The sequence below is a fragment of the Drosophila subobscura genome, chromosome U (genome assembly GCF_008121235.1).
Source record: "Drosophila subobscura isolate 14011-0131.10 chromosome U, UCBerk_Dsub_1.0, whole genome shotgun sequence".
NCBI classification, from domain to species: Eukaryota; Metazoa; Arthropoda; class Insecta; order Diptera; family Drosophilidae; genus Drosophila; species Drosophila subobscura.
Window position 1 is genome coordinate 10,022,858 of NC_048534.1, and position 144,179 is coordinate 10,167,036.

At 42.5% G+C, this 144,179-nt stretch overlaps 5 protein-coding genes across 9 annotated transcripts; 3 read left to right on the forward strand and 2 right to left on the reverse strand.

Moving 5' to 3' along the window:
- Positions 1-2,728: 2,728 nt before the first annotated feature.
- LOC117900666 (mannosyl-oligosaccharide alpha-1,2-mannosidase IA-like) lies at positions 2,729-4,377 on the forward strand. The gene is made up of 2 exons (XM_034811112.1): positions 2,729-2,798; positions 2,849-4,377. The coding sequence occupies exons 1-2, from the start codon at positions 2,738-2,740 to the stop codon at positions 4,321-4,323; spliced, it is 1,536 nt and encodes a 511-aa protein (XP_034667003.1). The 5' UTR covers positions 2,729-2,737; the 3' UTR covers positions 4,324-4,377.
- Positions 4,378-14,438: 10,061 nt separating this feature from the next.
- On the forward strand, positions 14,439-16,174 carry LOC117901756 (ras suppressor protein 1). The gene is made up of 3 exons (XM_034812643.1): positions 14,439-14,616; positions 15,243-15,864; positions 15,927-16,174. The coding sequence occupies exons 1-3, from the start codon at positions 14,481-14,483 to the stop codon at positions 16,015-16,017; spliced, it is 849 nt and encodes a 282-aa protein (XP_034668534.1). The 5' UTR covers positions 14,439-14,480; the 3' UTR covers positions 16,018-16,174.
- A 1,483-nt stretch (positions 16,175-17,657) lies between these two features.
- Positions 17,658-114,908, reverse strand: LOC117902542 (disintegrin and metalloproteinase domain-containing protein 10). Of its 5 annotated transcripts, none has more exons than XR_004649411.1 (12): positions 114,546-114,908; positions 104,994-105,026; positions 45,151-45,347; positions 44,546-45,095; positions 24,065-24,561; positions 22,040-22,186; positions 21,578-21,738; positions 21,285-21,519; positions 20,173-21,219; positions 19,571-20,102; positions 18,934-19,402; positions 18,379-18,505 (listed from the first exon to the last, which is right to left on the reverse strand). XR_004649411.1 is itself a non-coding variant. In XM_034813978.1 (11 exons), exons 1-11 carry the CDS (start codon positions 114,607-114,609, stop codon positions 18,146-18,148), a joined length of 3,327 nt encoding a protein of 1,108 aa, XP_034669869.1. In that variant the 5' UTR covers positions 114,610-114,908; the 3' UTR covers positions 17,658-18,145. The 5 variants fall into 5 exon arrangements, 3 of the variants coding, with proteins under 3 accessions (XP_034669869.1, XP_034669868.1, XP_034669870.1); XR_004649410.1 differs by having other exon boundaries at positions 19,571-20,105; positions 114,546-114,907; XM_034813978.1 differs by lacking the exons at positions 18,379-18,505; positions 18,934-19,402 and adding an exon at positions 17,658-18,239 and having other exon boundaries at positions 19,804-20,105.
- Positions 114,909-117,351: 2,443 nt separating this feature from the next.
- On the forward strand, positions 117,352-118,334 carry LOC117902545 (NIF3-like protein 1). Its single transcript, XM_034813982.1, has one exon. The coding sequence runs from the start codon at positions 117,419-117,421 to the stop codon at positions 118,247-118,249; it is 831 nt and encodes a 276-aa protein (XP_034669873.1). The 5' UTR covers positions 117,352-117,418; the 3' UTR covers positions 118,250-118,334.
- Positions 118,258-119,290, reverse strand: LOC117902544 (39S ribosomal protein L4, mitochondrial). The gene is made up of 2 exons (XM_034813980.1): positions 118,601-119,290; positions 118,258-118,544 (listed from the first exon to the last, which is right to left on the reverse strand). Exons 1-2 carry the CDS (start codon positions 119,263-119,265, stop codon positions 118,325-118,327), a joined length of 885 nt encoding a protein of 294 aa, XP_034669871.1. The 5' UTR covers positions 119,266-119,290; the 3' UTR covers positions 118,258-118,324.
- Positions 119,291-144,179: the final 24,889 nt, after the last annotated feature.

Sequence of the window (144,179 nt, forward strand, 5' to 3'; positions counted from 1 at the left end):
TGGGCCAATACCCGCACTCGAAAATTGAAACCTTTAAATGCGAGTGCGTCTCGTAGATGTCCTGGCCATGTATCTGACCGCCAAGTGGCTCTAATTTGACAGAGGTGCTACTAGTAGATGACAACAAGATAACACCTTGAATGGGAGAGCTTGTACAGGAAATTGAACCGAAAATAAAAACGATGCAAACATTTCAACAGGGGGAAAATCTATGAGAGATATTTTGAAAATGTTGCAACAGCCACTTCAGTGTAAATCATTAAAATAATTTAACTAAAGCATCAGGAATATCGGAGGCAACGGTGAAAGTTCTGCGCCAGCCAGACACAGAAGGGAATGAGACTGGTCGTGGGACTGGAAGGTTCTTAGGCCACACAGCTGGACCTCTTTAGACGAGCCACGAGCCAGCACCAAATGCATTTAAGTAGAAAATCTTCCCAAAAAAAGAATAGAATATGAGGATGAAGCAAGCCAGACAAGGACATGCCATGATTTAGGGGTTCTTAAACGGTTCTGTTCTGCAGACTCTCCTCCACTCTCCACTTTAAGTCGCTGCGTTGGAACTTTTTCTTTGGTGTCTCGCAAGAGACAAGAAGGAAGGAAAAATGTAGTTTACTTTATTTAAAAAAAACCCGTTGCAACAACTTTGCCTTGCCGCAGACCAAATCAGCTGCAAGCTGACCAAATAAAAACCCCGCAACTCGCAGCACAAATAAAATCATATTTAAAACTTTCGCACGATGGTGCAAAAAAAAAAAAGGAAACGAAACGAGCAGAAATATGGAAAAGTAGCAAAAACTTGCCGCATTTCCATAACAAAACTTTCGCGTTAAAAAACAGAAAAGTGTTTTGTGCTCCTCGACACAACAAGAACAGAAGAGCAGCAAAAAAATGCACGCAGAGTGGCCAACTAAACTTTTATTAAATTGGAAATATTTATCAACATTCATAAGCCAAAGCGCACCACAAGAAAAAAGCTTTAGATGCATGAATGCGCATAATGGAATTTCGTAATAAATTGAAAACTCTCAATTAACCCAAGTTCTTTAGTTAGTCATCCGTTGTCAGCAATGAAGCAAAAGATTCGAAAAATCCCATCAGATCAGGTATTTTATAGTAAAAATTAAAATTCTAGTATAACGCTAAGAACAGGATAAATATAGCTGAAACCATGATCATATATCAGAGTAAAGTCTGCTGTTACTTTTACGGATTTACGGGTAAATAACCTAATCATGGCTGGAGCATAAAACAAACATACCACAACAATGTTGAAGCCATCTTCCCTCCAATCACATTTTACACACCGCGGTGCACCGATTATAATGGCTGCATTTTCTCCCACTAAAACTGCAGTAGCAACGTTTACCACATACAATGGGCATTCATGTTGTCCTTCTCCGCGCTCATTTAGCATTCGGCATCCATGTAGCCGTAGTCAGCTGAAGTGGAAATATTTTCTTTCGCAACAGTGTCGCCGTACATGCCCACGCGCAACCCAGTTTTGAAGCATTTGCCGGAACTCTTCACAAAAAAACAAAAGAGGCAAATTTGCATTTGCATTAAATTAAAGCCAGGGACAGCAAATGTTTAACATATGTAATTTTGACAAACAGAAGGACAGGCGAAAGGCGGAAAAGAGCGCGAAAAGAATGCAGAGCAGGGCTTATATTAATGCAATTTAACAGGGCGTATGCATAATATTTAGCTAAGCCAAAGCCAAAAAGAGAAACATCTCCGCGGCGGCCCGAAGCTGCGGCCTGGCTCAGTGCAAAACTTAATTAAAAATGTGCGCGCATAATTATAACTATATTTAGCCAGAAACAACCACATACACACACCCACACTCGCACGCATGTAAATGTGTATTAATTTCGTATGCAAAAAACCCACACACGACGTGGAAATGCAGCAGCAGCAGCTGCAAACAAAAGCCCCGCGCAAAAAAATATGCTACACTTTTTCTGGCCGCGTCTAAGCGGCATTTCGGCCGTACGCTCCGCACTGCTCCGCTCCGATGATGCTGATGATGATGATCCTGTGCCGGGTTTTGTCAACACACCGCCAACATCATCCTCGTCATAGTCCCGTCCTTTCCTGGCCTGGCCTGGCCCGGCCTGATGAGCGTCAGCAGTTACCGTAAATTATTTTATTTATACCACTAGTCGGGCAGCTGGCTGGCTGAGTCTCGGGCAAGATGGGACAGAATACCAGCATCATACCAGGGCTGTCTGTGTGCTTGACTTAATAAAATAAATTTAGAAGCTGCCTGGCTTCTGTATGCCCCGTACCCTCCTGTCTCTCCCTCTCTGTCTATCTCTGGCAGTTTGCATCACGCCTCAGTTGGGCGCGTTCGCAAAACGGCAAAATGTGCATAATGCCAGTGTGTTTGTGAGTGCACGAGGAAGTATGTATGTCCCGTTTATTATTTATGCATGCTGTGCAACATTTTCACCCAGCAGCTGCACAACAAACGCGAAACGTTGCACGGCTTCCTGGCTATCAGATTTTTTCTTTCGCCTTTTTGGTTTTGTTGTGTTTTAAGTAGAACAACCTCATGCAGCGCACAGTGGGACAAGAGCTATACGTAATGTAATTAAATTGGTAACCCAAGCCCCACCATTGCCTTTCGCTAATTAACTAAATTCATTCGTCATACCTCTTGCCTTTCTTTTTCCTCTCGTTTGAGACTGCTCTACGAAGTGAAACTCAGTTTGGCATAGCCATTTATTGCGGAATGTTTCTTCAATTGGCACTCCTGCTCTTCGGCTTCCTTCAGCTTCGGTGTCCAGCTTCAGGTTAGTTCACACGTATAAATCCATCAAACTTTATTCTTCTGTTGTTGCAGCCTCTAATCAGTTTGGCTTTGCCGGCCATGCTGATGCGAGGGCACAGTCACAGCGGCAGAAGGTGAAAGAGATGATGAAGTTCGCATGGAATGGATACGCGCAGCATGCGTGGGAGCACAACGAGTTGAACTCGGTGCTGGGAGCACCCCACAACGGCAGCATCATGGGCCAGCACAAGATTGGACTCAGCATAGTGGACAACCTGGACACACTGTATATAATGGGACTGCAGGAGGAGTACAATCGAGGCTATCAGTGGGTGCGGCAGAACTTCAGCCTGGACCATGTGGACGAGTATCTGTCCGTGTCCGAGTTGAACGTTCACTTCGTTGGCGGTCTCCTCTCGATGTACGCCTTCACTGGCTCTTCGCTGTTCCAATCGAAGGCTGAAGATGTGGTGAAGAAGCTGCTGCCAGCCTTTACTTCAATGGGCTCTGGAATACCCCAAGCCATGGTCAATCCCAAAAGAGGAGTGGCTGGGCCGCGTCCAGGGGCTTACGAGGCGATCCTCTCAGAGATTGGTTCACTGCATCTCGAGTTCAGCTACATAACAGAGATCACTGGCCATCTGAAGTATCGGAACTACGTGCACCAGCTTCGGGATAAGCTGGAGAACATGCTGAAGCCGCGCAGTTTGTATCCCGTTTACCTAAATCCGAGAACTGCCGCCTGGGGACCATACAAAATGACCCTGGGCACCATGGGTGACATTTTCTACGAGTATCTGCTGAAGAACTGGCTGCGTTCAGGCAAGACAAACAAGCAGTCCCGCGATCTGTACCAGACGGCTGTTGGTCGCATTCTCGTCTATCAATTGGGACTGAGCTCCGCCGGCTTGACGTATCTGGGTGAGCTGGCCAACTTCCATGTGATCCGACGGATGGAGCATCGCACCTGCTTTGCCGGTGGACTCTTCGCGCTGGGAGCATCGGCGTACTTCAACGATTCTGTGCTGGCTGCCAGGCACCTGCAGGTGGGCAAAGAATTGGCCCACACCTGCCATGAGAGCTATAGGCGCACGCCCACAGGCCTAGGACCCGAGTCCTTTCAGTTTGACTCTACGCCAGAGGAAGATGCCACCGCCACCGGCCAGGCCAGCGTCCAGAAGGCCTTCCGCCTGCGCCCCGAGGTAGTGGAGACCTACTTTATACTCTGGCGTCTCACGCACGACCAAAAGTACAGGGACTGGGGCTGGGAAGTGGTCGAGGCCCTGGAGCGACATTGCCGCACCGAATTCGGCTACTCGGGCCTGGAAAATGTTTACCTAAAAAATGGACCCAAAGATGGGGTGCAACCGAGCTACTTTATGGCCGAGACCCTCAAGTATTTGTACCTTCTGTTCTCCAATGACACGCTGCTGCCGCTGGACAAGTGGGTCTTCAACACCGGAGGACACCCGCTGCCCATTCAGTATGTGAACAAAATGTTTCGTTCCAAGAAAAATGTGCCCGAATATCATTTAGAGTTCCCCTGAGATATGATCCGAGCTGCTGAGCTTAATGAAAATAAAGAATTATTGTTTATTGAATTGAATTTGACAAAAAATTACCAATTTGCACGCAGACCGACCACAGAACTTTTTCCGATTGGATCATTTTTGAGCAGCATTTAGAGAGCGATTTATTTATTTTGATTTATTTGCATCAGCATTTATCGTTTTGTGGGTTTTTCTGTGTGTGTTTGGGTGTGTCTGCCTTTGTTTTCGGACCCACAATTGTGGCCATTTTGATAATCACAATGTATCAAAATATTTTCCATTTTAATTGGGTATACAAAAGTGGAAAAACAAATACACAAATAACACATTGGAACGGAGCGGAGGGGAGAGCGCCCAACAAAGAGAGGCCCACTCAAAAATATATTGCAAATTTAATGAAGCATTTGTGTGGATTCTGTAGCCGGATTCTGCACTGTTTGTTTGCCAAGAAAAGAAGCAACAAAAAAATGTACTCGATGTGGAAATGGCCTTTAAATCAATGGCACCTGGCTAATTGTTTTGGTTACGCCGAATTGAAGCGAATCGAGTGTGAAATATGTGGCAAACACTTTAAGGCCAAATGTTTCGAGTGAGGCCCAACAATGGGTTTTAATTTCTATAATTGAAATGTAATTTATAGGCACGCATTAATGGGCATAAAATATGATTGTTCAATCGATTAAAGCCAAACGAAATGATGGATATAAATTAAACTCGCCAACAAATGAAAATGCTGCAATGATCTGAGAGAAAATGTAGAAAATGCCAAGCGGAAAATACGACAATGAATGCAGTCGGGACGAGATAAAATCCCAAAGAAAAGCAATTTTTGCTCCTCTGTTTATTTTATCTGTGTATTTTTATTTATTATTTTTTTTGCTGAAAAGCCTGCTCTATAATGCGTTCCTTTGTACGGCTGTGGCTGCATCATTAAAAGCATGAAGCAGTCGATTTAATAAATGTGGCGAGCCAAAGCAAACAGTAGACTGTGCAAAGGATACCCATGGAAGACCCAGCACATACATACATATGTATATATATCCTCCGGCCGTTGGCCATTGTGAGAGTTGCCAGAAATTAAAGCTGCTGCGCCTTGGCCAGCAGTTTCCTTGCTGTGTGAGTTTGAGTTTGTGTGGCTGGAAAGCAATTTACAAAAGTTTCTCCATCAAAAATCCGCTGTCAGTATAAATATCCTTAAAATAGCCAACACGGCTGCTAAGCACACACACACACACACACACACAAAAGAGAGAGAGAGAAACATATAGCGGAGCATACTCTCGCAGGAACACATGGATGATGGAGGATCCTGGCCGCTTCCTGGCTGCCTGCACTTTTGCTCCTGCCTGCCTGCAGGAATATGATTTATGAATGCATGTGCTGATATATGCCATGTGCCCCCTGTCTGTCCCACTCCCGTCCACGTCCATGTCCTCGTCCTCGTCCAGTGTCCCTACTCCTGCCTCAGCTACTGCTTTCCCGCTGCACGTACGAGTATTGTTAGCGCCGAAAATTATGCTACAATATTTTTCCTCTCTCTATAAAGCTACAAACACACACAAACACACACACATTTATGCAGGCTGCACTTGTATGGCCTCATCTATTTGTAGTCCAAACAAAGAGAGACGTGTCCTACACACACACACACACACACACAGCGGCTTACTGTGATTTCCACTGGTAAATCAGAGGCACTTTAAATTGAGCATGTTACGTAACATGTGGCAGCAGCAGCCCCTCGACCCTCTCTAAACGACTGGCTTACGAGCAAAGTGATGGGCTCATCCTCCGCTTTACCTCTCTCCATGCACTGCACTTGTGTGCAGTTCTTTTTGCGAGTAAATCTGTTTAGATGTTTGATATGCGATTATTGCTGCCTCCATTGTGGTCCCCTCGCAGATAGTCCTATATCCCATTCTCGAGTCCCTAAGCTTGACAGGCACTGTTTCGTTTTCTCCCTGATTTTTGATTTCTTCCTATCTTGAGTTCCGGGTTTGGTTCTGCGGTCAAATTCAAGTCTCAAAGGAGAATTCTGTTAGGGATTTTGCAGGTTCAAAAGCTGCTTTTATCCCGATTTATTTGTAGCTGTTTTGGAAAGCTGTTTACATTTTTGTTCTACTCACAAAATGCTTGTCTCCAAGCTGAGTTTTTATATTTAAATCGGTTCCATATTTGAAGTAAATTATCTGATTTAAGTGCAACACAAAACTTTCTCTGCTGAAATTAAAATTGATTTTCAATATAAATCGCAGGAAGAGGCAGCCGTTGGGCGCTCTCTTCCGTCTGCCACAGTCAAGCGGAGTTTTTCTCATATTTTTATGCATGCAAAAGACAAGTCGAAACGGGTGGGGGAACGTAAAATGTCGAAAATAAATCCCAAAATCCTTGTACTTGTTCACGTTGATTGCCCAGACCGAGTCCTTCCTTCTGCAGTGCTCCCCTTGTTTTGGTCCATCAATCGACCGACTTGCATTTACAATTCCTTTCGATTTTGCTACAGCCACTTTATCAATTTCGCCAATAAAATTCAAGCAGTTCTCCTGGCTTATCGTAGAGTTTTTGTATTCTTTTCCCTTTTCGGTCTGCAGCCATTACAAAAAATAAAACAAAATGAAAGGAGAGGAAAAATCAAAGGGAAATGCATCATTCATCATCATCGAGCGAGCGACTGAGAGGATTGGATTGCTTTCGTGGTTTTCTATTGTTTTCTCTGCTCTGCTCCGACCACCTGCACGACGGACTCCCTTTGTGCTGAGTTAATTGGATTGATTGTTGTAATTGCTCGGAAATTAGTTGAATTCCTTTTGCAGTGTTTATTAATTGTGCCACAATTTGGCATCGCTTTGTCGTTGTGCTGTCAAAACTTTTACTGGCCTCGACAATTATTAAGTGCGAATATATATCCAACATGTAGTAGCTGTCAAAAGTGCTTGTCAAATCAACAAATCCCCTACCTATGTAACTCCCCATCATCCTGTCTCTCTCAGCTTCCTCTTTGCCCAACTCACCCTCTCTTTCCCTGGGTCTTTCTGTGCTGAAAAAGTCAGACAACAGGTAACCGTAGTCATTGTCCCCATTTGAAAACTTTTTACGGTCTGCCTTTCGTTGCCATCGCAGCATCCTTTGCATGAAAAAGTGACCAGAATCAGCCGTCAGATAGCTGTCCGCTCTCGCCCTCGCCCTCTCCACAGACACATAATTTATCAATACTTTGATTTCGACAGGGGAATACTTTTGTTTTTGGGTGCCAGACAACCAAGAGTTGCGACTGAATTGTAATGTTATTGTCCATGTAGATGTTTCCACATGATTTCGCAATTGAACAGGTAGTTGCTATGTAGTTAGGATGTAGTTAACATGTAAACATGCACGATCAAGGGCTGGCAAATAATTGCGAGCTCTCTTCCCTGTCAATTCTCTTCTGGCAGCTCGGCAACAGTTGATGCTAAATAGATTACGCGGTGATATTCAATAGCTTGAGGCTAGTCTGTGTAAAGGGGGAGCCAAGTGCATTGATGAGGCAGCAGCCTGTCAGGGACTCCAACTCAATCTCTGTCCTCTCCGTGGACGCCCTAACGAGTTCTAAAACATTTCGCCCGGCTAAACGAAGTTCAACGTACTGAATAACAAGCAGTTTTCCCCAGCACACACAATTTTCTTATTTTCCGTGTGCGTTTTAGCGTCTTTGCTCCATTTTTTTCCCTTTGCTGACACACGTTGCGGAACACTGAAGCTGGAGTTAACTTGAGACGAGTCGCATCGAGACGAGACAGTGGGACACAAACTGAATTCTAATGAGGGGGCAGGTGGTGCTGGTAATATGCAGCGTATACGTAATGACGCTCACGCTAGAGGGAAGCCAGCCTAATGAGTAGTTAAATATTTGTTGACAGTCCAAAACGAACAGCCGAACGCTAATTAATCGCTTTGTAAGCTACAGTCCGCAGATTTCCGTCAAAGCCTTTGTTCAGCTAATAAATTCATAATTGTCAACAAATTAATGTGAAATTTTATTTATTTACACATTCACCATGTGCATAATTATGAATTATGCATTTTACAGAACATCCACAATTTAAATCCGTTTATCTAACTTTACCCCCATCGTCTGAGTCCTTTTGCTAATAATTATTCACGTTTGGTTACGCTTTCCATTTTACTCACCTTTTTTTTGCATTGCCTTTTTTTTGCCGATTGCATAATCCCTCTTGGTGGTGGCCTTCTGACCTGACCGCCATCACTTTGAAAATTAAATTGTATTTACTTTAATTAAAATGGATTAGTTTTGCCGTATTTTGCGTCAGCCAATTAAATGCATTTATTTCATTTTTGTTTGAGTTTTATATTCAGTGTCATTAATGCATAAATATTTCATAAGTTGCGACCACGATTATGAATGATTCGATTGCTTTAAACGTAATGTTAAACACCTGAGCGACAGCAGAAAACTGCCTACAACATGATGGTATTACTTCCCCTACAGATATTCTATCCGCTGTCGAGAGTACACAATATTGACCAGCTCAAAACGGACATAAATTGCACAAATTGGAGGGAGTGAGAGCAGAAGATTTCCTTAACAGAACCGAAAGAAAAGCAAATAACGCGTTGATGTATGATGTTGCCAATTGTTTGAAGTAAATCAAACGGCACTGAGCCCAAGAATGAGCCCCCAGCCAAAGAGTGGAAAGGGAGATGGCAGAGAGCTGGATAAGTAAGTGCAAGACAGCAAAAGGCACATCACAGCCTGTGGTCGAGGCCTGAATGGGAAGCTTCAAAGAGGCCATTGCCAATGATTGCCATGGCCTGGTGCCCAGAGTCCTGGGTGTCTGATGCCTGTCGGCTGACGGCGGCTGTCCCAGTGCCTTGGGCCTTGGGCCTGGGCCCAAGCAAAGCGCATTGAAAAATTGCCTGAAATAAAGTAAGCGTCCAAGTGCCGGGCAGAAGGATGCGCCCATGTCCATGTGTTGACAGCTGCGAGAGGCGTGCAGTCATTTATATTTCTGCTACCAGGCTGTGCCCGGGTGGTCGAGAACGGCTTTGAGCTATTCAATCAGCCCATAGGGCCGACAACTCTTTCTGGATGTGGTCGAGGCAGCAAAACGGACACAAATTAGTGAGGACAATGCCCCACTGTCGTGCTGTAAGCGCCATTAATTAACTTCAATTCGTATCGTTTATTTCCAGGCATACACACTCGGACATTACCATATCGATACCCAAATCGTTGTGCCAGCTAATGCAAATTATTTTACAACTTAATGCGAATTTATTGTCCTAAATGAACATTGGCAGCTCACTGTCCCGGAGCTGAATAATTTATGCTACAAAACGTCAATCCAAGTGGCTGAGGAAAATTACACGCGACTTAAGTCCAAATGAATTATGGAGACAGGAAAGGAAAGAAAAATGTAAAACCAGCAACATCGATTAGGAAATTGTCCCACAGCGCTTTCTCGCTGTGGAATAGATCATTATCCTCGCAGCGATTCCCGGTCGCAATTTCCAGGCATGAAAAATGTATATGAGGACATTGCATTGCACGCCATTTCAAAATTAGCACAATTTGCACAGCGCTGCAAAACTTTGGCAACAAAACAACAAACAAAAAAGTTAATTAAAACAAAAAGTACGGACAGTGGTCGCTGGTTGGTGGTCGCTGGTCGCCGGTCGCCGGCCGCTGGATGGTGGTGGATGCCCAGTGCCTGCTGTTGTTGCCACAACATTAGCAGGACGGCCAAAAATGCAGCCGAAAAATCTGCGCGCCATCTGAAACAAAAATTAATTTTTGGGCCAGAGCAGGGAAAGTTTATATTTCGTTGTTGCACTGCTGCCCAGGCGAGAGTTTTTGCATTGTTTTGCATATTTTATATGGCGGAAATGTGTGTGGGGCAGAGCAACAAATGCCGCCCGCCTCCAACCTCCGACTATGGCTCCGCCCGGCCAATCCATCTCCCAAAAAGAAGCCAAACAAAAAAGTGCAGAGCAACACGCAAATTATGCAGCGGAAGGCACACAAGACAAACTTTCTGTTCAGCAGATTCGACAACGGGTGAAATGAAAACTAATACCAAAGCCAAAAAGAGAGGCACCAGGCCCACGCGACTGCAATACTCTTACATGAGGAAACTGCAATGCTGCTTACTGAGTAATTAAAAATGCAGAAAATAGACGAAACGAACAGCGTACGGATGCTGCAAGAGATAATATTAGATGTGTTCTAAGCTCGAAATTGGAGTAGATTCCCTCGCTCCCATGTAGCTTTCCCAGAAGAAGGGAAAACATTTGGAACTGCATTGCATGCATTTTACTTTAGACAACAGAGTTGGGCATAAAAATCATTCGAAATAGGCCGGATCTAGGCCCTCAATTCTCTTAAATTGAGCTCTCGCCTTGACACAGCAAACTGATGGCATTTGACATTCTGGAACTTGATATTTATGCCCACTGCACTTTCCGTGTATATTCTTACACCTTCCCTTGCGCGATGCTTGGCAAGGACCTGTTCGATTTAAACATTTATAATTCATCTGTAAAGATGAGCCTTTTGCAACTTACCCGATAATGTTGCAGAGGCCACTTTTGCCTGGTAAATGCGTCTATTCTTAGCATCATCAGCAAAAACAAAGGTAAAGGTCAGTACTAAATACACGAAATATTTCAACAACATTTTGTCGTCACCCACTGGGCTATCTCTCCTCAAATAAAATTAGAACCTTACTTTTAAATGTACTACAAATAAGGTTCTAAACTGCGTTTCCAATCAATTATACAGGCTACACAGATATATTGATCGTGGCCGAATGCTATAATCAAGTTTTTCTTCATCGAATTCTTCTCGCTTGAATTTCTTAAGTAGTGCAAAACCTTCCTAACCTGTGTTCTGCACATTGTAATTTTGACACAATAATTTTATATTTTATTCCTATTGGTATTTTGGTTATTAAATCGAATAAATTGGTTTTGCAATTGGTACAAATTTACGTAGGCAGCAACGTGATGATTTTCCGCATACTTTATCTTCCATTTCTTCCATTCCAAATCATTTGAAATAGGCCGCATCTAGGCCCTCAATTCTCTTATATTGAGCTCTCGGCCTGACACCGCAAACTGATGGCATTTGGCGTTCTGGAACTTGATACTTATTTCCACAGCATTTTCCGTGTATATTTTTACACCTTCCTTTGCGTAGGGCTTGACAAAGACCTGTTCGATTTTAATAATTTAGAATACTTCTGTACTGATTACTGTACTGTCTTAATGGCAACTTACGCGTTAGCGTTACAGAGGCGACTTTTGCCAGATAAATACGTTTATTCTTATTTTCATCCTTATAAACCAAGGTAAAGGACAGTGCTACACACAGCAAATATTTCAGCAACATTTTCGAGTCACCCACTGCGCTGTCTCTCCTCAAATAGGTATAAGAACCTTACCTTTTAATGTATAAAAAATATTGTAGTTAATTGCGTTTCCAATCAATTAAACAGATCGTGGCCGAATGCTATAATGAAGTTTCTTTCCATCGAATTCGTCTCGCTTGAATTTGAATGCCAAATCTTATATTCTGCACATTATGTACTTGATAACGAATTAGTTTCTATAGAGCGTTCATTTTATTCATAAATGTTCATATGTATTTTGCTTACTAAATCGAATAAATTGGTTTTGACTTTGGTACAAATTTACGTAGGCAGCACCGAGATGATTTTCCACATGCTTTATCTTCCACCTTGCGTCCATAGCAATAGACTTCTTCGCTTAGGCATTGTCCTATCACATGGCAAACTACAATTGAAAAATGTATTCCCACTTGCAATGATGATTCGGCCAATTCTTTAGTTATTACTTGTAACGGGCGAGTCCCATTTAATGGAATCGCAATTTAGAGTGACTAAAGTCAGCATTAGAGTGACAACAAGGATACATTTAAGAACCATCGCATTGGCGGCTTTGGGTTTCACTGAAAATACTTTCATGGCCGGCCATTAGGCATATCCAATATATTTTCAGTGGTATGAACAAAATGGTTAAAAGGCGTGAAATAGTTAAAGCATTTTTCTATTGTTAGACAAGAGTTTGTAAAAGGTGAATAAATGTTGCGGTTAGTGCATACCCGTTAAGGGAAATTACAATTTTAGCAGCATTAAAACTGTCGATTCCGTCCGTCGATGAGCTTTCCTTTTTGTGGTCCTATTCCCTAATGAAACCTTTCGATATACCACCGTTTCATGGCGACAAGCGTTTGTCAAAAATCAAAAGTTGCCGTGTCAAAGCAGCGAGCTTTTGACATAGTGAAATATAAACCAGCAACCTTCTGCTGATTTCTGTTCGCCTGATACTCGGTTTGAAATTGTTTGGGCCATTTTCAGCTATTTGAGTGAAGAAATTCCAAATGTTGTTGTTGCATAATGTACAACAATTTGACAATAATAATTAAAAAACCTTTTTCTATAACAACAACAACAATTTTACAAATTTGTTGACAACAACAACAGGCCAGTTTTGTTTTTTGTTGTTTCCTTTCCTTGTGTGCCGATCAGGCTGAGCCACGCCTTCTCGTGAACGAGGTACCATCCCGGATCACTAACTACTTAATAATACCGATGCTCGCTCTTACTTTCCGATTGAAAACCGATCGCTGCCCGAGTAGAAGACGCTTATGTAAGTATGCATGAAAGTATGTATGTACATATGTACATACATATGTATGTATGTATGAAAGTACCACAAGGTCATGATTAAGCCGACTGGGGACCACAAAGTCTAGCTTGCCCTTGGTCTTCTGTTGGATGGAGGTTTGATGCATATCAGGGAATTGGTGTAGGGATCACCAGCAATGACTCATCCTCGATCTTCTCACTCTTCTCATCTCAAAACTAATATAAGTTTGTATCAATAACTATTCGAGGTGCCGGGTATACAAATCCGCGTTCTCATCTCAAACGGGTTTCCATCGCAGTGATCTTCCCTCGAATATATATATTTTTTATAAAATACAAAATAAACAAAAGCAAACATCAAGCATATCAAGTTTTGTGCCGGCAGAGGCTTTCGTTTTGCTGCTTTTGTTTTTATCGACAGTTGCGACAATCAGAAAAGGCAAAACCAGCCCCCATGCCAGCGCAGAGAGCCAGCCGACCAGTCACATCCATCCATACCACATTCCCAGCATATCCACATTCACAGCGATCGATCTCGTTGACGCTGTGGGAGATTTCGAGTCTTTAGTTACCCGAGAGATCGCACGACGCGACGTACAAACTCATTCTGCATCTTGGCTATTTTTGTGTTTAGATTCTTAGAACGGCACGCTACGAAACACATTAGAATAAAGCCACTTTGCCCCAATTTGTAACGCGGAAAATCATATAATCAAACAAATCGAAGTTGTCACAAGTGAAAAGCTAAATATTTTTTGAGTGAAACTAAGTTTTTTCGTCATAAACTAGGTCAAGTGCATTATTTGTATATGAAAGTGATGGAAAACTGCTGAAAAACAGCTCGCGGAAAAACATATGCAAGCGAAAATTGCAGTTACCACAGTTGGAGCAGCACTTGCACAAACACAGTTGGAAAGACATTGGGTATGTGAACAGTTTTCGAGTTTCAATACTAAACTAACTTACTATGCTGACATTAACTGTCTAAAATGGGCCACACTGAATTGTATAAATTCATAGCTAGATTTTGTGATTTATATCTTCGAAAATGGCATTTTTACGAAAATTAATATAATAAATAAAGCCATTCTATCTTTTTCCAACAGTCTGGCATCGCATGTTTTTTAAATGTCCCTCGAGGAATTTCTATCTTTTCCGTAGGGAATTTTCTCTCCCGTACGAGGGATATTTCTCTTACATTATTTCATCCCCACTTTCGTTTAATATCAAACCTACTTACGTATTTTACCGTAGGCAAATAGCCTCAAAAAAATGATATTTATTTGGATTGAAAGCTTACATTTTACCAGATGGCAAGATGAAGATGGAATGTTCTCAAAAAGACTTCATAAGTGTAATGTTATGTTAAAAAAAAGAAGCGCTTCCTCTTTTAGTTTCAACTTTATTGAGTAGTGTAATTTGTCTATCTTTTTCCAACAGTCTGGCATCCTTTCGAAAACATAGAACAACAGCAGCAGCAATAACAAAATGAGTCAATGTCTGCCTGTGAACGCGAAGATGTCGAAAGCAAAGAAAGTATTGGATGAAGCCAGGGAAACCCAAAACCGGGAACTGGACCTGGTGGAGAAGGGTCTCACCTCCTTCGAGGAGCTTCCCGGACTGTGTAAGTACAACATTTACCTGTTTAAGTAGAGTTTTAAGCAGGCATCCGAAAGAAACAAGAAGAAACTCCCACGCAAAACTCGGCCTCGCCCCAGCTGTAGGAATAAAGTAGAAATAAATGAGGAGTACATAATCCATTTGCAACCTTTTGTCAGTACAAATGTCTGCATTGATGAGGGAATCGCACTTAAGGAAAAACAGAATACTGAATATTCCTCAAAGTAGTTTTCCCAGCATTTATTTTCTGCGATGACGTACGTATTTATGTACACACAGCCCCTATGTACATATGTATGTACATGCAAATGTACACATGTATATTTTGTGTACATATGCACAGCATTTGCAAAGGCAAAAGGAGGTTTTCAGACAAAATAATATTGGAAGTGCGTTGAAATGTGAAAATAATCTAATCTAACCATTATTTGCAAGATTCTTAAGTCATATTTGTTTAAATGAAAACAACTCCCGTGCGTCTATAGCTGTCTCGCTCTAGCACATCGCACCAGTGCCTGTTGCGTGCAAACAGCTGTTCGCTTTCATATACAGTTTAACCCAGTAGAAAATTTGCTGCAGTGGCTCAAACTCAAATGAATATTTATTTTATTTCTTTATTTCTACTTTCAGTCAACATGTCTAACATCACCAGACTGACGCTGTCGCACAATAAAATTAGTGTGATCAGTCCGGGAATTGCGAATCTGCTGAACTTGGAGATTCTCAATCTGTCGAACAACCAACTGGCCGAGCTCCCAGTGTCGCTGTCGTCCATGCCAAAGCTGCGCATCCTGAATGTGTCCATTAATCGGCTGGTGAACCTGCCGCGTGGCTTTGGCGCCTTTCCCGTCCTGGAGGTACTCGACCTGTCGTACAATAACCTGAGCGAGCAAGTGCTGCCCGGCAACTTCTTTGGCATGGAGACGCTGCGCGCCCTGTATCTGGGCGACAACGACTTCGAGTATATACCGCGGGAGCTGGGCCAGCTGAAGAATCTGCAGATACTTGGCCTGCGCGACAACGACCTGTTGGAGCTGCCGCGGGAGATTGGGGAGTTGGCGCGTCTGCGAGAGCTGCACATCCAAAACAACAGGCTGCAGGTACTTCCGCCCGAGGTGGCTCAGCTGGATCTGTTGAGCAACAAGTCGGTGATGAAAATGGAGGAGAATCCCTGGGTCAACCCCATTGCCGAGCAATACTTGTTGGGCATCAGTCACGTGATTGATTACCTCAAAACGGAGACCTACAAAATGTGAGTACAACGCACGAAATAGCCACTAGATAAACATCTCTTATAATCTGACCTCTCCACAGCATTTACAATCGCCACATGCAGGCCGGACGCAGTGGACCACCGCCACCCAAGGCCGACAAGAGCAAGAAGGCCTCTCGAATACGCGCATAGTTGGTGGAGCCTTCTGCCCTCTACTCAAATGTGTTCGCCTCGTTCGTTGTTAACCAAAACCGTTTTTGTATACTAATTTTTAAGTATTTGTAACTTATTGTCCCAGAGTGCCTTCAACATTTTGCTAACTAATATTAAAAATGATTTAAAAAGTGTACATTCAAATGCGTTTCCTTCAAACATATGCACAAAGGGCGGTGGATTTTTGTATCCCAACAGAACAATTGATTTGATTGTCATCCGATCTTGGCAGTGGGAGGTACACCTTTTTTGTACCCAAATATTTCTAGAATCAACTCCGAAAATGCATAATTATATACACAATGAGTTTTATTTTATAAAATAGTAGTTTTTTCTTGTGTTTTTATTATCATTCTCATATTCATTCATTCTTTTGTTTTGTAGAAGTTTCCTTTGCCTTTTTTTCATAATCATAATTAATTAGTTTACTTAAAGTCAATTAATTAATTCTTTATATTTATTTTAATTAAATTAATAGTTAAATGTTTTTTGTTTTTGTTCTTTGTCTGCTATGTTGTTTGAGAAAAAACCAAAAGCATTTGCTTGCTTTGAGTTTCCTTTTGTTTGTTTGCATTTGAAATTTTAAATTTGATCGAATACATATTCCATATATCAATTTATTTAATTTAATTAATTTGTGAACTTACTTAGCGGTTTATGTATATGCAATTCATTTTTAATTTATTCGCTTACTTATCTTTTATTTACCATATATTTATATATATATTTCATAGAGTATATTTACAAGAGTTTGAAGTTGGTGTTTGTGTAAGGAATCGAAGATGAGGCTAACACAGAGCACGCGTTTTGTTCACACAAAACTCAAGTATATGAACAGTTCTAAAATATTTTAAAATGTCTGCAATGAATTACTGAACGGAATAATTTAGAACAAATACTTTAAAAACTGAACTTCCACGAGCGAAATAATGATTGAAATGAACCTCTTTGATCCATCGGCTTGGAGAAGTAGCACGGGCACGTTGGATGGCGTATCCGTACGAGACTTCTGGCAGTTGCATTGTTAACACATTGAGCATGCAAATCGAAACTCAGACAAAAACAAAAAACATAAACTAGTAACCTAAGATAAGAGTACTAAAACAAGTCACATACGAGTACGAGTACGTGACTCTCGAAATACATTTAGATTTGCGGAGATATCATATACATGTCAGATATAACATTAAACATAATCAGTGGCGGGCTCGCTACCAGCTTGCTAAAACATAAAGCTTTTAACCTAATACTAAACAAAACTGACAATAGAAAATTGTACCTAAGTTAATCAAAATATACGAAATATAAAAATTAGCGTTTTTTTTTTGTTTAAAGCGACAATGAAAAGAGTTCACATTTCATACTGAACAACAAATTAAAAACGAATCTCCCTTGGAATCCCCATGTACATGCGTTGGTATTTCTTGTGTGGTTGTAGATTTTCGTGGTTCTTTGCTAGTTTACAAATGCAATTTTGACGGCTTTAATTAAACTGTTAGCCTTCGTTACAGTTAAATACAATTTAAATGCTTTGCTGATTCCGCTTTTCTTGTGGATGTCGCTTAATTAATTCAAACAGTTTTCCATGTTTAATTTCTTTGATTTTTTTCCCTTTTTTTGTTTGTACAAACACACATTGTTGTGATTTCTAAATGTTTAATTAATTTTGTATTCATGACTTGTCTTTAGAGGTTTGTCCGACATTTTTGTAGAATGTTTGTTCATCTTCGCACATTTAAATATTGTTTTTTATTTGCTATACGTTTTGTTTGTGGCGGCTGCTGCTTTGTAAATACATATTTATGTACGCACAGTAAATATGTACAGAGGCATAATTTGTGTATGTATATTATGTTTGCAATTAAATTATGCCTGTTGCCGTTTTCAATTATTAATCATAATTCTCATGCTGCTTTTACGCATTTCATTTCATATTCATTTAATTTAATTTAATTTCATAAAAAATATCGTTCATTTTTAGCTTGTCTCTGTTGTCGTATGAAATTTGTCTTTATGGTTTTTTTGTTGTTGTTTGTTCTTGCTGCCGCACTCGCGCAGTAACATTCGTTTTAAATAAAAATAATTAGCATAAAAATTACATTTACATTTAATTTGAGTTCATTTGATTTCTGTTGTATTTGCTTTTGTTGCTGTTGTGGCTGTGTTGGTTGCATTTGCTGTCGCTGCTGCTGCTGCTGCTGCTTTAGCCGCTTGGCCTTTGGCTTTTTGTGCCGCTCCATTGCCGCCGCCTTTGGCTGTCAAACTTTGCTGTTGTTGGCTGCCCGTGTCGTCGATTCGTACTGACCACGCCCCAAGGCCGCATAAGCATCGGCATACGCCTGCTGCTGCTGCTGTTGCTGTGGCTCCAGTTGCTGCTGCTGCTGTAGCTGCTGATGCTGCTGCTGCTGCTGTTCGTGCAGCGATGTTGGCCGACTAAAGCTTACTTGTAGCAGCGGCGGCGCGACGGCTATGGGATAAAAAGGGATCATCAATTAATTAGCTTTCAGCTGATATTTCGGATAGCTTGGATTAGTGGTTTTAGTGAGAAAGAGTTCGATTTTTATTGTTAGAAAAAATAAGAATGAAAAGGCCTTGGAAATTAAATTATCTTTCCCTCATTTAAATGAAAAATATTAACCAAAAACCTTATGAATATGTTTAGTAGCAGATGCTTGAGTAAATATTAGTTTATTTCAATTCACATGCAATAACAAAACAGCAACAATACAATAAACAAATCAAACACACTACAAAAATCAGCGACAATCCACGAAAAAGGGAAACATGCGAGGAGATTGAGGGACAGAAGTTCAAACAACAAAACAATTAGTGGGGCAGGAATGTGTGGGACAAACGTAATAAATTCGGGGGAAGAAAATAACACAAATGTCATACCAATTGCTTCTGTCAAAATGTTTGTATCATTTATGGTCTTTATCGTGTTTTTTTGTGGTGGTGGGGAAGCAACTTCGATGACGGGGGGAAGGCAGTTTGAGTAAGCGCACGGGCGGGCATTCGTTGGGTTCGGGATTTGTCTTTCTAGGGGTTTTCAATGTATGTCTTCAGGTTATGGCCATGTGTGTGATCGTGTGCTCCGCTCAGCTCTTTCCGCGCTAATAAACGATATTGCGCCGCACTGGCTTGGCGGCCTTCTCTTTGCTGCTGCTGCGACTGCCGCTGTGTTGCTTTGTGTCTTTGGCTTTGGCACTCTTGCTGCCCTTACTGCTCTTGCCGCTACTGGCCGCCCCCGCACCCGCACCCGCACCCGCCCCTGTGCCGGCTGCCACTGCTGCTGCCGAGGTGGATTGTGGTGTGGTGGTGTTGTTGGTACGTGATGATCGGGACTTATTGCGTGGTGGTAATTCTGCGTAATTTTAGCGTTTCGCAAACGAAAAGAAAAATGACAAATTAAATTTGGTGGAAGAAGAACGGGATGAAGAGCAACAGAGCGAGATACAGTGGGGAGGGGACTCTACATCTCTACAGGAAAGCTAAGATCTCTGGGCTCTCTGTCGGGTGGGGGGACACGCACCTTTCGGCGCATAGAACGCTGGCTGTGCCTGTTGCGGTGAGAGTGCTTGCTGTTGTTGTTGTTGCTGCTGCTGCAGTGCATTGACTGGCGGCAATGGCAGCGGCAGCTGGGCCCGCGCCACCACACCGCCGCTGCTAATGGCCGCCTGGACACCACCACCAATGGAACCCGGTATCGCCTGCTCAGCTCCATACCCGCCATGTGCTCGGCTTCCTCCATCGCCAGCTCCTGCTACGGCTGCTGCCGCCACGACGGGCCTACCGCTGCTCGTGGAGCGCGTGCCGCGTCCATCGCTGCGTCTCGCCTGATTCGCGGCGGAGCTGCGACTGGCATGACCGCCGCCAGTGGGCAGCGGCACGATGGAATGCCCGCCCTGATGGCGATCCCAGTCATGCGGATGCGCCTGGTGATGCGATCGAGAGCCTCCGTGGCGACCTCCGCCGCGCCCATCCCCTCCTCTGGGATAGTGCTGGGCCTCGTGGGCAGGCGGTGGGATGCTCCGTGGCCCGGCACCGCGCTGATGCGGATGCCGCTGCTAAAGGTTGAACGAAAACACGATGAGTAAGTGAGAAAAATACGAGAAATGCCAGCAGACGACTCACCATTCTTCGCAGCGTGTTCATGGGTGCCCGCAGCGTTTCGCTGATGCGACGAGCGCGACGCTTCTTAGGATTGGAGCTGGGCGTGTGCACGGCACAGCACTTGATGAACGCGCCCATGACCACAATGAAGCCCACGCCCATTAGCACCACCAAGTACCAGTTCTCGGTGACCCACTCGGCCACCGTGAGCAGGGTCTCGCGATTCAGCAGGAGATTCTTCAGCCGCACCAGCGGCCCATCCGCATCGACGGCGCGACACTTGAGAAAGACGTCGCAGTAGCCCTGGAAGTTGTCGCAGGGCGAGCCGGGCTGGAGGCTGATGCCGCCCTTCTGGATGTTGTACTTCTCGGCAAACTCGCTGGTGCTGCGGCAGGTGGAGGTGTCGTTGCCGTCCTGGCAGGCCAGGTCGCACAGCTTACGCTTGTCCGCGTGCGGCAGCGTGAACGAGGTGAGGAAGCACTTGGTCATGTTCCAGAGCAGGCAGGGCGAGCCACTGCACTCGCCGCGAATGCACAGGGCGGTGCCATTGTTGCACATGGTCTTGTCATCCCGATGCCGTGGCTCGGGGCACTCCGCCGTGGTGCCGTTGCAGGTGCTCGACCAGCTGCACTCGGTCTCCTCCTTGCACTTCTGGTGGTAACGCGTCGGCACAAAGGTGCACGAGTTGGCCAGGCAGCAGGGACCCTGCGAGGGCGAGCACTCCGTCTTGGCGCGCCGCGTGCAGCCCTTGGCACTGGAGTTCAGCGACTGATCGTACTCGCTGATCAGCCGCGGATAGCAGCACTTGTCCTTGCACTCCTCCTCATTGAAGCCGCAGTCGCACTCCTCGCCCGACTCCACGATCTTGTTGCCACAGAAGGCGCCCTCCGACGCCTTGAAGCAGTCCCGCTTCGTGTTGCCCACCAGCACATCCAGCACGTTGGATATGTTGCGTATGGAGCAGGGCGAGAACTTGGAGTTGTTCGGCCGATCCCCAGATGTGGCGCTGGCGAACATAATAAAGTTGCCATTGAGTCCACCCGGACGGCATTCCTGCGGGTAGTCGTGCTGTGGGAGGGAGGAGATAAATGCATTTAGTGGGTGTGTTTAGGAGCTGCTTTTGCTGCACTTACAGGTGATCCAAAATTATGTCCAATCTCGTGGGCCAGCGTCAGCTGTGACACTTTGGGCGGCACGCGACTGTTGTAGTTGACGAATGTGATGATGCCCGTGTTCAGGGAACGCTTGGTGCTCTGATACTGTCCACCCACCGTCTCCGTGTAGGTCTTGTACTTCTCACAGATGCCGCCCGAGGCGCCCGAAGCGCTGGCCACCCAGGCCAGGCCCAAAGTGCCGCCGGTGAAGTCTCTGCAGAAAGTAGAAGAAAATAAGTAAGAAAATTCTATCTGCAGTTTATTTTACTCACCTGTAGGTGAAGACATAGGCCAGACAGAAGTCGGAGTGATCCTCCAGCGAGTGTAGATTCAAAAAATTCGACACATCCATGTGCTCATTGCAGAAGGCATTGTGTGGACCATTGTACGAGTTGCGGCAGGCGGAATCATCATCGATTTTAATGCGTTGAACCTGAGTGAAGTAAATCAATTGAATGTGTAATTAAATTCCGTGTATTAGTGCCGGATCTTTGGTATGTGGAATATCAATCTTTGCTTTAATTTATGCACACGCCAGGTAAAGAGCTGTCCGCCCATCATTTAACCAGTGGCCAGTGTCCGGTTGCGGTTCGGAGTAGTTTGTGGCAGGACCCGGAGCCGGACCCGGACCCGCTTTGTTCTTATCTCATTGTTTGCCTGCTGCTGTGTGTCGTGTCGTCACTGTCACTGTGTCCTGTGCGCGGCTGTGTGCTGTGTCGGGACGATGGACTCACCTCAAAGCGTATGTTCCGATGCTCCGTACGTCCATCGAACTTTGTGTTGCGGTAAATGTAATTAACGGCCGTCACATGGTGTGCAATCAGCGATGTGATTTCCTCGCGCGTTTTCACATCCACCTCATACTTTCGGCTGCGATCATGCTGTTGACAGTAACAGAAAGAGAAAACAGAGAGAGAGAGGGAATCAGTGAGAGACAGAATCAGCGTGAGCAAAAGGTAGACAGATTTAATTAACGTAAAACGGAGGCAACTCTTGGCATTGAGCGTAATAAAAATCTGAAAACCGCAATGCGATGGATAGCGGAAATGCGCTTGACATTTGCGTAAACAAAACCTCCCGCCTATGACCCCCCACAGCGGCATAGACAAACAAACGGCCCTAACTCCGGTCCTAGCCACTCCACGGCCCTTTCAATGAGAGGCTCATCCAATCCGCAGGCATCCTGCAGCCTCCATTCATCCTTCGCCAAACAAACACTCTTCAAATATATTTGTATAAAAATGCAAATTCAGCTAAACTCGTCGAATATTTGTGCTGAAGTTTATAAGGTTTTATGCACGCTCCAGCTCTAAAAACCGAAACCAAAGTGGTGGAGCTGGCAGCTCCCCAGCTAACGGCAATTTCTGGCTTAAAAATCAAAATGCCGTGGGGCGCAAAAGACAAAAACAAAAGCGAAAGAACGGGAATGATGGAGAGCGACAGAGCGACAGAGAGAGAGAGAGCGCGAAACAAATGCGCGAATTATGCAAAACTCATTGCAAATAAACACACACAAGAGAGACAGAGAGTAAGCGAGAGAGAGAGAGAAAGAGGCGCTCGGCTAAGGCTAAGGCTAAGGCTAAAGGGAGCGGGGCATAGACAAACGGTACTCTGGTGACGAGGATGTTGACGTCGACATCCTCCAAGCCGCAGCGAACAATGCGAAAAAATGAGCGTAAACATAAAAGTGCGGCGAAAGAATTGCCCGAGATGGATGGCAGAGAGAAAGAGAGACAGAGAGCGGCATGGAGCGGGCTATAACGGTTGATTGCATACGCTTCACTCGCATAACTCGTACGTATAAGCAGGTCAGCAGCTGATTGGATGATTGCTCTGCAGATGCCGCAAAAGCAGGCAAAGCGCTCCATGGAAATACTTGAACCCAAACACGAATGCCTAGGAAACGGAGACGCGACAGAAAGGATTTACGGGAATTTATGGAGCATAAAAATACGTTGGGTAAATAGGTGCGAAATGTGCCTCACATTTATCGACCAAAAATCTGATGGATGGGGGAAAAGAGTTTTTCTTTTGATTAGCTTAAACTATTTTTGCAGCTACAGATTTTATTTCAACCCATAAGATTTATGGGAATTTATATTTCAGAACTCTCTAATTTCCATTTGAACAAACTAACAAAATATCAATATACAATAAATAAATAAACACTTTAATTAATTATTGGCTCTTGAATTCATCGTTTACTTAGTCAGCTATTTCATCATTTAATAAAAACATTTTTTAATTGAACTTTTCTAGGTTTTATTTTTAGAATAATTATAATTATTTCTCGGAATTTAGGCGCAACAAACATGCCCCCAACATTTATTGATTTTTCATTATGATCTGCGTGGCGTGGGTTAAGGTACATTCCCAAATTTCTACGAACCACTGAACCCAGAGAGAAGAGAGAAAAAAACGTTCAAGCTGCCTGCAACTTGGAGTGGAGAAGGGCATCCGTCAATTTCTGTTTATTCATATCTAGCAAACTGGCAAAATATTCAACGAGAAAAGAGAGAAAGAACTGCGCTGTCTGGCGGTACGTGCCCCGTGCCCGTGCCCGTACCCATTACCCAAGGGCCGCTTTTGTTTTATGTGCACTTCACTTTTTCGGGGGAGGCTCGTAAAAAATTGCAAAATTCATGGATTTTGTTTGAATTACATTTCTTTTTTTAATTTGGCGCACGAGCTGCCGCTTTCCGCTCTGCCAGTCTCGGACGCCTCGGAGCAACGATATATAAATAATTGAAAGGACTTACGTCGGCAATTCCCTCGCGTATGTGGCGCCAAATCAATGGATCCGTCTGTATGTAGAGCGAACAGGTATTCTTGTTGTCCTCTCGACCTCGTGCCGGTCCCGAGCCGCCGGAAGAGCCGCTGCCGCCATCGCTGGCCCGACGCACCCGCTCATGGACAAACTCATGCCAGTCGCCCACATTGGCGGATGAGCCCAATCGACGTCCCGTGGACGGATCGTAGAATGCACCGTCAGCAAAGTTGGCCTCCTTCGAGTACTTCTGATGGGGGAATTTGAAATCATCATCGCCGCTCATGTATTTCTTCGGTGGATGCTGTTGCTGCTGCTGCTGCTGTGGCTGCTGCTGCTGCTGTGGAGCAGCCTTTTTGTGCAGCTGCTTCCGGTGGAGCTTTTGGTAGTCCTTTGACATGGGCTCCGGCAGCTCTTCGACAGCTGAATTTTGTATATTCTCCATCCATTGTGAGACCTCATCCGTGATGCCGCAGCCGCCCACGTGACCTGTGCGAATAGAACAAAAGAAAGTTGTGGATGAAAACGAGTGAAAAGGAGTAAGAAGAAATCTCTTTCAAGGGAAGGGCTAAAGCAGGGGAGAAAGTTAATTTTTCTGATGCAGTCCGGCACTCCCCTGCATGCTGCGAAAATTATTTATGACTCGCAACGAGAGAAAAAAACCACAGAAATGTAATTAAAGCGAACATACAGAGCCAGCAGTTGAAATGCGAGAAATTTTAATGCAAACGCCAAAGTAAAATGTTTGAATTAATGGCAAAAAACCGCTAAAGTCCAAAGGAAACTCGGCAAAAGTGTTGCATACTCTGTGCGGTGGCTGCTGCTGCACTTTAAATGTGTATCAACAAATGTATTTACTGCTCGTACACCCCCCGCGCTCCACCCACACCCAACCCTCCGAAAGGCATTGTCTTGGCCAGCGGAAACTGTTAATAGCCCCGAGCCGGTAATGAAAATTTATTGTTTTATTGTTTAAGCAGAGTCGCCAACGCGGTGGTCGCCTGCTGCCACATCGCTTACTTGGTCCACAATCGGATGACGCGTTTTGCACGCGATTCCCTCGCGTTTTATCCCCCTTGGAGTACTGGGCAAGGGATGGGAAGTGGTTGCGGACCACCACAGAGTGGTGCACATTTTTAAAAGCGAGCGAGTTTTATGGTCGCGACAATTTACATTCATTTCCAGCATAATATTCAGAGCTACGACAGTTGCCCAACGATTCTGGGGCAGTGAAGCGAATTTTCAAGCAAAGCGAGCAAAATGAATTAAACGCTACGCGATATATGAGAGCATTTGCCAAGCATAATATCCTTTTCGGTTAATAGATTTATGCTGGCAGCAGGGAGAGGTTTCGGGGACTACTGAAATGGGAATTAAATACGTTTAAACTGGAGCTTGGTCTCCGCTTCAATTATCCTCATTAAACTTTAATTGCAACTCCTCTCCTGATTAAGCTCTTGTTCATGAATATAATCACATATTATTCTTACGGGTATTAACGAAAAAGTCTTTAATAAAGATTGTTTCATTATTCATTTTTTATCTGCAGAGACTCTTTGCCATTGGGTTTAAATTCGAAAGTGCGGAGCAATTTTAATGCGTGGGGCAGAGACCATTGAAACTGCTGTGCACTTTTCATTAAACATTATTCATGCTACTCATTTGGCTGCTACTTAAACACCTCCCACAGCAAACACCCACTCAGGCAGCCAAGGAGTGCCAAGGAGTGCCTCGGAGTGCCAGGGAGCCAGGCAGCCAGCGAGTCAGTGAGCCAGAACCGAATCGTTAAGAGTCATAACAAGGCAACAGGGTTTTCCTTCTGTGAGAATATTCTTGCTGGCGCCAGACCACACGAACAGGACAGGACAGGACAAGAAGGAACCAGCCAAGAGCCAGGAGCGCGACAAGAGAATCGTCCAGTCAGCTCCCAGTGGCCACGTTGCAGCTTTCACTGGAGCTATAAATTTTTATTTGGCTGATGCTACTATTGTGTGTCAAGCAAGGGGAGAGCGCGGAGAGGTTGTGGAACTTTCAAAGGAGTGTTGCATTTGCTGTTTGCTTTGCCATTATGCATTTTACTTATTTTTCCTCGCATTTTACTTTGCGAAGCATTTCCAAACTGTTTGTCTTGATTACAAGCAAAAGGCGGCGGCACACGACCTATGCCAAAATTCTGTGCAGCTTGCAGGTGCAGCTGCACAGGCTCCAGAAGCAGTCGGAGTCGAAGCTGGAGCCACTAAATACATAACACTCGAGAAGCCAAGAAAGCCGCAACGTGGCACAGCTTCCGTAAATGTTCAGGCAGCCCCAACGCAAAGTTCGCCCCACAACACCCCACAGGAGCCCACTGTGGCTTGCAATTTGCATTTCAAAGGCCACCCCTTGAGAGTACCCTCAACCCTCGCACTCCCCCCGTGCCACTCCCATTCGCTCTTCATTTCTTTCTGCTTCATTTTTGCTGCATGCCCCGCTTCTTACTCCAATGACCCGTTTTTATTTCATTTTGTTGCATCGCCCTCTACTTTACTTTACTTTACTTTTATTTTCCCTTTTTTTTTTTTTTTTTTCTTCTTTGGAAGCAGCTTTATTGTTGTGCCCTCTGCTGATGTGTGTGTGTGTGTGTGTATCTGTGGGGGTGTGGAGTGTGTGTGTGTGTGTGTGTGAGAGGGGTTGCTGCATTCAATCGTTATCTGATGTTGCCTACCCCAAGATGTTGTCTGATTTTCGGTCTTTATGCTGTGTGCCTCCTTTGCCTCCTTTGACAGCCACTCGCTTCTGCTGCCATCACCCCCCGGACATTTCTGTATTTGAAGTTATCTCCGTGTACACTTCGTCCCCATTCCCATTCCCATTCCCATACCCATTTCCCATCCCCTTCCCTATTTCAATCAACAGCTGTTGAGTCGCCATTGCCATCGCCATCGCCATGGAGCGCGCGTCTCTCTCTCTCTCTCTTTTTACACATTTCATTTTTCCAATTTCTCTGGCTACAAACCATGCCACTCAAGCGGCTGCTTTTTGCTTTGTGCCCGCTTCCACATCCACTTGTGCTTTCCCGTCCTCGACAATTTCTCCTGACAAGTCTCCTTGCGCCACGACACTGGCTTCATTTGCTGTCACACATTTCTTTCGCCCAGAATCCGGAGTCCGCAGCCCAGCGACAGCGACAGCGACGGCGACGCCCCCATCGTGACGACACTTCAATCATATTTCGCTTTAGCTTTGACTGCATCGCCCAGCGCTTCGTTGAGATTTCCACACAAAGATTAAAGTGCACTTTGGTGTTATCTTTACTGGAGTTCAGTTCAAGATTTTCCCTCTACGCTTTTTGTATTTTTGTGTGCTTTATTTTCACTTTTCCCCTCTTCGGGCTGCTCCAATTGCACAAAAGCCACGCGCGTTCGCTCGACTTATGAATTTTACAACTTCCGTTGCCAGGCCAGGCCAGGCCAGGCTCAGGGCAGCTTAGGTTTTGTCGCTGTCGCTTCTCGTTCCTACAGATGGAGTGGAGGAAGCGGACCGGGACCGGGACCAGGACCATCATATACACAGCCAAAAACCAAGACCGGTACAAGGCCCCCGAACTCTGAGTTGAGTCTGAGTCGGAGACAAACGACGTTCAGACATGCAAGCCGGCTTTTCATAGCTGTAGCTGCACAATGTTCTCCCTCGTTTTCTGCGACTTCTAGCTTTTCTCTGTCTCTCTCTCTCTCTCTCTTGTCCCCCTCCTCATACGCTCCCAATTACGGACACAGAGCCATTCAGGCCACTTGTGGCCTTTGTGGGGCAGGGGCAGAGGGAGGGTACGAGTAAGATGCGCAAGCAAAAATGAAAAATAATCCCAAATTCAATTGCAAATGAAATTGAGGGCGAAAGACGCCATAAATACACACACACAAAGAGAAAAATTCAACCCCCCACCACAGTGCCAGCAGCAACCCGTCCCGTCCCGTCCCCCTCCAGCAGCAACCTCAAAACTGAATCAGAGCCCCAAAGGCCATAACAGACGCTTTGCACAATTTCGGCGCTTTAAAAAGGCAAAGAAACGGAAGAAGAGCAAGGAAATATAACTGAATGGGGGAACATCAAATATTTGAGGCAACAACAGTTGCCACACACACACACAGGAGTTGCAACCAAATGGGGAATACTCTTTTCTTAAGGCTGAACATGGATACAACTGGGATTAGGATTAGGATTATGATTGTTTGGTGCGGGTTGGAGTATTTCGAATGGAAACCGGAATATAAATCAATCGAAAATAATTGCAATTGGGGATTAAGTCCGCTGCAGCAGTTACTAAAACAAGTTCGGAAATTTGAAACACATTCAATTTGCAGATTAAAAATTGTGTATCAAAAGTATTTATGCCAAAGAATTGAAGAATTGTGAGATTTGTTAAACTAATTACACGTAAAACATAAACTGAAGAGTTCAAAACATTTTAAACATTTTACGATTTGTTTTCCATCTTTCAATGGAATATTCTTCTCATTTTTAAATAATTATTTAATAAAGCATTTGCCAAGATCTTTTCATAGTTAATTAAATCAAAAATTATTCCAGTTCTTTGCTGTACATTTATTTGAATGAAACCGAGCAATATGCACATCCTTCCAGTACAAATTCCCTGTACAAATTCGTGTATCCCCCGACATTCACAGCCGCCCAACAATTATATAGCATACAATTGGGCGCTATAAATGCTGTGGGTGGGGCGGGCGGCCAAAGTTGAGGGCGTACATTAAATGGGCGTGGCATGTGCGTGTTTTTATGTTGGTCTCCTGCAGCCAATGCCCCCCTGTTCCCGCCTCCGCATTAACAAGTGAAAATCATTGCAAAACGCTCGCTCTTAGCGTGGAATGGGCGCGGGAGTGCTGAGCACAATTCCTGCAATTTTCCCTAATTTGCTTTTATTTAATAAATGATTTGATTATCACGTTGTTTCCCCGCACTTGCTGTTGCTTTTTGTGTGCGCTGCTCATCATCAGCCTCCTCATCCACAGCCTCACGTTGCTCGGGTTTTTAGTCTTAATTTTTGTTTGCACGACAATTGTTATTTCTTTATATTTGCTTTAATTAAAAATGTTTTAATTTGCCGCTGATGTTGTTTGCTGATTACCCACCATTACCAACAACTGGAGGCGGTTCTCTTTTTTCTCTCTTCTTTTCTTGTTTAAGAATTAAATTTGCATTACATTTTCGTTATGATTAATAGCCCCCTGCCAGGCGTACGTTTGATTAAAACCTTTTTTGCACACATGCCAGACCCAGGCCACAACATTTCCATTTCCCTCAGTTGTTGTCACACTTTTTGCCAGTAAAACTGTCGCCGTCGAGTCGTCACCTGCGCCTCGACACTTCCACATAAAGCAGCCAAACAGCCGTCTGGCGAGAACTAACGTTGGGCAAAAAGCCAGATTACGCATTTCAGCCGCGTTCGTCGCAAAAGCAAAACAAAACGTCCCACGGAGAACAACTCCAATGTCCGTCCGTAGCGGTCAGGGCCGTCCTCTCTCTCTGCGACGACGACATCCGCCACCTTCCGCATACAAATTAGTTTTTGTGCGCTCCCCAGGCCATGGCTTCCGACTTGGCAAAAACACATTAATATTAAATACATTGATCAAAGTAGCAGTGATACATATGCATAGGGCTCCCATCTGTGTGCCCATATGAATGCCATCGAGACTTACTTAGGTCTTTGCTTGGTCTATTGCATATGCTGCGGGAATACAAATGTGACGGAATGGAAGGAAGCCTAATAAGTGGACAAAAGACCCCTTTTGGGGGCTCTCAAGCTGTAAGACGACAGCACTCAAGAGCATTTATGGGCGAATATTGCTCCACTTAGAAAAGGTTGCGAGTGAAAGGATGTGAATGAAGGAATAAATGAAAGGCATTCATGGGCAGCAAAATACTTTTACTAGCAAATAATGCATGAAAATTACATTTTGCACAGCAACTTTGAACTTTAAATTAAACGCAAATTGCAATAACTATTTAAATTACTCGGGAATAATCAATTCCAAAATGAAATGCAAAATGTAATCAGAATGCTGAAAAGGAAAACTCAATTGCCGCCAATAAATAGCAGACAACTTTTCTCTCTGCTGCTGCTAACAAAAATCTCAATTGACTTGTATTGAATTCGAACAAACACTGGCACACAGGCAAACTCAAATCAAGTTGAAAGTTTGATGCCCACAAAGTACAAAACGGACGAAGGACAGGCTGTCAGGCAGGAGGACAGGAGCCACTCGTAGCCGTCTAATTGTCGGAGCTGTTAAGTCTCCGCTTCTCCCCAGTACCTGGACCTGGACCTGGACCTGGCCACTGTCCCACCTTATCCATCTTTAACTTTGCACTCAGCTCAAGTGCCGGCAAAAGATAAACAAAATTTGTGCCTGTGTGTATTTGTGTGTAAATGTGGTGGGCGGCAGGTAGAAGTTGAACGACAAAAGCTTAGTTAGGAGGCAAAAGCAAACGGTAGCCAAGCAATTTGTGGTCAAGTACAAACTAAAGGCAAACGATGAGAGCGACAAGGACAACAATGATGATGATCATCATCATGGGGCTCTGTGATGGAGGTAAAGCAACAAAAAAAATACTTCCCAAATGACAGAGAACTTCATCGGACAAGCAGAGTCGAGTCCTGTCTGCCTGTCTGCGTGCAAATGGGCTAGAAATAAGCCAAATCTATGGTCCTGTCTATCCATCGGCCACTAATTAACGACAGAATAATTTCCAATGCCAATGCAAATGGCAACGGGGGGTTGCCTGGGGTAAACAGACAGGACACACCGATGGGCTGGCTCCTTCTCCTACTCTTGGATTTAGAAAAGTTCATTTGGCAGTGCAACTGTTTTGGCTTTTGACTGCTCCAGTCTGCCAGTCGGCTCCTTGTAGGCCGATTTTGCATTCGAGGCAAAGTGCAATATCAACAAGCACAGTTTTGGATGCAAAACCCAGGGAAATATGTCCACTTGTCACACACACACACACACACACACACACAAGGCACAAACATCCAGTGGGGACTGCTGCTAGGACACTTGCATACGGGCTGGAATTTTAAACTAAAGTATGTACGGAGCGAGGGGAGAGCGCTTTGTGCCCCCAGGCTGTGGCTCTGATAAGACGGCCGAGAATTTTCGTCTGTGGATGTGCAGGGGAAATTGCTTTTCCTTTGGGTGGAACGCAGCCAAAATGAAATGGGGGGCTACTGGGGGCCTGCCTGCAGCATGTGGGCTGGTGGAATTTTCATTGCATGCACACCGGCCATAAACCAAATGGGGGATCCTTGCGGTTTTATTTTCGGTTGCCTACGCACACTGCACTCACATCAAAGGCAAAGACAGCTGGCAGGTGCCGCACAAGACGGTTAAGTCCATCCGTAGAACATATTACATGGAGAGGCGATTGACAAAATGGGGAATGAAGTGCAAAGTCAGCAGGAAACGGTGCCATTCCTGCCAGTCTACACTGCCACAAATTCCCGTCAATTATTATTGATTGAACATTTATTATTTATCAGGCGCCGCATAATAAATGATGGAAAAACAAATGCATGAGAGTGTGCCCAGATGCGGTTAGCTGTATTATTTATGCGAATTCCAAACTATTTTCGAAAAATTAATTGTCGCAAAACAAGCAAAGAAATATAATTGCACAGATAATTCATTTGCTGGCAAATTCCAGCAATTTATAACCCTTAGAGGCAAACGTTTTATGTCTAAAAAGAAAGCGTTTTCTATATAGATTTTTAGTTAGTTTTATTTTGTATAATTTATGTCAGAGAATAAAGAATATTTTGACATAACCAGACGCACATTTGTTCTTCAATTTGATAGCTAAATAAAACTAGCACAAAGCATCTATTCAAATATTTATTTTAAACATATTCGGAAACTATTTTGCAAACCCCTTTTAAATAATAAAATATTTCTGCCTTAAATATTTTCATTGAGCATTTTCCTGCCTAGCGGGGAAGTTCCTGCAAGCGAAAACTCTGCTGGAGAGTTGCCCACAACAAGGGTTAACCCTGTTATGCCTCTGCTGTTCAGCAAAGACTCATATTATTTATCCAAGTAAATTACTCGACCAACAAGAACTTCCACCCACTTGGAGGCCACAGTGTAGTGCAAGCAACAACCAACATCTGCAGAGGAGGCTTCATTTCCTTCAGTTGCAAAACCCAAACGGAAGTAACAAATATCATCAAGCCCAATTGCATTTGTGGCCGAAAAGTGGAGATATTTACTCGGCTCGGTCTTCAGCATTGCTGTGGCAGATAAGCGGAAAGGAGAGGAAGGAGGAGCCTGCTCCACAGTCGAAATAAAGATGCACAGCCGTTGTCAAGTGTTGGGCAATGATAAAAGTGGTTTATGGCTGTGGCTCCTCCACTCTTAGCCCTGTCTATGAGTTGTCTGACTTAATCTTCTGTTAAGAAGTGCATTATGTTCTTTGTCGTCGCTGCTTGGGTGCCATTTCAGACCAGCTTATGGGGTTGATGCAATGACAAATGTCATGGTGAAACGTTAAGAAATGTTTCGAATTTATAATGCGATATGAGGGTGCGCATAAACGTTGAGCCAGAGTCAGAATTCAGTGTAATTTTATTTGCAAATTGACAGCAGAAGAACTTTGAACTTGTTTCAAATTCAATTGAGACCCTCAAGTGGGTTGTTCTTCCTGGCTGTGGATGTGGATATGGATGTGTGCTGGAATCGCCTATGACAACATCGTTTTTGTTGCTTACTGTTGCTGCTGCCGTTGCCATCGTCATTACCAAGAGGCCAACACCCACCAATGTGCCCGAAAATAACCAGTAAAGCACTTAAAAAAGACCACATGACAGCCAGCCAGCCAGGCAGCGGGTGACTAACCCGCTCCATTTACATCTCCATCTCCAGCTCGTTTCCTCTGCTGTCATTGAAGACTTTCCAGAGTGGGGGAGGCGTGGTTGGGTGACTTGTAACAGGTTAGAGCGCCGCTGTCTATCGCTCTCGATACTCGAAGTCCCTTGCCAACCGCAATTTTCACTTCAATTTAAACTTGCTGAATGAAGTGTTCATTGCCTGTTGCCTGGCTCTCTGGCTACAACCCGATCCAAGGAGGTGTTACCCAAAGCCGCCTGGGAGACTGGACTGTGCTGTCTTCTACCCCCCCATGTTGATTAGAGACCATTGTAGTTGGGGGCCTCATATTTGCATTTATTTATTATACGTTATGGACCTGGCTGTGGCGAGTACTCCACCTGTTATTATATTCCTGCTGGCCGGGCCAAGCCTAATGTTCATTTTAATTAAACTCAAACATAGATGCACATGCCACATGCGAGTACACGAATGTGAGAGCAGACAACCAGCCAGCAGATTCCCCAAATGGCCCATTGAACTGACACAAGCCGTTGGAGTAACCAAACAAATTTATGGCCACTGCCAGCGGCAGTTGCTGCTGCTGCCGTCTGGCTGCCTGGTTGACAATTCAAACAGAAATTTAATATTTTAGTAGTTAAATTATTTGGCACTTGTAATAAAACAAACACCAGCAGCAGCAGCAGCAGCAGCAACAGCAGCAGCAGCAGCAGCAGCAGCAGCAGCAGCAGCAGCAGCAGCAGCAGCAACCTCCAAGTGCAAAGTGCTAAAATGCAAAACTTTTGCAGCACAGCAGACCGCAGGGCGAGGCCAGAGCGCTCCTTATAATGTGCCACCCCTCGGGGTCTTGTCTGGGCGCTGACCAAATGTTGTTAAATAGCACAAGCAAAATGTAAATACGGCCACAAGATTTATGCATATTTTGAAAGGAGAGCCCGAGAGCAGCGGGTGCAATGTCCTTGGTCAAGTGGCAGCCGCATGTGTGTTGTAAATTGTTTAAATTTTGGTCTGCTATTGGAGCTGTTGCAAGGACATGGACACTGCTAGTAATACGCTTCAAGACATTGCGTCTGCTTGTCATGTTGCAGCCACACATTACGCACACGCCATGTGGCACACACTCGTCTGTGGAGGAATTTTTCTTCACTGTTTATCCGGCAAGTTTTACGAGTCATTTAGGATAGGGACTGGAAATCTTCTAGCAAAAAAGGCTGAACGAAATCGAACAAAATCTCTCTTCAACTCTCAATTAAGGAAGGTAAACAAATCCCTTGGCTGCCAGGCAGGACCCGCTATATCAACCGCAGCGCGTCATTTAATATTACTCGCACAGAGTCACGCACAGCTCATCCTTCAGCCAGACACCCAGCCTCCAAGCTGGTGCTGTCACCTGGCCGGGTCAGATAGGCGACAGAAATGGACAGAGCGGGATGGGTTCGGATGGGGCACTGCATCCAAACATTTGCATAAATTTCAGACAGAAAGAAGGGGAAACAGCCCGAAATGTTCCCATTTCGTTGATGATGGCGACAGATTTTAAATACATTTTGCACATTGCACTCGGCAAATGGTCAGGAGCAACGAGAAGTGCTGGTCAGGTGGCAGGACCAACACCCGTTGGCAACAATTATTGGTTGTGTGCCTTGTGCCATGTCCAACTGCTGGACTGCCGGACATGGGTGCGGGCGGGTTGCGATTCATGGAGCTTTGGCTCTGGCTCTGGGCAGGGGCCTGGGCCGCCATAATAACGAGTTTTGTGGTATATTGAATTGTTCAACATTCACCTTGCCTCTGCCAGAAGAACATACCACCAATAAAGCTGATCCGGTGCCGCGTTTCCATTCTGTTCCGTTCCGTTCTGTCCGGGTGGGTTGTTCGCTTAATGCGGTTTCTCTTCTTATTGCAAGCGCATTTTCGCATAGTCTCACATTTGCTGCAGCTTAAAATATTTATCGATGGGGCACACACACACACACACACACACCGCAGGGGCACACGTAGCATGGAGCATTCTGCGGCTCAGGGCGGGGTGCATAAAGTTGATAGACAGGCCAACAGCGGACAGGAAAAAGCATGGCGAAGAAATTATGATGGTCATAAATTTCATTTCCGTCAATTCTCCGTTTTATTTGTTCTGCCACTGCTGCTTTTCGTCTGTTTTTGTGGCGCCACAGGAACCACAACGATTGTGATATGCGATAATGGTCGTTTGGTATTTCATATGCGATATAGGGTACGATATATGTATGAAGTAGGGTTATAAACCCCTAACTGGTTTGCAGTGTGTGCTTATGTGTTGATGATTTGCTAGCATAAATCAGTTCTGATACTGATGCTGTGTGGGATTAATTTCAATAGATTGGAAGCATTTTTATCATTATTCTAATCAAATTCAAGAGATTGTAGATCAGTTTTCCCTCTTAGAAACCCTTGGAAATACACATTTTTGGTGGTACTTATGCCTTGGGTTGGTCGGTAAGGAAGTGCCAAAAGTTGAATCATAACAAACCGTCAGAACATTCTAACATATGAGATAATTATGATGACAGATTGTTCCACAGCAACGACTGCAACAGCAGCAATGATGACACTTGGGCGGGGCAGCAATCTGGCTGCGACTCCTGCACTCCACCCACTGATGAAAAAGTAAATGCAATCCAATTTGAAGTGGCTACACAATGTCATGGGCTTGTGGAGTCGTTTCTGAGGTGAGATGAGGTGAGGTGCTGCTGATGTTGGGGGTTGCAGCTAGACAAAAAAGCCATTAAAAGCGACTTAAATGTTGTGAAATGTTTTCACGCTCTCTGCCCTGCACTGCCATGCAACGACGGGTACAAAAATACATTTCTACGTAGCTGAGTGGGCGGCGAAGGTGGAAAAGGTGCTGGAACGTGTGCTGCTTATGGCACATTTTCATTTGCACAAACATTTATTAAATTTTAAAATCTAATTTGAATTTTCACGCCACACAGCAGAGCACAGCACCCCGTCAGACTGAAAAACAAAACTAAACGAAGTGTATCGCAAGAAGCTGGAAGGAGTAGAAGCTGGAGCTAGAGCTAGAGCCAGTCAGCGAGACGAAACGAGACGAGAACACCAAAGAGCGACCTCATGGATGAGAATGGAGGTTGGCGGATGACATTGCGGAGGCGAGAGAGCCAGCAGCACGGAACAGCGCGAAAACAACAGCACGCAGTTTACCTTCACATAAGGGGGGAGAGAGAGAGGTGAGATGCATATGCATATAGAAAAGCGTACATAAAAGAGAGTTGAAAGTGGAAGCATAGACAGCTACGCGTAGTAGTGGTATAAGGAAAGCTTATCTCAGTGCATAGAGAAATGTTAAAAGTGTTTTGAATTATTGATTGAATTCACGGAAATCTAGATGGTAATCGTAATCTTAATGGAACTTCGATGGGGGATAGAATTTGCAGGATTTATTTATAAAATTCTTCTTCCATTAACCATAGATTTACATCCAGTTCAGTTCAGTTCAGAATCAAAGCAAATAATTGCAGGCTGAAATTCTGAGCTTAAAGAATTTTCTACGGCCAGCAGCAAAGATATTCATATGAAATTTCATAGCCTGTGTATTGTCGGAATGTGTACATTTGGACTACGAATGAACTGCCTATAAAAAGAGTTTCAAAGATCTACATGGGGAATATTTCATAACACTTCATCCTATGACTCTTCACAAAAATTTCCCTCTAGGCAACAAGCAACAAAAACTCCCAATTCTCAAATGGAATATTACATTTTTTCATTGGTGTATAAAGCAATTGCTTGTTTGGCTTTTACACTGAATGATGGAGCGGCGAGTGGTTCGAGTGGAAGATTGACAGAACAGAACACAGATCAAAAAACATTTCGGGTGAAAGCCATAGTTTTATGTATGCCACAAGAACAATCGTTAATCATGGGGTTTGGTTAGCAGGAGGAATAAGTTGTAAGCACCGCTATTAATGTCCTCAGCTGACATGACAATGAACATGAAACTCAGTTCGGGTTGACGGACAGAACAGGAGAGCAGCAGGAATTACACACAAAAAATGCAAAGTTGGCTGGCTGCATATCAGGCATTCATTATCTCTGGACAAATGTCAATTAAAAGTATGGCATTCAAATAATAAACACTGTGGGACAGTGTAACTGCTATGTAGCTGCTGCCGAGGGAATCGGAGCGGGGCATTGGTGACCATAAAAATGTTTCGTACGAGTTGTGCCATAAAAAGTAACGCAGATGCAAGGGCGGGGGACATGAAAAGTTAGTCATGCGAGATTTTCGCTGGCAAGCGCCATAAAACTCCAAAACTTCAATTAATTTTCACATATGGCGGGGCGGGTGAAAAAATATACAAATAGTGGAGAGCAGAGGCAGGGCCAGGCGGCCAACAGCAGCTGACTCTGAACCCTGTTCAGTGAATTCAATTAACCGCAATTTCCATGGTGGCTGGCCGGCGACACAAATGGGGTAAAACAAGGAAGCAAGGGGTTCGTCGCTCTCTATCAAATGCAATTGTTGTGGTTGGCAAACAACAATTTTCAGACAACTGGCAAAAAAGTATGCAGCATACAACATACAAATTGCTCTCGTGTCAGCATAAAAAGTAATTCACAAAAGGAAACCTACTGACACGAAGTTCGGATACCCTTGTAGTGTAGTGTAATCTTCACATGCAGGCGCAGTGCAGTAGTCTTATCTCTTGATCTGCATTTGAGCTACGAGCTTTGCTCGTTCACCCACCACCACTCACCACTTTTGCAAGCGCTTTATTGCTCTCTCAGCAACAACAACAACACGAATTACGGTAAGATGACTCTCTCGCTCGCAGGTTACGCTCTCAGTGCAATTGCGGTACCTGCTGTGCTGCGGGACGGGAGATGATCTTCTTTTTTGTTGATCGCCCTGCAGATACCCTTTACTCTACAATTATGTGACATTTGTACTTGAGTAAACCAGATTGGCATTCTAATTAAGGAAACATACATACATAAATATGTACATTCTATTGTTTATAGATGGAAGTTCTTTGAATTCTCAAGTAGCTCTTTGAACTTATAATACCCTTTCGACAGAGTAGCGAAGGAGAAGTCAAACCGGAGAGCCCCAGCAAATAAAATTGAAATATGAAAATAATTAAAACAGTTTGCTGAAGCGCTCAACGAATAATAAATATGCATTGAACCACAGAAGCAACAGCAACAGCATCAGCAGCAGCAAAAATTTTGCATGTTCTCCTGCCAGCTTCAATATTTCGTTAGTGTTGTTGTTGCTGTTGCTGTTGTTCTTGTTGCTGTTTGTAATTTGTCACTTCTAATTGGTCTTATTGGTGTTGTTGCTGCACTTTTTTTCCTTGTGTGTGTTTGCCCATCTCTGTCTGTGTTTTTTGTGTTTGTGTGCACTTGATTTTGTTGACTTTTGCATTGTAATTATGCGGTCGGATTTGAATTGAGATTCAGTTGCCGATTCCGTCCGAGAGAGATGGAGAGAGACAGAAAGAGAGCTAACGATGCAGATGACCCATTTCTGGCTAACTGATTTGTAATTAGCCACGGACGGCAGATGGCCCAGCTCTTTCATGTAATAGACAGGAAACGGACTGTTGTGTGTGCCATGGTCAATGATTTGCATTCTCGGATACCCATCAGTTTTGCATGAAATGTTCAATGAATACTTTCCTGTAGTTTGTTCAGAGAATTAAATTGCCAAGAAATAAATAATCCATGTTTTCAATGATTCCTGAGCAAAGTTAAGCTACAAAAATCCCTTAATTCAATCTCTTTTTCCTTTAAAGGAATCAAAGAACATGAAGACTACTCGTACCATATCTCACATAATATCATTATCGTCTGTTACACTCTCACAATGAGAAATAATCAAATTACGTTGCGAGACATAACTGCATTGTCATCTCTTACAGAAGTTAACCCTTTGTCGCGTTTATCAACCGAGCGACGTGTTGAATTAATCTAAAAACGCGGTTCTAAAGCCCAGACTAGAGGCGAGACGAAGCGAAAAAAATAAACCTCCAGACTCTATGGACATTCTGCCGCTGCCAACGCAAACTGCTGACCACAGTGTGTCGCCAGTGGGATGGGTGAGCAGCGGTGGAGGAGGCAGAGGAGCGCACACGGAGCACTGAGCACAGTCTGTGACCGCGGGTTGAATGACCAACGTTAACTTAATAGAAGTTGACACATGTCGCCACGCATGCAAAATGTATTCATCCAACCGCAGCCGAGTGGGCAGTGTGGAGGCGAGGAGTGCTCAGCTCAACCCCCTCTTCAACCACCTCTGGAACACAGCATGGCAGCCGGCCATGGAGGGGCATTTGATTTCAATATCTGTGCTGTGCCTGCAGCACTGCCTGCCCTCGTAACTCTGCCAATTAACATGGACGCTGGTTGGGCCCGACGACTGGTGCAGTCTGATTTAAATTCGTTTCGATAAAAAATAACAACTTGCATTCGAAACGAATTGAAGATATCCTTAAGACGAAATTTAGTGTTCATTTTTTTGATAATCAAGAGAAAATATCAATTTACTCTTTGTCTTTCCGAACGTTATGGTGGGAGCTCTTTAAAGCAGTGCCTGAAAATCCACACAGCTGCTTGAAACAGTCAGCGAGGCGTGCCTTACATTTATTTTGATTATGAACAAATATCTGTACATGTCCCCTCGAAGGACTAATGGTATCGGAAGCGCTTTTGTATTTATTGTACCGATTGACATATACCCTTTCGCCTTCTACGAGTGACGTGACAACATACAAAAAATCCCAAAAATTCAAGGGAGAGAGGGAAAGAGAAAAGAAACGTATTTCCGGCCATGACTGTCGCATGTCAATTTCGGGCACTTTTTTTCTACATTTTTCCCCTTGCACCCTTATCCCTTATCAATGGAACTATGCGAAGTGGGGGAATGCCGAGGCCGGAGGGAGAACTTTCTTGCGCAGCGTAGCATGAAATTTGTTTGTTTACAATTGCAAAACTCCCGGCATGGGCTCCTCTGTGCTGCCTCTGTGCCGCCTTCTGCTTCTTGTTGTTACTGTTATCAAATACCGGAAATTATTGTGTGTTATGTGCCAGCGACGTCATCGTCATCGCCATCGCCATCGCCATTTCCATCTCAACGTTATCGAAACGCGGCGTAAATCCTGTATTTATGTATTTTTGGCTGCTTATTTCACGCATCGTTGGACTAAATATGTTCATACATATTCATGGCACGACTCACAGCATAGACGGAGAAGAAAATTCAAATCAATTACTCATGCCAGCGCCTGAAGCAGTTTACATTGGAAGAACTCGGATTTTTACTCCCATTTCTTGAGTTTCTAGGCCTTAAATTACTTTAAAAAATATTTATGTAGAGCCTTCTGTACACAAATTGTGTAATTCTCTTTATTAAACATTAAACGTAGTGCAAAGTTATGTGCTTCAATGGTCGCTCATTTTCCAGTCCAATGGGGTTTGGATAATTAAAAGTTTGCCCATACAAAACTGGACTACTGTGTGTGTCATTGACATTTATGCTCCAATGGGTTCACAGAGTGCTAAAAGGGACAGCAAAGGGAACGAAGGCAGCGGCTTGCATTGAGAGGAGGGAGTGGAGGCCTTTTGCTATAAATTTGCATAACGTTAACAAGTGCAATCAAATAGTCATAAATAAATGCGAGCCGCATTGCATTTATGGCAGTTGCAGAAACTTCGCATAAAGCTGCCACAGCCATGGTCAATGCACTCGAGAAAAAGAGCACTCGGAGTGCAGGAGGTGGAGGTGGAGGTGGAGAGGCAGGGCAAAAAGGAGCTCGAACTGAGACTGGAGCTGGCAACAGTGACGCCACCAAACAATGTGCCACTTGAGTTGCACACTGTTTTGCTGTGCAAAAATTATATTACAACATTGTGTATAAATTGTGATTTCCATGCAGCAGCAGGAGCAACAGAAACTGAAGCTGAAGCTGAAGGAGGAGCTGCAACTGAGGCAAGGAACAGCATTCAAGTGCAGAGACTGCGACTGCGGCTGCACTCGCGTAATTGAGTCAATGTGTTGTGTGTGTGTGGGGTGTGCTATGCTTCGTTACTTTGGCTGCTTGCAACAGGGTGCGACAGTGTGTCAGGGCGGCACACAATGGCAGCCAGTCCTTGGCTCAATCCCAGTCGAGGGGGGACGCTCCCCGAAGGAAGAGGAACTGCAGTCGAGGATAAGCAATGTGCGTGTGCATTGCTCGCTCGGTTTCAACACGCACTTAACGCCACCCCACATCTTTCCCATCTTTTCCCAGACAACCCCTCCACATTCGCATGTGAATGGGATCCACGCACACACCTACCCCCCACACGTCGCATGTACAATGTAATCTAGGGTCCGTCGGCGACTGCTCACTTCCACTACAAAAGTTAATATGCTGCTAAAATGGCATTAAAAGTGCTAGGGGAAAGTCGCTCTCCTGATAAGTTCAGAAGCGTAAACACCTCGCGACACAGTTGCCGCACACATGCCCTGAGGGGTGGCCCAGTGGCGGCTAATAAACTTTGCCAACTCAAGAAAAGCGAGGGGAGCCAGGCACTGGCAACTGTAAAATGTAACAGTCCGATAGGTGGAAAGGAAAGGCAGGACGTGCTGCAAGCAAGTACAAAAATAGATGACCATTTTGCACTGTTACACAAATTAAAGTTTATGTTATGTTCCCCATTGTCTAAGTGACCAAAGCTTTGACACTACTTTATGGGACTTTCTAGCAACGATGGTAGATGGTCGTTGGCCAGTCGTAAGCATTTCTCATGCAGCATCAGAGGATTGAGCATTACAGTGGGGTTTTTGGGAGTACTTCAGTGAAAAAATATTATAGATGTTGCTTGGACTTCCAGTAAGATTATGCATAAATTTCCATCACTTTCTTGGCGGTCACTTCAAACTTCCAAGCTGTCAAATTCTCACACCCTCATGGATGCTTGACACCAAACCCCTCAAAAACCATTATCTGCCTGCTATCACTGTCAGTCCCAAATCAAATTCAAATTCAATTCATTGAGTGACATTATTAATTAACAGGATAGATGATTTGATACATTTCAAGTGAAGAGAACTGTACAGAATGTCAACACACAAGCTAATTAAATGGTTGCATTTCCCCTCCCTCACTGCAGCTGTCTGGCGCACACCCCCCGGCACACATTCTCCACAATTTGCATAACAAAACTAAACGAAAAGTAGCAATTTAATAAAATGGAACGAATTCCGTACAATGTGTCTGCTCTGGTCTGGTCTGGTCTGGCTGTGTGTGGGAGGGGAGTGTGTGAAAGTGCATCAATCAAAATGTGCAGCGGCAAAAAAAAAAGTAGACTGACAGCTGGGGCGGCTATGCGGACGGCGCTGTGGCAGTGGCTGCGTCATGGAGGGGAGGGCTGTAAGTGGCTTTTGTGTGAGCTCATTAAAGTGATTACACCGCGCTCCGCACCCCCGTTAAGCAAACGTGCAACTTAACTAAATACGCCCATGACAATAGTTTTGTCAAGTGTTGCTGCTGCCGCTGCTCCAGCTGCTTTTTTTTTTGCATGAAACAACAATGGTAAATTGTCGAAAAAAAAAAGTTCCACCAACAAAAATGGGAGATCTACTTGCCCAGCCAGCACCACACTCACATATGTATGTATGTACATATGTACGGAGAGAGATTAGACCCCTTACAGTTGCTCTCATTTGTGTTGTCATACTCTCAAAAAGGGTATTATTATTAAACTATTCTATAAGCCACCATGTCCTAGTCCTAATATACGAAAAATGTTGGCTCTTTTATTGAAAAGTATTCCAAACAGACTATAGCAAGTGCACTAAGAATCCAGTTAGAAAGAATGCCCAATTGATTGGATCAGTCGAAGGACTGCCATAGCAACCGCCGAATCTGTAAGGGTATCCACCGTTACGCCCTCTCTTCACTTCACTGCACTCTCTACAGTCTACTTCACTCTCTTGCTCTCCTTCTCCAATCCACTTCTCTCTCTTGCTCTTACTCTCCACTTCACTCCTCTTCCTCTCTCGCTCCACGCTCGCTCTCTCTCTCCCATCTTTCTGGTTTAGCTATGCATTAGATTCTACTTCTTTTGTTGCGACAACAACAACAACAGAAGCGACCACGTTTACATGGGCGTGTCGTCGCACCGCCTATTGTCATAGCCATAGCCATGGCTATGGGAACCGAACCGAGCCTCATATACTCGAATGCTTATTTGAAGCTGCTGCCGCCTGCAGCCTGCAGCCCGACGGTCTGGAACGCTCTGATGTCGTCATAGTTGTTGCTGCTTGCACAATAACAACGACGATGCATCCGCTTTTTGTCACAATTTTGTATGCTGTTTTCTTGTTACTTTTTTTTTGCTTGCTGGTTTGCTGTTGCAACTTTTCATTGTCAGTGTCATTGTTGCTGTTGCTGTTGCTGTAATATTACGTATGCCCCATGCAGGGGTGTGGGTGTGTGTGTGTGTGCATGTGCACCTTCTTTGTTGCAGAGTTGCATAAAAAATTGACCATTGAACTGGCAAGAGAATATTTTCTTTTATTTTTTGTTGTTGCTCGTTTCGTTTTCTTCATGCGTGGCTTGGTTTTAAAATGAAGTCGCTTGGACGCCTTTTTGCATAAACCATGAACTTGCAACGTTGCCCCTTTTCACCCAAAATGCACATCCATGTGTGTCTGTTTTTCTTTGTCTCTAGAGTCTGTGGATCCAGAACAATGTTGCCAACTGCCACAGCTCCCCGTTCTCGATGGTTTGGCGCAGAAAAGTTGGGGACTTTTTGGTTATTTTTTTTACTTTTGTGGTACTCCTTTCCGTAAAGAGAACATCCTTAAAATTGTTTAATAATAATATTTTCTTCATTATTGATGAACAGCCTGTCAGAGGTAAAACGCAGCAGGAGCTGTTGAAAAGTTTCACCTGGTTGATTTGTTTTTTGATCCAGGAAAAGTTCTGCCGTGACATTAGCTAAGCTCTGCTGCCAAAATGTACTTGCATATAGAAGGTATATTGTAAACCCAGTGACAGCTCGCTGATATAAACAAGTTGTTGAGCTTAACAAGTTTTGAACTGATGTGCCACCTTGCCTGCGTACCCATCCAACTGCAGCACTCTGTGAGCCGCACTTGACATCCACATGACAAACAGACAGCCGGCACGTGAGGATGGGGGGACGAAACAAAAATTATTAGCAAGCACTCGCGACAGTCATAACTCAAGTGTCAAAACAGCAGCGAAATGTTATCAAACAATTTCAAGGTTGGCTTGTCCCACCTCCGAAACTCCCACCTCTCTCCCATCCGTAGCTCCCCATCAACCTTCAAGCGAATGCCGGAATGTACTCTCTTTTCGGTACCTACTGTGGTGCTCCCCATAAAATAAAGCCCTCAAACTTTTGCCGGAAGCCAGCCAAATAAATCACATTTAACAATGTGGTTGGGGGTGCAAGTGCAAAGGTGCGGAGGTGCGCAGTTCGGGGAGGAGAAGTTTTTTCATTTCTGCATCGGCAAGTTCTCCGCGTGCCAGAGTTGGGGGAATGTAGAATGCGAAGAGAGAGAACTTATTTCGACTTACCTTCGCGCACATTTTCGTAGGCATCCTCAACATGTGACTCCTTGTAGATAATGGAGTGAAAATCAAGTTCTCCCTCAGCATTATCCTGCTGCTGCTGCTGTTGGTGCTCCTCGACGTGTTCCGTTGTTGTTGTTGTTGTGGGTGGGAATGTTGTATGAGAGGACGACTCCGCAGACAGCTCAGGGCTCGTCGTTGTGGATTCAGCAATTTTCTTTATGAAGTTTTCTGTCTTATTATCAACGGCAGTTCTGTTGTAGTTATTTGTGTATTTGTTGGAGTTGCGAGAGGCCAGAGGCCGTGCTCCTGTGCTTGCGGCGCTCCTTGGAGTGACTGTGAGCTGTGACTCCGTTGTGGATGATATCGCAGTGCGATTTGTGGGAAAATAATGTTTGGCATGTTCAACATAATAGGCATCACGTTCCGTTATAATTTTACCCTCGAATACCCCATTGTGTATGGAACCAAATACAAAACTATTACGATCCCCTATCACTTCGCCCGCATAGATATGATCCGTGGAGACATCAATGGGGCCGTTGCTATCATAAAACTATAAACGAAAAAAAGGTAAATATATGGCTTAGAGTAAATCAAATTATACTCACGTCTAACTTATCACTAAATGTATTTAAATCACGTTTTAATCTAAGATGGAAGTCTCTTCCATGTGCTGCAAACTTTAAATGTACATAATGATCTTTGGTCACTGATCGTCGCGCCCTGTTGTGACTAGCTCGGATGTGCTCGTGATCATAGTCGAGTGTTTCGTAGTGGGATATGTATTCATTAAGTCGTTCATGACCTGCAAAAGGACAGAGCAAAAGTATAAATCATTAGTTAAATATCATAAGTAAGTGTTAAATGTATAAAACTCCCTGCAATTGCTCTAAAAATCCTTTTGAAAAATCTTAAATATCGATTGGAAGCTAAGAAAACAAATTACAAACGAAAAACAATTCAGCCCCAACCGCAATTTCAATTTAATTGAAGGCCGGAAATTGAAACACAACACCCGGCCGGAGCCACAGCACAACTGTCGCCCCATTTTGTGGGTGTGAATGTGGCAGGAGGCCTCTCCCACTCTCCACCCCTGGTTGGTCATTTCATTGCCACTCCCGGGCCACACGCCCCCTCTTAATACTTTTAACGTTTGATTGCGTTTAATGCCTTCTTCGAAATGGAGTGTCGTATGTGGTAGGTAGGTAGGTAGGGGGCTCAGCATTTTCTTGTAATGCATTTACTGTTGCAGTTGCCCTGAGAGCTGAAAGTTGTTGCACATGCCGCACACCCTCAGCAGATGGCAAGTGGCACTTGTGGGGGGACGTGGCAGGAGGGAGTTGAGTTTCTTTGACTGGCACAAACATATTTATTTTGGCAGATGGACTGGAAAAATGGGAAACGAACAGCAAGAACGAACGACTACAACGAGGCAGGGAAATGGCAGGGGCATGCTGGGCTGTGTGCCACATTCGTTTGGGGCCGACAATGTTCTTGCTTTTTCCCCAGTTAAAACTTGCACAACATTTTTAATGCATTTACAACACACACACACACACACGCACACTCGCCCCCCATAACTGCATTACTTACGAGCAAATTGTGAGGCCAACAGAGAGAACTGTGCACTAAGGGCCGAGGGGCCATGTGGCATGCCTGATTGCCTAATGGAGTGTTGTGTGGGACCAGAGACCAGCGCCAGTCCTGCAAATAGTTTTTCCTCTGACGGACTCGCATTGTGTCGCAAAAGTCTCTCCAATTTGCACAATTTCGTATCAGAATCGAACATCAAACGCATCAAATAATGCAGTCTGCTAATGTGACTCTCTTTGATGCAGCAATCAAAAGGAACTGTGAGAGGAATCATTCATGGCATAAAACGAACCAAAATTTACCTCTTCGATGGCACATTTTCCTTTCAATTTATTGCATATTTCTGTGTGTTTCTGTTCTAGTTTCCATTTTCTGTTTATCAATTCTTTTAGCTTTTGTTTTCAATTAGATTTGGCCCAAAATTGGCCAATGGAGCCACAAAACTGGAACAGTAACTAATTGTATTGCCAGCAGATAGACTTAAATGAATGCCAGAGCCACAGAGCAAAACCATCAAATTATCGACAAGGATTAGCTAAGCAAATACGAATGAAAACCGAATATTGGCATAGAGCAGAGGGAAAGCGGCACTAAACCGAGCTGCAAACAAAGCACAACACAGTTTTCTCATCATCCGTAGCCAGAGAGTCCTTGAAACAAACTCTGGCTAAAATCCAGGCTAGAGAGTCACAGCGGCAGGAAGAGGTTTAGTTAATTGCGTTCAAAAAAAGCCGCAAAAATCGATGGTAAAATGAAAATAAAACTGAAATATCTGTGGTTGGCATACAGACAGCCAGCAGCTGCGAGAATTTCAGGTGTAGAGGAGGATTGCAGTTGGCATGAGCGAGGAATTTTAATTACTTAAAAATTCGGAAAACGCAAAAAAAATAACGGCCGCTTCACAGGATGCGGGTTTTGCCTTCAAAATGGTTGCCGCAAAATTACACAGAAAGAAAAAAAGAGACGCTGGCAGCAGGGTAATTAAACTGAATGCTCAAGCAAACATTCAACAAAATATATGTATATTTTTTTTAGCGCCAACTCCGGGATGATTCTCGCCAGAACAAAGACAGGCACGGGATGCGGAGGCAACCCCTGGCCAAAGGGTCAGGCTAGTAGTTGACCTACAAAACGGTACAAAGGTTCCAAACGGGCCAACAATGCGGAAAGAAAGCCCTTTCAGCGTCTGATTAAACAAAGCTAAAAGCCCCAAAGGGTTTGAGAAAATGAGAAAATGAGTCAAAGGTGCCAGCAACGAGGAACTGCGAAACGAAAACGAATTGGAACTGGCAACCAGGTCTAAGTGAAGGTTTAGTGTCATTAGTGGCTAAGTCTAAGCTTAAGTCGATAGGAAATTATCTTAATAGCTGAAAGGGAATTTTGCCAATCGATTGGCAATTGTCATTTGTTGTTTAAATGGCAATGAGAGCTAATTGTTTAAGAATATTTATGAAGGTAATCTTAACCTTTTTAATTATTTTTAATGGATTCAATAAGTATTTTTAATGATTAAAGTTAATACTTTTGAGTCAAAAAGAGTTTTTATACCCGGTACTCGAAAAGTAAATAGGGTATATTGTATTTGTGCACATAACGGTTGTATGTAACGCACAGAAGGAAACGTTTCCGACCCCATAAAGTATATATATTCTTGATCAGCATCAATAGCCGAGTCTATGTCTGTCTGTCTGTCTGTCTGTCCGTCTGTCCGTCTGTCCGTCCTGATGAGCGCCTAGTACTCAGAGACTATAAGAGCTAGAGCCACCAAATTTTGCATCCATACTTCTGTATGCTCACACTGTTACAAGTGTATTTCAAAAATGAGCCACGCCCCCTTCCGCCCCCGCAAAAGGGCGAAAACCTCCCAAATCTACAATTTTGAAGATAGCAGAAAACTAAAAACGCCATTCCGTAGGGAATGACAATAATTTTCAGTGGCCAAACCCACCCCGTCCCGCAGCTTATAGCAAAACACTGGCCGTCTGCCGCTGGCTCTGCCTCTGCCGCTGGCTCTGCCACTGCCGCTGGCTCTGCCGCTGGCTCTGCCGCTGGCTCTGCCTCTGCCGTGAGTCTGCAGTGTGTGGGTCTAGGGAAGGGGGGCGAGCTAAAGGAGCGTGTTGGTAGATGACAGATGAAGAAAAAATTTAAAATTTGACAAATAACCGCTAATGTACAGATGTAGTACTGAGTGCCGGGTATAAAAGTTGTGACGCGTAATAAGTGTCTCACACGTCCCTTCTCGTTTTTTCTATAATTCATTCACTTATGAATTTGGTTTGAGATTTGGCATTGATTTCCCATAAGTTTAGCTGCAAAATAAATTACATTTTTAATTAAATCCCCAGCCAGACGGTCTCAGTTTGCTGCCCGAATCTTTTCCAATTAGTGGCACCTTGACTTACATCTGTGGCCTGTTGCTTTCCTGTTTTTGGCGACCCACTCTTCCGGCCTGCCGGTGGCAGCAACAGCAGCGTCTGGACACACAGCTGCACAAATGGCACAGATAAATATAAGAAAAGCGCACTGGAAGAGGAAAAACCAGCTGAGAACGACTTTCGCTAGTCGCTCTTGGGGCAGGGGCACGGGGCAGAGGCAGGCGTGCACAGAAAATTGAATATGGCCAAATGCGCTTGACCAAAGAAAAGGCCAGCATAAACATGGGAAAACAACAACGGCCAGTGAATGGCTTTGCCCGACTTTTCCAAGCGCAGCAAAAAACAAAAACAAAGCAACATAAAATTACAACTTTTCTTTTTCAATTTGTTTTTCTTTTTCTCCATCTCTCTCTCACTCTCTCTCTCTCTCTCTCTCTCTCTCTCTGTCTCTGTCTTTCACGCAGACACGTTTGGCAAGTTTTTCCAATCGATGCCACTTGAAAAGGAAAACCTAAAAGTCCACGGCACAGAAATCTGATTACGAAAAACTACCGAATAAAAATGAAAATTGGTAAACCGGTTCAAGTTAAAAATGTTTGGAGACACCAAGCGGCCAAACTCTAACTCAATTGAACCCTCTGCTCGCTCACAACAAAAAGGGAGTGCGAAAAGCGATTTTCGTTTCGTCTCACTTATATTCCATTAACCCAAATTCTCGCAGCGCTCAGACCCATCGATCCATGTCGCCAGAGCCAGAACAAACGAGCATTTAATGCGCTCCGCTGAAGAGGCATAGAGAGAGGAAGAGATGCCCAGGAGAGGGTTACAGTACACGCCCCAGAGATGCAACTGAAATCCAGAAACGAGTCCCACTGCCGCGTTATTCATTTTTAAACTGCTTGTCCCCCGAGCAGCACATCTAACAAGCAGGAGTGGCCCATCCAGGGACGATGATGATTCAATTTAGTTGCACTGTGTGGCCAGAGCAAAACGGCTTAAATGGCTCTCCAGCTGCAAGCTGGATATCGGACCCATATACACGCTCATTCTTGATTGATAGGCTTAAGTGTGGGTGGCAGGGAGGTAAGCGGCTCCACTGCAGATAAGGTTTCTTTAACCCATCTGGGGGTTGGCAGCGCCTTGCATTTGCGATTCGTTTACAGAATTTGTGCTTGAAGTTGATGGATGACATTGGGTCATGTGAGGGTGCAGGCCGCAACTCTGGGGATAGCTGTAACCAGTTGGGCCACACATTCAGTTTGCATTTTCGTTCACTTTTCGGTGCCAATATTTCGGTTAAATGTTTGACCAAATTGTGTGCCGATTTGGTTTGAAAGTTTGAGCTTAAAGAGGGTTCTTTGGTGGCAGGTCTGCTTTACATGGAGGGTTATCTAGTGTTGATCTAGTTAAGAGATCTTTGAATAAATCATGTACATCAAAGTATAAAACACAAAAACGAGCAAGGGCGAATTCGCGTCACTGCGAATTCTTAAACACGAGAGCAAACGCAAAGAGAAAACGAAGGAGAGCGAATTCAGATCGAGAGCGAGAGCGGACAACCGATCGGCGAGAGAGCGCACACCTCCGATGTAAAAGGTTGTGTGCGAGACCAGACGACGAACGACGCAGAAATCGAATTCTTGTACCGTTATACCATATTTAATCACTTATTAACCTTTACTTTCAAACACTAAACTTAAACCCCCACATCAATTATGATCTATCAATTTTCTGGCATCATCAACAGCAAGCAGCAGTAGCAAATAGTACCAGGAAGCAGTATCATTTAATATAGACCCTTCGTTGTGGCATTTTCCTGCAACAGCTCAATGCTACCCAAAAGGACCAAACTTTTCTAGACAGTTCTCGAATACATTCAGAAGCCTTCTATTTCCCCCCAACTTCAGCATAAATGCCACCATTTTTCCACCATCAATCTTTGAGTTTTATGCAGAGTAAAACTTGAAGCTCCCTCTGTGTGTGTGTGTGTGTGTGAGTGAGAGTTTTTGGTGGCTTTCGTACTCCGAAAAAGTACTCCAATTATTGGGGGCACGTGCGCAAGTTGGCAGCGACGTCAATTTACATTTAAATCGCCTCAAGTTGAAGGATGAAAATGGAAAATAAATAAAAGTACAAAATACCCCAACGCAGAAGGCATGTGGCAGGGTGAAATGTTACATACCCTTTACGTACCTTTTTATTTTATTTTTTGTTTCTGCAAACACTTTACATTAATAAAGGAACTCTTTAACCAAGCAAACATAATTAAATATATATTCGAAATGTTCCTCAGACTTGCATACTTAGCCCCATAAAGGGTATGAAAAAAGGAGCAGAAAATTTCATAAAATCGAAGAAGAAATCATTACATTCATTTCGATGCTGCAGGCAGCTGATGAAAATATTTTATTTTTTCCGTTCGTATGCCTGGGTCATGGCCTTGCCACTTGCCACACACAATGAGAAAATAAAAAGAAAAAATGAACAGCAAAAAAGTAAATGAAAAATAATCTTCCAATTGGGGCAAAAGTCTCAGAAAGTCTCAGACAGAAAATTAAATACTTTGACGCTTAAGTGAAATTCCACGAAACTCGAAGTTATTTTCAACATTAAAAAACATGAGGAAAATTGTTAAAATTAAAAGAAAGCTGCTTTGTTGTTTGGATTTGATAAATATATATGTACGTATATACATATATCACCCTCTTTTGTGTGTATATCCTGCTTCTTGGTGGGACTCTGACCGCTGATAAAAATGATTGCAGTGCTACGTGATTTATTGCACTTTTCTTGGATTTTATTTGACAACCTTTCGTGCGGTTTTCCTATTTTTTTTCTGGTGTGCTGAAACCACCAACACTTCAACACACACACACAGACACACTGCCACAAGCGGTTGGTAAGTCGGAAAAACTTTAGTTAGAGTTTATTTTTTCTGTTCGCTTGGCTTGAGTTTGGGGGGACAGCGTCCCATTAGGTTCGAAAAATTGCAACAAAATAGAGAGAGAGAGAAAAATATTCGAAAACTTTAAACGAAGTTGTCCAATGGACGTCTAATGTCGCGGAACGCGCATTATGCGCTACTCGCGATAACTTTCTTTGGGTCTATCTGGGGTCAGCCATGAGAAGTTGGTGCACCGAAATGGAGTTCCATATCAACAGCATTAGTCACATAACTGATGAGCCAACCAACAAGTTGATGGTCCCACAAGAGTCGTTATAAATCTTTTCACTCTTCAAAGTTCAAGCTGCAATCATCACGGAATTTATCTTTTGTGTGGCTATAAATAAAAACTACGCACAGGCACATGTTTACTGGTGCTCAAGTATATATGTAAACCTCTGATAAATAATGTAAAAATCGCTTAAAAGGAGCTCTTTTCGCAGAGACAAATTCAGTCGCAATTTCGCTTTCTCCTGCGGCGGTTGCAGTTCTCGTAGAACCCTCAACATGTGGATAATTCCAATTCTTTTGCTGTTTGTACAGCATTCAACAGGCCACAGCATACAACAGTCCACCGCATTACCTCCCAATGAGGTGAAAACATTGCAGAAATGAAAAATGAATCAAAATACAATTATTTTCATGCTGTTTTTCCTTCCAGGTTGCGAAAACAAATGTGGAAATGCCATCGCAGTGCAGTTCTTATTGCCTCCATTACGCGGAAAAGTGTAATGAAAGCCGAAAAGAATACGAGGAGAAGGACCAACAGCTGACGAGCCTAAAAGCACAACTGAATGTCTATCAGGATAGAGCCAGGGAAATGGAAATATTACTCAACTACAGCAAAGCGATCCAACAGAGCCTGTCGGAGTCACACAAAATTCAATCGGACTTCAAGGAGCAAGTGGAGCAGATCAAAAGATCAAGAAATCAGAACTCCACGAAACATATTGAGGAGGAGCAAAAGAAATCTCTTGAAATCCGCATCCTGGAATTGGAGAATCAGTTGGAGATCCGAGATAGCCAAGTCAGGGATAGAGAAGCCCAATTGAAAATCAAGCAAGATGATTTAAGGGAAAAAATAAAAAGGATTCAGAATATAACCAGCGAGTGGATGCAAGAGAAAGGCAAATTGGGTATCATGCTACACAAATTGTCCTACCTATTCGGTACTCTGGATATTGTCATCAGAGATCCACATGTTGGCTGGAGTTGATCAAGCGAATTATAGAAAAAATAATACAAATAAACTGCTGAAAAATCCCAAGAAAAAGTGTGGCTCAAAATGGAAATATTTAACAGAGAAAAATTTAGGATATTAAATATCAAGACAAACGATTATTTAGTGTTTGCAAAAGACTAATATTTAAAGGATTAAAATGACAGAAGTCTCAATAAGGAAATGTAACAAGATTTGGAAAGAATAATTAAAATATTTAATATAGAAACATAAAAGCAAGTTTAACAAAATATGTATATAAATATGTATAAAAATGTAAACATAAACATTTATATCTATATATCAATAAAGATTTGAGTCACTAACAAATAAATGTTGTCTAATTTCTATAAATATGTAATTCTCGTTATGGAATCAAACAGTTTTGTGGCATCGCGGAAAGAGACCATTCCGAGTATCCCAAAAAGTTATTTTCCTTTTATATTTAGATCCCCAATTTTGCTATTTTCTTTTTAAACTTGAACGAGGAATGAAAGTCAGGTGTACACGTAAAAAGTAAAGAGGATTCTTTGAAATCCCCTTAGAAAACCGAAAGTCAGGAAGAAACTGAACAAGAAACGTGACAAAAGCTTTACGTATGTATGATGTACATATGTACAAATGTTTTGTATGTTTGCATGTGCTGCACATATGCTCTGATTATTTTTCATTTTTCAATGCTTTGCCCCTGCATTTCCATCCGTCTTTTCATGTATTTTTACCCGTGCGAAACTGCTATTTGTACCTCTTTTTTCTGTGCTTTTCTAGAGTTTTGGTTGGTTGGTTGGGTGCGGCAGGTTCTCTCTCTGCCTGTTGGCAGTGCAAAGCGCATTAAGTCCTTAGCTTAAAGGCAACACACTGCTGTAGCAGCAGCAGCAACAGCAACAGCAATAACATCAGAACCGTGCAAACAAGCCAACATCTGTAATAACAACAATTACAATGGCAAAGCCCCTGCATAAGCAAACACAAGACAGATAGGGGACTCTGACTCCGACTCACGTCCTTCGTGTGCCACGTATGTAAAAGGGGGAGAACAAAGGCTGAGGACAAAGAACAAAGAACGGCACATTAGCAGCTATCCCTAGTCCTTGGATCATTCGGGATCATGCCGAGCAGAGCAAACAATGAGCAAATATTCCAGCAGATGTAAAATCCCAAAAATTGCAAGGCATTTTTCAAGCCATTTTGGCAACAGAATTCAATTACTTGAAAATGGTTTACAGCAGAGGCAACAGCTCAGCCAAAATCATAACTGATGTTACGATAAATGTTTGCTTAGGCGGGGGAGGAGTATGCATTGCATGTGTTTGTATCTATCCCTAATTTGCAGGCAGCTTACAAATGCATTGAGCCCCAGAGGCGACACCAAACCAACAAACACAGCCACAAATGACGATAAATTTAAGAGATTTTAGCTATCACGCAGGACAGCGATCAAAGAAAATTTAACGATGATCGAAAGTGTAACTCTACCAAAGAAGAAATCTGATTAAATATTAAATGAAACTCTTTTTGGTTTATGTGGCACATTAGCGTAATGTGAATTTATTTTTCAATCTCTCCAAAGCTTTCAAGTGCTGCAAGAACAATGGAAATGGTAGGAGGAAGCCTTGAGCATATTTTATCCTACGACAGACTGTGCCAAAATGAATTTCATGTTGTAAGCATTTTTCCTTTTTAATAGATTCCACATATTTGCATAAAGCTGACAACAAAAACGTTTACATTAACAAGCAGAAGAAATGTTTAAGGGTGTTCGTTAAGTGCTGGCACAACAACAGCAGCAGCAGCAGCCCCACGGGATCCATCAATTATAAATTGAGTTAAAGTCGATCGATTTCGCTGGGTCACAAAATAATTACCATATTAAATTCGGGGCAGCCTGCAAAACTTTGTCCCAAGTCAGAGGACAAACTTGACCACAGAATGGAGCATGGGGCATGGGGCATGGCCATGTGGCATGGGCATGCATATCGATAGATAGCGCCAAAAGCCAAACTGTCAGTTCGGTCCAGTCCAGGCCGTTGCATAAACTAGCCAATAATCCCCTAGACCGAACAGACAGGCAGGCGAGGAAGGGCGGGGTCGGGGGTTAGCCAGAACTTGGCAACCATCAGAGGCGACAGAGGACAACAGTGCAAGGCGGGGACGAGGCCAAGGCTTGGCCAAGTTCTTCGAAAAGCGCCTTAAAGCTTGCAGCAGGAGCAGCAGCAACAACAAAATGTTGAAAAACTTTTCCATGTAATGCATTACAAGTAATTTCACTCGCAACCAAATACACAGGCCAACTTTTGTGTGAAAACTTCAAAAAGCCAAAGCAAAGTCGACTTTTTACACTAAAGAGAAAGAAAGAAAGAAAAAAGAGAGTACGAATCAGCACCAAAGATCCATCAGTCGAGGCGGAAGAAGGGAACGTACTTTGACAATCCGTTGCCATGGAAATATTAATAAAATATGTACTTTAAAGAGAGTTTGCTCAAAAGAGAAGAGCAAGACAAGTGCTGTTATTATTCAGTTCGATTCTGTGTGCACATGCACAGAGTGCCTGCAAAATCAAAGTGCCGTTAGCTCAGGTCTGGTGTGTGCAAGCGAAAGTGTTTTTGCGTTTCGCTAAGGTAGCGAAGAGACGACGAAAGCAAGCAATGCAAAATTGTTTTTGCTTTGCGGCAGCTAATTATGGTCGGGCAGAGTCCCGCTGTATTTCGTTTTACTGCTCTCCCCCGTTGCTCCCTGGCTGCACATCACATGGAGCATGCGTGAGAGAGACAGAGATATTTTTATCGCATCTCAAGATCAGCAGCTGAAATCTTTACTTCAAATTAAGCTCTGATTTTATTCGGTCGCACCAGCTATTGAGCATTTGCTATGTAACACTTCGACAAATGTATGTAGACTACGCAATTTACATACATTGTACGTACTGTAAGTTTGTAACGTTTTTAAGTGCTAGCGCGCGCCCTCACGATTCACGCTTTACAGACAACCCGCACAGAGTCGCGGTCGACTTTTTTGTTAACATTTTGCATATTGGAGTGGGGGTATGTCTGCTAAGGAATGCTGACAAAGCATGATGCTTATTGACCGAGATTTCTCAATTTGTATGAATATGAAAAAAGAAAAAACCCCCCCAGTTATTATCTACAGAATGCTTGGCTGGAGGGCAACCAACCAGCCGGAAGGAACAGTCCTTCTGTTTCTGTTGCTGTGAGTCAGCGCGAGATAGTATAAAGGGAATGTATGCATAAAAAGATAGAGGGAGGAAGTCAGCTGAAAATGGGCTAATATGTCAACGGCAGAAAGGATTTAACAAACCGATATACAAAATTAAATTGACAAAGGCAGAGCGGCAGAAAAGGGAAAACCATTAAGAAAAGTATCACAGCAGCAGGATATACGATTTCAATTCTCAATAGAAATAGATCTAATATGAAAAGTCTGTGCTGCTCCATTTTTGTCTGAATTGTTGAGATATCAAACCAATTATGCCTTTCTTTTCGATTTTGACAGCTTAGGAAATTTGTTTAAAATAAATCCCAAAAATATGTAAGAATAATTTTAATTTTCTCCGACTAAATGCGAGATGAAATGCAAAGTCCGGGCAGGGATCAGGGCGGATGTAGCATTGTTTGAGGCCTTGCATTTCATTAGAGGGGAATTTGACAATTTATCTAGCAAGTAATTGACACGGTCCGGGCGGCAAGAGCAAATAGCCTGAAAGAATTTAAGGAGAAAGGGTGGCAAAAACATGCCAAGGACAACGAAAACACAGAGCACAGACTTGAGAAAGGATGTGCAAGGAGCAAAAACTGCTTGAGGACTACAATAACAAGGATGCACAAAACTTTGCACAAATTGCAATTAACATGAGAATTTCGGATTTTCGATATCAACAGCCTTGGACAAGGATGAAGATGATGATCAAGAAGGGATTTCCTCATTTGACATTTCATTTGATTTGATTCTAGCAAAAGGCAAGGAGTCCCAGGCGGTCTCAGAGCCATATCTGTAATCATTATTTAATGAATTTTAGCTTGGGGCTCCCTCGGTCCTCTCCAGCTGGCTATCCGAAAATGATTGCATAACATTTTGTATATGTAATCAACAGCAGCTCAAATCAGTGTGGACATATTGCCCATAACCACTCGCAAATTAATTGAGTTTTGGCTTTGAGCTTCGAAATTGTATCTCTGATTTGGGCTCGCTGTGATTTAAAAATGCAACGAAGTGACACAAATTGACAGAAATATTGTCCGGATTTAAATCACAATTAAAATAAATTTAATTCGATATTGAACAGGGGGAATCAGAGTCTGGCATTAATATAGCTCGATGACGGATTTAATCGACGAAATGAGAATTGAATGAATCGGGTTAATCCGCAAATGCTTCTCTTCATGACAGAAATTAATATTTCAATTATCTTTAATCATTGAATAATGATAATAGGCTTAGGAAAAACATTTTTCCAGCATCTTAAACCAATGAAAATCAAGATTTTGCTTCATAAATTGCCTAATAAGCATAGAACTCGTATAAATAATAATTTTGCCACTTACTTGGAGACACTTTTGCTTATGAATAGCGCTGTTGTCGTCACATCATAATCATTTCTGGCAGCAAACATTATATTTATGCAAAATACACACCTACATTGAGGACCTTTTTGTGCGTGTGTCCCCACATGAGGGTCAGCGGATGGATAAAAATGCCCAAATACAAAAGAGCAAAAATATTCATAAATTGTGAACAAAGCACACGCCTCTCCTTTTGGGGCCAACCATTGGCATCGCTCACTCCGTTTAAAGCCACTTTCGACGCTTTAGTTTAGCTTCTCAAAGCCAGTGATTTGGGTTGCTGTTGGCTCCTTTTTTTCGCTTTATTTTTGTAGCAGAACCACAAAGGGAGGACCAGATCTGACCAACCGACAGGAAGACAGACAGCCAGCAAGCGACCGCACACACAAACCCAAGGCTTAACTTATGGATTATGGGCGGGACCCTGTTTTGTGGTGAAACAGAAAAGCAGAAGAGCAAAATGTAGTCTACATTTGGGCGTTGCGAGACTCGAGCGCGTAAAAACCGAAAAGCAACGCCAAAACGGCATTAGCACCCATGCGTGTGTGTGTGTGTTTATGTGCGTAAGTGTGTGTGTGTAAGCTGTGGTCACAGCGCGGCCAAGTTGTTGTTTTCCTCTTGAACAAGCTATGCCATGGACGCCCCTTTAGGCGGATAAGTGGAGTGGCCATGGAGGGCGACAGAGACAAAGGAAGAGTGAAAAGAGTGCTGTCTCATTAGGTAAGTGAAAAGGAGTGTGCCGGGGGGCTGGAGACAGAATATTTATGCGTTTAGCTAAGCAAAAGTTAATTTAGAATACAGCCAACAGTGCGTTTCAGCAATAAAAACTACGACTGATAATATTATTTTTCAGACACATAAAATTTGCACAAAAAAATTAAAACAAAAATGTATCGAAAGTGTGTACAAAAAGGATATAAATTCCACTAATTTAATAATTGCAAGCTGAAGAGTGTTAAAAGTTATTAGGCACTTAAAAAACCAGCTAATTAAGGATAATTCCTGGGATAGAAAATGCCAATTTTAGCTAATTGGAAAATTGAAAATAATATAATTTAATGACGAGTAATAAGCGAGTATTAAAAAACAAATAACAACAAAAATGATTGATATTTCCATCATAAAATAGATAATTAATTTTCTATGCACACAAATTGAATATTCAAAGGATTTCTTTCACGCAAATCAATGACGAGTTAGTGGGAAAAAATCCAAACTAATCTTTCATGAATTTGCCAAAGCTCAAACCAAAAAATTTTATCAATTATAAGCCAAACAGTCTGTTCCTAAGGTATTTACACAAGCAAAAAACATAAGCACTGTAACTTAATACGCAGCTATAAGACTGACCCTAAACGCAACTCAATTTTCCACTCTCTCTGTCTCGCCTGGGAAACACTCTCCTTAGCCACAAAAGCTGACATTAATAGGCCAAAGCTCTGGTTTGAATTTGTAGCATAACAAATTAACATCAAGTGCCTCACCGCCACTCACAACAGAGCGTAGAAGGCAAATAGCGCTAAAGAGACTGAAACGAAGACTTGGCCACGATGGGCCAAGATGGGCGTGTAATTGATGCCAAAGCAAGTTCAAATTACGACAAATTAAAAAGTGCCAGCAGTAATGTGGCCGAGTGGATGAAGGAGAGTGACAAAAAGCAAAGCTGCGCGGATTATAAACTAAATGAAGCAAGCTATAAAGTAATTTGAGACACGGCCAGAGCCACAGACAGAACCCGGGGAACCCTTCAGAGTCGCCAACCCCGCAAGCAGCGTGTTGCCATGGGGCATGAATGGAGATCTCGTTAAACGAGAAAAAGGTAGCATGAAAGGAAGTAGCAAAAAAAGGGGAACAATTTTCATTTGCAGGACATCGACACTAGGATGGACACAAGCGCTTGGGTCCATTGTTCATTGGTTGCCAATGCCAATCATTCAACTGATTAGTTTGATTTTACCGCCACGCTATTTCCGTAGACAAAAGGGGAACGGTGCACAGAGCAGGTTGCCAGAGCTCCCAGACAATGGCAGGGCGAAAGACAATGCCAGGCACCAGCGGATAACCGGATGCGGGGCAAAAGTGTCACAATTATGGAGGAGTCTAGCTGCCCGAACCAAAATACGTAACTTTTCCACACTAATTGCTCCCAACAGTGGAACATTTTGTGGATGAGTATTTTCGCATCTTTCGCTTCCGTTTCGGTTCCCGCTTAATTAAATTATCGATTAGGTTTATTTTCGGACACTCGATTGAATGGATGGCATGGGATGTGTAACGAAAATTGATCACTCAATATAGTTTACAAAGCGTTTGTCCCTGATTCAAGGGGGGAGAGTGGAAGAGAATATCTTTTGGAGTGTCTTAAATGCATCCCCAAAGTTGTTGGAATATTTTTTATATTTAATTCCCTAAAATTAAATAGTGTATGCCACATTCTTTCAGCTGTGTAAGCCTACAATGAAAGGGCTTTACACTTGAACGAAAGCCATTGGATGAGCGAGCACCCACAGAACTCCCTTCCAAAATTTTCTAACCAGACAGCACTCTACAATGTCTGTGATGGACCAAAATTTTAATGAGCTACAAAACCGCAGAGGCACAGACTTCAGACTTCAGCCAAAACCACATCATAGAGTAGAGAATGCGAGAGGTTGGCTGGGTGGGGTGCAGCACAAAATCTACTTGAGACTTGGGCAAACAAACTCGTTATGTGAAAACAATTATGATGTTTGCTAATCTCAGTGAAATTCCATACGGAGAGAGGGAGAATGCCGGCTATTGACAATGCCGGTAACAGCAGACAGGTACAAACTGATAGACAATGAGCAAACATCGCTGGCAACAATGGGATTATTTGCGTAATTTATAATTAAATAACATTAACAATGGGATGGGGGGGCGGAGATTGATTTTCACAATTAATAGTCAACAGCAACATGAAGCAAGCATATTTGCTCTCGGAAATACAATAATCCCAATAATGGCAAGCAGAAATCGAAGCAGGAACTGCACTGAGTTATGGACATTCATTACATAGCAGACTGCGAGGATGTGTGTGTGGGCAGTGTAAGGAATTCAATCTGAAGGAAGTACAAACTTTGTGCTGCCTGGAAGAAGGGATAGCAAAAACTATTCTTCCTCCTCTGATTACATTCTGTGCTGTGGACCACGCAAATCAACAACAATTGGCTTTTGTCCACTGAGCCACAGCACAGCACAGTTCCATCTTGCAGCAAAAGGAACGTAGGAAAGAATTCAAATTGCATTCACATAATTTTCTCTTCGTATTCGAAATATTTTAAAGAATTCTTTGGGCATTCAAGAAGCAAAGATTAACTTCATTCATCCATGTTAAGTTAGGGTGTACCCATCGTCGACTCTGGTTTTGTTTTATTTTGTTGGCTTTCATTTTATTTTATTTTTCTTTGGCTGTGCCATTTCAAGTGGCACTCGAAGTTCCTTCTGAATGGGCCATGGGCCAAGAAACTTGAAAATGGCATCTGCGAAACTATTTAATAGTTGCACGTTGCAACACTTACCACGGGGCATGGGGCAAGAGAGAACAAAAAGGCACTCGTTCGGCTCGCACTTTCGTTCCTTCTCTCTGTCTAACTCTCACTCAACTATGTTGCAGGCATATCAGCAAGCAACAATGTGACATGCAACAAAATTTCTGAACATACGCATTCCCCAGTAAAACCCCCTTCCCCCATACCCAAATGCCTTTCAATCACAAGACTCAAGAATCGCAAAAGCATGAAGCAAGTTCTTACAATTGAAGAACTGGGCGGAAAAATTTCAGCTGGTTGTAAAAATATGGAGAGGAAAACAAGAGCGAATAAAACAAATTCTGCAGAAATATTCACTACCGGGGGAGGATGAGGAGAAGGCACAAAAAATCACCAGCAAACTTTGGTCCATTTTTTTGTTGTACAGCAAACAACAGCATGACAGAGCAGCGACAGGGAAGAGCATGAATAAAGTTTAAAATACTGTCAGGCGATGCGAATATATATGTTTTATATGCATATAGTGTGTACATACATGTATAATATACATAAAGAAAAACTTTTGTTTATTCCGAAACTATGGCAAACAGTGGCTCCAGTTCACAGCCATTCAAACATTGTGGAGTGTTGGTTCGCTGGAGAAACAAATGCAAATATACCCATAGATTGGACATTGAGTGAGGGAACAAAAAAAATATACAGAGAGTACCGAAGAGTTTTTAACGTTTACCATCAGGGGTGCAAAAAGTTCAGAGTGACAGGTGGCAATGTGTGGAAGTTGGGAATTTTTTCCATGTTATTTCCATCAATGTTCATCGATGAATCATCGTTAATTTCGACAGTCAATCTTTAAGTTTTTTGTTATGCAAAGTTTTTTGTGTGTTTTGCGTGCATTTTTATTAAATTGTTATTAATATTCATTATTGATAAATTGGAAAAAAGCATTGAAAGTTAAGGATATTCCGTGTCATGCACAATTTTTTAACGGAAAAAAACACCGAAAGCAGAATCTTTGCCTTTCTCACACAGAGTAGCTTAGCAGTGTCTGGCAATTACCATTTAAAAAGCCATCAAATCTAACATACTAACGAGAATTTTAAGCCACAAACAAAAGAACTCAAACTCGTAGATAAATGAAACGACTTGTGGCTAAAAATAAAACAGATTCCTAAAAATACAAAAAAAAAAAGCTCAATCCAAAAATTCATACAAACTGCAACTGGGGAGCCGAACGATAGAAAATTACAAAAGTTTTTGGCCAACAATGTCTGTGTGGCTGCATCTGTATCTGGATCTGGATCTGTCGTTGTGTGTGTGTGTGTGTGTGTGCATATAAAATGCAAAAAATATCCTTTGCCAGTAGTTCTGGGGCATCCCAGTGATAGTGATAGCAATCAAAAAGTATCAACAGCTGTGTTGTAAAAGTTAATTCATTTGTTTTGTGGGTGGGTTGCAGGCCATTCCCCATCCTGTTGACAGTCCCACTGTCAGGCAAACCAATTCGCAATTCGAACTGGGGCAAAATGTGTTGCACACACACATAAATTGTGTGCCACAATTCAACTGCAAAATAAAAACAACAACAAAAACTTTACTAATTGCTGAACCGCCCTTGGGGGCAACCTACAAATGCGAATATATTTTTTAGTTTTCTGCCAAAATCTAGAGTTTAAATAACCAAAAGTTAACTTTAACACACACTTTCGCTCGAATGCCACCCCTTCCCTTTCCCCAGTGTAATTCTCATGCAACATTTTTTGTTTTTTGTTGCTGTTGTTGTTGCCATCAGTCTCATGACTGACGTACATTTTTAATGAACTTTAAATAACATGAAAAATGTATGCAGGCTACATAAAATATTTCCCTTGCCAGGGCCGTGCCGCTTCCTTTGCCGCCACACAACCTTGCTCAACGTCAGCCATCGTCCAGGGTAGGAGCCGTGTGGGTGGTGGGATTTGGGGTTGGTCGCTCAAAATAATTGAAGGACATTTTTTTGTCGACCGTCAGATGTGGGTCACCGTACGAGTACGAGTATTGTGCATAAAATCCAGCAACGACAACAGCGTCGATCCTATTGACATTTTAACTTAACATACGCCCCGCATCCAGTGACAAGTCTCACAAAAAAGTATAAAAAATGGTGTTTCGTTTTCAGGTATTCAGGTGAACATGTATCAGCGCGGACCAACAAAAATTCCGCGTCACGCAAAAAGATAGATTAAAATAGAAGCCGCTTTGAATGTCGGTACGAACGGATTTTTTGTCATTTCCAAAGCGACTTTTCAATTTTGGCAGCAAAACGACCAGCAGAATGTGCGAATGGTCGGGTCGGTCCATTTCATGCAAATATTGATTTATCTTTTGGTTTAAATACAAAATCCATGTTTTGGCTGAAAAGTAAATGCAAATAAATGTATATTTCAAATGAAATCCAATGGGCGTAAGCTAAATCAACAGAGAAACGGAGACACACACACGCGAATATTTGTATATTTATGGCAGGACTTTCAAATGTTTCAAATCCTCAAAGGCAACGCAATACAAGGTGTGGAACATATAAATTAAACAACCAAACGTGGAATATGAATAATTATTAGGGATTATTAAATCAAATTTTTGTGTGTCTTTGCAGATCCATTATATTATATTTTTGTGCATTAAGTAAATTCCCTTCATAAGGCAGTCAAAGCTAAAGCATTGGTGCACTTACGTTTTTGAGGAACTGTTTTGCTGTTCCCCCGTTACTGTCTTGTCTTTTCGTCTTCTTCTGTTGTTGCTGTACTCATGTGGATGAGAATAGAGAGAGAGAGAGAGCGTGTCAGCCGTCAACTGGCTCGATCACAAGATCGAAGCGATAAGAACTCCTAGGTGTTGCCGAGTGCAAGGGAGTTGTGTAAACATTTGCCAATTGTAGAAGGAGAAGGCTACACAAAGAGTGGAAGTCATGTGTCTCAGTCACACCTCAGGTAAAACTACGCGCTTGCGGGAAAGGAGGGATGAAATATGAATGGGAGCCCGACATGTGTGGTTGGAGAGCAAGAGAGTCGCGCACTGTTTTTGTTGTTGCTTAGAGAGCGCTGCAAGAAATGGCAATGCAGTGCAAAGAGAGAGCAACGGAATTAAGAAACGGCGAGCGAGTCAGCAGAGTAGGAGGGGGGGAAGCGTGCGGGAGTTTGAGCAGAGCATGCGGAAGCAAAAAGGGAAAAGTGCAGATCGGGAGATAAGACAACTGCGACTGAACTGCGCGTCGAAGCCAACCAAAAAAGCTAAAATATTAGTCGTAAGATTCATAAGGTAGCAGTAATGCCTGAACAAGAAACATTTTCTGTTGTTGTTGTTTTTGCTTCTGTTCCACCTGCAGCAGCAGGCAAGCGGAAAGGGAATGGACAATAAAATCAGTTTGGCAGCCAAGTTTCGAAGGGAAAAGTGTTTGCATAATGAAACAATGTAAAAGAGAAACGTAAAACCAATACGGAGAAAAAGAAAATCCCATGCCCAATCAACCCAGAAGGAAGCCCAGGGAGAAACTGCCAGGAGCAATTGTTGTCGGTTCACAAAGAGCACTAAACAGGAGGTTGACCTCAGAGGGAAACAAGTAAAAGGAAACAAGAAAAAGAAAAAGAAAAAAATACAAAAAATTAATATAAAACTGCAATGCACTGACCTGCATTTCTTGGCTAAAACGGATAACGGGTCTGACGAGGTCTAAAAATGAAGTCGAAACGGAAATGAACAGAAATGTTAGCAACAGGGGAGTGCTTTGGCAGGACGCGCAGGACGCGCTCGGGGTGACTGGTGGTGGAAAGCGGTGATTGAAAGCATAAGCCATAGCGGATAGCTGGGGGAAAAAGTAAAAAGTTTTGCACAAAAGTAAGCTAACTTAGACATGAACACAAACAAAACAGAAAGCCAGCAAAACCGAACCGTACAGAACCGAAACGTAACGAAACGAAACCGAACGGAACTGAATCCTGGGCAAAGTTTTTTGGCCCTTCGCACTCTGAAGGTAAACAAAAGCCGAAGCAGAAAAGTAGTTGGCAACGCACGAGCGTGGCTGTGGCTGTGTTCTGTGTTCAGTGCTCTGGAGTATCCTGGACGGATGATATGGAGTGCTGGCGGAGTACGAGTTGAACAGAATGGAATTGAAAATGAAAGACAACTTGACGTCGACTTCATTTCATGATTAAGTTGCCCGTATCGATTTCCTTTCAGCAGACTTTATGATGATGAAAATGGAAGGAAGCCCTCCGCTGGCTAGGCCACCGCAAGGACCTGCGCCTGCGGTTGTCAAGCCCACCCACAGCACTCCCCACACACACATACACACACACACATGTGACTGACTCACTCGCATTCAAAACAATAGATGACGAAAAAAATGAAAGAAGAAGCCGGGAAAAACCAAGAAAAGGTTGGAAAACATACATAAATTGTGAGGAAAATGTAATTGTTGAGGACATCTTGGGACTCTTATGGGTAGTCGGGTAAACAAATAAACAAAAACTCACACAGAAAAGCGGTTGAGGGGGGATATGGGCCACAGAAGATAGGGGCAAGTGGTGTATTGTGATGGCGCACACTGTACTTACACTTGTGGTTGATGTGTTAAGTGCTCGAAGTTTAACAAATAAACATGGAGAGAGAAAAAAAGTGAAAAAATCAAAAGAAACTGTAACCAGTAAGCGAAATCCATTTTAAAGTAATTTAAGCAAAGTCCAAACAACAATTTATTGGGTGTAAAATAACAGAGTAAAGCATCTAATGTAAAACTTTATGGAGCCAAGCAGAAGCGTCAAAAGCAGAGCCTAGGCCACAGCGTAGGCAGCAGGATGTGTGCCAAAAATTGAAAGACAGGGCCAAGAGTGACGCACTGTCAGAACAAAGCCAGCAACCACACAGACGGCAGTCTGTCAGACTGTCAAACTATACACACATAAATATATACACTCGTACATATACATGTGTACATATAGAGTTTAATATGTGTAATGGCACAACTGAAAATGTGGTTTTTATATCTACATAGTCATATATTTTTGCCTCTGTGCACAAACATAAATTCATAATGTCAAAATGGATGCCAGCAGTGACACAAACACAGACAGCAAGGAGAGGGAGAATGGCCAACGGAAAGGGAAGAGCAGCAGCAGCAGCAGCAGCGAACAATTTAAAACATAAATTCATAATTTATATTTACATTTTAGCAAATGTTGCCAAAGACAACACGCCATGCCATGCCACCAACACTCCGCGACACAACCCCCCAGCCCACTCCATCCACAACAAGTTGTACAATATTAAATACAATTTGCCACACCCGCAACATAACTTTGCATTATACATTTTCATATTATTATTATTATTTTCCTTTGGTTAGTCCAGTTTACAGTCTATTTTTCGCACACATTAAAATGGCGGGACTGGGCACTAGGAGGATATATTGCTTTTTCTCTCTCCCAGTGTGGATTGGCAGATTAGGGATAACAGCTACAGATTTAACACTCTACCAGTGAGGCTCGATGAGTTCTCATTTCTGTGATTTATTTCCTAAATATATTTAGAAGAAATCTGTTCTATGTCTGCCGCTGATTAAGAATTTTCTTTACATTATAATAATAAAATAAACTGGAATAGTTTACAGAGCTATTTCCCTCATAATATAAATCACCAGGAACTTTCAAGCATTAAAAATTGAACATAGAATTTATATCTATCAATTACATAATTTTTGTTCAAATATCCCAAAATTCGCTACTCCCTTGGTCCGCCTACATAAATTGCATCCGTCATATTTACACGGCTATTATTTAGAGATTTTAGAAGGCTTTCATATTATTTTTGTTTGGTTTCTGTTTCTGTTGCACTGTTGCACTGTTGCGTGGTTGATAATGCGAATTTGCATATATTATAAGTCCCTGTCCAGTGGCCATTTCCATGGCCAATGAACCACACGCAGACCACTCCAGAGAGCTTTTCCACCCGTTTAAGCGCTTCGTTTGTATTCCAACATGAAAATTAAATCAATTATTTATGGATTCATTTTGCTCGGGGGTAGGGGGTAGAGGCGTGTGCGGTCAGTCGACCATGAAGTTTGTTTTGTAAATTTCTTTATATCGATTTAATTGGCGCAGATTCTGGGGCTTCTTCTGGTATGAGTAATTAATAAATAATTTCCGCTTTGTATGTAGTTCATGACAGATTGCCCCCTAGGATTCAACCCCCAAATTGACGCTGATGTCTCTGTCTCTTAAATTAATGGCTCGCCCAATGCTTGTGGATGAGAGCAAACATTTTTCCTTGTTTACTTGCTGAGTCTTTAAATAGTTTTTCAAGCTTGAATGACTTTAAACTCGTATCAGATCATTCAACTTTAAACTAAATTGTTTTCATTCGTTTATCTAGGTACATCTTGCAAAATGATTTGAATATTTGAGAGGATGAATGGTCGACTTGGACGTAATTATATTTGGAAGAATATTTTCCATGCCATAAAAGATTATATTAAAATACTTAATGGGATCGGAGACTCCTTCTGCACATATTTTACATCAATTAGAAATAAATATCACCAGCCTGTCATCCTTCTATGCGTTGAATCCATCAGAAATTTTCGTTCTTACCTAAAAATAAAATTAAGAATATATTTGCATTAGTTTAAGCCAGAAAATAAAACACGTGCTAATCGAATACATTTGTATAAAGGCTTTGTAAATCCATTACATAGAGTATGCACTGTACCACACCCACACATATTTACTTAACGTCATGGAGTAATAAAAATATCATTGCCTACTTCTAAGGGCCATTCAAAAGGCATTTGAATAATGCCCTCGGCTTTCAACTGTCAACTAAAATGCCATAAAATTTGTCCTTAAATACCAGAAATACACATTATAAATTTCACCTTTTTCCCACACACACACACACACACACAATGGCTAGACCCACATCTGGTGCTTGGGTTGAGGTCTGGGGAGATCGTTAGGAGAGAAAAAAATACACAAAACAAAAAAGTAAAAGCACAAGGCAGATGCAAAAGACAAAGCCAAAAGGGCGAAAGGACGAAAATAACGAAGAGAATAAGCGCCGCCATCCAGTGGGAAAAAGCCCATAAATAAACAACAGGTATAAAGCGGACTTAAGAAACCCAGAAGGAAAACCCCTGGCTAAGGTTATAAAAATGCAATTTCCTTTTGCTTTCCCCGGTTTTTCTGTATATCAGAGCAAACATATATTAACTCTCTCGCATGTTTATTATGTACAAACATACTTACATATGTACATCAATGTGCGAGGAAGAATAAATTCCAATACAGCAAGCTGAAAGCCGCTTTAGCCGAAAAATAACAAATGTCTAAGCAATTTGTTCTGGCGCAAAGAGCAGAGCAAAAAGTAGAGAGTAATATATGGGGTGGCAAAAGTGAAAATTTGCACAGAAACTGGCCCCAAAGGTGGATTTGGCAGGCATTTGCTTGTTGCCTTTCGACAAAGCCTCAAACAGGGACGCGTAAATTTTGCAGCAGGTTGCCGCAAGAAGCGCAGGACTGCAGCAGCAGCAGCAGCGCAGTAGAGAAAAATGCAAACAATTGCAAGCTTCGTGAAATGCAACAAAAAAAATAAATTCTCTTCTGAAATTGAAAGGCTGTTTGCCAGACGGTGGGCGTGCCACACACAGAGTGCCCTGCCGCTGCCGCTGCCACTGCCCCCTGTTCCTGCCCCGCCCCCGCGCTGCCGTGGGCGTGAAATGTGTAGAAGGATATACTGCTGCAGCGAGGGAAAGAATTATTGCGCCTCCTTTCAATGCCTTCGCCAGAGGGAAGTCGAAAGGCAGTTCAAAGCAACCAAAATGAAGGAGTGAATTCTCTTTGCCAAAAAGAGTGCCAAATGCCTGCAAGTCGAAATAAGTCAATGGTGGGAGTGAATGAATGGCTGAATGAATGAATGAATGGCTGAATGAATGCCTGAAATTACGGCTAATAGTCATCCGTCTAAGCTGAGTTCTGATTTAGTCGCAGGACTTATGGCATTTCGATTGCAAATCTGATCTGCAGCTTCATTCCAAATGTACATGCCTAAGAGCCTTGGTCTATATTCGATCCGCAGAGGGGGCGTGCACACGCTCAAGCGCCGGATTGCAGCTAATTGGAGCTCTCTTTGGGGCACTTCCTGTGCACGAGACCCCAGGGGGATGGCCCAAGCGGCTTATGGTGTGAGCAGAGAGGTTGAAATAATTAGCCAGAGAGATTCTCACAACACAGCTGGCCTCGTTGCCAGTAAACTCTCTTAGCTTTTTAGGCATTTTTCGACTACAATGTGGCATGCGGAATGGCACCTCAAAGTCCATTTAGAAATTAGAATTAATATTTTGAACAATTTTATGTCTTAAAACATATTTAAAGCCACAGTAAGAACCCATCAAATGACTGCATAGACACAAGTTTCAATCTGTGCGGTACTCTGCAGCTTCTTGGCTGTCTCCTTCTGCTGCCACTTGAGCATCCCTCGAGTCCTCGGGGGCTGCCCATGTCAAAGGAGAAGAAAAATATATTTGCTTGCTCAACAGTTTGCTTTGGCATTAAACTATCCCTCACTCTCCATACACACACAAACACACACACACACACACACACACAGTGGAGAGCAGTGAATGAGCGCTGGCCTTTATCTGCCCTGCATATCAAATGAGAGCCAGCCAAGACGGTGGCCAAGAGAGTCGCAGCACACTTTATGGCATTTCTTTTGCAACATCTTGATAATGACCAGTGACCTCAATACCACAACGACAGAGAGAGTGAGGGAGGGAGGGAGGGAGGAGGAGGTAGAGCAACACACTTTCACTTCCTGTGCGGGCCATGGAGTCCTTCCTGCTGCTGCTGGCTGCATGCCACATGCCACATGAAAGATTCTCTTGCTCTCCCTCTCTCTCTCTGTAACACTTTCGCTGCTGTGTTTGCATTTAATGTAAATTTTTCACACTAAACACGTGCATAAATCATCAGTAAGCAGAGAGAGAGAGCTCAACTTTAGCTCAAGGCTAAGTTCTCCATTGGATGGAGATCCATCTGCTGTACCGGCTGCTGCTCCACCCACAGTAATGTCACCTGCACATTAAGGCCAGGCCCTGCCAGCTTGTGGCTGCCTCCACTCGCAGTGGTAAAGGTAACAGCCATTACACTGAGAGAAATCTAAGCACAGAGATGGATATGCTCGCAGGAAGTCTTTCGTTTTGCTTTTGTGCAGTGCCTGGAGCTGCATATAAAATAATAATAATAATAATGCAACATGCAACCTGGCAGAATGTCGCACACAACCCAGGACACTTGTCCTGATTATGTGGCGTGGCATGGCAGCAACAGCAGCAGCAGCAGCCAACATTCAAGGAGCAGGACCGAGAGAGAGTGAGTGAATTGTGGAAACTGCAGGCTGCTGCCAGCACCGCAACCACCAAAGGACAGTCACAGTTGGTGGTTGCAACGTCAGGCAGCAGCTGCAACTTGCATTCTGCCCTCCTGGCAAACATTTGTTTTGACTGACGATGGGGTGGGTTGGCAGGCAGCCCCTTAGCCATTTAAATTTATGTCTATTTGTGTGCTGCCTGCCTGCTGCTGCTGCTGCTGCTGCTGTCCTGAAAGGGTTTCCAAATCGTCCTTAATGATACTCCAAATTGTTATCCTTGGCGTTGATGTGTTTATCGTTATATTTATGCCCCCCAACGCTGTGTGTGCCTGTGTCCATTAATTTTCACAAATTATGCGAATGCTCCATGGAGGGTTGGGGCTTTGAATTCCATTGATTTTGCTGCGAGTCTGCTTTAGCTTTCCACATGAAAAACTGCCTGAGAAAAAGCTTCGTAATTAGCCCGATTCGTGCCAAGATTGTACACACAAAAGAAAAGTGGCTAAAGCTTTAATGCCTGACCAGGCTGCTCCCTTCTCGGCTAAGAACTTGAAACTTTAATTAGCCAGCAGAAGAGCAAGGGGGAGGCTGGCAGGACCAGTCTTAGGGACAAATGAAGGGGGATTTGGTTTTCAATTCTATTTTCGTGCTTTTGTCGTTGGACACACACTTTGATATAATTAGCGGCATTAGCCATTAAGTAACTTTAAAAATTAATCAGCAAACGGAGCAGCTACAGGAGACACTCGCAGAGCCAGGCATAAGGGTCCTGCGTCTAACCCAATTAGCACTTAACACATGGCAGCAGACAACAAGAAGAGCAACGAGCAGAGTGGAGAGGAGGAGAGCGGAGTAAGAGCAGCCAAAACAGTTAGGTAAATAAATGGCAACAAAAGCTCAATTGATGGTTGGGAGCACGAGCACGTGTCCTCCTGGCATTACGTTAAATGTTTTCAAAAGCCAAACCCAAGGACCAGAAGGGGGGAGAGAGCAGCGGCAGCGGCAGCAGCGGTTTGGTAGAGAAAGACTTTCAATTTCCAAGGCAGCCAAAAAGCCAGACATCAGCGAAAAAGGCGGCAGGCAGGCAGCAGCAGCAGCAGCAAGCAACTTGGAAACTAGCACAAGGACGTGTGCCAGAAACCCCCCCACAACACCACAGAGGCAAACAGAACCACATAGAGAGGATATGCCACACACACACACACACACACGAGTCGCTTAACCCACCTCACAGCTCACTTCAGCCTACAGGACCTCCACTTCCACCTCCAGTCTCCCAGTACTCTTCAGTTCTTGGGCTAAAATCTTGGCGCTCAAGTGGCGTACGTGCTATGCGCGTAATCAATATTTACAAACACACACACAGAAAACAGAGAAATAAAATAAAAGTTCCAGCAATTGGATCCAACTGTTCGTGGGGACATGGACAGACTCCGCCGTATCTCTCTGTGACTCCGACTCCTCGAGGGCAATCACAGGGCAAAGATTTATTGACAGAAAGAAAACATTCCACCAGTTGTAGGAACTACATTTTGCAGACTAAGCGACATTTGTAAATGATAATTAAATTATTTAGCAGAAGTTCCTTTAAGCGAGATCAAAATCAAAGTGAAATTCAAAGAAATCGCAGCTAACCAAGCTGGCCAGTGGCAAACCGACTGCCAGCCAAGGGGAAAATCAAGTGGAAGAACGTACGAAAATATTTCGAAAATCAACTATTGGCAGGCAGCTGTCAGCTGCAAAGGGGAGAGGAGCAGGCGCAAGGAGCCCGCGGAGCAGCGAAAACAATGAAAGGAAAATGTTCGAGAGAAAACTGTCTAGAAAAGCAACTTCTGGCCCCAAACAAAAGACTCGGCAAAGCAGCGATGTGCTTATGAAAACATTACATCATAAGCAGTTCGCGGCAGTATATCCTTCGACTCAGTCTACGTCCCCGATTGCCACTGTCTGGATGCCGCCTCGTTTCTGCTCTGTTCTATTCTGGCCATGACGCCACATCTTCTGTCAGTGAAATGCGCTTCTGGCAAAATTTTTGCCAAAATCTAATAAATTACAAACAGAAAGCCAGACAAACACCAGCCGCAGGAGAGGAGGGTCGAGGTCTGCTTGAACCATTGGAGAAACACTCTTCAGTCTACCCTCTGTTAATGTGATTATTATCTTAGCGCCAGCAGCAGCAGCATTCCACCAGGTCGCATATTAAGGCAAAAATCACTTCAATTAAATGAAAAGGTAAACGCGATGCCGGGATGGGTAATCCCTGAAACTGATGGAACGCAGAGTGAATGAACTTTCTGCTGGGATCAAGTCGTGTGAAGGTGCAGCTGCTTTAGACATATCATTGTCTAAGCGTCAGACAAAACTCTTCAGACTGAAAACTTAACTCTCGAGGAACAATCAATTTATGCACCCCTTGAGATGAGACTCAAAACTTTTTGTGGCTTCCACTGCCGCTGCTGCTGCTCGTTGTCAATAGTTCATTTAATTTATTTCAATGAACAACTTGTACATAACTATGTAAGTATCTGTAGCACAAACTTTTGGGTCATTAAGCATATTTTTGCAACTTGGATTGCCTTTGCCTTGGATTGAGAAGATGCTACCCCACACAAATGGCGGCTGGCTTTACAATATTTCAAAGGTTATTAGTTTTGATGGAAGTTCCGTCTAGCCAACGGAGCATCATGGTCCCGAGTGCCGTCTGGCTGGCAAGGACAAAGTTTTCCCTTCCACTGTATATTCAAATTGTTTTGTGATTCTGTTTGGTGTGTCTGTCTGTCCGCTGGCTCCGCCATATGTCGGTGCAGAAGAAGATTATGTCGGACAACAAAACATCAAACTTTTCATCCACATTCATTCGTGAACAATGGCAACACTCCGCTTGATGGCCGAAAAGTTCACAGATGAGTTACTAATATATTAATAATATTTGCCATAAATTGCGCGCGACGACCAGGCGTCTGCAGGCTGCAACGGCAAGCCAGAAAAGTGTGTAAACTGAATCAACTTTAGATGGGGAAACCTTCTCGAATGGGAAAGTTTTTTAATTGGGGAAAAGTCAAAGGAAATGGTGGCCTGGAGTTGTGCACTAAGTGCATATGACAGGGACAGGGCGAAGACGTCAAGTCGAGAGAGTATTTTCAATTAAAAAACTTCGACAGCGAGCACCTTTTGTGAAGGACTCTCTCTAAAGTTGTAATTACAAATGTTCATTTTTTCTCTCTCTCTCTCTTTTTTCTCTGTTTTCAAAAGAGTTGCACGGAGTGTTCTTCTTTATAGTCTTTTTCCTTTTGATAAGTTCTCTTTACAGAAAATATACTAATAAACTGAACATTTTAAGCAGAGAAAAATAGAATATTAAAATACTTTGCGCAACCAGAAAATTGTTCAAAAACATTGCATAAAATGCAATAAAAGATAAGAAAATATACGAGAAATATCATAAGTTCAGTACACTTGATGAAAATACTGTAAAATACTAGAAAATACTGAACCTAAGTACTGTAAAATACTGAAAAATACTAGAAAATACTAGAAAATATATGCAGTTTTTATTTTATTTGTTGATTTGATAGAAAAAAGTTACGAAATCGAACAACAAAAGTCACAATTGCAGCAAGATTTTCAAATCATATTCCATTAGCAAATTTATAGAAAAAACCATGCCAGAAAATCACTTACTAACAGACCATAATTATATTCAGACAAATCTTCTCTCACTTCAACTAAAACTAAAAACCAACTTAATATTTTCCACAAAAAAATTATACAGATTTTTTGTGCATTTTCTTTAATTATAAACGCGCAACCCTTGAACAGCTCTAAAAGTTCAGAAACATAGCCCAAAAACTTTATAATTACACAGATTTATTTGCATACCAGAAACTTACCTAAAACTAGGCTTCATTTAACTAACGATTTCACCGCCGTAACCTATGCAAATACACGCCCCACCACCAGGAGCCACCCATCAGAAACCACAATACCCAATCCACAATGCACATTTCCACCCAGTTCTTGGCTAGAGAAGACCAAAAGCCAGAGCCGGAGCCGGAGCCACGCAACATCATGTCAAGTACAAAATTGCCTTCACCACTTGAAAAACTTTATGCACACTCCTCGCCGGAGTGCAACATAAATTGCCAACAGTTAGACGGTTCGGGGCGGAGCAATGCCGGTGGGTCGCTGGCTGGTCAAAACTCAACAAGACTTGTAATTAAAAGTAGTTGCCCATCACAGAACGAGCGAGAACGAACGCCAAAAAGTAGGGAAAACAAAATGCCAACGAATAAAATTAAAGGCCCACGTCGGAGTGTAATTATTAGTTTCAGTTCCAGGCTATCATTCCCTCAGTCGACAGCAAGCTGAAGTGTGAGCTGGTGGAAAGAATGGTTTACTTTTGGCTCGACAGTCATAACATATTTACCTCGAATGAAGCTTATTCGCTGTGGCAAATTCCCATAAAGGAACGGAAACTATCAGCACTGCATGAGACAGTGAAAAATTAATAAATAAAACAAATAAATAAGAAAATGTAAACAAGGAAAAACCAAAATGACTTCGCTGAATGACTAAATCAAATTATTATTGTTGAGAGCAGCTTAAAGTTCAAGAAAATTAATTGAATTTGCATAAAAGTTGCAAACTAAATTATGCCTTGGAGTAAAATAAATATCGAACTTTGTTTAATGCGCTTTTAACTCATTATTTCTAGATCACATATATAAATGTATACAAAATTCCAAGGGGAGCTTGGGGAGAATGTCCAAGAGCATCAGTTTATAACTTATAATTGGATTTATGAGCAGACAACAATAGTCGAAAAGACAACATCAGGGAGCCACCTGGAACTAACTAACTAACTTCCGCTCCTATTATCTTTCTCCCTGAGTTTCTCCGTCCGACTAGGACAAGTAGCCGTACGAAATGAAGCTTGTTTAAGGGTTGCCGCCAACAATGGCTAAGCTACAACACTGCATCAAGAAACTGTACCCCCGTGCGTCCTGCAACGTCAACGGAAACGGAAACTGCACAAAAGGTGGCCCAGAAAAATAAAATACTGCATAGAAAGACCCTTGGGAGAAGCAAGGATACGACTGGCAGGAAAGGAAAGCAGCCATCTCCCTCGTAAATTAATCACTTGGGTATTTGTTACGCTTAAATTATTCAAGCAACCATCGGCAGGCCCTCCCCCATCAAGACTTAAATATAAGACGTAGAAAACTGTAATAAACACTTAAGGAGTATTTCCATACTTTGAAAATCATTCATTCATTCATACAGTATATGATTTTCCTTTTCCTTTTTTAATAACATTGTTGACTCTAGAGCGCGAGGCGTTGACTGCATAAGTGCTGGGAGAAATCAGAGGAGCAGCTGCCTTCAGTGGAGTTGTTGTGTGCCGCCCCCACACTTTGGGTGCGAGGAACACACACACTGCAGCTGGGATTCTGATCCTGTAGTCGGCTTAACGCCAACAACTAACTGTGAGAACAACATAATAAGAAGCTCGTGAAGCGAAAAATAAACAGCAACAAGAAGCTCGGCAACAAAAAAATAGTAACAGAATTTGCAAAAGAAACTTTAACTGGCGAACATTTTACACTGCAAATTGTATTTGCGGGTATATCAGTAATTTAATTTAATTGAATTCGTGTGAGGTTTTAAAATATTAAATTTGAAATAATACTACCATTAAATATAGTCATGCCTAGTAGTTTTATTTGTATTCTTTTTCTGTTTAATTTCTCTGTTACTATTATTAATTTATTTTAATATTCTTATTACTTTATATTAATATTTTTAATTTTATAGTTTTACTTCTGGTTGTTTTGGAATGTCTACTTTTATTTCTGGTATTTTAAATATTTGTTTTCTTGGAATTTGTGTTTTTTCTTCATTAATTGGATATGAAATAGTTCTCAGTGTACGATCTTCTGTTCTCTCTCTGCTATAACCTTTTCTCCTTTGCTTCCATGTCGCTATACACGAGTTGCTAGGAGCGATAGGGTATTGATAAACAGTGTCCGGAGTGTCTTTGGTGTTGCTGAATTTGTTTGAAGAGGGAAAGCGGATAAAAACCCAATAAATATTACATTTATAGCATTACAGCAGTCATTACAGCTCCAATACACTAAAATGAGAGTAGAGTAAGGGTATTTGAAGGGCTCATGTTTTTTCATACACGTTTTCTGTGCTTCTTTTGTTGTCAGTTGTGGGTGTCGAAGCGCATGATGGCTGAGCGCCCCCATGTACACGAGCGCGTGTGTGTATTGTAAGCTTAAAGTACTGGAAACTGGGTTAATAATGTCATTTACTGCACTGGAGGGCAGAGGCGCACACGGAGCGACAAGCTCCGACAACAGCAACCTAAGCGAGAACAACGCCACGAAACATGAGGCATGGAAGCCATGGGAGCAGAGCGTGCCCATGGATGGGTATTAGAATTTAAAAAAATTCTATTTTTTACATAGAAGTGAAGATAGTCTACAATTTTAATTGCAGGAAGCTGGCAGTTGCACATGCAGTTGCCATCTGTTCGGCTTTGAAGTGCTGTTGACAAAGGGCTAATGCAATTGACATTTTACCCGTACACACAGACATACGTAATGTTCGTACGTTCGTTCTGCCTGATGGTTCCCCTCTACACACTTTGAACGAATGTGTTGCAGGGGTTTTGTTGCATCATTAGACACGGAGCATTGCCTCGTGCGTCTGCCTGTCGTCTCTTTGTGTGCTGTGCAAACTAATCGCATGTAATGCCAAAATGTCCAACCTACAACCTATTCCTAATGCTATTTTCGCTTTGCAGGCAAATAAACCAACTACGGGGTGGGGATTGACAGCTGATGGATACAACGGAGAGCACCACACATGAAGGTAAAATATGATCTGCTTAAATGTGATTGGTGTGTTCTGTTGCCCAACAGTTCGATGCTGCGATTTATGGCTCTATATTTGCTGCAAATATTTGGAAAACAATTTGCATTCTATGTCAAAAAAAAAATATTTTAAAAATCTATTTACTCGCTAGAAACATCCAGAGGAGATGCACGACAGAGATAGGATGGTAATGCGGCAGGTTATTTAAATGCTAAGCCACTCTGGGACAAATTACATTATTTATGAATTTATTTGTATTAAAAATCCCTTGACCTTCCCCGTTTAATACCCAAAATGACATACAGTAAATGATAAATAGACGTAATTATCTTAGCATTTTGCGACTCATTCTTGAAGCAAATACATAACTTATTTTGCGTCTGCTGATAAGTCATTCAAATGAGGCAGAATGATGCCTTGGAAAAAGTTATCTCCTCTCGAGAGTTTTTATCTTTTAATGACGCACTCGAAAATCCCTCGCACACGTTCTTTTTGGGCCCTGTAAGATAATCACAAGAAAAACAAACGCATAATCTTTGTTTAATGCATCATTTTTTTGGGCGTTGACAGGAGCTTTAACAGGCACAGGGGGTGTGGGGATCTTGGTTGGGGGATGAACGCTACGCTTTGTATGCCAAGATTTCAATTAAAACCATTCATAAATTCATGTACAGCCTGACCCCTACGAAGCCCTAAAACATATTTCATAGTCGAGTGCCATGAATAACCTAGAAATGGGTTTCTGCGGTAAATGTAACCTCCTCCTCCGCCCACCCACTGGCTACCCTTTTGTGCACTTGCCATTTTTCACATATGGCAGGCACATATGCAAATATCAATAGGGTTTGCCTGCCATTGCCACCATATGCATGCGAAAAGGAAACTAGGTTATGTGCAGGCTGAGGCATCCATTTCGAATGTTCCATTCGCATATTTTGTTACAATTTGTTTTGGCCAAAACTCTTTCATTTCCACTCCCATTCTTCTTTTGTTTCATGCGTTTTTGTTTTGCATAAATATTTGTCGAGCAACTGGAAAACGTTGACTGCCTTTAAAAGGCAAGAAAGAAAGTCTTCTTGTTTGCACAGGTTACTGGGCACAGGCACTGTGTTCCATTTGTGCAAAATCTCACATTAATTTATAAACAATTGCTAAAAGTTCAATATGCCTTTTTCCTTTTGCTTTGTTTGCTCGCTTTGCTGCAATTTGTTATGAATAAATAAAGATTTAAATGATTGATTTGTGGGTAGAAAAGGGGTACAAAAAATGTTGGGTAATATTTACATTGCAATAAAATCGATACAGCTAGTAGTTTTAGTATTTAAATGAAAAAACGTGGAAAATATGTAATTTAATATTTAAATTCAATTGAGCAAATATTATTTATTGGCTGTGTTTAGTTTATGTAACACTTTTGGCTGGCACATCAATTTTATTTCTTACTTTTTTCAATCATAAATTTGCATATGATGTCCATATTTGATTTTTATTTGTTTTTGTTCCTTCTAAATACTATTAACCGGACACAATTTTTTATCCCCACCAATGTCCCTTTCTTTCTGCGACATTTTATAGACCCAACACTCCGGTTCAATATTCTATTTGCTCTTTTAATCAATCAACTTCAGCTTAATAATGCATAACCATTTAAATTGCATCTTAAGGAACCAAACAAAACAAAAAAGAAATAAAAGAAAGAAAGGCAGGACAGAGCAGAGCACATTGTTTGCTTTGCCATTTTCCCAGGAAATTCATTTTTAAATTGTTAATGAGCCTCAGAGCGTTTAGCACGTTTCCAGTGCTCGGATGAGCGCGTTAACTAAGCCATGACACAGCCCCACGCCCCATGCCACACGCCTCACGCCTCCCATCCAATCCACCCTTGTGATGGCTATATACTGGGATTTTGCTCATACATAAATAAGGAATCCATTATCAAATGGCGTTGCTAATATACGAGTAGCAAAAAACAACAGCAGATAGCAGGGGGATGGCCATGTCTGCTCTGTCTATGCGCTGGATAGATATGTTTAACAGAACGAAAAATACAACAACAACAAAACAGGCAAGAGGCAAAGAAAAAGCCAGAAACAATGCGAACAGAACGAACATTGAAAAAAAGCTCCGACTTCTTTTTCGCATGCAAAAGGAAATATGTACATATATTCGTACATATATTTGTATAATCATACATACAGACATACAGATAATGCACATTTATAATGAGCATATTGCCAAAGAGCCAAAGCAAAGGCAAAACCAGTCAGAACGCAAAGGAAATGAACACGAGAACTGTGTGAAATGCACAGTGGAATTTAGATCTATTTTAGCGTAGAAAATCTGTGGGTTTAATTTTATAGAATAATCCCCAAGTGGGTGCAATATAAAGCAAGGTCTACAGCCATTAATTTGATGGAGAAAAATAATATGGGACTCCAGGCTGAAGCAAACAGCAGAATCCAAATCTTGGCAGTGAATCTCTCTCTAAGCCCAAAAAAAAGTCCTTGGGCAACTTTCATTGATTAAGCAAAACACTTTGCGCCACATTATTCACATTTGTTATTCAATTTCGGACTGAAACTTTGCTTTTAAAAATGTGAAAATTTCAATTTTGCATTTTCTGTTCTGTGCTTCACTCTTCCAACCAAATGAGTTTTCATTGCTTGTGCCCATTGTTCGGGGTAAACAGTTCGAAACTTTTTCATTATGCTGATGGTTCTGGCGTGGCGTCCTGTTCCTGCTGCTGTGCCTTGGCCCTGTACCTGGTAGTACCCCCAAGAGTTTCAACAGGCCCAATGCTGTCTAAAAGTTAAACAAAAAAAGTAAAACTAAGGAGCGTAGTTGGTAATTGTCGTTGCCGTTGTCGTCGTCGTCTGGAAGTTGGCAAACGGTTTGTGACGATGACGACAGCTCCGACGACACTAGCAATTAAAAATTGTGCACAAAAAGTTGCCTCCAGGCATCATCGCCCACACTTCTGGCAGTCAAAATGTGGCAAGGCGGCAGCGGCAGCAGCAGCGGCAGCCACAAACTTATTAATTTTACAATTACAAAATAAATTGTGAGTGCGCCAATTAATTTGCGGGTTGGCCAAAGATACACACCGGCAGGAGAGACAGACAAGGAGAGGTGTAGGGGAAACGGAGGCAGTCCCAGAGACGGCATCATTAAGAGACGTTTGTGTGTTACATTCCATAGCCGTTAATTGGGGAAAAGTCAGGGGCGGCCCAGGCCCAGGGCCAGGCCTTGGCTGGCAGAAGGAGAGAGAAAGCCAGAGCCTGGCCATAATTGCTGCTGATTGTTTGCCAAAAATACGAGCCAAGGGCCAATACCAACATCAACACAAATGGCCAAAAAGGAAGCACACAAACACACAGACAGGACAGACAGAGGAAGTGGCAAAGAGTGAGCGAAATCAGGTAAATGCCAGACGTTTGGCCAGACTTTTTAGAGGGTTCTGCCTGCTGCTATCTTTGGCAGAAATTGTCTTCGATTTCAAATGGAATTTGAGCCAAAAATATTGGAAGGCCCCTCAGAAGTCTCTCCCCAATTCAGATCTCATTCTGATTTATTGTGTGTAAATATTGGACCACTGCCGAAACGTTTCTGCCAAGAGCTAAGAGACCCACTTTATAGAGAATTTCACCTTTAATATTGTTCTGTACAGTAGTAAATTCTACGAAAGTTCTTGGAAGTTTTACATTGGAGGGAAAACTCCAACTCTTCCATCTGCTTTTCCTTTCCTCAAAGTATACAACTTTTATGAAGCAAAAGCAATATTTTCTTCTGGGTTCTCTGTATTTATTTGGTTAACTTTTCGAGCTGCATAAAAAAACGCTTTTACATAATGTAAAATATATGCATACGAAGGATATGAAGGACGAAACGGCAGCCAAACTTTAGAGTTCTTCAAGTGCCATCAAGTTAATTGGCAAAAGAGTTAAGTTTCGAGTCGAAATTTTACGTTCACCCTGCTTCGGGGAAAACTGACTCCACAGAACTATAAAAATCCCTAAAGTAACTACTATCCACAGCGCACAGGACACAAACAACAACAAACAACAGAACCATTAACATCAAATTACAAAAATAAATAGAGTAGATTCCTGGACTCACGGTGCCGAGACCCGAGAGCCGAGCGCCACCCCCGAAATTTATAGGCGGCATAAAATTGGAGCAGACAATGCCAATAACAATAAACGCAAATAAAGTTTATGGCCGTGCTAAACACCAGCCCGAAAGCAGAGCAAGAACCGAGGCCAAAAGCACAACTATAAATGGGCATACCCCCAGATATAGATTATGGCCACAGTTTTTTTTCTGTTGTCAACGCAGGACAGTGGACAATGAGTATTTCTGTTTGAGATTTTACAAGTCATGGCGGCCAAGCTGGCTCATCATTATCATCATCTAGCAGAATGGGTTCCTAGGTCCTGCCATTGACAAGCTTCAAAACACCGCAGGCTGTATGAAGATTGAGGGAATGTTGAGGGAAAAATAAAAGGAAAGGAAAGGAATATTTAAATACCCTTTAGCATGGAATTCGAGCTGAAAGTTTCTACTACAAATTTGAGAGTTCTTATGGCATTTAGAGTTTCTTTAGTTATTTTCTCTCTGCGCAATTGTTGTAAGCCCATTTGTATTGGCGGCGCTTATCGCACACTGAAGGACAACTAAAATAACAAAATATGATTTAAAAGGAAGTGCTTGGAGGTACAGACAGACAACACGCAATCAGTGGAGCCACAGGCAACACATGCGGGCGGGTGGGATCCAGGATCCAGAGTGATGATGCGGTTACGACAAAGTTTGTGTTGTTCTATATGATTCGATGGCATTCGTTTTTGCGCCCTGCGTATTATTTACGTTACACTTGTTCAGTTATGGGTATCGCCCCTCCGTGCGCCTTGCTGCTGCTGCTGCTGCTGCTGCTGCTGCCGCTGCCACTGCCACTGCCACTCTGTTGTCAGGATGATGTGGCACAATGCTGAGAGACAGTCAAGCATGAGCGGGCTTGTCATGTAACACGTAACGACATTTTGAATTAACGAAGCATGAGATTTGATTATATAAACTGTAACAAGACAACCAAGACAACACTGGCAAACACTCTCTGACACTGGCAGGAACCGAGCATCGAAGCATCATGGCCAATCATCACAAGAGTGTAGCCAACTAATGTACATATGTACATATCTGACGAATGCCAATGCAGAGAGGGGTTTGGGTACACTCAATTCTATCTCTAACTCCAGCCATTGTCATCATCATAATCATCGTCATCATTTCCCTCGATTGTCGTTCTGCGTGTGTTCCGCTCTCTACGACATTTCCCATTGCAACGACACTCGAGTGTCTATCTGTCTCCCTGTCTCTCCCTGTGTTATTGTGATTATAAACATCATCAGGTTGAGTGCCGACAGGGTTTGCTGTGGGCATCACTAGTGAAACATGTGCACTATTCATTTAAGTAGAATCAAGAACTTTGAACTGTTGCACCACTCGCAGGTCAAAGAAAGGTTTTCTTTACAGAAATCAAAGCAATTGAAAGGTAACAATGAAGTAACTGATAACTGCAGTAGAGGAATGATTAATATGCTATTGAATATGATTAAATGCATAATTTAAATTTTTTTATGTATTATTTGATTGTTTTAATTTATTCTTCTAATTGGGTGGTATTTTATTTGAATTTCTTTTATTATTATTGTTTTATTTTTCTTTATCTTTTTACTTTTTTATTATTATTTTTCAACTTAAGTATATTTTTTTTTGTTATTATTATTTCTTGAACTTTATTATATTTTTATTTTTTTCATTTTTTATTATATTTTTATTATTATTTTTTTATCTTATCATTTGTTTATTTTTATTTTTCATCTTTAGTATTTATTTATTATTCGTATTCTTTTTATTACTTTATTTTAATTTTCATATATTTTTAAATTTTTTTATATGTAAAGAACTATTTATTTTAAAAACATAATAAATGAATTACTTTTGTTTTGTTTCTTTATTTTTTGTTGTACATATTTATTAAATAGTATTATTTTTCATTTATATTCCTTCTTGTTATATAAATATTTAAAATAAATACATTTGCCTTTATCCAAAAGATTGCGAACGATTCACTGAACACACAACACCCTAATGAGCTTCATTTCCTATTCCCATTTCCATCTAAACCAGAACATGCCAGCAATTTCCCCATAAATATCAACCATCCGAATCATAGATTTGCATTTTAAAGCCACAATTGATTGTAGATCTTGTTGTTCAGCTCATTAACAACTTGAAAACATTACATTTGGATACGAGTACATCTTGCTGCAACTTCCATTGGCATTGCATGTTGCCGCTTGGTTGGCTTCGGTTTCGTTTTAATTTCACAGAATTTATTATAATATGTATTTTTGCTGCGCTTTGAAGGTCGCCTTGAATATGTTTTTTCAGCGAAACCTTATCGAGCGGCAGCCCATTAGCCACATCTAAGGTCAAATCAAATGGCGCGCGGACCGCAGCAATTTCCAGAATATTTGTTACCTTGAACTTCGTTTTGTCCTGGCCTCGGCCATAAAAACAGACTAATTTCCCTTTGGTTTATTTCGCCTCGCTTTTTTCTGTCTGACTTGGCATTTTAATGGCTGCTGATTGTCAATAAACACAATACATATACATATACATATATGGCTTTTTAATACTGGCATCGAAGAGGCAGCAACCTTTTGTCTATTGTATTTTTGTGCCTGAATTATGGTCGCATGCTGAAATTTGTTTGGGCGGCTTCCCCCCTATGGAGTAGAAAGAAACTTTTTTTATGGGCCAAGTACTTTTTGGGTTTTTATTTTCTCTGGCCATTTTCTGTTTTTGGCTATTTGTTTTGCTGTGCTTTTTATGGCATCTATTGTTGTCGGCTTACTTTACTTTTCTTTTCTTTCCATTGCCTGTTTGTGTGCTTTTGTTTTCGCTATTTAAAAATTAATATTCAACATGGAGCAAGGATCGAAAATGCTTCATTAAAGTTGGAAGTATTTTAAGGAATAATAAAACTGTTGACAGAGCTCAGAGCAATGATTTTAAATATTTTATTTGTACAAACAAGTGCTTATATTTGGAGTAGTTAAATTTCTTTCAATGCTCGGGGAGCATTTTTGTTGATTGATGGAGTTTCTGAGAGCGCTAAGAAATGAAGCCACTGAAAGATTGAAGGCATTGCGGGAGAGTCGAATATAGATCTAGAGATAAAAAAAATGCCACTGCACTCAAAATACAAACAGAAAAGCGCAGTCAGGCTGCGTCCAACTGTTACATATGTATGCCAACAAAGTAAATATTAAAGTTAAAGTTTGTTCAACAAAACAAACAGACGCACAAATTTAAAGCTCTCTCTCCTCCTCTCTCTCTCTCTCTCTCATTACTAATGAGAAAATGTGAAATGAAAACTCGGCCGCGCCATAATCAGGCGCTTGTTTTTGCATCTCTTATTTTCGTTGCAGCTAAATTAATTGCATACAAATTATTTAACAGTAATAAACATAATAAAGCAAGCGTGGATGTTGGGATACTGGCTATGTGGGTGGAATGTGGCAACGGTAATGGTAATGGGTATGGTAATGCCAATGGCAACGACCAGGCCAACAAAAATGCATAATGAGCATTAAAATGCTTCGGGTAAATCCATGAAAGCAAAATGGAACTGCTGCCTGCTGCTGCTGCTGCTGCTGCTGCTGCTGCTGCTGCAATGGCACTGCCAGGGCTGTGTCCCTGCCGGAGTGTGGGGGTGTGGGGGTGTGTGGGTGTGGGGGTGCGGCGGCATCCATATATAACAGGATTATACAAAAACACACGCATACATTACCACTATCCAAGGTAGCGCCGGGAGTGGAGTGGGTGGGTAACCCGATTGGATGGGTTCGGGTTCGGGTTCGGCTTTTTTCACCCATTTCACATTTTGCTGCTACTCACGTTCTATTTGCTTAAAATTCTAAGCGAATCCTTTTCATTAGCAAAGCAAATGGGGGTAAAAGAGTGTGTGGCAAAAAGGAGACCCAACAACGACTAGTTAATGCGCTACACAAATAGATTTTATTTTTACTTAAGCTTTGATGTAATAGAATATTAAATAAAGATTTATTAAATTTATGTACTTTTATTTTTCAATATTTTTTGCTGCATTTCTCCTCCCAAAATCTAAGCTCCCTTCGTACCCTACTTTGTTTTTGAGGGTTGAAAAATGTGTGGGTGCGACTACTGCTAGTTGTGGGCCACACAAAATATGGTTGGGGCGGAGGCACTATGGAAATTCTCGGCTAAAAAGTATGAAAAAAAGCAACGCACACACACACAGCCATAACGCTCTTTCGTTCCGTGCGGATGAAAAATAAAATTCAATTGCACTTTACACAAAAGTTCAACGCATTCAGTGAGCTATCCACCATTAACCCAATCCACTCACTCACTCACTCAGTCACTCCAGCTAGCCATCTCCTTCTGACGCCGTTTGTCTGTCTCTTTTACGCCTGCCGCTGTTGTTGTAGTAGTCGTCGTATATGCATATGACCGTATGGCCGTATGGCAAATGCAAATGCAAACTCGAAATCAAAGCGCAAACGGCAAACGGCAAACGGGCAGCAGTAAAACTCAACTGCAACTCAATGGCGGAAGTTTGCATTTTTCGCAACGAATTCATAATCATGTTGAATGCCTGCGCACCGCCTCCTCCGCCTCTCTAACCCAACATAGGATATATGGGATACCCAAGCATGGCGGCTGAAAGCGCAGTTTATCCTTTTTGATTTGCAGCCTGTGACGAGCAGGACCCACGTTTCGGTCGATGGTGGCTGCTGCTCTCGAAAGCAGTAAATATTATTCCGTTTCAGTGCAAATAGAAATGGAAAACACATGGGAGGCACATGCTAAAAATACCAATGATAAAAGTGTGCAACAAAACACCCAAAACCCAAACCCAATCCATCCAGCGGGTTCCGTCAGTCGTTGAGATTTTGAAATGAGCGGAAATTACACGTTGCATGAAAAAAGGTTGCAGTTTGTTTTGTATGTATTCTACTATGCAAATCTATTCCATTAATGGAATGGAATATTCAATGGCAGAGCCCATAAACAGCTTTAAAAAGTGGACAGCTACTCGACCATTAAACAGTGGATTAAAAGTTTTTTCAATTATGTTAATTATGCGTGGGTGGCGGGAATCTTTTGTGCTGGAATATGGAATGTTTTATATCTAAAACTCCCTTTGACAATGTTGCTTTGGGGTAAGCCAAAAAGTGCATAATTGCAAGCAAATTATTTTAATTGATGGCACCGAATGCAAAGAATGTTCAATTATGCTTTGAGGACACACAGAACACAGAACACAGAACTCCATCACATTTGCAAGGCTCCGGCCCGGCACACACACCTTTGCACATCTTTCGTAACGTGAAAGCCATTAGGGAAGGTCATGGCAGGGATGGGGGATTGGAGTACCCAATGGGGCCAGAGGAGTGCTGTGCCGTGCTGTGCTCAGCTGCATAATTTACATGCATCCCCCGCCACAAGGGAATCGGGGGGAATGCACAGCAGTTCTAACCATTTTACATCATTATATGCCAAATGCATCATTTAATTTGAAATTATAAAAGAAAACATGAAACGCAAGGCAGGAGGTGGGCTGGAGGAGGGATGCTGAAGCAGGGGAGTGCGGGTTGCAAAACACAAAAGCGATTATTTATGTGGCCAACAGGGGAGGGGAGAAGGCTCGAGCAGGAAATGAGAAACGGGGCCCCAGCATTATGCCAACTGCCAGGAAAAAAGAAACCAGTCATCCTCGTCCCTGTCCCTGTCGCTGTCGCTGTCCCTGTCGTGTCTGATAATAAAGGCAGAAGTTTACCTGCAAACAGAACAAGCGATAGAGGAGCGACTCCCTCAGAGAGAGGACTCCCAACTCCAACGCTTGCTTCCTTCTTTTTTTTTGTATTATTATCAAGTACGGAGAGCACTCACCTGTAAAGAGAGAGACAAGCGAAGAAGATGATGAAGAATAAACATTAACATATATTTGATTATGGTTTGTTATGCCATTGTCTGGGCTCAGGATGTGGCAATTAGGAACGGAATAAATTATTGAATCTCTGGCAAGGAGCAACACAAAAAAAGAATCCGCTAAATCGAGGAGATTTGGTCTTAAAGATGATAAATTTGTGGCAGTTTGGGAATTTATTCATAATGTTTTTTGTTGCAATTAATTTAAAATAGATTTCTTTTGATTGGGAGGCTTCCCCTCCTAAAGCCTAAAATGTCTCAAATTTCTAATCAAATCTTCAGTTGTAAAAGATGTTCATAAATATTTGAGCATGTACATTTTGGCCTTAGGGGAAAATGTTTCCACTCCATTTTGATAATTTGTAATCCACTTAAAGCCGATTAAGTTCAATTCCATTTTGCAAGGGAATTAAAAATATCCATTAATTTGCAAACTTGACATTTGAACTCTACCCTGGGGAGTGCAACACAAATAGAGAGAGAGAGAGAAGGGGAGAACATAGAAACATACATCCTAATACATGTGTCAATGGCCCTAATTAATTGAGTTCATTGCCTGATGACCACCAGTGCATGGAGCATGTGGCAGAAGGCAGCTAAAGCCAGCATCTACATTCCTCTCCCACTCTTAAAAGCGAAATGCCAAGAGAACAAAAAAGAAATCAAAAGTAGAAACGAGAGCAAAGCAAAAAAAAAAAAAAAAAGCAGTCAACGATTACGACGAGCGATGACCTTCGCTTAAAGTTCAGATGCAAAGTGCCCGTGTGCCACACCCTCCATATCCGCCCCTTGTGGAAATTGACACCCAACAAAATCCAACACCCACTCCCCCCCACTCTCTACCCGCAGCAGCGCACATGAGCCCCTGCGTCTGTCACGTCATGCAAATGACAGGTAATTGACCTCATAAAGCATTCTGCTGCCGAGCTTGGAAGGGACCCTGCAAAGGATGGAGGAGATGGAGGAGATGGAGGAGGTGCAGGTGCTGCATGTGTGTGCTGCTTGCACGGGTTGGGGATGCAACAATTTTTACTCTTCATATGTGTAATTTGATGTATGTATCTGTGTTTGGTTTAACCACCTTCAGCCCCCGTTCTTTCCCCCCCTCGTTAGCCTGCTCTTTTCCCATTTAAGTGTAATTTTGTATGTTTCTGTTTCTGTTTCCTTTTTTTTTTGTTAACACATTTGTCACGTTGCCAAGACAAAACAAGAAACGAATGCAGAAGGCAGCTAGCTCTAGGCGGTTGACACTTTAGATGCTCTTTAAGATTGAACGAGGTCTTTGATTATATTTATTATAGATTGCAAGTAATTATCCATGAATAAATGAATAAATAAATAAACAATCTCAATAGAAAAACCTTTACAAAAAGTCCATTATAGAAGTTATTTATTTTTGAATGTAAATAAAGAAGCGTGAAGATCGGAAATTTCTTCAATACATCGACTTGTCCATCAAATAAAATATTATAATGATATTATATTGTGGCCAATTCTTTCTTCTCTGCACACTGGGCATACGTCTTTTGAAAGGGTATTCAGCGCACACATAAAACAACACAAAGACGGAATTCTAAAATGTTAATGGGCCGAGGAGTCGACTCCGTTGTTCTGGTTCCGCTGCGGCACTTGAAGTTGACGTTGAAGCATCGACGGTGGCTCGCCGCGGGCAGAGGGTGGGCAGTGGGGGGGATCTAGTGCTCCGAGTGGGAGCGTGGAGGCGTTAATGTGTGTGTGTGTGTTTGTGTGTGTTTGCAGGCACTCACGTTGCCTACTTTACTTTACTTTCTTTTCTCTTAGACACCATGCAGAGCCACAGATATACAGACATATGTGGGTTGTTTGGATAAACGAGCAATTACGATTAATTGCATTTGATAAAATGCCATTAAAAAAATGTTAAACAGACAGATGTACACGCCGCGAAACCAAAAACCACTCAAAGGAAATTTGCACAAAAATGTGAGCATTTTGCGTGGGCACTTGGAGATGTGGAATGGAAGACACTTTGAGCGTAAGAAATACGAGCAAATCGTATGATGTAGGGGGAGGGAGGGAAAGGTGTGGAGCGACAGTAATCAGAGTAGAGTAAAAGTCTTTGTTTCATGATAGCAAAGTGTAGTATTCCAAACACCAGCCACTCGCATTAAAAAGCAATTCGAGTTGGTTCTTCAAGCAAAAAGAAAGGGTTTTTAATACAAAAATGCAATATAAATTCACATCTATTTCAAGACTTTTACTTGCACATGCAAGATATCTTTTAAAAAACATTTATAAACATACTTTCTGCGGCTTATTTTCCCTTTGAAAGTCATATGTTTGTACGTATCTCGTTTGAGCGGTCGTGTGACATTTTCTAATGCCTTATTTAGATTTAAATTGTCCATTCCTGTGCCACAGACGACGCTCTCCACTCTCTCGTTTTTCTTTCATGCTCGATATCACCACGAATATAAAACCACAAGCACACTGCTCTGCCGTCGTATAGCCAATTCCCCAGCCCAGCCGACGCCTGCCCCTTAAGCGCGTTAAACTGATAAGAAATACAGCAAAACCATGGAGCAAGAGAGAGAGAGAGACATGCTTAAGCGCTAAAGCGAGGAGGGAAAAACAGTAGCCACTAGCTAGAGCCATAATGCTTATGGTAGCATCAGCAGCAGCAGCAGCATGCATCCCATATGGCGGGTGCATGTGTCCGAGAGTTTATCTGCAGCCACATGGCACTGAGTCATGCTTTGATACCCTGTGCTCGGGAAAAGAAAATGGCATGAGGCATATGGCATACAACATGCCATATGTTACCTTTAAGAAAATAATACTTAGGCATGTGAAATAACCACAAGAGACAGATATATTTTCTAGAATCCTTTTAATACTTCAGATAAGACAAGTACCAAACAAATTATTAAATTGAATTTAATATGCATTAAATATGCTTGAAATAATTAGCAATGTCAAATATGTTTAAGCACATATAAAAATACATTTCAACCGCTAAAAAAACAATTCCCAGCAAACAATAAATTATTTGATTGCACATTAACAATGACATACAGAATGTTGCTCTTTTTTTAGATTAATGTAAGATGATAGCTTCAATTCAGACAAACCAAATGCGCATTAAACTGTTTTTATTTTTATTATTTGTGTAATTGCTTTGTCAGTTTTCATTAACACATTAAATCTTTTTTGTCGTTTTGTTTTGTTTGGAAAGTGCAATCAACCAATAAATTTATTTTGATTTCATTTTAAACAAATTCAGAAAAACAGAAAACAAGCGATAAACTCAGAGCGCATTAATTAATTGCTCTGGTTGATAAGCGGAATTATTGTTGAACATTTTGTCATGTACATATGTGGAATCCAGAATAATAAATTCAGAATTCCACCAAAGACTTTTGGCTCTCATCTTTTGGCCAACGACGACAATTCGCAGATATGCGGCGGACAATGGGACAACAGCTAGAACTAATAAAATTGGAAAATACATAGAAACACACGATTCAGAGATGAAACAAAGACCAGAGAGCAATAAAATCAAATAAAAACGGTATACGAATGCGATGCAAAAGGGACAGCGGAGAGTCCTTGCTGGCTCCAGCGTTGGGCCAAGAATGCGGAATTATCTTTTCAAGGTGGGTGCAGGAGGAGGAGCAAACAGCAACAGCAGCAGCAGCTGGGCAGCTGGGCAGGGATATTTGCTGTGGGGTTTGAGAATTTTGAATGCACGTAGCAAAACCCATCAAGGCATCCCTGTGCAGCACCCCATCCACATTTGGACAAGTCAAGCAGCAGCTGGTGCATGGGGGATTTGGATTTTGGTTCGCTGTTGCACATTAACATGTTGAGCAGGTTGCTGGTACTCTCATGGTGCTGCACGCATAACGGAAGTCCAATGCCATGACTGTCCAAACTCCCAAAACCACCCACAAACCCACCCACAGGCACAGTGGTACAGGAACATGGAATGGAACCTGTACCATTCGTTCCATTTCCCATTTAATGCAAAGGCCGTGTAGTCCGCTGCACAAGTTTACCATAAACCAACGGATACATTTCTTCGATGAACAGGCACCACTGTAATTGGAAAGGTTAAAGGGGAATGGGGAAAAGGGATTGGGGGAGTGGGCGCCTCTGTGCCCCTCTGCTCGCTAATGCACACGCACAATGAACGTGCACAATGGGCAATGCAGTTGCCCGTTGCCGCAGTAAATGAAATGCGGCATTCAACAGCCCGTAAGACGTCGCCATTTTGTGCGTACATAGAGTACAGTCCCAGCTGCAGGACACGACTCTGGGGGTATATGGACACGTAGAACGGCCATCGCGCATATGCCAATCAACAGCAGGTCTCCATGCCCCCACCATGCAGCAGGGAGGAGGCAGAGGGATGATGGCAACAACGGCGTTAACTAGCGGCACACAAAGCGCAACGAAGTCAGTCAGTCAGTCAGTCCGTTGGCTTTGGGGAATGGAATGCATTTACCCCATAACCATCATCATCGTCATCGTCATCGCCATCATTGCCGTCAGCAGCATCATCAGCATTCGTCCCTCCTGTTGTACTGCGCTCTCCCGTCTCTCTCACTCTATGCTGTCGGTCTTCGTCTCCTGGCCCCAACTAACCGACATTTGTGGCGCGTACCTTTAATTACTGGCTTGATGCAACATTCGGTTTAATGGTCAACGTTGTCCTAGTCACGTAAGCTTGGGTAGCTTGTTGAAAGGGTTACCAGGTGTGTGTGTGGGGCTGCCCCTCACCCACCTGCACGATGGGGCTAACAATGGAATTTTTAAGCCCTTTGTTGGCCCCATGACATTGTCACAGCAACTTTGCGGGGCTTTTCTAGCTCCTAGATAGAAATTTTGAACTTCAAAGAAGATTATTTCTTGGTAATAATTAAGGGAACCAAAATAGTGAAGATTAAAATATTAAGATTTTAATTTTAGATTTTAATTAGTTATGAACTTAAAACAAAATATACACTGTTGCCATATTAATATTCTAACGTTTCATTTATTTACAATTGTTGGTTATATATTTTAATTATAATATTAATTTTTAATTTTTTAATTATATTTTGTATACATATTTTTAATTTATATTTTTGTATTCATATTTGTTTATACTTTTTATTTATGTTTTTGTTTTATTTATTTGATACATTTTATATTTTAAGTTTTAATTACTTATATTTTATCTACTCATTGCTCCCAGAACCAAGAAATTAAATCTTTCGAAACCATAATTCCCATGTAGTTTTCAATCAATTTATGAATAAAACGAAACGAAATAGCACCTAGATATTTCGTAAAGCTCTATGTATGAAAAGTAGTTCAGTTGTGGTTCTGCAACGATCTCAATGGACCTTGGGGCGCACTTTCACTTGCCATTATCTCCTTTTGTTGGCTCATACGATTGTGCAGCACAGTCAGTCAGTCTTTGTATTTAATGCTTTTTGTGGCACGTTTGAAATAAACAAAACAAAACACACAAAAAATAATAATAATAATTACATTTTTGCCAGAGCACATGACAGCAAAATTACTCGGACTCGTGCTGTGGATGTGGATGTGGCAAGTGTGTTTGGGGGTCGTGGCTATGCCAAGTGTTGCACATAGAGAGAGACCCACAGATGCGTTTTGTGTAGATCCCAAATAGTTTTAAGCTGCGAGAGAGGGTTGGGGGATAGGATGATGGTACGTGGCGATGGAAGACATGCGATGGTAGAGGAGTTACGCCTCCCGCACATGTTGAATTATGAAAATTATAAACAAATTAGCTACACGCTCTGGATTATGCGGCGTGGCATTGTGTCGGTGTTAGTGTGTTGCATAAATTAGTGCCATCAAGTTCCCCAAGTTCGCAACACTTCAAAGTTGCAGAGGCATCGCCCCGAATCCCCGCAGCCACAGCTCTACCATGCCCTGCCCTGCCTACATCCGCACACCTAATCTGTAATCTGGGCTAAATCTGCTTGTAATATGTTTAAAATAATTGGAGCAACGGGCATTAACGGTGCCAGCAAAGCGTTATAATAGGGCTTATTAGGGTTAGCCTCCGCACTCCAACAGCCACCCGAGGGGTGAGACTGCGGTGCGTTGTGGGTGGAGTTTGTGTGGGTGTAAGTTGCCCTGCTATGGCAGCAGATTAGCATAACAAAAGTGTATGACGACTGCAAAATGTGTCAATCAAAGGGCCCTCGTCCCTACTCCCTACTGACAGTGAAGCAAAAATAGTGAGAATTAAAGGGAAAGACAGAGAGAGGGAGAGATATGCAGGGTGCCGTCAAACCGCAAGAGAATGAAGCTGAATTGACAGACAGAAAGATTTTAATTCGTGTCAAAATCAGAGATTTAACGAGGATTTTTGCATATTTAAATAATTTGAATAGTTTTTGATTGAACAAATCGTTATTTTTAAAGGGGAATATCAAAACAAAATATTCTGGAAAAAATAAATAAATCCATAGGTATGATTTGAAAATTTGAATTGAAGCTTTTGACATATAATTTCTATAGGACTTGTATGATCTATTTTTGTATTCCGAGTTTTATTGGAACTCCCCCCATCAGAGCTCCCTTAACAATCAACTCCATCCCTCCTTGCGGCATACAATCAAAGTTGTATGTGTTTGTTGTGTTTTATAGCAAATGGGACGCGTAATCCGACAATATTTCTAAACCACAAAAACACTTCCGATTCATTAGACATTCAACAAATGTGCCAAGGAGTAACACGGTGTGAGTGTGTGTGTGTGTGTGTGAGCGTGTGTGATATATTTCAACAGCTTAAAGAGCCATGCAAACTAAAGCCCGTCGCCTGGATTTATGAATTTTATGCGTGTTTATCAGCAAAACATGCGCCGGAGGGGCTCGAGCTCTGGCAAACAGAAGCCTCCCCGGTCTGGTCTGTCCAATCCCCAAGGCCCAATACATCCCCCAGCGGGGGGAACCGAAATACAAACACAGAGTAAAGCTCAATGGACATATCACACTTTCTGCTATGCGTACGGAACGGGAGAGAAAGAGATAACGCACAGAAATGTCGGAACGTGTACATGCGGAGGAGAGGAGAGGGGGCACGCCAGAACAAATGAAATTCTCAAAACAGTAGTTGAAGCTCAAAAGCGAACTGCAAAACTGAAATGAAACGAAACGAGAAGCAAGGAAAGTAAGCGAAACGAGGCGTGAAAATCGCAAACAAATCATAAAACAAGTCACAAGAGATTTAGACAGGTAATCCCTGTCCGACTACCATATACCCTGTACTAATTATGCATTCGAAACAAATGGAGTTTGAAAATTATTATTGTTTAATTTATGAATATATATTTGTGTACCATTGGAATTTCATATGCCAACCTTCGAGCAACACCTGCACGAGTTGGTGTTCCCCCTTTGTATTTGATGACTAACAGGGTATAAAAAGCGCAACAAGAGATGTCCGTCGTGTTCACCAGACAACTACACACACGCATTCAAACAAAACACGTACAATACATATGCAAATCAAGCGGAATACACAAAGAACAAAAAAAGGGGAAGGGGGCATCATGGAATGGGAATGGATGGGGTGGGAATGAAGGAGGAGCAGCAGCGAGGGACTCACTCGGTGACGAGAAATGATTCATGGCTGCGTTTATCAGCAAACACGTTTCACGAGAGGCGTAGCCCACGACACTCCGCCTGCCTGCCTTCCAGCCAGCCTGCCAAGGAAGCCGAAAGGGGGCACATGACAATAAATAAGCCAAAGTCAAGTCTGCTCTGTCCAGGAGTTTAGGGGGGAGTAGGAGGCGTAGTGCCAGATATGTATAGTATATTGCGTGGTGGGGAGGTGTTCTCTTTTTCACTGGGTAGGTGCATTTGTCCGACAAACATAAACAAGTGCATGGAACTTGACACATGTTTCAAATGCCATTTTGTTTCGCAATGCATGCAAGACGATGGCCAGCCCACAGCGAGGGTTGCGCGTAACTTTGTTGGGAGTAATGAATATGGAATCTGAAGCGGAAACATTTCAACACGCTGCGAGAGTCGCCGTTTCTTGTTTATCAGCTACCAAAATTGAAAAGTTTAACTGCTTCTTCTTTGGTGCACATTTAACTCTACGGTTTCCAGACGTTTCTACGTACATATGCTAATTATTATAACGGAGTTACTGACCAGAAATCATACAAAAGAATTCATTGTATTGCAATTTGTTTGTACTTTTTCAACGTTTCATCTTCTGAGAAAGTTGGGTTGTCCATAGAAAATCGAAAGTGCCAACAGCACATACTCTTCAGCCTGTCCTCGGCTCAAGTGTTTTGTGTCAGTACCCATATATATTTATGTATATAGAAGCATAATACATATGTGTACTAATACATACGAGCTTGTATGAGCAATATAGGAGAGGCGCTAATCAAATGCAGCTGACGATGACGATATATAACAAACAAGAAGGAAAATGCTCCATGCCTGTGCTCCTTCTGATGCGGCTGTGTGCTCAGGGTGAACCCAAATATTTCTTAAGAAAAGCAGAGCACAAAAATATAGCTTATCTTCTTCTTTCAACCGAAACAATTATTTTCCCCTTTCGCAGTAGTGACTCCTCCGCCCACAGTGTTAATAGTTCCAACAATAAACTACACTTAAGCTGCGAAGTAATTTAGTGCCTCATTTATTATTCCTATGCGCAGAGAAGTACAAGTTTCACTTCCAAATGGGAACTTTGGAAAAGTTTTTGCCCGCTTGGCGAAACACAATGCCAAAATTCGCCGAAAACTGATACGTTTTTCAAGTTCAAAATAGAACGGAAAACGCTCGAGATGTTTGGCTGAGAGTTATACTGCTGTTTTGGTTCATCCTAATCGTGATGTTGCACCATGTGTGTGTGCCTGTATTTGACACTCGCTTTTGGCCTCCTCAGTGTTTATGACTCATTGGGGCAAACGAGTTCTCGGTGCTCTCGTTGCTCTTGCCATGGGTCTGTCCCTCTCGAAAATGCAAACAGAGTCAGAGAGCTGTCGCAGTGGGGAGCCACAGCCAAAGCCAAAGCCCAGAGCCAGAGAGCCAGAGCACAGACGATTGGAGTCTCGGCAGAGGAGTCTTTGTGTTAGTTTCAAGTAATTTATATGAATTTTATATGCAATTGCATCAATCTCAATTATATTGTGCTTGAGGGAGCAGCAGCTCAAGTTCCCACTCCGGTACCGGTCACTGCTCTGCACTCTGCACTGTTCTGGCCATGTGTGTGACATGCAATATTAATTAAGGTTTTTATTTGGGTAATTGCTTTGAACCAAAGCCAACTCCAGGAAGTTTCAATCCAAGCATCAGGTAGAGGCTTGTGCTTGGGTTGCATCGCCTTGACGTCAATGCAATTCATAAATCTATATATAAATGAATATATAAAACCCGCACAACAGTCCGGGTTCAATGGACCGGCCAGGAAGTCAAGCTAAAGGACAAGATTTTGGGCCAGCAAAGGAAAAGTGCCAGCATAAAATGCTCCTTACAAAACGTTCTATGCATTTATGCTCGTAAAAAGGTTAAGATACTTATCACTATCAATTCCTGGAGTTAGGGCAGGGCAGAGCCAGTCACAAAAAATCTCATCAATTAAAGCGAGGCAGACTCTGGAATGGCCATGGGGAGTTTCTGCGGACTGTGTGCAACGTCGGAGAGAAATGACAAGAAAAATCAATTTAAATGATTACAAATTGAAGGAGACAAATAGTCGGAGAGCCCAGTGGCAGCCAAAGACAATGATGACGAAAGACAAGATATAACAGAGAATCCAGAGCCCAGAAACCTACCCAAAAATGCACTGGAAACAATCGTAATTATTGTATGACCATTAAGGATTGAGAAAGGTTTGAGGGAATTTTCGTTACAATTTATTACTGTCACAATATTCTCAATAAATTATTCCTTTAGTGTAATTTAAAAAATCACATACAAAATATTTTCTACCTATTATTTTGCTCAGTGTAATTGCTTTTGGATCAGCCTAAGTCAATGAATGGAACCCTCCCTTGCCAGTACCCACTACCCACACAGAAACAGGATGCGACACGTAAACAAATTTTAATTTTTCTCTTGCTCTTGCACTCATCACATCTGCAGCAGCAGAAATGACAAAAAAAGAGAGACAAATCCAGGAATATCCCTATCCCACTCTCTCTCCCTCTCTCTCTCTCCCTTTCTCTCTATAACAGAAATGCACTAACTGACTGACTCTGGCAACTTCTTCGACAGCCGCTTCATCTTTATTTCATGTTTCAGACTTAATTTCTTTTCTCTTTTTTGTGTCGAAGCAATTTCCAGTTCTGTGTCGCACAACTGGCGAATGTTTCCCCCACTCTCGCCCCACCCTTTCGCTGTGACTCCAAGGACAGTTCTGTACGAAATCCTTGACTCTTCTACATTTGACACTTTGGATATCCTGTGCCCGGAGATCCCAGCTCCAGCTTTAGCTTCGCTCTCTTCTTTTTTTTGTTTTTTGGGAACAACAGAAAATTTCACTGAGATGCGCTTCAATACTTTTTTTTCGCTTGCGTTTTTCCCCCTTGATATTGCTTTTTTCTTTTTCCAAGTTTTTGTTTTGTTTTATTTTCACTCTGCCTTGCCTGAATAAACAATGGAGTCGGCGGTCCGACGGTCCTGAATAATAGATTTTTAGCTTTTGATTGTATTTTGGTGACGATATTTGGCGCAACCACCCCACAAAGGGAAAAACAAAAAAAAAATCGGCGGAGAGCGCATAAAAATTAAATTGTACAAAACACAAATTGAAATTGCCAAGGCAGCATTAATGTGACTTTTGTGGGTGTTTCCCCGTTTTTCCGTTTATATGTACATTCGCGATTTTCTTTTCCTTTTTTTTTTTTGATTGGCTTATGGTTGCACCTGGAAATGGGACGTTTTTGGCGGCAAAACTGACACGACATCCGTGGGATTTGGCATTAGAACACGACAAAGCGTGCACAGTTTTGGGTGAAAATTGGGAAAAACTGTTAGCTAAATGATATTAGTTTTGTTGTTGTTTGCGAGGGGATTTACGAGGCGTGAATCGAATAAATGGAATATTAAATCGGTTGTATTTTTAATTAAAGGATTCAATTATTTATACAGAAATGTCAACTCGTAATAAAATTGCGGATATATTTCATATTTTATTATTAAATTTTTGGGCTGAAAAAAAAGGGGGAAAATATTTACATAACAATAAAAACAATACTGATTTGTGGGTTCAGATCAGAGAATGGCTGCGCACTTTTTTCTTACTTGTATTATTTTACCACCTTGAGAAGGACAAGCTAAATAGTTCCATCATCCATTTTGATAGTCAAACATTTGGAATTTACGCTTACAGATACCCTTGGCCGCATCAACCTCTGACATTTATTAATCGGTTTCTCAACTCCGCATAGATTTGCGTTTGATTACAATTTCCGAGTATTGATCGTTGAATTTCTGACTCTCCATTTTGGAATCCGGGGTTAATAACATGCGGCCATAGTACAATGAACACAGCCAAATGCTCCAACGAACCGAAAACAGAGAAAAGATACAGAGAGATGCGGAGAAATGAAGTGAGAGAAGAGACCCAGAGATTGAAAAATGGACAGCGATGAACGCAAAAACAACTGGACGATGAAATTGTGAAAATACAAAACAAAACAAATTGGAAAAGCAAGAGAAGACAATCCGACAGCAAAAACAAAATGCTGCATTTCACTAAGTATCGTGCAGCGTTTATAAAATGTTTGGACAAATAGACAAAATACGAAATGGATTGATGGTATGGAATGTTCATTGGTTAATTTACTTTAGACATGGAATAATACTTTTAATTATATTTGGTCTGGCAAAGTTGTAGAAGATTGTACTAGAAATGTGCCCAAATGTAGGCAGCTGGGACAGGAAATGATGAGAGCATTTTATTTGAATTAAACGAAAAGTATACGCTTCGATGCTTGAAAATCTCTACCCATAGCCGAATGGGAAGAATAAAAATCATTATCTGAAGCTGTAGCTGGTAGTAAGCCTCCTCATTATGGCTTACTGATTGCCTTACTTTCGCTTTTCTGATTGAATAAATGAATTTTCATTCATTAAACCTACGTTAACCTACTCTCCGCTGGCGGCCTCTCGGGGGCCAGTGAGCCTCTGGCAATCCCCAGTGTCTGGACTGTCTGGTGGCCATTATTTATATTGAGCATCCCATACATAAGTCTGCGATTTTCCTTTGATAATTAAGTTGTGTACATTAGTTCGCTGGTTGCGTGTTTGCCCAGCTCTGCGTGTGTTCTGTTCTGTTCTGTTCCGTTCTGCTCTGCTCCTCTTTTCCCATTTTTGCCCATTTGTTTTCCTTTTTTTTTACAGACATCTGTGGGCGGCTGTGGCGCCTGGAGGCGTTCAGAGTGTAATGCTTATATTAGCAACTTGTGTCTGATAACCAAGTTATACTCGTATGTGGGAGGGTACTGTGTGTGTGTGTGTGTGTTGTCCCGTCCCGCCTGTTGGGGGGCATTACCAACATCATAATTACCCCAGCATAAAAGCGTTTGTTGTTTCGCCCCTGTGCGTGTGCCTTTGATTAGCGTCGTGTAATGAGTTTTTAGATTGTGGTAGATCTCTGATGACTACTCCTCGTCCTGCTGTTGTCCTGCTGTTCTCATGATATTTGCTTAGTGTAATGTGGCCACAATTTGCAAGGAAAGTGTGTAATGTAATCATTAGAATGTCTCTGGTGTCCGTTTGTTGATTTCTGCGGTTTATATGCTAATGGAACTGGGGACAAACTGTTGATATAAATTTACATAGTTATGTATGTATCTGCACATATACCAGGGTAAATACCATTCAAGAAAATTTACCAGAAAGAGAGACTTAAAGCACGATCTATTCCGTATCTTCAGAAACTCATTTTCCGGCTTAAACTTCGCTCCAGGAATTAGATATAAAATATTCACGGTTCAAATTAAATTTTCTTTAAAGTGAAACAATTATAAATCACACTGTAAACACACAAAACGAGCAGCAAAGGTAGTAAACAACACAACAAAATGCGAAACAATTAGTAAAACATTAGAAGAGCTCGGCTCGATGCCATCGATGGCTCCTGCAACACAAAACATTCAATGTCCTGCCCGTACCGTATCGCTGTTGTTCGGCGTCTCTGTTGGTGCTGTCTGTTTTCTGTTGTCTGTTGCTGGTGATAACAATGAACTTGCCATAAAATCGGAAATAACACAGACCGAGACCGAGGCTGTACGCAGGAGGAGGCACTGGGGAAAGGGCCTGCAAATCACCTCATAAAGCGGCAGAGAGTCGAACAGAACGTGGCATGTAATAAAAACCAATTTAAGAACCTTTTAACAAGCCTATAGAGGCAGCTGAAACCGAACAGATCCATGTTATATGTACTCGATGCGGTAATCAATGCTATTCGGCAAGTCCTTGCCACCCATCGAAATGCCATTCACTGCAGGAAACAAAATGAAATGAAAATCCGGTCGGACAGCGAAAAGAAGGGGTTTAGCAAAAGGCCGAGCCACAAAACACAGACAGAGACTACAGCAGCAGACAATAAAATAAAGTTGATTAAATCCCCCGGTGACAAAGTTGTTTATTAGCAAAAATCCTGGCAACGTTTTCTTTTAGGCGCTTAGAAAGATATAGAACATGTAGAGTATGTACAATATGTACATATATGTATGTAAATATATATAACTAATGTATATTCATAGCAGACAAGATATAAGATAATCCCCGCCGTCTTTTGGCAAACGTTTGCCAGACAATGCCAAACCAAAAGCCTGCCCAAGAGACCCCCAGACAACACGCTTTTGAAGGATATTAAAAAGCGACTCACACTAGTCAACATAAGCGAGGAAATTCGAAAGGGTTTTGCCAGCTAAACTTTTGGATTTTGTACTTTGTACAGTGGAAAATATGCAAGGAAAAAAACTAAAAACAAAATAGAAATTCCAGAACTAAAGACTGAAAATATCTGAGTCGGAATTGTCGATATTCCACGCAAATTCGAAGCATTTTCAATGTCAAACACGTAAGAACGTTGACTGATCTCACGGTTTTTTTTAGAAATTAGGTGGCAGCGCCGAACCAAGACAAACCATAAACAAACACATATCTGGCAACTCTTCAGCTTACATTTTGGATCATATAAGGTTGGAATGCTGAGTTCGCTTCGAGTTCAGCTTATTTGTTGGACAGTGTAATCAAGAGCAAACAAAATGCTTAGCAGCAATGCACAAATATCACTCCAGGAACGAAACGCTGTGGACCACCATCCTCCATCCTTCAGCCAGGCACAGAGGACATCCATTCCCAAGCGAATCAGTTGCCAGCTCGCGTATCCCTGGCTGGGACGTTGGCAAAGACAACGGATATGAATATACCCTAAAGCTATCAGACAGCGTAAATGAGCGTGTATTGAAGATAAAAATTGCACCAAAAGAACGGACGCAGCACCGAAGGATACTCTCAGAGAATAAAGAGTGGCAGAGAGACTGAGAGAGAGAGAGAGAGAGAGAGAGAGAGAGACACAAACGGCACACAGAAACTGCAGCAAAGCACAAAAGCAAACAAAACGTGGCTAAATAGCAGCATGGGTATGGGTATGGTTTTATTCCGAGCTAAGAGAGAAAGCCACCCATCGAGCCCATCCCTCTACCCGTCCATCCAATCCTGCCACTTCAACATTCAGCTCTCAAACTCCAGAAATGTCTGCTCTGTCTCTGATACGGCAAAATCTGTTTGGCAAAACAAAACCAAAAAATAGAGGAGAAAACTGGGAGGAAAATGGGAAAACAAAACAACAAAATGGTCGAAAACACAGCAACAGGAAAGTTTTCCAAGCGCAGTGTTTTGCAGCGCTTTGCGTTGGTTAGAGCATTGCATTCGGCTGCAACATGACGCGGGGATAAGGCTTCGCTGATGATGATACTCATAGAAGGGGATGCAAAAAGGGAGACATCACTGAAGGCGGAGATGAAGGGCAATGAAATCACAGCTTACAGGCGACTATTATGGTGGAACATTGAAGCAACTAAACAGTTTGTACATCTACAGGACATTTGCATGTATGTAGATGCGAACAAACTAATTTGATCCACCAACAAATTTACATAAATAGCTAATAAAACCTGTAAAAGAATGTAGACGTTCGCTTATGTGTAATTTCTGCAGAGAATCAACGTTGTTCTAGCAGTTTCCTTCGCACATTTGCCAATCGCTTATGGGAAATTGGTACAGCCAATCAATGTCGTTGGAGTAATGATGGAAATTGTAACATGGTTTACAGTAAACACGAAACTATTGTGCAAAACTTTTGCCCAGCGTCAAGCAATTTGAAATTGTGTGTGTTTTGGCAACAGAAATATGTGTCACAATTTATATTGTTTTTTTGTAAACTTACAACATTTTCATAGCGAGTTTTCATAGTTGACGTTTGTTGGCCAATGCAATATGTGAGGTAAAAACCGCCGATGTGTACTCGCATGTGTCTGCCACATTTCTTCACCTTCAGCGCTGGAATCAGCCAAGCAAAAACTTTGAGCACAAGTACACACTCCACATGATCCCGGTGCACTTGAGTAGATACATTTATTGTATTCAACATACTCTCATAAAACGACCTTTTTGTATACTTTTACTGTGGGGTTGTATGTCTGTCCATCCGGTGGGGCAATCAGCGGAATCTAACCGCCTCATCATCTGCCCCCATAATAAACTGCATAACTCTAGGTCCAGCTACAGCTCCAGCTCCTGGTTCTTGAAACGGTTAAGGGAGTGTGCCAGGACTGTGCCACAGACAAAATAAAAAACAAAAACATTGTGTCGATTGCGTGGGCGTAACCGGCGGGGGGAAATGCCATTAACCGGTCATACCCCACGGACTGGCAGCACTGTTTTTTTTCATCTGGTTTTTTTATGGCCCTTCGCTTGAAGGCACATGGATACGTCGCTGCTTTTCCATTTCGATTTACTCTTTTTTTTTGTTTTTTGTCTACGAGTCCGCCACATAATCGTATCAGCCGAAGATTTGTAATATGAAGCGGAAGAAATGGACGATAGTTTGTTGGCCGCAGACATTTTTTCCGCTTCTTCGTGTTTTTTTTGCAACTTGAGTGATAAATGCAAAGTCATTGTTGCCTCACTCAATTGCCATGGGAATTTATTGAGCAAGGTGGTGCCTTGGGCAGCCACATCCCCATCAATCGGAGGTAAAATCTTTATTGTCGGGCAGATACATATCTCTAGAGCCTCAATCAAAAGCCGCTTAAAATAAATGTAATAAATAGCTCCTTGCAGGGAATTTAAAGAGCGTACCTTATTATTATTACGTATTTGTGTTACGTATTAGTGCTACGTATGGGTATTAGGTATCAGGATTACGTATTTGTTTTACGTGTACGTTATTAAGTATTGCTATTACGTAACAGTATTACGTATTTGCTTTGCGTGTTGTATTACGTTTTAGTATTAGCTATTGTTACGTATAAAATAAAATAAATATCGTAAAAAATAATCTCTACAGGTGAATTCCCAGTAATCTACAGCCATATTGACTATTTTTCATTCAATTTATGACCCTGAAAACTTCGTGTGTGGTCCCTACCTCAATAGAGCTCAGTCTCGCCACTATAACACCTTAAACCCTGAAAAAGCCTTAACATAACTTAGAAATTAGCTGCATTTCGGGTGCAACTTTTTCAATTTAGTTTTTTTTGACAACAACAATCGCACGACGCGGTGCCCAAAAGTTAAAGCCCTCGTTAAAAAAAAAAAAAAAATGTCTGAGAAAAGTTTACTGATTTAACCAATTTTAAAACACACACGAAGGCAGACAGAGAGAGAGAGAGAGCCAGAGAGCCAGACAAACAAAGTGGAGACAGACACAAAAAACCATTCCATTGACCGCAGAACAGGGAAACAACACCCGTAAAAAGATGTGGAAAGGAAAGGATGGAGAGGCAGAGTCTGCAGCTGGTCCGGATCCGCCTGCCTGGTTCCTCGTACCCAGTAAAAACTCATCAAACTATATTTTCAATAAATAATGACAGCCGATGGACCTTCGCCAGCCCGCCACCGCCCCAAAAGACTGTGTGCGAGGGCTGCTCGAAATGGCGGCCATTTTGTACGGACGCCCACAAAGCCCACAACTTCATTGATTTTACTCCCTTTTTTGGGGGAACCACAACCGCGACAAGCATAAAATTGAATCATAAAAAAGTCGAATATTAAAGGAAGAGTGCGAGTACGAAATATATTTCAAATATATGTATATAAGAGCCACGCCTCATCTTCTGCTTTATCCCTCCAGCATTTGCATGAAACAAAAACAAAACAAACAAAAAATGGGAAATTTCTTTACTGGGTTTTTGTTTTTGTATCCGTCAGAGTCAACTGACAAGTCAACAGCGATGCAACCTGCCACGGAAAAGCGAAAAAGCTGGAACAGTGGAGACTTTTGAGTGGCTTTGCGGCCTAAACGAATTCTAGAGCTACTCGACGTCAGGTTCTCCTGCAGTTTTTCCTTCCACTCGTACAACTCCGTTTTACGCTTTTTTTTGTCGACTTTTCTCTTTGTCGGCACATATTATAAATTGCACTATGGGGAGCCCGTGCCAAAGTGCCGGCGTGTGAATGGGCCAAACAGCAAAAAAAAAAAAAAAAAAAAAAAAAAAAATAGAAAACTGCACATATTGGGGTTATGCGTCGCTCTGTCTATAGGGTGGAGCGGTCATAACATTTAGCGGTAGCTAGGGCCAGCTGTTTATGTGGCTAGGAATCGTAGAAAGATGTGATGGATATAGGAGTACGAGCCTCTGTTTAAATTTATTTCATATTTACATGAATACTCGCATAAAGAACAAAATCATTAAACATTCGCTTACCTCTTTTAACTCCAGAAATATCTTTTGCGTAACCTGAAATTAGACCAAAAATGTATAAAACTTTAGTTAATTTCACAAGTTTATTAATTATGTATGTTGCCCTGGTATTTTTTAATATTTTTTTGGGCACAAATATTCAAACAGCAACAAACAAAAACAATAAAAGAAAAACCCAGAAGCACCCACTTATTCAGTTTGAGTTTTCGTTTTCTTTTTTTCGCTTTTGTTAGGAGTACACGCAAAAGTATTCAAATTAAAAACCACTTCAGAGGGCGGAGTTTTCAGGTTTTGGGTAGTGAAGTGCAGAAGGGCTGGGTTTGGGGGGTTTGGGTAAAACGTTTCCTTCCTGACAGGCCAAAAAGGCTGAAAGAAGAAAACTTGTGAAGGGTTCGGCGGTGCTCAGTGCTTTTGCTCAGACCTTTTTTCATGACAAGCGGCAAAAGGGAAGGAAACAGCCAGAGCCCCAATCTCAACTGTCACTCTCAAACATTAAAATGTCGACAAAAGTCTCTCTCAGGTCAGACTTGCATTTATTTTACCTCTAAAAATGTGAGGAACGTGGGTAATTTTCATAATATTTTAAAAGTTCAAGACTCATTAGAATAAAGTTAGCTGTGAAATGAAACAAAGGGAGAAATAGTGAGGAGCTGTGCTCTCTTTGAGTACATGCCAGGCATGTTTAAGAGAAATAATTCATATAATTTAAACATCTATTAAATGCTGCCAAAAACGGGACACCGCAAACCATCCTCGAAAATGCAATGAAAGCAAAATCTGAGGTTTAATTAAAATTCCCATGCACATTTAAGCACATTTTGTGTCCAATGTATGCATTTTCATGCACAAATAAATTCATTCCAAACATTTCGATTCACCAATTATCATCGTACGCATATTTTGGTGTATTCTCCTTTTTCGAATTGATTTTTTTTTCTTTCGTTTTGTTGCAGTCACGTATAATTACCGCTAAACATGCACATGTCTATCCCACTATACCACAAAACTGCATAACAATCATAGCAGGGAGGGCAAGGGCATATCAGACACGACAATACCAATCGCCAATAAAATTTCATTCATTTTATTGTTTAGGCAGGGAATAAGTACTAGAAACATTTTATTTATGAATGAAAATGCACCATTTATAGCAATGCTACTCCGTGAGAGAGTTAGCATTATACCCAATGTTAGGTTCTGTTTCTGAACACATTCGATCGTAAAATTCGTTTGATTTTCACACACGAACAACCGTCGGAACCTTCACAGACACATTAAGTGCCATAGGCACTAAAATCTTTAGTTGAAGCAAAAGAAAGAGAATATTTATACTCGTAAGAAACTAATTCATTTTTCTAGATTTTAATTCATTAGAGAATATTTTTTTGCTAGCATTCAGGCACTTGAAAGCCCGAGACAAAGGCGAGTGTCTTTTGTCTCTCCTTTCAGTCGGAAGTCCAAAACACTTTTTTTGTTATGGCTGTAGGCACTTTAACCCTCCTTCCGTACCTCCCAGGAGTCGCCCCGCTGCACACAAAAGCTGCAGCAAAATGTCAAAATGCCATGCAAAAAAAAGTTGCCATGGCATCTGTGGAAAGTACATAAGTATTTATGTATGTACGTGTCCCCCATGTAGATGGGAGCACTGGCATATAAGAACGAGGTTGTGTGTCTGTGACTGCCTCTGCCACTGCCTCTGTGGATTGCAGGGCACTAAATTACTAGTAAATCCTGCGTGTGCATCCCAGCCACCATTAATTTTAGTCTCTGTCCTTGAGTTCATGTCCCTAAGTAATTGAAAACGAGTCCTTTTTATGAAGGAAACTTTTAAATATAAAACATCTACTGCAGCATGTGAAGCTTTTGAGCTATGATAATAAAACTCTGAAGCAGTTATCTCAAAACTAATTTAATTAGTACTTTTTTCAGTTATACTCAGTGAAGAAACTTTGAACTAAAGAACTAATGAATTTCTTGATGATTTCTGACCGTAGCAATGCGATTTATATAAATATTAACTTATTGAGTAACAAAACTACAGCAATAATATTACAAACTAAATGGAATCTACCACATCGAACGTCAGCGAACCATATAAATCCTGGCTGAGGGGCCTTTTGCATTGGCCAGCGGCCATCACCGTTGCCCAAGATTATTCTTCTGCGATTAGAGATCCCAGTATGGAGATCTATTGTTAATGTTGCCCTGACCCAAGACCCAAGCAATTTGCATGTGTAACGATGCTGACGATGATTATAATGTTGCTCATGATGAACTCCACGCACCTTTTGCAGGAAATGCCAGTCAGATCGTTACACTTTCATTTCATTTTCTATGTAAATGGCGTGGGTGCTGCCTCTTTCATTGTTCTGCGCACATACATAAATCACATTTAAATGAACTGAAGCATGCAGACGTACACACATATAAAGCGAGCCCTAACCCCTTTCACCCCCATATCGTATATTTACTTTATAGCTTTTGTTCTGTAATCGTTTTGACCAGATAAAAAACACAGAGAAAAGGAATTAATATATTTCCTGATGCCTGCAATTTGGTTTCACATTGTTTGTGGAAACTCCCTTCGAATGACTATTTAATTCGTATTATTTTTATTTCGCGTTAATCGGAGTTCCACACTGTCGCGATGGATAGACAAATGAAACCCCGGCATTTCGTATACGAAACCGAATCCGATTTTTGGCGGATTTACATTTGCATTTATTTGTCTGCCTGCCAGCCGCTTCCAAAATAATTTAAAACAATGGGAATAAATAATGACTCGATAAAGTTTTCGCTGTTGCAATAGATTAGCGCTGTCGATATATCGATTTTTGCTCGAGGAGTTTCCATAATTTCTAGTAATAAAACAACAAAACCCCAATTCTGGTTAAATTTCTAACCGATTAAATCGAATGTTTCAGGCAATTAAACCCAGACGAAACGGAGACGAAAAGGACTAAAATTTCATTCTTATTAATACAAAGCAAAGCTTTGTAAGTAATTGTTCCTTTGTTCATCTCGAATGTCTGTCGTGGGCTTGTGGTATGTGTTCTGTGTTATGAAAAGTGAATCCGCTCTGCGAGTCTCATGTGTCGCTGTGCGCTGGCGAGCGACTTTAATGCTTGGGGCACAACGGTCACACATGTTCCACCCAGGGCCCATCGAAAGCCAGAGAAATTACGAGGTCGAGAATCTGGATTACTACCCTCTCTGTTCTAACAGCAGCAGCTGGTGGCATGTGGGATGGTGGTTGGGCACTGCAGTGGGGTTTTTGTGGTTTCAAATATCACATTTTATATGCAGAGAAAAAGCTAAGCAGAATGCAATTAGTGAATGATATACACGTAATATTGGAGTAGAGGTTTGTTCTATTAAAACGAATTTTGTATACCCAAAAATATGTCAACAAACATTCTTTCTGACCATCAAATAGAGTGAAAAATATTCATTTAAAAATACAGCCTTCCATTTTGAAACTTATAAATTGTTCGAGCTGCAATCTATGTGTGTTTTCCAGAAAGTATTTCCTCTCTCCATAGAACTACACACAAAGTTGTTTATATTTTATTTTATTCGTCTTCTGTTGGTGAAAATATTTTTGCTATTTTTTTGGCTGCTGTTTCGAAAAAAACAAAGTGAAAGAAATGAGTCCGAAAAATCGCTTTCAACTTTTATTTGCATTTGCATTTGCCAATGGCTGACACGGGGGCATGGACCACTTCTTTTGGATGCATAAATCAACAGATATTCGGGTGTGTTTTTTAGCAGCAAAATAAATATCAAGGCCATTAAGCGAATTAAAAAAGTAACGCCTCGAGTACCAGTACCAGGTAGTGCTCTTATTTATGGTGCACAGAAATGTATCTATGGGATGGTAATTCAGATGATGGAAGTCCAAGCCACATAGTATATTATTGTGGAGCTCGTTTTGCGGGTGAAAACATTGCCCTGCATATCAAAGTACCACACGCAGACACCAACTCTTTTTCTGGCCACAAAAGTTTTTTCCTTTATTGGCAGCGCACATTCTGTACGCGTGTAAGGCAGATGCCAGAGGGAACACAGAAAGCAGATATGTACATAGATAGACAGGGATTCCAGATACAGACACAGATACAGGCGGGAGCATAATGAGCAGCATTAAAACTAATGAAAATCAACTTTGTCGGGGGAGCGCTCGAAAGGGATGGATGGCTCTCTTGGATGATGCTCCAAAGAGCCCCGTGCAGCATAAAAATGTCGACTTCTGTGGCAAAGCGTAGACACAATAAAAATAAAAGCAAATGCCGCCCCATCATCGACCTTCCCCCCACAAAGCAAGCCCTTCTTTCCACAGGAAGCAACAATAAGAAAATTGCGAGACAGACAAAGTGGAAAAACGCATAAAGGCAGAAGAGTAAAGAAGAATGGGAAGAACAGAGTGGAATGGGAAAGCCGAATACTTGTTTGCCCTGCCAAATGCCAGAGGAAATAGAGAAATAAATCTTTTGAACATTTCTTAAAAAATGAAACAAAAGGAAAATGTGTAAAAAAAACGCATAAGAATTCGGTAGAAATTAATACAAAGTAAATAAAATAATTCTAGAAAATATATTTCTGGAATATTTATTTATAAATATTATCAATATTCAAGCAGATATTCTTACAGATAAAAAACACAAAAATTACCAAAGAAAGCAATGACTAATGCATAAGTTTTCAAAGCCAAATGGTAACTATTATTTGGTGCCAAATTGTCTTTAAATGGAAAAATCACATAATGCATTTATTAATGGTTCTTTTGGGGTCGAAAAGCACCTTTCAGGCGCTACATAAATGTAACTCCGTGTCTGTATATGTAACCATAGTACCCCTGTACATATATGCACATAATTTGGTGCCCTTTCGAGCCAAAATAAATGTGAGTCTGCACTTGAATGTAAATGTGAAATGCGAATGCGAATGCGAAAAGCAAATGCCGACACGAAAATGTGCTTTGACTGCCGTCTTCCCGGCCCATCTTATTCTTCTCTCGAGGGTTCTCTCCCTTTGCCGCTTTTCCTCCGCTTTTCCTTTTTATTTCCGCTGGCGTGTATCTTGGATCTGTATCTGTAGCCTGCGTCTGTGCATAATGTATCTACGTCTTGGCGCTCGTGTTTGTTTATGCTTCAAAAAAAAAACTGAGGAGAAAAGAAAAGTTTTTATGCCTTTGTCTGGCGGTCGTCTCGTTGTTTATGTACGAGTTTCCCCTGTAGCCCACGCTATATCCACTGCATCTCTGTGGCTTACCGCACAACTTTAATAATTTAATTAAATTCTACGCCGCCACACACCACCCCCTTCTCGAGGGTCGCGGGCCAAGATTCCCGCTTTGATTGTTATTTAGGCCATTTGGCATAATGAGGCAGCATAATTCTCGCATAAAAACCAATTCCAGCGGATTTTTAGTTAGCCACGAAGTTGGCTTTTTGATTGAATTACGGCCGACACTCATATGAGGCCGAATATATGAAGCCTACACTGAAAGATGTTCAAAAAATATACGTAGAAAGCATCTAAATAAGAGCTCTCACTTTTTGTACTCCTTCTGGTTTACCCATAAAACAATTACTTTACTGAAAAAATAAACTTAAATTATATTAAAATATATTGCTATTAAAATGCTAGTATTTAAGCAGGACAGGAATTATATCCTCTGCTAAATCTCGCCTACTTTTTAGCCGTGAGTTCCCTAAAATCCCTTCGGATTCTCTCAGTTGAAACTTTTCACCTGTTTCATCTCAAAATTTAAATCCTTTTCTGGTATCCATTCATGTTTTAAACAAATTTTATTTTATTTCATGTTATATTTTACTTCAATTACTTTTCAAATAATTTATTTTTATTATTTATCATTGCATTTTTATTTTATTTCCATTTCGTTTTCATTCTTTCATTTTTGGAATCAAATTCCTTATTTTTTTGTACCCAAACTTTGCGCTATACTCTACCTCTCTCTCCAATTTAAGTTGTATAACCTTTACGCCCCAAAAAAGAAAGAGACATTTCACACCACACATTCAAGCTGACATGGAGGATATCAGCGGGATAGATGTGGTAACCCATAACCCATCTATCTGCGCACCTGCCACTCGCAGCAGCCGCAGCAGCAGCATCTCCCCTAGAAAGCAATTTACATCCACAGTCAGAATGAGAGTCAAGAGTCAGTGTCACGCCCCCTTATTAAAGCTACTCATCAATTTGAAGTGTCCCATCCGTGTGCGCTTGACTCCTGATTCAGCCGCAGCTTAAGGGATTTACCCGATACGTGTTCATATGTACATACATATATGGAATGCATATATTCTTTTTATTTTTATATTTTCCATGTCTATGTGTGGCTCTGGCTCTTGGCAAACAATAAATGTCAGAGGCACATTCATGGCAAGTGTAACACATTTCGCTGTGGGAGATACATTTGTAACTGGCAGATACGACACCAAATACAGGACCCACAGCAAGTCTATCTATCAACTGAATGGGGATAACCGATGTGTAAGAGCTATGGCATATGTGGGTCATCTCTATCCCATTTCGAGACCACTTTTATTGTTGAAAATCCGTCCTATGAAATGCATTCAAATCCGTGGCGATTAAATGTGATTTCTATCTGCTCTCATGAGTGGTTAATCGTATCATTAATAAACAAAAACTATAAGCGTATTAATGGTAATACGCTTTTTATATTTTTCACATCACAGATTGGCAGATGTTGGATTTGCATCCAAACTTTAATATAAATAATAAGTAACCCATCTGAAAAATACAGATACAATATAAATAATAATTTCGAGATCATGAGCTTAATTTTCTCCCACTTTCATTGGCCATCGACACAGCTGACATCTCTGACTGGAAGGCTGCTTCATTATTTTGCAGCCAGTTTTTGCACTTGGCACGTACCGCAAATAAAGCAAAAAATAAAAAAGAATAAGAAAATTGCATAAATGCTCCCCCATGGATTGTAGGCCCACCAATCCTACACGTTCTCCTCCGCAAATGTATGTGATTTATGGCCAATTTAGCTTGAAAGTAGAACAAAAATTTACTTGAGAAAAATGTCAGTGCAGCGCTTATCAATAACACGAAGATGAAGACGCCAAAAATAGCTCTGACTCAATAAATGCATTATCGCGTGGAGCCGGGAGGTCAGAATAATTGGAGAACATGTGTGACATGTGAGACTATTGGTCGAGCGGTGTACAGTGCGTTTCATGGACATACAAGCTAAAGCAAACGCTGGTAAATGGGGAAACGTAAAATATTTAAGTATAGAAAATAAAATTAAAAAAGAAAAGACATGAAAAATTCGGAAAAAATAAGAGAATATAATTGGGAGTTTTGGTGTAGATTTATCTGCATCGATAGCTTAATCATTATTTGCATTTTGTTCTAGTTCTTTGTTATTATTCGAGCATCTTAATCAGTTTTCCCATCTTTTTGTTTATTTCCAGATGTATTTAATTCTCTATTTGTATCTGTAAAGATGTGTCTCTATTTCCAACTTAAACCTATCTCAGTGCATCTTCATTCGTATCTGTGAGGTTAGATAATCATCTATAACACTATCTACATATTTATCTAAGTCTTTATTCGTGCCTCCATCTTTTTTCCTAGTTATAGATTTATCTGCACCTCTGTCTAAATCGTTTTTCGAGGCCTTATCTGTTTCGACCTAATTTTTAATCGTTATTCGTGCATGTATCTCTTGTCTTTATCTTTATTCGTAGCTCTAAATATATCTTTATCTGCAAGTGTATCTGTTTCTTTTATTTGTATCTCAAAACTGTTGCTTTAAGGAACAACTTTTTTGCCCTCATATATTTGTTGCGCTTCCGTTTGTGGCTTCGAGGGCGACGATAATGGCAGACAAGTAAGGGCAGAGAGAGGCGAAGATAGCGAGAGAGGGAGACTTTTCATTCCGATTGTATCTGTTGCACACACAGATACATTCTGCATGATTTATAAGGTTCTTTTTATATGAGTTTTTTTGTAGCCCAGACAAAACAGATAATGCCAAGACATTGACCTTTTTTTTTTTGCTTTTGCTTGCGCTTTGAAATACTAAAAACAAACACACAAAAACTTGTCGCAATTTTTTTTCTCTCTCTCTCTCTCCATGCCCGCTCTCTCTATGGTTCTCTTTCTCTTGTGTTCTGTTGGTTCTTTGTTGTCAGATTAGCCGGCCAGTGGCCAAGTGGATAAACCAGTTTTCGTTTCCTCGTTTTGGCCTCTGCTTCTTGGCTCGACTTTGGCTAATTAGCTAAGAGCTGCTTCTGCTGGCACTCTTGGCCCGGCTGAGAGGCCCTACCCTGCCCTGCCCTTGCGTTGTGTTTTGTAATGTTGAGCCTACGAGTACAAGGCATCTTTTTGGGCAACAAACAAATCAGTTAAAGTGTCTTGTGAAATTACTGAAATATATAGTTGAAATTTTACCATTTTTACTCTTGCATAACAGAAAAAAAATATAATAATTAATTTATGTAAGCATATTTTTTGTCTCCTTTGAGCCATAATTGAAAGTAATGAAAATTCATCAGCAGAGTAAGGGTGAAAGAAAAAAGCAGAGCAGTGTGGAAAGGTTAAGAAACTTTTATAAAAGAATCCACGCAATGGAAGGCATTCTGAAGGATGGAATAGCTTTTAGTTTTACTGAAATTAATTAATTAAAATAAATTAATATTGCACTTCTTTCATTTATATTCCAGCTCTTTATAAGCAACAAATTTCACCATAAAAATGGATGATTCCATTCGGCTTCCTCGACATTTCCATGACTCACGCTCTGTCGGGTCTCTCTCTTTCTCAGAGTTTAACAATGAGTTTACTCTGTTGAAATAAATTAGTAGGATACATACAAAGGTACATACACAGATACATACATATGTACATATGTATGTGTATGCTGCTATTAGAGACCGGTTGTTAGGGAGGGGGGACGGACCTTGACACCTGCCGGTAAGCAGCGATTCAACAAGCGAATAAAACACGCTTGAAACGAAGCCAAACTCCAGTCGGAATTAGAGAATTTTCCACTTCCGAAAGAGCATTGAGGAAGGGGGGAAAACAATTATCCAAAACAGGATACTAAAATGATAAGAGAAACAAAATTGTGGCAGACCCAAAGCCATTTACACCCTCCCCCCAAGGAGTGGGTAATTATATTTTCTACGCTTTATTTGTTGGGGTTTTATGGTGGGGTGAAAATGTTAAATTTGTTTCTCCGCCTGACTGGCCATTTGTTTCAATGTTATTTTTTGTGTTTATGCGTCTTGTATAATGGTTAGTCTTCTCCTATAATTTTAAACTTTAGTAACTGATTGTTGGACATTTGTGGGTCAAGTGCGAAATGATTATTATGTTTAGGTTATGAAATAACATTGGTAATCCTCAGCATTACAATACTTTATTTCAAAATTCATCTCATTTTTTATTTGATCCAGGAATTTATTTCCAAATTTAACTTGAACAGATCCCTGATAAAAATGTATTTAAAATTCATTTTAATACGTTTTCATGAGCGGTGACGCTTACCATTTACGATGATGATGAAAATGATCGACACGAATGCAATGTGAAAAGCACATTTTGAGGACATTATATGCAGCGACTGGGATCCAATGTGGTTGCAGGGGAGGAATCAACAGATTCTCTGTTTTTTGTTGTTGTTGGTTGTTGGAGTGGAAATTTTCACGTAACTCTTGTGGCAGTATGCTCTATTTTCGAGACTTTCAGCAACTTTTGTGGGGCTCTGGGGATGGCTTGCTCAATGGGGGATTTTCCGGGGCCCTGCCATTAACCAGTTTAAGCACTCAAACATCGACACGCACGAATCGGGCACCAAGTCTTTTATTCTTTTGTATTTTTTTGCACTTTTTTTATATTTTTATTTTAAAATAAACAAAAACCGAAAACAAAAACAAAACACTTTTTGCTTATTTTTAATATTAAAATTTTTAATTAAATTTATTTATTTTGTTTTGGGATTTACTGTTGCTGAAAAGACACAAAGGGGCGATTTTTTTTTTAGTAGATTTACACAATTTTTCAGTCTTTAACAGTTGTTTTTTGCCTCTACGATTTTTGTATTATTAATCAAAATTTTTTTAATTTTGAGTGCAAAACCAAACTGAATGCTTGAAAACAAACAAACACAAAATCAAAACACACACAAAGAAACAGCTTGTATTGGACTCTCGCTCGCACTTATGCTAAAGGGCCAATTCTGACGCACGGCGCAGCTGCAAAGAGCAGGCAGTGCTAGAGAGAGAGAGAGAGAGAGCAAACGCAAAACGGAGAGAACAAAGAGGAAACGTAGCAACAGAGAGCGAGCGCAACAACAATGCGAGCAAAGCCAGAGGCAGAGCAAACACAGCGAGAGCGTAAAAGAGAGAGCAGCCAGTTGCGGCGCAAACGCAAAAAAAAATGCATTAAATGGAATTATTGTTGCTGGTATTTTGAAGAGAAAAAAAAAACAAAACAAATAAAAAGCAAAACCAAACACAAAGTCATAAAAAGTAAATGTACAACAACACTCGGATCTAAGAAATATTAGTGATTATTCTCCCTATTCTTTCGAATTGTAGCACAAATTTCAGTCATAAAAATACTAACAAATATTCAACTAATTAAACTTTTTTATTTCTCTTCCTTTCCCCCGCACTCTGTTTTGTTGTGGCTGTGTTCTTCCTCTTCCCTTTCACACCACCAGTTCTTCTTCTTCTGCGACTCTTTCTCCACTTCTTCTTTACGCTGCCTGCCGCCTGTGCCTTTGCTGTTGTTGTTGTTGCCACTGCTGCTGCTGCTGCAGAGCGGGCATTAAATGCGTTGAAATGCAGCCATTTTGTCTTTGGCAATTGGCACGCCGCACTCCCGATTCCCTATGCAGTTTCCCTGTTCTATGGCGCACTTGTTAGTGGTAATCACTCCATTATATTTACATCAGTGAACATAATATCTGGCCAATTATTTAGCTCCAATATTTATTTACTTCATTAACATACGGGCACACACACTCACACACACGCGCGCGAGTCTGATTCCGACTCCCACGGCGTAAGAAAACGCGCGACGACGACTCGCCGTCCGAGCACCTCGGTGGGGTTTTTGGGTCTTCCTTTTCCTTGCTTTGCACTCTGATTTCTTTTATTTTGCTTCACATACGCTGCGCGCGCTGTATTGTTTTCAATATTCGAAAATTCGACAATATTTACACGTTTCGTGACCGCGTTTCGCGCGCGCATAGCCGTCCGACGTGTTCAAAATTTTTTTTTGTTTTGATTTCTCCAGTGTGACCGCTGGATTTTCGTTGAAATATACCGCACATCTATCAAAAATATATCAAAATATACGTTCACATTTTAAAAATATACCGTAAATATACCGTAACCGTAAATCATATTCCTCGATTTTGATGTTCTATATGTTATTACTATCTAGTTAAGACTTCTAACACTGAAACAATAATTTATTCTGATTAGAGAATCAATCTGGCTTATTATAAATACATTTTTTATTAAATTGTCTAGCTTTTGACCTTCTAATTTACAAATTTGTATTTAAACTTTTCATTCAAATCACCTCCTCTGGAAGCATGGGATTTTTGTCTTCAGTATGTAAGTGTATGTAAAATATAAACAGAGATACATGAACATATGATAACTGATAACATTGACAGTTATTGAAGGCGCGCGCAACAAAAGAAGAAAAGAAATTCTATCGTTTTCCTGAAAATTGCACAAAGGGAACATAAGTAAATATTATAATAAGCTCGGAGTGGTTTGGGATTCAGTTCTTCTATCTTTACAACATAATTGGGGCTAGACACCTGTTTATACATTGTAATTACTCCTATATTTTGCTAATGAACACCGGATAATGATTAAAAAAATCATCATTATCCTTTTTTTACCTGCTTGCCATACCTTGCGGTCACATGCCAAAGAGAGGATTAGGTCATCAGTTTCTTTATTTCTCTCCTCATTTTTGCGGCTCAATATGAGCACAGATTCACACTTACATATACTGGAAATATACCGAAATTTTAAATCATTTTTCACGACTTTGATCTTCTATTTAATATTAATAACTAGCTCGGAATCTAAGCGGTATAACTACAATTTTATCCGATTTATCAATCAATTATGCACAAGATTGGCTAGCTTTCATGCCTTTCTTGTATAGGATTGCTTGCTAAAAAATGTCGATGTAATTATCCTTTGTGATTTAATATAATTTTAATTAAATGTAAAGCAAAAACTACCGGCAACTTGACCAGTGTTGAACAGTTGTTGTATCGTTTAGCACTAGTTGGCTGCTTTTATTAGTATTAAATTAAAGAGTTTAATTACAATTGTTACTAGTTCCAAATTCTATTTTTGCTACCGGTTGCTACTACCTTGAAAAAAATGAGCAGCTGCAGTGGTCGCAAGTTGGCGGCAGTTGTCAAGGAACTGGAAGCCTTTGCGCCGATTTCGCTGGCCGAGAAATGGGACAACGTTGGACTTCTGATCGAGCCGCACAAGGAGCGGGATGTGAAGCGAATACTGCTGACCAACGATCTCACCGAGCCCGTAATGAAGGAGGCCGTGCAGAAGCAGGTGGAGATGATCATAAGCTACCACCCGCCAATCTTCAAGCCGCTGACCAGAATCACCCAGTCGAACTGGAAGGAGCGCGTGGTGGCTGCCTGCTTGGCCAACTCCATAGCCTTGTATTCGCCGCACACAGCGTGGGATAAGAAGTCCGGCGGCGTCAACGATTGGCTGGCCCAGGCCGTGGCCATTGAAAACATTCGCCCGTTGATACCAGAGCTTGGTGCAGAGCCCGGCACCGGCTCGGGTCGGCTGATTGAGACGAAAATGGAAGTCTCCCAATTGGTTGAGGCCCTGCAGCAGCACATCGAGAACAATGTGCACGTGGCTTTGGCGGTGGGACACGATTCAAAGACTGTTGTGCGCTCTGTGGGCATCTGTGCGGGTTCGGGTGCTTCACTGCTGCGCGGCATCCAGGCCGATGCCATCATCACGGGCGAGATGTCACATCACGAAGTGCTGGATTTCAATCACAATGGCACCACCGTGCTGCTCTGCAATCACAGCAACTCGGAGCGTGGATTCCTGCGCGTGTTTGCACCGAAACTTGGCGAACTCTTGCAGGGAGCCTGCGAGATACTCGTCTCGGAGAAGGACCAGGATCCGCTGGTCACGGCTGCACCCAAACAGCAAGCGCAACAATAAATCCCTGGGGCTAGCAATGCATTTTCTGGCATCAAACTTAGTTACATTACGAATAAAACGACTAAAGGTTAACGTTTAAACTTGATCTAGCTTGAATTTGCCGCCCTTGCTGGTGGCATCATTCCGATGCAGCTGGTAGAGCAGACGCTGCTCCAAATGCTTCACGGCATCCACAGTGAGGACCAGGGTATCGTGCTTCAGCATGGAGTAAACATTCAAACCAAACGCAGGCATCAAATTCACATAGCCCAGCTCATCGGTGGCGTAGCAAATGTTTTCGGGGAACATGAAATCTCTGGAAATGCAGGAAATTAGATCAAATATTTTTCGGGTATTGCGGCCTCCACTCACTTGTCCACAATCAGCACCGATGGCCCCCAGTTGCGCTCCGCTATCAGATCCTTGATGAACTGTGCATCCTTGGTGGGTATGTCCACGTTCTCAATGATGTGCAGATCGTCCTGGGCCAGCTTCACGCTCAACGTTGAGGTCAGTCCCATCACGCGCTTGTAGAACGGCAGCATGTAGAAGTGTGTGTTGGGCGAACGGGGTCCATGGACGACGCCGCCGCCTTTAAACAGTGGCGAACGTATGGAGCCATGTCGTGCACGGCCCATGCCCTTCTGGGGCCAGGGCTTCCTGCCGCCGCCGCGCACCTCCGCCCGCGTCTTGGTATTGGCCATACTTACATAACGATATTTTCGCTGCCATTCGACGTTCTCCTGAATGACATCCACACGCGGCTGTGCCGCAAACACATCCGGATGCAGCTCAATCAGACCCACCTTGCGCTCGGCCACTGCATCGGTGTTCTCGATCCATGCCTGGCGTGTGGCATTCCTGTTTAAGGGCGCACATTCGGCATAATCCTGAGGCAATATCAGTTTTGCCGGCTTTGTGTTGCTGGCAGCGACAGCGGGCTCTGCGGCTACATTGCTCTGGGTGCTGGTCTTCGACAGACCACGTGCCAGTGGAGTCCACACCTGCCTCGATTTACTTAAAATGTTTTTCAACATTTTCGTACAAAATTAAGTAAATAAAAGGCGAACCAATGGGATTAGTGCGACCGCAGTTATCTTTTGATACCAAATATACCAAAATATACCGACGAATGTAACAGACTTAACCCATTGAGACAACCTCCATTTAAACAGGCGAAGACAGAATTTGTTGTAAACTCCATGCTTCTTTTATACCCAATCTTCTCTTTCAATACCAAAAACACATGTTAGCCTTCGCTTGCGCTGTCCCAACAATCCTCAAGTTGTGTACAATTCGTTTCCAATTTTAAATACCCACTGGTGGATAAAGGGTTAATCTTTCGCTGTCCATGATCAGAAATAATATTCTCAACATATAGTTTAACCCGATTGATTAATCAGTTTTCAACAGTATTGGCTAGTTTTTAGGATTTCTTTTTATTGAAATGTTTACAAAACAAATCATAAACGCTGCCGGGTTAAATCGGGCTCATCCGGTTTAGAGCATGCAGTCATGGAATGCTAGCAAACTCGACTGTGTCATGCCAACCTGCTTTTGTCAGCTGGCAAAAAGACTTGCCCACAGAGCAGTGAACCAAATTGTGGCTGCTGTCTGTGTGATTTATTTCGTGACTTTTAACGTGATCCCTCCCATTGGTGTTTTCATGCAAGTTAAAGAGATTGTTGTAGAAATAAGGGAGGAGTGGTAAATCTGATGAGCTATTATTATGTATAAACTACAAACATATATATATATACAGATGTATGTATATTGCATGCATTAAAACTTTACCTGTGCCTTGACAACCCTTTCAACCACCACATTTCCGCTCTCCCACAAGGTGAGGAGGCTGTGCTGAGCAACAACCCCCCCATGATTAAATGAAAACTCCTTTTTCTTTCAAATTAGCAACTGCATCGGCTTAGCTTTTCCTGGAACAAAAGGGGTTTCCATGGCAAACGGGTTGTGCGACGCACCACCAAAAGAAAAACCCAAGCCGGCGGCAGCCTCCAACTCCAACCACCGCGAACATTTACACAATTTCCCATTGCATTTCCCATTTGCACAGCGTCGACGGCAATGATGTCATTGATTCAATTCTGTTTGATGTTGGGCATGGCAGGAGGAGGCTGTTTGGGGGTGGTTTCGCTTAGCTTAATTAATAAGCGAATTTTCCTGAAATATTTTTCTCCATTTACAAATCATTGGACGTTGCTTGGGCTCCACTTTCCTTCTCCGCTGAACCCACAAACGCATAAAATGCCAATAAAAGATTGCATAAAATATAGCTGGAGCGAAGTAAAGGAGAATTTGTTATGCGCATAAAAGTGGGAGCTGCGATGGCGAAATTTGTCCAAACTTTAAAGCCGGAAAAGCGCTTGAAAAAAAGCAGGCAGGCAGGCAAGAAGAAAACTGGGTGGCTGAAGGGGAGGCTGTAATTCCTTTGGCGCCAGGCCTGTGATTATCGAAAGTAGTTCTTTTTGATGTCGAAAGTTTGCTGCCATTCCCAAGCCACCAGCCACCAGACCCACAGCCCCACACCCACAGCCATGTCTGCCACGCATTGCGCCCTGTAGGTGGCAAGTGAAAGCGAAAGCGTTCTGCTCGTGGTTACTCGTCGTCGTCTATTTCCAGCGGAAGGAAATCTGAGCATATAACGGCGCCTCCTCTATCTCTATGTACTTGCTTGGCACACAAACACACAGACACACACACAAACACACACGAAATCATGCGGTGGGTGCAAAAAGGGGGAAAGCCCGGAAAAGTGCGTGAATTTTTAGGGCAATAACAAAAACAGCTGCAGGAGAAATGTAATTTGTGCAACGACAGGGGAATACTCTGCCGATTGGAGTACGATAAATGATAAATATCGATAAATAATCGATCTTAGATTAGAGCTAAAAGCCTACAAATAATTCTCAGACAATTCTTATAGTTATTCAATAAAGATTTTCACAACCTTTTCCACTCCCCTTTGCCCATCTACAGTTGAAAGTTTTGAATTCGATAACTTTCGATAACATAATAACGATAACAGCTCCAACCGAAAGTCCTGTTATCCTCCTGGTGGCTGTGCGTGCGAAAGCAAAGTGAAAACTATGCCGCGTAGGCGACGTGGCAACAGCAGCCGCCCAACCCCCGCCAACAGCTTGCCACCAGCCTACTGCTGCTACACCCCAACCCGCCCTCAACCGCATTCACCATTCCGGGAAAACTCTGCTGAGCCGAGCCTCGACTGCGTTACACTTTTCAGCAACTTTTTACATGGCAAACTGGCGCCAACTACAACAACAGCAGCAGCAGCGGGAGCAGGAGCAGGAGCAACCGACTATGTTTCAACCCTGCCGCAGGGCCTAGGCGCCAACAGCCACCCACTACACTACACTACAGCCCTCCGCCATGCCCCCCCTGGCCGCAAGTTCTATGTGGCGTGTGCAGCGTTGCGGCTGCGGCATCAACAACAAAAGCGGCAGCAGCGACGTTGGCTGCTTATCGCAACATCAACCAAGCATAAAGCTCAGCCCACCCTCAGCCCACCCCCGCTTGAAGCAACCCCCACCAGTCCCCGCATCACCCACCATTCGTTTGGGAAAGTTGAAAGTGGAAAATTGTGCGTGGCAGGCAAAAGTTTTGAGGCTCCCCCTGACTGTCAGTCGGAAGCGTCGAGATGGAGGCGCAACCGAGTTGCTCCACGGGATCCCACTTCCACACTCACCCTCTCTCCACCCTTTCTTCATCTTTCGGTTACTGCTTCAGGCTTCACCCATTTACGCTTGCTACAGAAATGAAAATTAAATGAACAGGAATCATCTGTGCATCATCAGCGGCCAACAGAAGGGGAGTGCTTTGCCCAGCGCTGCTGCGGCATGTGCAGCAGTAACTCCAGCCCCCACCCAATTGTAGCACAGCTGGCAGTCATTTATCTGCGTCCTGCCCGGGTTTTTGCATTTGGAATTATTATTCCTGGCCAAGGACTCTCGCCGGCTGTGGCCCCCACCCCCAATTGGCCCCTGGCCGGCTCAAGTCGGGCCATTTCGTCAGCCGGATTAGGTGACCATGACAATGGCTCGCCTCTGTTTGCTCTCGCATTTCCAAGGGACAGCAGGCAGGGCGATTTAATACGAGCGAGAGCATGCTGCAAATATAGACGCTAGGTAGAGCGAAAGTCTAACCTAAGTCTTTTGGAGCACAGAATAACTAAACTTTGATCAAATATCTTAGGGGTTTTATTTCCTCAGCCACATGCAAATTCCTCCAAGATTGTTAGACAAGTCCCAAAGTACCCAAGGAACCTGGCAGAGAAATCATACAGGCCCGACTTTGAGCTACAAATTAAGCTGTTTAGGGTCCAACTGCACCAGTTTTAATATTATTTAATTGATTTAATATATTTTAATAGGAATTGAAACTTCTAACAACTGAATCTCTGGAGTGAATTTAATTCAATTTATTCATTGAATATTTTATTACTTAATTAATAATTCTCAGACAGCTCATGCTCATATAGATTATACGAATAAACATCAGTAATTTTGTGGTGCATCAGAAATCTGTTTATGAATTTCTAGCAAACACTTTTGGCTTCTTGCATTTTGTATTGAAATTCCCCAAATTCTGCCAAAATTTAAAATTCTGCAATGAAAGATTTTGTGTTTCCGAATTTGATTGCCTCGTACTTGATATATTTTCTTTGACATTTATTACCAATTTAATCCCTAGCAAACCCTGCTGCAGCTCTGCCCACATGTACATACATGCCCGCAAAGTTTGTCAACAACTCTCGCCGCGCCTTCAGCCAACACAGGAACGAAATGTTCCTTCGTGGAGCAGAAGACGGATTTCGTTTTTATTTTGGGTTTAAGCGGGAGTGAAACCTGCCCTAAATTCGGCCAAGCGGCTTAAAAGGGAACAAAAAAAGGAGCTGGAGCCCGAGCCAAAGCACGCGCAGCGGGCAGCCTGGGGAGGAAGAGGAAGCGCCAGCAGCAGCAGCAGCAGAAGCGGCATAAAGGAAACGACTACGCTGCGTTTTCCCTCGTCTTTAGATTGCAGGACACGACACACACACACACACATCCGGACAGGGAGAAGAGAAAGAAGGGGATGGGAGTGGGAGCAGGGCGTCCTTTTGTGGAGGCGCAGCACGCATAAGTCTAAGAGTCCAAATTACATTATTTTGTCATTTTCATTGGGGCCTCCCTTGGCGTGTGTCCTGCTGCTGCTGTTCCTGCTGCTGCAGTGTCCTGTGCCTACCCGCCAGGCACATAAAACTCTGTCAAAAATAAACTTTCAAGAAATAAAACCCCCCCACGCACGCACAGCCCACACAGCCCATGCCATCCGTTCACCCACAGCCCACCAAAAAGCAAAAAAAATGCAAAAGCTCTGGGGCAAAAGTTTCTTCCAACAACAAAAAAGGGAATTCATGTACATTATATGCAAGCAGTTTGAAACGAGGGGTGGTGGGGGAAAGGGAGAAAAGTTTGAAGAGGGGTTGGGGTGGCAGCACTTTGGGTCCTTCGCCTGCCTGGGGTTGCTTGCCTTCGAAAGTGAAAGTAAATGCAAGCAGCACGAAGCACACGCGTCGAAGCCGCCGCCGCAGTCGCAGCCGCAGTCGCAGTCGTTGGTCGCTGCCGGCGTTGACTGAGCTGCCACTGCTTGCCCACTGCTTGTGCCTGGCCCCTGCCACTGCTCTGTGCCCTGCAAGTATCCAAGGACATTGCGGCCATTAAAAATGAAGCGTAAAAAGCTTCGCGTAACCAAGTTTTCTTGAGACAACTGCAACTTTTGACAACAATTTTCCTCTCACTCTCTCGCGAGCTCTCGGGCTGCGCTCTCTCTCTGTTTTCTGCATTGTTTATAACTATTTTTGGTGCTGCGCCTGCGTTTTCTCTCTCACCGAAATCACTCGCGGGGGCTCTCTCGCAGAACTTTCACTTTTCCACGGTTGCCTTGTCCTTTGCCTTCAACTTTCACTTTCACCCTGAAAGTTCGTCGACGTTGGCGGAGCTCTCTCTGGGCTCTGCTTTGCACTCGCAGCTCTCTCCGTCTCGCTCTCTCTCGGGCTGCGACTTACGACTTCCTGTGTGGGCTTCCGGTTTTGTTTTTACAACTGATAAGGCGTCGTGCCGGCGCGGTCTCTGGTCTGAGTCTTGCTCTCTCTCTCTCTCTCTCACTCTGTGCCTCCCTCTCTGACCTGCTCTGTGTATGGGAAGACGACCAGCAGGCGCCACTCCTCGGCTTCTCCTGCTGCTGCTGCTGCTTCTAGCTGGTTTTTATTATGGCTGTGCGTTGCAAGGATCAAGGACGTTCAAGAAAATACGCTGCCAAAATCGAAAAGCAAAACAAAACTAAAAGAAAAACAAAAGCAAAACGAAAGGGAAAGCAAAGAAAAGCCAAAAGCAAAGACAAATAAATGCAGGGCGTTCAGTTTCCTCCGAGTGGAGGAGTGCCAATGGGTTGGGGGAGGCAAATGGAGGATGACTTTGACACGGGTTCCCGGGTTTGGGCTTGGAGTTTTCCCTGCCCATCCCTCCCCCACCCACTTGTGTGTATTTTTTTTGGCTGCAGCTTTTATATACTTGTGGGTACATGTACGCGTATGTGCAGGCAACGAATACATGGCCAGATGTGCGTGCGCCGGCGCCTATATACGAATCTTGTTGGCGGCCAAGGGCGAGGGCAGGCGCTGTATGTACAATTTCTGTGTGTGCGCGCGTGGGGATGGAGGTCGAATTTACTGCAGTCCTTTATGGGCAAGAAGCCGAAGAAGAAGACGCAGAGGAGAAGTGGCACACAGCTCCACTCCACCCCCATGCCACTGCCTTCCTGTCGTCGTCGCACACACACCCATTAGCAGCGACGCCCAAGTCGACCACTCGCTGCGTTTGTAATTTTGGCGCTTTTGTGCGTGTGCAGCGGTTGGTTGGATGGCAGTAGAGTGCGTGTGGGGGGTGTGCTCTGGGAGGATGTACAATAAGGAGTGGAGGCATAAGAAGAAGAACGAATGGAGCTGGAGGGATGGGGGGATTGTACAGTGACAAAAAATGTAAAACGATATTTGTGGGGTCGACATTTTTGATTGGATTTGCAATGCATTCGGTCCTTAAAGAGTGCGAAATTGTGGCTGCTTTTTGGGAAAACTTGAACTCAAGCACGGAGTGAATATTTTCCCGATTAATTCTTGACTTCCTTCAACCATTTCTGGGTGTCTGCTTCAACTGCTTCTCTCAGTGTATTGGCCAGGCACATTTTCTGCTGTATTGCCGGGCTGCGGCAATGTGAGTGACGTTGGCTGCTTTGTTGTTGTTGCTTTTGTTGTGGGGTTCTATGTGGTACACAGGGAGTTTTGGTACATAACAGCTTGCTTTTCCCTTGCCGCCTCACCTCTTCTCCTTGGCATTTCCTCCTCCCCCCCTCGTCTAGTTCGTGCTGCAGGCCTTCTTGCTTTTTGGGCAAATTGCGTAGTTTCGTTTTTTGGTGCTTCCTCTTTGAATGCAAGAAAAGTGAAAACGCGTCTCCCTTCTGTTACTCCACAGTTTTGCTCGCCTTCGTCAATGTGGGTCGCGCTCTGCTTCTTTCTACTGCTTGGTTCTGCTTCTTCTACTGCTTGGTTCTGCTTAGTCAGTGCCATGCAGTGCATAGCAATGAGTGTTTGTCCGTGTGTGTCTTTGTGTGTGTTCTGTTGCGGTGCGTTAGTTTAAAGTTCTTGTTTTTCGTGGGTCAGGCGCAGGGTTGGGTGTTGGGGAGAACTGAGGTTAGGCCTGCCGAGCGAGCTGTGGCCTCAGCCTTTTGCTTTTTTTGTCCCCTTCTCGCTGCCTTCTGGTTTTTGGTGAAGCAGCGCAAAATTCTCTTTGAGGTTTGAGGTTTTATGTTGTCAGATGCCTTTTACTTCTGCTCCTCCACCACCATTTGCTCACCATCTTCTTTGGCTTTCTCTTCTTCAACGTCTTTCCTTTTTTCCAAAACAGTTTCTACGGTTTTCTAATAAAGTGCCACAGCCAGCCTACTCGTTGTGGGCGGGCACTGCCTTGTATGAGTGTGCTCGGTGAGGCTTGGTTAGCTCTAAAGTTAATTGCAATTTTAAAGATATAAGGAAGGATTTTTTGAACCAAGATGTGATTTGTTTTAAAGAGATTCTTTGAGGCTAAAAGTTCTTCAGAAAACCAAAGAACTGCAGCCTTAATTTTATATCTCATAATCACAATAAAATTCCTTAGAACTGACCAACATTTTAATTAAACCGAAAACTTTTCCAAGAACTTCTGCACAAACGTTTGCGCTCCACCCAATTTTCTAATTAATTAAATGAAGCCAGCTACTCCAGTGCATTCGAGGCAGCCTCTCCCATGCCCCTGCTCTGGTTACCCCTCATCAACTGCCAACCCAACTGCCAACCAATTCATGACTTTCCACTTTCAGTTTCACGTTAAATGTCAATCACAACATCGCCGGCTGCCGGCTGCCTGCTGCCTGCGCAACCCTTTGCTTAACCCAAAGCGAACAATTAAAAAACCTTCAGGATTAAATGTATTTGTAATTATGTATTAGCCAGAAACAAAAAAAAATGCGACAACATTTTGCCGCTGCCTTTTGCCTCCGCCTTGAGCTTTGATGCTGCGGAGGAGGAAGTTGAAGCTGGAAGCTGGAAGCTAATGCGTAGGCTGAGTTTAAGGACGAAGCTGAAGGCGACAGTTGTTTTTGCTGTAATTGCTGTTGTGCTGATAACAAACACCAACACAAGAGCACTGGCTGATGTAGATACACAGCCAATTCTGCTGTTATATACCAGCATTCAAGTAAGTACATGGCTGACGGCAGGAGAGCGGAGGAAGGAGACAGGAAACACGAGCAGCAGCATGGCTTAGCGTCTGCTTGCATTGACATGCGGAAAGCAGTACAGAAAGCAGAGGAGTTGGAAGAGTTGAAAAGGCAAGCAGTGGCAGAGCAAGATTTGAATTCGGCCAAAGCAGTGGTTGAAGAAGAAAGCAGTTCAAAAAGAAAGATCAATGGAGGAACAAACAGCTGAGCAAGCAGCGTCAAAGACGCCGATTATGAAATATCAGCAGCAACCGACTGCAGAGAAAGAGAACGAAGCTTCTGCTCAGCCCACGCGCTCACTCACACACACACACACACACCCACCCAAAGACACCGACAGAGGACACATACAAATGCAAAGTAATTATGTTTTCCCCAGCAGCAGCCTCCACTTCACTTCACTCTCCTCCCCTGTTTGTGCTCTGTCTCCGCCGCTCCCTTCCGTTCTTTGGTATTTTTAGTTGGGCTTCTTCTTCTGCGTCTTCGACTTGTTTTCATTGCATATCTTCTGAGCTCCCTTTCTCCAACAGTCTCCCCTACCCCTTCGCTGTATCAATGTCTGTCTCACTCACACGCATTGACATCGACTGGCGGCAGCGGCTCAATTGAAATTTGAGGATTTTTGTCTCAGTGCCCTAATTAATTTTACGTACCATGAAAATCATTGTTTGTTGCTGTTGTTGCTGCTGCTGCTGCTTCTACTGCTTGCTACTCCTCCTGCTTGCTGCTGCTGCCAGGCTCTATTCGGTTATCATTGTTGTTGTGCGTTTCGTTGTTGTTGCTATTACGCGTGGTGTACATGGGCATAATGCAGAGAAATGCGTGTGTGCGTATCTGTGTGTGTGCTGAGAGGGGGAGGCTGGGATGGGAATTGAGGAATAATTAAAGACGAGTTAGAGACTCGCTTATGCTCTTCATTTGCTTTCCTCTCTTAGGCTTTGTCTTCTAATATTCTTCATTCATTTCTACTAGTCACTATTCGCGTATGTCTGGCGTTTTCATAAACTTTGGCTCTAAATCTTCTCTAGTTGTTCTTCCACTGGTGCCATTCCTTTCTACATATTTTACTTAAAATCTTCTTCTGAAACTTGTGTTTTTACCAAAAGAATTTGCCCAAAATATTCTCCTTAAAATGTGCTTCTATTATCCCCCTTCATCGCTATGTAAGTTCTTCCCTTATGCCCCATTCTGCATACCCTTTCTCCTCTCCTGACCTTCATATTTTGCTCAATCACTTTTGCTAAAACACTTTCAGTGTCTCCCCTTTTCACCGCTCTCTGCCAATCATCTTTCAATTGTCTCTCTCCCATCTCGTGTGCTCCTCTGTTCTGCTGAATATTAATTTCTGCATTTGCATTTGTAGCACCTGAAACACCCTGTTACAGCGACTCGCACTGTGATTTCTCGAACCAAAACTGCCAGCGAATCCCGAATCTCATTTGGTTGGAATTTTCTAACCCCGCTTCGGCATCACTTTCTGACACACTCCCACCACCAGTCCCAGTCCCAGTTCGCTGTCTTCCACCACGTTTGCTGCTTGGGAAATTTGAGAAAATTAGGTTATGCCTTTGTTTTGCCTTTCCTTTTCGGGAACCTGGCTGGCACCCATCTCCATCCACTCCATACCATTCCTGCCTGGAGATTCGTTTCGACGTTTTTTTCTCCTAGGTAATTAAATGCTGCCCGGCTGGACCGCAGTTAGCAGTGGCTGCGGGGCATGGCATGGATGGGGACACCTAATCAGCAGTCCCCGTCGATGTGGACCCAGAAACCGACTCCCAGCGGGTGGTGGGAATTATGCAAATGCCAAGCGAGCGAGCGACGTGGCGCAAAGCAATGTGGAAATTGTTTTTTCATTGCTGCATTTGGCCAAAATATGTTTAAAGGCCAATCAAAATTTTAATTAAAAATGTAGCTCCGGGGACGTTTATTAGAGTTGCAGTTGCCGAACAGTTTTAAATTGTTTGGAGTTCCAAAAAGAAATTTTTCCATTGATTTCCCTTGCTTAGTTTTTTTGTTCTTTTGTTCTCTTTGCCACTTGACCAACGTCAAGCACTTTCCCGTGGCTGGTTTTCCTTCATTCACTTTCTATTTCGGACTGGTTTCCATGACAAACATTAAGTGGCTGGGACGTTGCTGTGGCTAATTAAGTGTGCGTCCTTAAGATCCTTAAAAAATTACAATTTCCTTTTAATTTGCTCCAACTGATGCCTCGGCTTGCCTTTATGGCTACAAATTGTCAAGTTTTATTTGTGTTCATGCGGGAAATGCACGATCCTGGGAGAGCTTTTCATTGCAAGTTGAGTTCTTGATGAATTACTTACATCATATCGTGCGTCAGGTAGCTTTATTCCAGCAACCCTTTGCTGCAGCATCTATGATTTATTCACCAATAATATTATTTCTAGTCCCTTCTTCTTGTTGTTTTTGGTCGCATGTCGCTGTGACCATTAAATTAATTGCAATTTATCGATTTCCAAATTGCAATCTCAACGGGCCATAAAAAATGTCGCTCCATGGCCTCAGCCTTTACCAAAACACATTCCCATCCTCGGCACCATCGCATATCATCGCGCAAAATGCCGCAGCACGAGTCAGCCAGGGCCACAGATAAGGGAGCTGCTGGTGGCACAGGAGTTGGGGTCCGTTACTCCAACTGTAACTGGGTCTGGGTCAGGTTGGGTGCCGGCTGCTCCCCGTCCCACTCCCGCGTTGCATCCAGTGACAGTTGGCAACAAAAAATGCGCGGCCTCTGGTGTATAGAAATAAATTGTTGGTCCAGGCCAAAAAGCGAGGGGACGACGCAGCAGACACTGCGTATACGTAACGAGGATAGGGGAGTGAAGCTAACGAGAGTAAAACTCTGTGGATAGCTGATGGGTGTGCTTGGGGTATGCTGGCGTAGAGGAAAGTGTTCAAAATCCTAAGCCCAAGTGAACAAAATTCGAAGAAAAATCACAAAAAAATTATGGAAAACCTTTCTTTTGGCAGAAATTATAACACATTTAGTGGGGAGAATATTTCTGCAATTAAAAGGGTATGCCTTAAGTCCACTCTTTGCACACTTTTAGCCAAATTCTGTCTGCTGGTCAACAGGCAGGCAGGCAGGCCGGCAGTCAGTCGCCAAAGCAATAATGAAAAATATATGTGAGCGCCATTAAAATACATCAGATAGGCATAGATCACATGCTCAACATGTCCATGCGTGTGTCGTGTGTGCCTGTCCTCCCTGCTGGTCATTTGCTTGCCACATGCATTGACAAAGCAGGAGCTGGAGCTGGAGCTGCTGCTGCTGCTGCTCCTGTTATTGCGTTATCTTTGCTGTCACAGCAACGTCAGGCCTGCCCAGCCTCCGCCCCCTGCCGCATTCCCCATTGCCGTAGCCTCAAGTGCGTGTGTCTGTATCTGTGTGTGGCTCCCACATAATATGGCTGGCTGGAGGAGTGTCATGGGGGAGGCTGTTAGCTTGGATTGGATTGGATTGGGGCAGCCTTTCATGCAGGTTGAAGTGGATGGCTCGTTAGTTAAATGCGAGATGGCTTCAATGTAACTTTAATGAGGTGTTGCCCCCATCAGGATTTATGGCGGAGAGACAGGCAGCGCCAGCAAGGGTGGAGGCAGTCAGATAAACGGGGAGCAAAAGCTGCGCAGAAAGGTTGATTCCAGATTCCCATTGAGCAAAAACGAAAACATAAATTAAATTAACCTTTTTGCTGGCCAACTTTTGGTTTAAATGTTGCATTAAGAATTGATTTTTGATGTGTACAAATACACTTAGGAAATCCACTAAGTGTCTTTGTAAAGTATCAAAGAGGTTACCCTTGCTGGAACAGAAATCGAAGCAGAAGGTGGCAGACTTCTCGTTTCAATTCTGTGATGAATGTGGCAGAATATTCGAATGAAGCAGTGGACTGTTGGAAACCTTGGTAGCCATTAAACGTTCCATGTTTTGGTACAGCAAAAGCCAACGAAAACGATACCCAAGTGTTCTTCCCCGAGTGTTTTTCTGTGCCAGTTGCATCTTGCCCAAAAAAACGAAACAGTTCAAGATGGATCTTTACATCCTCCAGGCAAACTGTCACGTCTGAAGGCCCAATTTCTCCCTATCTTCCTTAAATTTCCATGGTTCAATTTGCTCGCTATATTTCCCGTAAATACCCGATGGCTTTTTCCATGGAACCGACAAACGTATCCCGTTTGCAGACGAATGTAAGCAGCTTATCCGTGCAGCCTACGCTCCCATCTCCGTTACATGCCACTTTAAGCCAAGTCGTTGTGCAATTTAAACTTGTTTCTAGCCGAGAGCAGGGCACAGGCACAGGCACAGGGCTCTCGAGGGCCACTTGACTTATTCCACTTGTTACCAAGAAGCGAAGCCAGCGAAATGGGGAGTGGATGGGTGGGGGCGGCAGGCCTCTGGCCAGAGTCGAACTTTAGTTCGCATGTGTTGTGGTCTTCCATCAAGGCAGGGATGGGGAGAGTCGGAGTGTGGGGGGTGTAGGCGGCGCCACATCAAGTATGCGCACTGTTGGCCATGCCAACCGAAAACCAACAAACGGAGAAAAGGAGAAAAATAAATGCTGTTGTGTTGCGTTGTGAAAAGTGCCACGTTACTTGCCCCAAAAAAAACCCATCCCACGCCGCCCTGACCCTGGCCAGAGCTGGAGCTGGAGCTCCTGCCCAAGTGCGTGTGTCTGCATTGTAAAAACTTTTAATGGCCAAAACAGAGGCAGAGGCAGAGCCAGCCCCGAACCTTCAGCAGTATCGAATCCGGTATCCTGGCCCCCGGGCTTCTGCATATGTGTACCGCAGGTGGCCACTGCCCCACCCTCGCGCAACTTTCTTCCTTCTGCTGGAATGCGCCGTAATGTTTTGGTAACAACTTTACAGCTGTTGCCTCAGTTCCCGGCCATAATCATTAACATTACGAGTATTGCCCAGATTGCTGGGCGAAAATCGCTGGCTTTAAATTCGCTTTCTCTGTCTCTGTCTCTGTCTCTGCCTTTCTCTCTGCTCTCTGCCGGAAGACCAATGCATTTTCAATATACAGATGACAACGTCGACAATTTATTTGCGTTTGTGCCATAAATCAAAAATGCGTACAAATGTTGGTGCTCCATGGGTCGGGGCACGCCCTTGGTTACCCCTGCCCGGGCAGCAGCAAAAACAGAAAAAAATACGTGTATATGGTGCGTTTATATATATGTATTTTGGGAGGCCCATTATCATCATCAACAGTCAGCAAAATGGCCCAACACAGAAGGGGAAAGTGGTGGCCAGAACGGCAGGCAGGAGCAGGAGAAATAGCAACAAGCAGGCGCACCTGAAGCTCGTGTTGGCCGAAACAGGAAGGGGCAAGGCAGAGGCAGAGGCAGAGAGCACAGAGAGAGTGGGTTGAGAAGTTGGTAGATGCAAAAGGGAAGGCCATGGAAGACTCTCCTAAATATTTAACACGGATCATTGAAGCACAAAGAGGGAATGCAGCTAAATTGAAAGATTGGAAATAATTCAAATAATGAAATAAATATTTATGTTCCGGGCTTTCATTTGAAGACCACTCAAAAATAGTTAAATCTTGAAGACATACCCAAATCTCCTTCACTTCTTTAACTACCTTTCGCACGACCCTCGTAGCACCACCCCTTTTGGCAACATTTTCGGCAACAACGTTGCAATAACAACAGCAAAGAGCAGCAGCAGCAGCAGCAGCGGCAGCGGCAACATCCACAAACTGAGAAACGACTGGCAGGGCCAGGAGCAGCAGCGATGGATACAAGTGCCTGGCGATAGAAGCTGCAAGGAAGCAAACGACTCGGAAAAGGGAAGACAGGGACTGGGAAACAGAAGGCAAGCGGCGAGCGGCAGCAGAGGAAGCTAAAGTTAAAGGCGGAGGTGGAGGCAGAGCACGGGCATGGGCCCAAAAGGTGCGTACAATCATTTTATTGATTTATATGCCGAAGCTATTACAACTGACATTCGAATTTTCCAACCAGCAGGGGGCTGGGGGTAGATGGAATGGGATGGGATGGGATGGGGTGGGAGAAACGGCAGCAAAAGTTGCGTGTGGCATGTGGCAACCCCGAAATGCCAGAAATTGTTGTTGCCGATGCTGCTGCTGCTGCTACTGGTGCTGCCCCCTTCCTGCTGGTCGTTGTTGTTGGTGCAGTGGCAGGCAGGAAGATGGGACTGTGAATGGGTCTGAAGCTTGGGGGGGATGGCAGTTGGATGAATTTGATGTGCCATTGCTGATACGTAGGCTCGTGGCCAAGAGTCCGTGTCGCCAGGCAACGTGCAACAACAAAAAACACACGCATAGTGAAAGATTGAAAGATGAAGACGCAGCAGAAGCTCAACAACAGGCCAAGCAGAAGCAGTGGAAGCAGTGGAAACAGAAGCTGAAGCAGTGTTAGGCGAAGCAGTCGAAGCAGTAGCATCGCACAAGCAGTGGAAGAGAAAGCTGTGGCAGGCTCCGTCTTCGTTATATACTTTGGCCAGCCCACTTGCTGCCGCTGCCGCTCCCGCTCCTCCTGTTTATGTGTAGCACACTTTTAGGCGAGGCTTTTGTCTTTTTAGTTTACTTACTTCTGACAGCCAGTGAGGGGCAGAAACTGTAGGCGTGCTCAGCGGGGGCGAAGCAGCAGAGAAGTTGGCATTGAAGGCACTGCGAGAGGGGGAGCTACGGCTGACAGTCTGACGGCCTACTCGTTACTTTGACAACACGCTACCCACACCCAGTTCCTTTGCTCTTTCAGCTGCTCCTTCAGATGCTTTTGTGTATCCATGAGATATTTTTGTGCGCTGCGCTTTTGCACTTTCATTTTCAGTTTCACTTTCTGCGCTGCCTGTACATAATCGTGAAAATCAATTCGTGAATGGGGGTGGTCGGCATCCATCCGAGCAGAATGTCACTTGGCCAAAAATTAATTAAGGTCGAAAAGGGAAAGTATCTTTCGTCTCGCTCGCTGCTGCTGCTGCTGCTGCTGCTGCTGCTGCTGTGTTCTAATTAAAATTTCTATATGCGCGATAAGTTTTTAGTGGCTTACTTCTGTCCCCCTGCTGCTAATCGCTTGCTTCTGCTTTTCTCTCTGCCTTGACAAGGAGTCCATAAATGGCGTGTGTGAAAATCAGTTGGCAGCCAAAACGAAATGTATTAAATATTTATTAGTCAATTAGCTGGCGAAAGGATTGTCCACATAGAGCGTTGAGAACTTTATTGAAACTTTAAAGGAACTTTGACAGATGGTTTCGGTGTTTATGAGTGGAATACACAATTGATTTCTACGAATTGGGACATGAAAATGCTTGAAAGACTGCCTGGAAAGACGCACAAATTTAGTGAAATTTAAGGGACATCCCTTTTTTCCTAGGAACACATATTTACCCAGGTATGCACACATTCCATACACCAGTTCCATATCTCATTTCCTACATTAAATCCGCATCAATATTCTCCACACACGCAGCGACTGCTCCTCCAACTAACATTCTTCCGGCACAAATATGACAAATTTGTAGCAAGTTGTAAGCCAATTGGAGATATTAATTACAAACATCGTTAATTTGTGCCATTACAAGCAGGAAAGCAGCCAGCAAGCAGGGCAGGAAGGCAACCCCCAAAAAGTAGCAGCCGAACAAGTAAAGGAAATGCCGGAACATAACACACTTCTACCTCACTCCAATGGCCATGTACTTCTGCCGCAAGCTCTTCCTCTGCCAGCCAACTCCAACTCGAAAATAGTGAAAGTAATAGCCAAAAAAAAAATACACAGAAGAAAGTTTTTGACACACTTTGCGCCGCATTGAGATGGGGCAGAGCGTGGAGGGTTTCACCCAGAATTGGGTAAGGACACAAAAGGGACACAAGAAAAGGAAGAGACAACACTTAGGACAACGCACAGACAAGCAGCGTCATGCATGGCTCGTGAAAGAGAGAGGCCAGAGAGAGGGAGAGAGAGCGAGAGAGATGGAGAGATTAGAGGCGGCAGAAAAAGCGAGCAAAATAAAAAGGGATAAACATGTTGAAATTTATTATATTTAGTTATAAATATGTATGTGTGTGTGTGGTCGTGTGTGCGTGGAGTGTTTGTGGTCGACAAGTGCAGCCAGCACCCCACTGCTGGCCCACTTTTAACACCCCTGAGACCCACACAAGCAACGTTAACCCATCCATGGCAGCGTTACCCTCGTACTTGCTCTGGCGTTAAATGAGATATTTAAGTCATTCAGATGCCTGCCGGCTGATAAGCAAATTCAGGTCAAGCCTTTTTGGCCCATCTCTTTGACTCTCCGACTTTCCTCCCCCCCTCTCAGGAAGCACCCAAAGTAGGTGAAAAATAATGGCCGAGGTCTGTTTATAATTTGTTTTTATTTCAGTCAGCAGAAAAAAAGTTCTTCTGCTCTTCTATTTCGTGCTGCATACATTTTCGGAAAAGGGATAATTACTTGTTATTTGATGTGCTTTGGTTTTTGCTTTCTTGTTTTAATCTCTCTAATTTAAAAGTTTTATTATGTTGCCATATTAAGTTGGGGATTTTGGTTCTGGTTTGGGTTTGCAATTTCGTATGAAAAGAGCTTGGGCTGTTTGCTTGTTTCATCAATCAATCATTCAGTGTGGGAGGCAGAGACCCACACAAAACTGTTGCATACTTTGAGGCGTCAAAATGATACACAGAAAAATGTGAAACTATGTGCAGGCATGGCTGCCACAAATGGCGATGTTTGTGACACAATTGTGTTTTTTTCTTGTTGCCTGTGATTGAAATTTGAGATTTTTCCGAGAAATTTGAGACTAACTAAAAGGCTCGTGGTACCTATAGTTTTCCCTTGCGGGAAATGCAGGCAGTCTGGGTGAGAGAAAGAAATGAACGTACAATGTAAATAAGAGAATAACAATGAATAACGAAGTAAACAATTTTGTAGCAATTTTAAAATGAAATTAATATTTTATTAAAATCCTTTTTTAAACGTATTTGAATTATTTCGGCTGGAAAACGGAATTACCAGACAAGTTAAGTTACTTTAAAGTTTATTTTTTCTTATTTTGATGGAAGTTTTAATCGTTACTTTAACAAATTAATTCAATATTCAGCTGGCCAACTGCTTATTCGCATATGAAATTCTAAAACCTTTTAATAGCCTTCAAAAATGGCCAAGCAGAAACTATAAATATAGGTGACTTCTCGCTCTACGTCAACATTTTATGTAATCCATTGTTAATTGCATGCAATTACCCGCAATTTATTGTTATCTGCCCCATGTCTAGTGTCTGCCGTCTGTCTGTCTATCCGTTTGTGCCCCCGCCTACTCAACCTACAAAAAAATGTTAATATATGTCAAACTAAAGCAGCAACAATAGCAATAGCAACTAGAATTAGATAAAAATAAACCACAGATGATATTCGCTGAACAAACATTCAAAATATTACACATACTTGTGTGCGTGGACTCACGCATCGTTCGACACACAGGCCAGACCTAGACTAACATAATTATAATCATAGATTATGTTCTAGTGTAGAATCAGCCACACGCTTCGCTAGACAGAACCCAAAAACCAAACGAAGTGCACAGACACAAACATATTCCACCGACATGCGTTTGCCCACAATTCGTTGTAGCTGTCAAGCGAAATAGAACGCACGATCGGCCATATAAGATACCCTACTCCGTGTGGGCTGGATTCTTGGACAGCCTAAAAGCTTTTAGTGATGGGTAACAAAATTTAGGCAACAAGCTGCTTGGTGTAAACTTCACTCAGATCTGTTGTCCCCTTAGTTAATCTTTCCTTCTTGTTTATATTGCTGGCTGTTCACAAATGTATTAAATATTTTGAATTGCTAAACCAATAGTGATTAATGATGTATGAATTATCTGCATGCGTGACTGAATATGTTCATTTTGCCTCTGTCTCGTGCTTCTGTTAGGCCCGCACATACCCACTTCTAAGGCACAGCAACCGAGCTGCTCTCTCTCTACTGCTTGGTGCTAACGGCTCTCATCTAGCAAGCAGTTGCTCGTACCAAGCAGTGCCCACTCTCTCTGTCTCTCTTAGATATCAGCACATGTTGTGCGCTGGCACTCTCTTGCCTATGCTTTGCTGATCGCACGCACTCATCAATTGGTCAGACGACGATTGCCTGTGCCCTCTTCCCCTCTCCCACTCCACACTCTCTTCTGTGTTCTTATCTACCGCACACTCAGGCACATAGCCAGAGACCTCTCGCTCCCCCCAGCGCATAGTTAATGATAGTTTTTGCCTTTTTTTTTTAGTTTTCTGCGGTTTCTTTTTTTTCCACCATTTAATGGCTACACTATACCTTGAACTTCACCGAATTTTTGCCATTTGTTTTGGACCCCATATTTGTTGTTGTTAGTTTGTTATTTTTCGCATTTCTATTTCGCGAATTTGGCAACTTTGTTGCTGTTGTTGTCGGTCCCCCCTTTCAGTGCGTGGATCGCTTTATTTGCTCCCCTTTTTTATTTTGATTGTTGCTCGTAATCTAATTTGTTGTTATGGGCGAGAATAGTTTTGTCTGAATTTGTTTGGTGGCTTGACAAAGATTTGATTTATGTTCGCGTAAGTGAGTCATGACTGTTGGGGCAGAGATTGATGGCGAAATTAATTGCAGGGAGTTGAAGGGGTTTAGTTGGGCTTCCCCCACTGAATTAAATCAAATATGTAATGAAAATAATAATAAGTTAAATTACAATTCTCCACCCATATATCATTGTGGAAAAAAATACAAATAAAATATTAAAATGAAGCTGAACTTATTCCAAGAACTGAAAGTGTTCTTACCACCCTCCTTTCCCCTGCCCCCTTGCCTGCTGTTCCTAAATAAAAACTGGCCATAAATAGTCCAACAAAAAACGAAACAAAAACCTGAAGAACCATAAAAAAATGCGTGTATATATTTGCATTGAAAATGTTGACCGAAAGAGCAGCGCAATAGCAAGTGGGCAGCACTTGGAATTACCATTCCGCTTCTTTCTCTCTCTCTCTCTCTATCTCTCTTCGCCATCTTCTCTTGATTCATTCCCATTCTCATTCTCATGTGTGTTTGTGCGTTTCTTTTTTTTGCGTGCAAGCCCCCTGCTCCAAAGCGACTCCCCGTCCCGCCGTGTGGCCTGCCGTCAAAATAAATTATGTTATTTTTGTGCAAGTTTTGGTGCCCCTACCCTACACTCTTTCTCTCTGTCTCTCTCAATGTCTCTCTCTCTCCTTGGACTTGGGATTCGTTGCGTTTGGCGTGAATGAACTTTTCAAGGTGAAACTAGAAAATGTAGCGACAAGAACGCCAGCCGAGACAGAGGCAGTTGCAAAATAAAAAGAGAGAACAGGAACTGCTTTAGTGTGTTCTCTGAGTGTGTGTGTGTGTGTGTGTGCGTATGATTGTTGTTCCAATCTGCTCCCCACACGCATGAGGATTTTTTTTTCTATTCTTCTCCGTTTCTCTATGCTTGTGCTTGGGGGAAAGAGTCATCGCTTGCAGGTCGCCATCGCTGTTGGAGGATAGAGAATGGCCAACAGAACGAGTGTAAGATGGATGGATAGTGGAGACCACGCAAAAGCGCAGAAGAATAGCAAAAAGAAACGAAAGAATAGCAATCGTGGTGGAAGTTGTTGATACTCTGAAAAGATCTATCGGAGTTACGGATCAATTTTGGCAGCACTTAAGAAAGCTTTCCAGTTTGTTCTCCTGACTTCTCTAGTACTAACCCCCCAACTGTTTCGTTATACCGCCCAGAAAGTGTATTTAAAAGGTAGAAGAATGGAAACCAAAAGAATTGCTAGACAAAGTTTGGCTTTGGCTCCGCTTTGGGGTTCGTATCGCTTGGCTCTGGCTCTGGCTCTAGCTTTGACTTTTGCTGCTTGGCTTGGCCTGGCCTGGCCTGGCTTGTTATTCTTTTGGTTGAAAAAGTCATTTTTGTGGGCTCTGTTGTTTCTACGTTTATTCTTAGCCCTGCGTTGGACCACCACTCCGCATGGGTTCCCTGGCCATTGCTTTTGACTGGTTGTTGATGCTTTGCACTGCCCGTTTTTATGTCGTATTATTTTTTGGCTATTTTTTTTAAACCTCAACAGCAGCAGCAGCAGGGCAGGCCAGGCCATCGTTAAAGATTCTGCTTTGTAATTTAAGAAATCATTCACTTTGAAGTTGAGTTTGGTGATGGACTTGCAAATGGAGGATGAAGCGGAGAGGAGCCGGAGCACTTTCGGGGATTCTACCATTGGCAGTCACAGATTTTTCGAACACTTTAAAATAGTTAAAAAATTGTCGAAAAACAGCGAATGATTTCCTAGTGGTGACCCAGCCCAACATTAATTTATTCTTGGCTCCCGCAAAAAATATTCATTAATTTGGAAGTGCGTTCAATGAGTTTTTGTGCCGCGCCACTCAAGAACAGGAACGCACACGACTTCGAGTGAATGGTGTGCGAGGCCCACGCATCTTTTGGACTTCCTACAAGCCACCGGCCACCCCTCGATACCACTCCCTGGTACCCACTCCCCCGGGCCAGTCAGTTTTACAGCATAAGAAACTCTTCGTTAATTAATTGCTTGGCGCAGAAAAGACGAACAGACGCAGCTACAAATTTATTCAAATTTCAAGCCGCTTCGAACATCGTTTCGAATATCGAATTTTCAGCACCGTTTCGAGTGCCGAATGTCATTCTGTCGCATGATTCTATTTCAGTAGTTTGTATGCATAGAATAGAGTGGAATGAACGCTTGGACAGTGTTTCAAGGTTACCGAATCTGACTTCATTCGAGCTCGTCTCATAGGCCTCTTTCAGGCCTCTATCCGTATGCAAATTGTTGTGGATTTGTATGCAGTGTCTCTACACACAAGAAACTATCATTCGATCTGCCTATTTCCTATCGAAACGATTGTAGGAATTGTTTGCTGTAGTTGGAAATTATAATGGAATTAAATGGTTACGAAAGTTATATCTTCGGGTTGGAAAAGTAAAAGTTATGAATGGGTCTAGCCATAAAAGATTGAATCTGTTTTGGGGCGGCAACGGTCACGCCCCACAACGAGTTTTCTTACTACTCTCCCCACAAAATTTCTATTCAAAAACGAACATCTATTTTGCATAAATGTGCGGCCAGAACTTTTTGTTGTTTTTCTTATTGTTTTTGTGGGCGACGCACATAAATTGAAATTGATGTTTTGCTAATAGCCGCCACTGTATTTATCTGCATAATGAGGGGGCATTAATTGAAAGGCACTTGGGGAGGGAGCAGCAGGGACGGCAGTGTAACAGCAGTACAGAGAGCGTCAGCAGGAGAAGCTGTAGGAGCAGCAGTGCGAGAAGCAGTCGGAAAGGCAGCAGGAGAAGCAGTATCAGCAAGCAGTGCAAGCAAGAAAGAAAGAGTGAAGCAGTGTCGCCTCCAACAACGGGTGCTTCTTGTTTGTCATAATTGTAATTCTGGAACTAATGAAGATCAACAAATATCAATGAAAGGCAAGCCAACGTAGAGTCGAGTGCTGCACACGCACACAAACTACCTGCAGAAACCACCGCAGTACGCCTCTGCAGATCGTGCTACACAGATATTGGGGACATGCTGGCGCTCCAATGAAATGAGAACAAGAGATTGGCAGATTGGGGAGCATTAATGAAAGGAAATGCCGGAGCTCTAATGACGCCAACACGGGCGTCGCTCACGTCAGCGCTGATTGGTGCACGCCAGCAACAACATAAGCAAGCTTTTGCCAAAAAAATAAAATAATAAACACACACACACCCATAGCCAGCACTCATGTGTGTGCAAATTTCTAATAAAGTCAATGAACTTTTCTATGCGCTGACTGTCCCGTGCACGATGCGGTAACTTTTGCTCCTCCGCTCCGCTCCCGCTTCATATTTTACGCTCGCGAATTTTCGTTTTTGAGCATTATCTCTGTTTTCTGAGTGCGAATTTCGCGAGAGCTTTGGGCTGCGGCTCTTTCTGCGGCTCGGTTCAGAGTGCAATGATCGCTGTGACAGCAGCAACAAAGATCCACATAAATCAAATTTTGGAAACTGAGAAGCGTGGGAGGCAATTAATTTGTATTAAGTGGGAACCAAAGCTAATAATACAAAAAAAAAACAACGACAAAGCGATCTGGTACTATAAATTAAAACTAAATTTTCAGACACAAGATTGAGTGATTAGAAGCAATTATATTTATATAAAACTAATCTATAAATGAAAACTAAATTCAAACAAAAATCATTGCTAAAAAGTGATAGTGTTCCCCTCTCCCTCTCTCTCTCTTGCAGGTAAATCTACTTTCTTTGGGTTTTATTTTTTGCTTGAATATTTCGTTGGGTTTTGTTCTTTTCATGCCACAAACGTGCCGCAAAGTAGCAACAACAAAATGGCAAAACAACAAAAATTAAAAATACACGTTTGGCAGACAAAAATACATATACTCGAGCCGCTATTTATCATATACGAATACTATATAATAGTGGGATATACTTGGTGGTGTGTGCGTGAAAAAAGTAAAATTAGAATTTATGTGCGTACGGCGCGAATGGCTAATCATAACAAAGAAACCAAGTAAAAGTTGTTTTCTATACCCCACTCGCTCTCTTTTCTCTTCCTCTCTCCCTCTCTCTCTCTCTATCACACTCTCTTTTACCCTTCTTTTCGTTTCTTTTGCTACCTCAACATACGACTATGGGGATGTGGGGAATTCATGGCCATTCAAGGTCAGGGCAAGAACTTGTCAAACATTAAATCATTTTTCAATAATCATAAATGTCGATCAACGCAACAGCCACCCAAATTAGACAACAAATGTGGAAAACATGGGGAAACAAACGTAATTTTATAATCAAAATAAAACCATAAAATGGGATATAAATGCTCACAGCAGTGTGTGCCAAAAATTGTTGTTCTTTTGATGAGTAGATTAGACAGATCAGTGATTATCTTCGCCCATATGTGCTCTACTTTCTATATGAATTACGAGTTTATTTTAAGATACATTTATTCCTGAATATGTATAATTAGATGAGAGAGATTGGGTTGGCTTTTCTTTCTTTTATCTGGAATAGTTTGAAGCCCCAAGAGACTCGTAAATATAAATAAGTTTCAGCTAAGCCATAATTTCTTAGAGCTATTGCAGTTCTGATAGGATTTTACCTGTTTCTGGATATATGGAAAGATTTCTGTTCACATTTTGGTCATCCATTGATCATTGATCGTCTCAGAAAAATCCGCATGGATTATGTAAGATTTACCTTATGAAAAACTCCACCGAAACCAATCAAATGTCAGAAAACACAAGCCTCTGATATGCATAAGTCTTGTCTTTGAAAGAACCCGCCAAACACGCATATTAATTTCATATTTCATAGACATATTTCTTATAAATTCTTGATGGCCATTCTATCTGTTCATCACAGCCATTCCCCACTTCCAGCACCGCTTCTATCGCACCATTTCTTCATCGTTTCTCTGTTAATTTTACTTTGTGTGTGGTGTGTCGTGGTCTTTCAAATGCAAAAAACTTGTTCAGCTTGGACTTTGATGAATCGCCATCATTTGGCGGTGCGAGAGCAGAGCCCATAGCCCAGTATAGGCTATTATTCATGCTAACCAGCCCCCATGCTGCCCTCAGCCTACCCCACAGCCAATCCCACATTCGATACTGGCCATCCCACATGCCTCGCTGTGAATTAGAATTTAGACAGGCCGAAAACAAAAGTCGCAGAAAGCAAAGTGCAGAGTGCGTGCTGAGAAGGCAGCAGCAATAAAAAATACAAAATCAGAGCCCGGAAAGAGTTGGGGAGACTTCTGTAAAGATGTAAAAGCAACTCAAGAGACATACAGTGAGCATTAGTTAAAGGAACTCAAAGTCAAAGGCCTCTCAATTCCACTCTGAAAAGCGTGCTATAATAATTTGTCCGTTTGCAACTCTACTCGCAGTTCTACATAGCTGGTGCCCACTGTTCACACGGCCAGGCGTCGCCAAAATGCGTGTATTGCATCATCAAATTTAGAAAAACAAATTCCACACACAACAACAAACACACACGCACACTCACGCACTCTCTCTCAAGCACACACAAACACAAAAGAATGAAACGAGCGTGGCTGCTTCTGCTTGCGCTCCGTTCTACTGCTGTTCGTTTCTGCTTGACGCTGCTTGAACTGCTTCTGTTGCTCTTCTCTGCCGCTGCTACTGCTGCTGCTGCTGCTGCTGCTGTTCTCTGCCTAAACTGCTTTCCTGCTGTTCTCTGCCTGAACTGCTTTCCTGTTCTTCTCTGTCGCTGTCGTTCTTCGCTGCCGCTGCTGTTTTCCTTTGCTTTTTTGTTCGCTGCTTCAACTGCTTTTGCTGCTGTTCTTCTCTGCCGTTGCTATTCTTCTCTGTCGCTGTCGTTCTTCTCTGCTCTTGCTGCCGTTTCTAATGCTGTTTTCGCTGCTTGCGCCGACTGCTATGCTTGTACTGCTTTTGCTGCGCCTATTCTCTGCTCGCACTGCTTGTGCTTGTGCTGCTTGCTGCTGTTCTTTTCTGGTCTCTCTCTTCCACTGCTGCTGATGCTTCCGCTGTGCATGTATGCGTGCGCGTGTAGCGTATTTATGCTGATCATGGGTTGCTTGTGGAATTTTTTTCATACATTTTGCACCAATACCAAGGCAGCCCCTTTTGCCGCTCTTAATTGTCGTTGCTGCTGCGTTGCGTCGCCTACTGCTGCCTTTTTTTGCGGCTCTTTTTGATTGCTGTTGCCATATCTTTTTTTTTTTTGCTAGCGTTAGAAAGTGCAATAACCTCGTGGCGAAATTTCGGGTCTCCAACAGTCCGACAGGCCAACAAAGTGCTTTGTTTTGTTTTATTTCGGAACTAATCTCACATTTTGCGTGTGCAGCGTACGTTGCGTATGAGTAATATTCTCGAATGTTGTTTGTCGTTCGATTTGCACGCACTTGTGCAAACATAGTGCGAATACTACAGTCGAATACTGTAGCTTATTTTATGGGAGAATGTAATTTTGAGAATGTTAAAAGAATTGTAGAATTTATTATTTATTTGCCATAAATGAAACATTATTTTTCATGCATCCACAGTGGTCAGTTATCCATAAACTTATCCCTAATTACTCATACACCATGTGCAACATTTAA

Bases quoted from the DNA above. Each gene is read 5' to 3' on its own strand.
- LOC117900666 (XM_034811112.1), top strand. From the start codon at position 2,738: ATGTTTCTTCAATTGGCACTCCTGCTCTTCGGCTTCCTTCAGCTTCGG. The intron at 2,799-2,848 runs GTTAGTTCACAC...CTGTTGTTGCAG, and splicing joins GCTTCGGTGTCCAGCTTCAG to CCTCTAATCAGTTTGGCTTT.
- LOC117901756 (XM_034812643.1), top strand. From the start codon at position 14,481: ATGAGTCAATGTCTGCCTGTGAACGCGAAGATGTCGAAAGCAAAGAAA. The intron at 14,617-15,242 runs GTAAGTACAACA...TTCTACTTTCAG, and splicing joins CGAGGAGCTTCCCGGACTGT to TCAACATGTCTAACATCACC. The intron at 15,865-15,926 runs GTGAGTACAACG...ACCTCTCCACAG, and splicing joins AAAACGGAGACCTACAAAAT to CATTTACAATCGCCACATGC.
- LOC117902542 (XM_034813977.1), bottom strand. From the start codon at position 114,609: ATGTCCTCAAAATGTGCTTTTCACATTGCATTCGTGTCGATCATTTTC. The intron at 21,739-22,039 runs GTGAGTCCATCG...TACTTCACTCAG, and splicing joins ATCGGAACATACGCTTTGAG to GTTCAACGCATTAAAATCGA. The intron at 18,506-19,570 runs GTGCGTGTCCCC...TTTATCCCATAG, and splicing joins AGCGTTCTATGCGCCGAAAG to CCGTCGCGCCGCCGCTGCTA.
- LOC117902545 (XM_034813982.1), top strand. From the start codon at position 117,419: ATGAGCAGCTGCAGTGGTCGCAAGTTGGCGGCAGTTGTCAAGGAACTG.
- LOC117902544 (XM_034813980.1), bottom strand. From the start codon at position 119,265: ATGTTGAAAAACATTTTAAGTAAATCGAGGCAGGTGTGGACTCCACTG. The intron at 118,545-118,600 runs GTGAGTGGAGGC...CTGCATTTCCAG, and splicing joins TCGGTGCTGATTGTGGACAA to AGATTTCATGTTCCCCGAAA.